The sequence below is a fragment of the Macaca mulatta genome, chromosome 4, assembly GCF_049350105.2.
Source record: "Macaca mulatta isolate MMU2019108-1 chromosome 4, T2T-MMU8v2.0, whole genome shotgun sequence".
Taxonomy (NCBI): Eukaryota; Metazoa; Chordata; class Mammalia; order Primates; family Cercopithecidae; genus Macaca; species Macaca mulatta.
Genome location: NC_133409.1, coordinates 132733615 through 132877793, shown reverse-complemented (window position 1 = coordinate 132877793; position 144179 = coordinate 132733615). Strand labels below are relative to the sequence as shown.

Here is a 144179-nt window from a genome sequence, read left to right as displayed (position 1 = left end):
ATCCATCCAGACACATCAAAAACTTTTCTAATTAATTAATAGAAATGAGTCAATTTTAAAATTAGATAATTTCAGTTACAACATTTTGCAGTTTTTTTGTAAATAAGAAATCATTAACACACCAATTTTTTAATTTGAGAATGTCGTGAGCTTTCATTTGACTTTTTTACATTTTCATCTGTGACAGAAGGAGTTGATGGTGGCAGTAAACAAATATTGAACTTCTTTTCAAGTTGTCCTATTCCCAGATGACTCTTAATGAAATTTAGCCATCTGGGAAGTTTGTTCTTTGTAACTTTCCTCTGTAGGAAGAGCATGCCAGTGAAATTCAGCAAGAAATTAAGTCATAAAAAGAGCAAATAATTCTACTGCAAACGAAGCCAGAGATATCACTTTTGTCACTGAACCACAGGGGAATTAAAATTGCCCTCACCAATCTGAGTTTTATCAGTTATAAAAAGTTGTAATTTTTAAAAAATAGCCATACAATGTATATGGTAAAGATAATTTCTCTGGTTTAAAGAATGATTTTATTTATGTGACATCAATTAAAAGGTGAGTTTTCAAGGTTATCTAATAGGGAATCATTCTCAGCATAATAATTTGTTCCTTCTAAATTGGTATTACACATTTGGCAGTTCTGCTGAGGAGATAGTTTGGCAACCTCTTCATTGAAAGTGGCTCCTCTCATAAAAATGGGCAGCCAGAGAGATAATTACACATACTCTAACTCCACGTATATGCAAAAAATTACTGTAGAAAACTGCATCACTAACTTTTTAGTGTTTAAGTAGGCAATGATGTAAGTCCATAAAATCTAGTAATGGTGGGCATAGTTTGAGGAAGAAAAGTAAAATAGTAGTGATGTACTTAGAAGCAAAAATCCATTTTGTCAGAACCATTATTGCCTACCTAATATCTATACTCCCTTTCATTTTTACAGACTTGACACATACTGTCAATATGCCAACTAAAATCAACATTTATCAGCCTCTCTTGCATCTATAGTGGCCATGTGTATTAGTCTGTTTTCACACTACTATAAAGATACTACCTGAGACTGGGTAATTTATTTAAAAAAGAGGTTTAACAGACTCACAGTTCTGCATGGCTAGGGAAGCCTCAGGAAACTTACAATCATAGCAGAAGGTGAAGGGGAACCAAGTCATGTCTTACATAGCAACAGGCCTAAGAGAGAGCACAGGGGAAGCACCAAACACTTATCAAACAACCAGATCTCATGAAAATTCACTCACTATCACAAGAACAGCATGGGGGGAACCACCCTATGATCTAATCCCCTCCCACCAGGTCCCTCCCTCAACATGTGGGGATTACAATTCCAGATGCAATTTGGGTGGGGACACAAAGCCAAGTCAAGTTATTCCACTCTGACCCTCCCAAATATCATGTCATTTTCACATTTCCAAATCAATCATGCTTTCCCAGCAGTCCCCCAAGTCTTAACTCATTCCAGCACCTTAACTGAAAAGTCCAAGTCCAAAGTCTCATGTAAGACAAGTCAAGTCCCTTCCACCTATGAGTCTGTAAAATAAAAAACAAATTAGTTACTTTGAAGATACAATAGGGGTATGGGCATTGGATAAATATTCCCATTCCAAATGGGAGAAATGGGACAAAACAAAAGGTCTACAGGCCCCATGCAAGTCCAAAACCTAGCAAAGAAATCATTAAACCTTAAAGCTCTGAAATAATTTCTTTTGACTCCATATCTCACATCCAGGGCATGCTGATGCAAAAGGTGAGCTCCCATGGCCTTGGGCAGCTTCACCTATGTGGCTTTTCAGGATACAGCCCCTGAAGCTACTTTCACAGGCTGGCGTTGAATGCCTGTGATTTTTCCAGGGCACAATGCAAGCTGTCAGTGAATCTAACATTCTGGGATCTGAAGGACGGTAGCCCTCTTCTCACAGCTCCACTAGGCTGTGCCTCATGGGGTCTCTGCATGGGGTCTCTAACCCCACATTTCCCTTCTGCACTGCCCTGGCAGAGGTTCCCCATGAGGACCCCTGCAGCAGACATCTGCCTGGACATCCAGGCATTTCCATACCTCTTCTGAAATCTAGTTGGAGGCTCCCAAAGCTCAACTTTTGTCTTCTATGCACTCACAGGCCAAACACCATGTGGAAGCTACCAAGGCTTTGGGCTTGCACCCTATTAAGTGATAGCTCGAGCTGTACTGTGTCCCCTTTTAGACATGGCTTGAGCTGGAGAGCCTGGGACACAGGACACCAAGTTCTGAGGCTGCACAAAGCAGTGGGGCCCTGTGCCTGGCCCACAAAACCGTTTTTTCCTCCTAGGCCTCCAGGCCTATGATGGGAGGGGCTGCTGCAAAGATTTCTGACATGCCCTGGAGACATTTGTCTTAGCCATTGTCTTGACTATTAACATTTGGCTTCTTGTTACTTGTGCAAATTTCTATAGCCAACTTGAATTTCTCCCCAGAAAATGGGATTTTTCTTTTCTGCTGCATGGCCAGGCTGCACATTTTCCAAACTTTCATATTTTGCTTCCCATTTAAACATAAGTTCCTCATCTCCATCTGAGACCACCTTAGCCTGGATTTCATTGTCCATATCACTATCAGCATTTTGGTCAAAACCATTCAACAAACTTCTAGGAAGTGCCAAACTTTCCTACACCTTCCTATCTTCTTCTGAGTCCTCCAAACTGTTCCAGCCTCTACCTGTTACCCCGTTCCAAAGTAACTTCCACATTTTCATGTTGTCTTTATAGCAGTACCCCACTTCGGTCCCAATTCTCTATATTAGTCCATTTTCACTCTGCTATAAAGATACTACCTGAGCCTGGGTAATTTGTAAAGAAGAGGCTTAACTGACTTAAAGTTCTGCATGGCTGGGGAGGCCTCAGGAAACTTACAATTGTGGCAGAAAGCAAAAGGGAAGCAAGGCATATCTTACATGGCAAGAGGCAAGAAAGCAAGCTCAGGGGAGACACCAGACAATTACCAAACAACTAGGTCTTGTGAAAACTCACTCACTATCATGAGAACAGCATGAGAGAAACCACCCCCATGACCCAATCCCTTCCCACCATGTCCCTCCCTTGACACATAGGGGTTACAATTCTGATTAAAATTCCAGATGAGATATGGCTGGGGATACAGTGCCAAACCATATCACCATGTGACACATTGTTGCTCAATGAGATATAAGCCATATTCTACTCAGCGTTCCTAGAAATGTTTTGTATTACTAAAACAAAATTTTCATGCTCTTTCTTGTTTCTTCAGTTTTCTTTATGTCTGCAATGTGGTCTGGAATTGTAGCAACCATCATAAAATCATCAGAATAAAAGCCACATACCAAGAGGATAAAGCAATAGGTAGACTAAAATACAGATGTTCTCATTGGACTGCCACCTCAGACCTGGACTACTTGCCTCAAAAATTTCTTGCATTATGCAAAAATAAATTCCTTTTGGTCTAAGCCACTGTAGCTAAGATTTTGTAACATCATGCCAAATGCAATCCCTAAGAGATAACCATCCCTCATGTAACTCCTAAAAAATTATAACAAAACCTTAAATGTGGACAATTACTCATGCAGGCTTCCATCATGCATCTTACATCCCATTGGTGGAAGAAAAGTCTTTATATAAAAATATTATGAACTTCTGAAATAGTACTATGCTCTGATTTTTGTGGAAAATGTTATAAAATCCTTTATCTAATAAATAATGCAGCCTGCCCCTTCCTCTGGGAGCTCTGTCCTAAATGCCCATCAATGATAAACTAGATAAAGAAAATGTGGTACACATACAGCATGGAATGCTATGCAGCCATAAAAAAGAATGGTGAAGCTGGAGTTCACTTCCTCAGCAAACTAAAACAGGAACAGAAACTAAATACTGCTTGCTCTTATTTATAAGTGGGAGCTAAATGATGAGAACACATGGGCACATTGAGGGAAACAACACACACCTTTCAAAATGTGGCATGGTGGCTCATGCCTGTAATCCCAGCACTTTGGGAGGCCGAGGCAGGGAGATCATGAGGTCAGGAGATAGACACCATCCTGGCTTACACGGTGAAACCCCGTCTCTGCTAAAAAAATACAAAAAGTTAGCCAGGCGTGGTGGCGGGAGCCTGTAGTTCCAGCTACTCAGGAGGCTGAGGCAGGAGAATGGCTTTAACCCAGGGGGCGGAGCTTGCAGTGATCCGAGATCGCGCCACTGCACTCCAGCCTAAGTAACAGAGCGAGACTCCATCTCAAAAAAATAAATAAACAAACAAATAAATAATGTGGAGGGTGGGAGGAGGGAGAGGATCAGGAAAAAAAACTCATGGGTACTAGGCTTAATGCCTGAGTGATGAAATAATCTGTACAACAAACCCCCATGACACAAGTTTACCTGTGTAACAAACCTGCATCCCTGAACTTAAAATAAAAGTTAAATAAATAAATACAGCACTATAAGTTAATACACAGTGAGAATGCCTCCCATGAGCTCCCTAAGGTGCACCATGCACGACGAACATTTCCAGGACTTTACGCCTGAAATGTGATCTGGAATTATAGCAACCATCATAAAACCTCCTCATACAGAAAGTTTTTGGCTCCCATACAGAGTCAAAGAAAGAAAGAAACATCCTTAAAAAGCATCTTAAATAGTCATAGCTGACATTCCTTTCACTCTTTTTCATAAAATCCTTCTTCAGTTAATTTTTAAATCTTTCTTCATACACATGTCACAATCATCTGGATCTCAGAAACTCAGAGAGTCTGTCCTAACACTAATAATGCAAATGCTTGTCGGAAGTCCTAGGAACGTTCATCATGGATGATGACAACTAAAAGGTAAATATTTCAACTTTCCAAGTAGCCAGATGGATATGTTATGATCTCTAATTCTCAGTCAGATTGGAATCAACATTTCTTACTGCATTGACGGCAACCTCCCTTAAGTCATGTTTAAAACTTCTCTTGTTTATTTTGCCAACTCTGGAAAACAAATCCTTACAAATTATGTTACAATTCATAAATAAAAGGCTATTCTTTTACAGGTAGCCACATGTCTTTTGAGCCATTAGATCAGCCTTACTCAAATTTGAGACACATTTGTCCATAATCAATCAAATTATCAAATATACTTGTCTGTTAACTTGAAATGGAATAATACAAACAAAGAAATGAACCTCTTAGGGAATATTTAAGAGTTATTCTTATCTGTGGGAGTTTTGCTTTGAAAAAAAATTTTTTTTTTTTTGAGATAGGATCTGGCTCTGTTGCCCAGGCTGGAGTGCAGTGGCACAATCTCAGCTCACTGCAACCTCCGCCTGCTGGGCTCAAGTGATCCTCCCACCTCAGCCTCCCAAGTAGCTGGGATTACAGGTGCATGCCACCACACCTGGCTAATTTTTGTATTTTAGTAGAGATAGGGCTTCACCATGTAGGTCAGACTGGTTTTGAACTCCTGGCCTTAAGTGATCTGCGTGCACTGACCTCCAAAAGTGCTGTGATTACAGGCATGAGCTACCACACCCAGCCTGCTTTGGTAACTCTAAAAGGAAAAAACAGTACAATTTAAGCAGAAGCCTCAGCTGATTCCACAGGGAGCTCTTTATTTGGGGACTTTCAAAGTGTTCTTACATTGAGGTGAGGGGTGGGGCTTTACCTCTGCATTTACTAGTAATTGAATGTGGTCTGCCCCTGGACAGGGAAACTATCCTTGAGTGAATCAGTTCTTATCACTCAAGGTAATTCTAAGAGAAGGAAGCAGCCATGATCCATCAGTGGTGGCCAACATGACCAGTAGTTGGGGGAATGAGGCCCTAAACCTGAAGGAAAATCTGGAAAGAGTGTCTTGGAGACCCTTCTAGTCAGCTGAAGACCTCTGGTAAACATTCATATGGGATATAGATCTCATCATACTCTCTGTGCCCTTACTATACACCCCTCACCCCTTGTAAAGCTTACAATATTTGTTCTTTCTATATTCTTAACCATTTGACCAATATATTAGCCTCTGTTCTTGAATCTGTAGATTTGTATCTCAGGCCTTCTTCCCACGACCAAAGGCACAACCTAAAGTGCTATCTATTTAAAGGATTTCCTCACTAGTTCCTGGATCAACTCTGCTAACATACTATACAGTTACAGATAAAAACTAGTCCTACTTCAAAGATATGGGTGGCGAGAGAAGCAATGAAGTAGTAGAAAGTAAGTGCCATGACAGTTTAAGTCATCTGCTTTAATTTCCTACCTTCTGGATTTGCTCAGATCCAATCACATTCGTGCCATTTCCAGTTTACACTGGAATACTGCTGTGCATGTTGAGCTCTATAGGTCCGTCAAACAGGTAACCACCGGTTTAATATGGACATGATCACCTGACTTTTTAGCCTGTCAGAAGCTGCTTTTTAGTTGGTTGGAGGGGATAGGAGACAGATTAGGAGTTTCGCCAAACTTTCAGAAGATGATGATAATGATGATCCATATCAGACAATATGAGTGGTAAAAGGAGAGATTGGTCAAGTGAGATAATGTGTCAGATTGAAAGCATGGGTATAAAGTTGTTTTGAATGCAGTCCTCATGAATCTTCCACAGACCAGTTCTCTCTGAGAAGTCCATTCTTTCAAAAGACTGCACAGGAAGTGGAGAGGGAAAATGGAGTAGTTGCATAGGACATCAGAACCACTGTGGTAATCCACAGGGCAGAGAAATAAATAAAGAAAAAAATTGTTTTAATCTTTTCCTATCCAGTAACATTTATTAAGAGTTATGTGCTGGCCCAGTGCTGGGTGCCCTACACATTCTGTCTCATCTAATGCACACAACAAACCAGTTTTTATTAGTTGACCAGAAGTCATCCACAAATGGCTGAGATGAATTAGCAATACAGACCCACCCACTAACTTTGAAGTTAACACTTCCCCTACAAGAGACTCTCCTATCCAATTTTACCAATTTTATGATTTTACCCACAGGCAAAATATTTTTTTAATCATAAAAGACATTCTGTAAGAATTCTTGTTATTATCCAGTTATCTAGGCAAATGTAGAAGGAAGCCTGGGGAGCTCCTTAAAGTAGATATGCTGAGTTGGAGAAAATTCAATTTTATCCCTTACTTCCTCTGGCTAAGAACATTTTTAAGGCTCCTCAACAGGGACAGAATTGGGGTGCAAACCAGGAAAAGGTATTCATTGAGATCAGTAACTTGTCCAGCTGTTCCTCATACTTATGGCTTTCAAATATGTCAATGATATAGTTTGGACTAGGTTTGGGAAAAATAGAGAGGAAATGTTCTAGGCTGGGAAAACATTCGTGGATTGAAAGTAATTTTTTTCCCCTGAATAATCTACAAAACAGTCCTACTTTTCAGTGTTTTGAATGAATTGACTTCAATCAATTCATAAGACACAACACCATCATTTGAAACATTATATTATGCTTCCACAAAATAAAAAGGAATAGAATTTTTAAAAACTCATTAGTTTCATGGATTTTTACTGGAATTCATTTTCTTAGTTAAGATATTGGATCTGTACAAAGCATTATCCAGAGCATTATTAAAGTGTTTTTAATTTAATTTAATTTGTTTGTTTGTTTGTTTTGAGACTGAGTCTTGCTCTGTCGCCCAGGCTGGAGTGCAGTGGTGCAATCTCTGCTCACTGCAACCTCCACCTCCGTTCAAGCAATTCTCATGCCTCAGGCTCCCGAGTAGCTAGGATTACAGGTGCACACCACCGTGCCCAGCCAATTTTTGTATTATTTTAGTGGAGACAGGGTTTCATCATGTTGGCCAGGCTGGATTCTAACTTCTGACCTTGTGATCTGCCCGCCTCAGCCTACCAAAGTGCTGGGATTACAGGCGTGAGCTACCGCACCTGGCCATTTGTTTCATTATTGAACATGCAATTTAATTAAAACATAAAAGATCCCTTTAAATATGTATTTTTTTCCTCTATTATGTTGTCTGACTGCTCTAGGAGTAAGAAAAAATTTACCACATGCTAAGATGTCAGCAAGTGAAATTCCACTCTCTCAATTCTTAACAAGGAATTTTCATATTTGTGGGTCTGGCAGCCTGATTCAGAGACAAAGCCCACCTTCTGTATATGAGATGTTGGATGAACAGCCAATTATAATGATTTAAGGATAATAAACAATGGGACCAGTTATCTTCTTATTGAGACTCTTTACTTCCATGAGCTCCAGCTGGTGGACTCCAGCCCAGATCTATACTGCATTTGGTTGTGGTGGTGTTTGGATTTGAATTTGAATGTCTCCATACTAGGCAAGCCCTCTCGACTTCAGCACAATACCTACCACTTTTTATTTTTTTATATCCTGATCCAAACAATGATACTACCTCTTGAACTATAAAAGCCATCACTTTTTTACAGAAGATGCTCCCGATTTCAAGAACCCTCTGTTAAGAGTCTAAAGAGAATTATATTTAGTTTGGCAAGTGTGCAGAAAATGTGCCAGCTATTCTTGTACACTTTAGTTAATAAAAAGTCTTGTAAAGGAATGGAATTTGGTTATAATAGTTGTCAAATTTTTTAAATTTGTATTTTGAAGCTATAATTCTAATTCCAGAAACCTTTTTCTAAAAAATACTCATACAGATCCAAAAACTTTTGTGTGCAAGAATATGTTTGGCTGCATCACCACAAGTAAAAAAAACCTTGTAAACAATCTAGATGTGCACTTATACAACAGTGGTTGTAGAAATCATGATATAGTCAGTATGTATAAAAGAATATCTCACACATCACCTCTGATTCTAGTTAGATAATTCAATTATATAAAATAGTCACGTGATGTGGGACTCCTGTTAAGCATTATACCAACTCTTCAGACACTATCAAAAGAAATATATGCAGTCTCTTCATTTGCAAATCATTGAAAGCTTGAAAGTGGTATATTAGAAACAAAGACTGTTATAAAATTATAGGATATCACAACTTCATGCAATTTAAAAAACAGTGAGTTCCAACCATGATCAAAAAGGATGGATTTATATTTGGCTGGAAATTAAGAAAAAGTGGCTAAAGAAATGTCAATCCGACTGCCTTGCTTGTTGGATGTGGCCCTTGCTATCTTCTTGAATTATATTTGCAATTGCTAAATTTAATTCTTGCGTAATATCCTACTTCCAGTTGAGTATACTCTCTTGCTTGGACAATTATGTCAATTCTTAATATCTCTCTTTAATATTTCAATCCCACGTTTCTCATTTGTCTCTTGATGCCCAGTGATGCATGATATGGCACAAGTTTGCAATGTTGGCAATATTTTTTTCAGAAAATTGTCCTTCCTTTATCATCTGTTGACACATTTGTTGAGCAAATTAAATGTGCCCAGCATTATGCTTGACTGCTAAGGTCATACAGTTGACACCCTTAATGAGTTTACAGTAATTCAGTTTGCAATCTATACATAAGTAATTAGAAACTTTTCATCAATTAAAAACATACAAGAATTTAAAAAATACATAGTGTAATTTTCTTGCAGTCTTTTTTGTATGAAGGAAACAAATACTATTCCTTAAATTAGATATGCACAACCTATGAAGATATAATATTACAGTGGCTCACGCCTGTAATTCCACAACTTTGGGAGGCCAAGGTGGGTGGATCACCTGAGGTCAGGAGTTCAAGACCAGCCTGGCCAACATGGTGAAACCCCATCTCTACTAAAAATACAAAAATTAGCCGGGCATGGTAGCGTTTGCCTGTAATCCCAGCTACTCAGGAGGCTGAGGCAGGAGAACCACTTGAACCCAGGAGGCGGAGGTTGCAGTGGGCTGATATCATGCCACTGCACTCCAGCCTGGGTGACAGAGTAAGGCTGCCTCTCAAAACAACAACAACAACAACAACAACAAAAACCAAATAAAAAACAAAAAAGAAAAAGAAAAAGAAGAAAAAAGAAATTACGTAAAAGTGAAAGTCAACACGGTTGCAAAGTTTATAAAGAAGATGTCTTCCAACATGAAAGAAAATATCTTCTTTAAGAAAAAATAATTTCAATACTAAACAAGTACTTACAGAAAAGTAGAGGAGAATAAAATACTTCCAAAGTGATTTTCTAAGCCAGAATAAGCCTTACACCAAACACTGCCAAGAGGATTACAAGAAGAGAAAATGAATACTAATGTCTCATAATAAATATTAGCAGTAAACTCTAACAATGTTCAATCATGACCAGATGGTGTTACTTTTAAGAAAGTAGAGTTGGTTTAGTATTCAAAAATCAATCCATGCAAATTCCCATATTAATAGAATAAAGATTAAAATCATATATATAAATAGATGTGAAAATTTTTTTTATTAAATTTAAAATCCATTCATAATTTTTAGAGAACTTTCAACAAACTAGGAAAACAATAAGACTTCCTTAGTCTGATTTTTTTCTTTTAATTTTTTCTTTCTTTTTTTTTTTCTCGAGACGGATTCTCGCTCTGTTGCCCAGGCTGGAGCACAGTGGTGCAATCTTGGCTCACTGCAAGCTCCGCCTCCTGGGTTCACAGCATTCTCCTGCCTCAGCCTCTCAAGTAGCTGGGACTACAGGTGAGCGCCACCATGCCCAGCTAATTTTTTGTATTTTTAGTAGAGACGAAGTTTCACTGTCTTAGCCAGGATGGTCTCAATCTCCTGACGTCGTGATCCACCCGCCTCAGCCTCCCAAAGTGCTGAGATTACAGGCGTGAGCCACTGTGCTTGGCCTATTTTTTTCTTTTAATTGAGACAGTCTCGCTCTGTTGCCCAGGCTGGGGTGCAGTGGCGCAAGTTCAGCTCACCACAACCTCTGTCTTCTGGGTGCAAGTGATTCTCCTGTCTCAGCCTCCCAAGTATGCTGGAATTGGAGGTGTGCTCCACCATACCTGGCTAATTTTTGTATTTTTAGGAGAGATGGGTTTTCACCCTGTTGTCCTGATTGGTCTCAAACTCTTGGCCTCAAGCCATCCGCCTGCCTTGGCCTCCCATAGTGCTGGGTTTACAGGCGTGAGTCACCACGCCTGGCCCTTAATCTGAGTTTTTAGAAAAGTTTAGGTCAGGTGTGATAGCAGGCACCTGTAGTCCTAGCTTCTTGAGAAGCTGAGGCAGGAGAATCCCTTGAGAGGCTGAGGCAATATAATCACTTGAGGCAAGGAGGTCAAGCATAGATCACACCACTGCACTCCAGCCTGGGTGAAAGAAGGAGATCCTGTCTCTATTTTTTTAAAGAAAAAGTCTACAAATAACCTACAGCTAACATTAGACTCTCTGCAAAAAATATTGAAATATATCTAGGATCAAAAATAAGACAAGGATGTCCGCTATCAACACTTTTCATTCAATGAATGTGCTGAAGGTCTTAGACAATTCAATAAAGCAAAAAATAACAATAATAAAAACCACATATAAAAGTTCAAAATCAAAATTCCTGAAGGATTTCTAGTAAAAATATTGAAATTAATTATTAAATTTATATGAAAAGCGGGGCTGGGCGTAGTGGTTCGTACCTGTAATCCCAACATTTTGGGAGGCTGAGACCAGCAGATCACCTGGAGTTCGAGACCAGCCTGGCCAACAGACAAGAGAAAACTCATCTCTACTACAACTATAAAAATTAGCCAGGTGTGGAAGTGCATGCCTGTAATTCCAGTTGCTCAGGAAGCTGAGGCAGGAAAATTGCTTGAACCCGGGAGGTGAAGGTTGCAGTGAGCCAAGATCACACCACTGCACTCCAGCCTGGGTGACAGAGTGAGACACTGCTTCCAAAAAAAAAAAAAAAAGAAAAAGAAAAAGAAAAAAATATATATATATGAAAAGCATATGACATAAAATAGTCAAAACAATCTCAAGGAAAAAACTAACTTGCAGGACTACAATTTCTAGATTTTAATATTTAACATGAAGCCACAGTACACAATAGAGTATAGTACTAGCAAAATGATTCTATAAATCAATGATATTGGCAAAGTTACATTTTTCATGGCTTAATAAAACAGGATGCAAAGTTCAGAAATAGACTTACACACATATATTATCAATCATTAACAAAAGTTCCAAAGCAATTCAATGGATAAAGGATATCTTTTAAACACATACTGCTACAACAATTGGACAATCATATGCAAAAAGAGAAATCTCAATTCATATCTCATGAGTTATAAAAAATGGAACATAAATCTAAACTGGTAAACCTATAGAAGAAACCACAGAAAAACAATTGTGACCTGCAATAAGCAAAGTTTTGTTAGAGAGAACACAAAAAAACTAGAACCATAAAAGAAAAAATTATAAATTGGACTTCATCAAAATTAAAAACTTTCACTTTTGAAAAGGCATTATTAAGAAATGAAAAAATCCCTAGACTAGGAAAAATATTTGCAAGATATATATCAGATATATGACTTTCCATCTTCCACTACCAAAGAGAGAGAGAACAAGCCTAGTATCTCAGATCTTGCTCATCTGTTTCCTACCTATTCATGTTTAGCAGAACATAAACCAAACAGCAAGAATGGAAAGAAGAGTGTGAATCCTTTGTCCCCAGTGACAATCCTTTGTCCCCTCTGCTTTGTGTTGAACCTACGAAAGAAACACACCATGGAGCATCTGGGAAAGCAGCACTGGAAACATTCAACTCCACCACAAGACCTTTGCACAGAACCAGGCACTCTTCTCTCCAATCCACTCTCAGTGTGAAACTCAGTGAATTCATTGAAAGTGAACACATGAAATGGGAAATTGATGATTCTGAGCCATCATTCTACTTTATCCTCAATTGTTCCTCCAAACCACCTCCTTTCTTAACTTACCTGTGAAGTATTTGTGAAAACAATAATGACATTTGAGGTTGAGGAAGAAATTGATTTATTAACAATAAGACATGCTAGAGAAACGTATGGAACTGCATTGTCTCTATGAATTATTGCATCACTAACTCTAAGAAAAGGATCATTTTGATTTTTTTTTTTTGGTCATTTATTTTTTATTTTTTATTTTTATTTTTATTTTTTATTATACTTTAAGTTCTAGGGTACATGTGCATAACGTGCAGGTTTGTTACATATGTATACTTGTGCCATGTTGGTGTGCTGCACCCATCAACTCGACAGCACCCATCAACTCGTCATTCACATCAGGTATAACTCCCAATGCAATCCCTTCCCCCTCCCCACTCCCTGTGATAGGCCCTGGTGTGTGATGTTCCCCTTCCTGACTCCAAGTGATCTCATTGTTCAGTTCCCACCTATGAGTGAGAACATGCGGTGTTTGGTTTTCTGTTCTTGCGATAGTTTGCTAAGAATGATGGTTTCCAGCTGCATCCATGTCCCTACAAAGGACACAAACTTATCCTTTTTTATGGCTGCATAGTATTCCATGGTGTATATGTACCACATTTTCTTAATCCAGTCTGTCACTGATGGACATTTGGGTTGATTCCAAGTCTTTGCTATTGTGAATAGTGCCACAATAAACATACGTGTGCATGTGTCTTTATAGCAGCATGATTTATAATCCTTTGGGTATATATCCAGTAATGGGATGGCTGGGTCATATGGTACTTCTAGTTCTAGATCCTTGAGGAATCGCCATACTGTTTTCCATATTGGTTGAACTAGTTTACAATCCCACCAACAGTGTAAAAGTGTTCCTATTTCTCCACATCCTCTCCAGCACCTGTTGTTTCCTGACTTTTTAATGATTGCCATTCTAACTGGTGTGAGATGGTATCTCATTGTGGTTTTGATTTGCATTTCTCTGATGGCCAGTGATGATGAGCATTTTTTCATGTGTCTGTTGGCTGTATGAATGTCTTCTTTTGAGAACTGTCTGTTCATATCCTTTGCCCACTTTTTGATGGGGTTGTTTGTTTTTTTCTTGTAAATTTGTTTGAATTCTTTGTAGGTTCTGGATATTAGCCCTTTGTCTGATGAGTAGATTGCAAAAATTTTCTCCCATTCTTTAGGTTGCCTGTTCACTCTGATGGTAGTTTCTTTTGCTGTGCAGAAGCTCTTTAGTTTAATTAGATCCCATTTGTCAATTTTGGCTTCTGCTGCCATTGCTTTTGGTGTTTTAGACATGAAGTCCTTGCCCATGCCTATGTCCTGAATGGTACTACCTAGGTTTTCTTCTAGGATTTTTATGGTATTAGGTCTAACATTTAAGTCTCTAATCCATCTTGAATTAATTTTCGTATAAGGAGTAAGGAAAGGGCCGGGCGCGGTGGCTCAAGCCTGTAATCCCAGCACTTTGGGAGGCCGAGACGGGCGGATCACGAGGTCAGGAGATCGAGACCATCCTGGCTAATATGGTGAAACCCCGTCTCTACTAAAAATACAAAAAACTAGCCGGGCGAGGTGGTGGGCGCCTGTAGTCCCAGCTACTCGGGAGGCTGAGGCAGGAGAATGGCGTAAACCCGCGAGGCGGAGCTTGCAGTGAGCTGAGATCCGGCCACTGCACTCCAGCCTGGGCGACAAAGCGAGACTCCGTCTCAAAAAAAAAAAAAAAAAAAAAAAAAAAAAAAAAAAAAAGGAGTAAGGAAAGGATCCAGTTTCAGCTTTCTACTTATGGCTAGCCAATTTTCCCAGCACCATTTATTAAATAGGGAATTCTTTCCCCATTTCTTGTTTTTGTCAGGTTTGTCAAAGATCAGATGGCTGTAGATGTGTGTTATTATTTCTGAGGACTCTGTTCTGTTCCATTGGTCTATATCTCTGTTTTGGTACTAGTACTATGCTGTTTTGGTTACTGTAGCCTTATAGTATAGTTTGAAGTCAGGTAGCGTGATGCCTCCAGCTTTGTTCTTTTGACTTAGGATTGTCTTGGAGATGCTGGCTCTTTTTTGGTTCCATATGAACTTTAAAGCAGTTTTTTCCAATTCTGTGAAGAAACTCATTGGTAGCTTGATGGGGATGGCATTGAATCTATAAATTACCTTGGGCAGTATGGCCATTTTCACGGTATTGATTCTTCCTATCCATGAGCATGATATGTTCTTCCATTTGTTTATGTCCTCTTTTATTTCACTGAGCAGTGAAATAAAAAAGGATCTCATTCGAATTGAGAAAAAGCTGATTTATATGATGCTTTAAAGAAAAATATAATTATACTTAAGTTCATACAGTAGTTGGGACTAAGTAGTAAGAGAGATGAAAATTTTTTTTATACAATACTTCTCAGTTTTTGTAGATCTTTCATTAACCCTATTATAAAGAATTATTGTATTCTCTCTTCCTAGTTGACAAAACTAAGACTCAAAGACTAAATGACTTGCCCCAGAGTACTCATATAACAAATATTGTTCATATTTTTGAGACTATATTAAGAATTATCAAATAGAAGTTTTTCTGTGACCCTCAATTCTGAGAAGGGTAAATTAATACTCACATTATAAAAAATGTGTTTAAGATATATGCATATATATATAATGTTTGGAAATAGTCTGCCTAAAAGACATGAAAATTATTTTTTCTCCAGAATCTAAACTATGCTTTTCTAAGCATATATGTGTTATATTAATTTTATTTTTAAAAAGTTTTTAAAATATACTATGAAAAATAAAACTTCAGTCCTGTTTTTGCCTGAATTGGTGTAGAATTTCAGCTAATTGAGTCAGTTAATGACTTTTTAAAAACTGTACGTTAAAGAGGTAAAATTCTTTTCACTGTGTTCTGTTTTAAGTGCACAGTATTAAAAAGGGCAAGGGGTTGGGAGAATGAAGTACAACCTTGTTCTGTATTTAATTTTTTTTCTACAAAAGTCCAGCAATATAGCAGATGTTAAAAGTGACATTTCTAGTTCTGGGAACCGAGTGATACACTGCTACCATAGGGAGCTACAGCCAAATCCAGGGAGAGAGTATAAAAAGAGAGAGCACATACTGAATTATTCTGGAGTGGCTTGAAAAGGGAAACGGAAGCACAAAATGGGATGCAAAAAAAAAAAAAGTTTAAAATGGAAAGCAATTCATAGCCTATTGTTGAGGAAACGATCAAGGTCTCCAAAATCAATATTTAATGTGAGCGCATTTATTTACAAATGCATCATATATAGACTTAGATATAACATATCTATGTAAATACAGCACAGAAAAATGTCTGAAAATCAATACCACAAGATGTCAACAGTGGTTAGAGTATGATTTTCTTTTCTCTTTTGGATTATCTGTAGTTTCTGAAACTTATTATAAATACATACAACTTTTGAAAGTTTTAAGTTTATGCTTAGATAATTTTGGATAGTCTAATGAAACATGACATGTATATATAGGCTTGCACTGTGTGTGTAACTCCAGTAACACACTTCACATTATACTAGTCAACACTTGTCATCTGTCTTCTTCACTAAACTCTGAGCTCCTTGGTATCAGGACAGGGTCTTGTAGTTCCAGATACTAAATTTCTAAAAAAGGAAAAAGAATGAAATCAATGTATATATATATTATCAAACTGAATTCCTATAACAACATCGTAATCATTATCATCTCCATTTTACAGATGAAGAAATTAAAGCTTAGAGATATTAAGTAACCTAGCTAATGTCCTTCCATTAAGAACTGATAAGAGCTTAGTTTCAGACACATATCTGCCTGAGCCCAAACTGATATTAGTGGTAAGTGTTGATGTGAGTTAAATGGAAGGAAGGAAGCAAGAAGGGCAAGTCATGCAGACCTAGGAAATGTTTAAAGTTTGAATGTAAAGCAAATGAATAGAATATAAAATAAAATATACATTAAGCAATTACTTAAAATATGCATATAAAATACACATATAATGATCTAGAATGTTCTCCCTCACTGGTACATCTCTCACTGGTTCAATTAAGAAAGTTGTAGAAATTTCTGCCCTGAGAGGAGATGCTGTTAGGTGATACCATGGCCTATCCAACTTGTTCCTCCTCCAATATTTTATTAGGATCAGTCTCCCAATGTTTTTAATGACGGCCTCAGGTGATTTTAGGAACAAACTTGTTTATTTCCTGGCATGCTCTTCATTTGGTGGCAATGCATCCCGAGGTCGCATAAATAAAAACAGCAATTAGAGGAGGTTTAGCAGCAGTGAAAGGACAAATGAAAAACAAGAGAAAGGCCCTTTGTTGCAATGCATCAGTAAAATTCAGTCCCACAGGTTTTGTGGAGTGTTTTTTAATAACTGAAAGTTATGCCAAAAGTAGTGTCTCTGGGACATTATGCTTAACTATTATAATACCTTTAATTAAAGAAGATATGCCCATAGGTAAATGCTTAGGGCATACTAAGAAAATAGAACAGGCTCAGGTTATCTAAAACTGTAGATGATGTAGTTGATTTCCTCTCTGAGTTTCATATTTAGAAAAAGTTTGATAAAACTAGGCACCAAATAACTCAAGAATGTGGATGTACATGAGAGAGGTCTAACAAGGAGTGTGATTTAGAGCTACCTACCTACTTTGCCCAAGTTCACACTTTTTTTTTTTTTTTGCTCTGTTGCCCAGGCTGGAGTTCAGTGGCATGATCTCGGCTCACTGCAACCTCTGCCTTCTGGGTTCAAGCAATTCTCCTGCCTCAGCCTCCTAAGTAGCTGAGACTATAGGCACACACCACCATGTCCAGCTACATTTTTTGTATTTTTAGTAGAGATTGGGTTTCACCATATTGGCCAGAGTAGTTTTGATCTCCTGACCTTGGGATCCACCCACCTCAGCCTCCCAAAGTGCTGGAATTGCAGGCGTGAGCCACCATGCCCAGCCCACACATTCTTAATTTGTCCCTGACTTTAGGGTAAATCCTAAGGCATGAAGGTTGGGCTAAAATATGGAAAATTCAGGTTGTTCATTCTTTGAATGTTTCTCAGGCACATGACTAAAGAAACTTGCTCCATTAGAAAGTGGAACTTGATATTTCTCCTAGATTATGAGTCACATGGACACTAATATTAGAAGTACTACATAGAGTATTTAATAAATAAAAGTCAATATGTAATAACTGTTAAGTTTTGACATTCCAAAATGATATGGTTTGGCTGTGTCCCCACTCAAATCTCATCTTGAATTGTAACTCCCATAATTCACATGTGTTATAGGAGGGACCTGGTGGGAGGTAATTGAATCATGGGGGCAGGTTTTTCCTGTGCTGTTCTCTTAATAGTGAATGAGTCTCACGAGATCTGATGGTTTTATAAAGAGCAGATCCCCTACACACGCTCTTGCCTACCACCATGTAAGACATGCCTTTGCTCCTCCTTTGCCTTCTGCCATTATTGTGAGGCTTCCCCAGCCATGTCAAACTATGAGTCCATTAAACCTCTTTTTCTTTATAAACTTCTCAGTTCAGGTATTTCTTCATAGCAGTATGAAAATGGACTAATACACAGAATAAAACAAATATTTTGGATTCTCATAATGTAAATTTGTAGAAAATAGAACATCTTTTTACCTATTTTATTTTTTACTCAATCTCTCAATTCTTTTTTTTTTTTTTTTTTTTTTTTTGAGACGGAGTCTGGCTCTGTCATGCAGGCTGGAGTGCAGTGGCTGGATCTCAGCTCACTGCAAGCTCTGCCTCCCGGGTTTACGCCATTCTCCTGCCTCAGCCTCCCGAGTAGCTGGGACTACAGGCGCCCGCCACCTCGCCCGGCTAGTTTTTTGTATTTGTTAGTAGAGACGGGGTTTCACCGTGTTAGCCAGGATGGTCTCGATCTCCTGACCTCGTGATTCGCCCATCTCGGCCTCCCAAAGTGCTGGATTACAGGCTTGAGCCACCGTGCCCGGCCTCAATCTCTCAATTCTTATCTAGAACCTTAAAGTTTATAATCCTTACAAGTAGCACAAAATAAATACAGTCATGCACCATATAACTACATTTTGATTAAGGACAGTTTGGTCAATGATAGAACACATATACAATGATGTTCCCATAAGATTATAAGACCATAGTTTTACTATATCTTCTGTATGTTTAGATAGCTTAGATACACAAACACTTACCATTGTGTTACAATTGCCAACAGTATTCAGTCCAGCACTATGCTGTACAGGTTTGCAGCCTAGGACCAATAGATTAGACCATATAGCCTAGGTGTGTGGTAGGCTGTACTATCTAGGTTTGTGTAAGTGCACTCTATGATGATCAGACAATGGCGAAATCACCTAATGATGCATTTCTCAGGTATTCCTGTTGTTATGCAATGCATGACTGTATGTCTGACAGAACTATCATTATCAAGTTCAAAAAGTTCTAGTAGAATGAGACAAAGAAAGACAATCTTTTCCTGAGAAGTGTTTTTGGGAGATCATAATAAATGACTAACTATGTTGATATTCCAGATACTGTTCAGGGCTCAAAGTATACAAAGGTAAATAAATAGCTCCTGATCACAAAGAACGCATTGTCTGTGAGGATTGCAGACCCATAAATAGATAATTATAATATTATGAAGTAGGTGCGCTAAGGGAGACATGCACATGTGCTATGTGTGTACCAAGGAGTGATCCCTAATTCAGACTATTGGGTAGTGGAAGGGCTTCCTAAGTATCTATTTGAGCTGAGATCAAGAATATGTGTAGATGTTAACCTGGTAAAAGGGTAAGGATGGTGTAGAGTAGCGCAGGGAAGGACATGACTGGCAGAATAGGCAATACAGGCAAGAGTAACTCACTGAGAAAGCACAGTGGGAAACTCTAAAAAGCTCTAAATTGCTAGATTATACATTATAAAGCAGAGAGTTAAGTGATATGGGTCTACTCAAATGCCCATCAACGAGTAGAAAAAGAAAATATGATGTGAGATATATATATATATATATATTAGAATACTACTTAGCCATAAACAGGATTAAAATAATGGCATTCGCAGCAAGCTGAATGGAAATGGAGACTATTATTCCAAGTAAAGCAATTCAGGAATGGAAAACCAAACACCGTGTTCTCACTCATAAGCGGGAGTCAAGCTGTGAGGACGCAAAGGCATAAAAATGATATAAAACATTGCACTTTGGGCTGGGTGCGGTGGCTCAAGCCTGTAATCCCAGCACTTTGGGAGGCCGAAACGGGCGGATCACGAGGTCAGGAGATGGAGACCATCCTGGCTAACCCGGTGAAACCCCGTCTCTACTAAGAAATACAAAAAAAAATACTAGTCGGGCGTGGTGGCGGGCGCCTGTAGTCCCAGCTACTCGGGAGGCTGAGGCAGGCGAATGGCGTGAACCCCGGAGGCGGAGCTTGCAGTGAGCCGAGATCTGGCCACTGCACTCCAGCCTAGGTGACAGAGCAAGACTTCGTCTCAAAAAAACAACACAAAACAAAAAACAAACAAACAAACAAACAAACAAAACAAAACATTGGACTTTGGGGACTCAGAGGAAGGTTGGGAGGATGGCGAGGGATAAAAGACTACAGATTGGGTACAGTGTATACTGCTTGGGTGATGTGTGCACCAAAATCTCAGAAATCACCACTAAAGAACTTATTCATGCGACCAAACACTACATGTTCCCCAAAAACCTATTGAAATAAAACATTAAAAATTTAAACAAACAGTAAAACAAAATAAAGAGATATGGGACTACAGAGCTAGATAGAGAACAGATAATAGAAAATAATATTTACTGCATAAAAAAATGTATCCTTGAGGAGTCATTGAAGGATTTAAAGCAATCACATGGTATCATCACACCCAAATTTGAAATGGATCACTTTGGTGGTCACTTGGAAAATGTATGTGCAGACTAAGGGCTGTGGCTTGAATGAGAAACATGGGGGGAAATGACTTTTTTTGTTTTTAAGTAAAAAGGAAGAACTCACACAAAAGTGTAAAGGGAATAGGCAGAGAAGTATCAATAGAAGCAACAGACTATTGTGTTATGATTGTCAAAGAAGTGAAATGTCCTTTTGAGAAGTCAAAACAAAACAAAAGTAGCGAATGAACAAGATCAATCCAAGAAGGCAATTCCTGAAAGATATCCAATAGAATTATAATTAGGAAATTATTAATGCCTTTAATCTTTACTAAAAGCAGTTTCCTTTGAGCAGTAAGAGCAAGAAACTAGAGTGTCATGGTTCATGGAGTAAATGAGGGATAAGGAAGAGCTAGTGATAGAATGAACATTTAGAGAAGTTGATGTAACAAGGGGAGAACTACTGGATGACAGAGAATGGATCTCTCAGCAAAGTCATGGATGAAGGCTAGTGAAGCAAGCCAGTCAAGAGAGAAAGGTTAGGAAACAGAAAATAGAAGACAATGGCCCAGGGGAAGTGTAAGAAGATGAGATCTTAAAAAGCAGAAGAGTTGAAGGGGTAACCGAGCCTCCAGAAATAGGATTAAGGAGCCACACGTTTATATCATCAATGGGAAAGCAAGAATTTGAGTAAAGTAAAATAAGGCTTAGAGCCCTAATTGTTTTGTTTTTGTTTTTGTTTTTGAGATGAAGTCTCACTCTTGTCCTCCAGGCTGGAGTACAATGGTGCAATCTTGGCTCATGCAACCTCCACCTCCCGGTTCAAGTGATTCTCCTGCCACAGCCTCCCAAGTAGCTGGGATTACAGTTGCCTGCCACCACATCCGGCTAATTTTTGTATTTTTAGTAGAGACGGGGTTTCACCATGTTGGCCAGGCTGGTCTCGAACTCCTGATGTCAGGTGATCTGCCCGCCTCGACCTCCCAAAGTGTTGGGATTACAGGCATGAGCCACTGTGCCCGGCCTAGAGCCCCAATTTCTTAATGAAGAGGTGACACAAGTACAAGGATTGGCCTGATGTCAAAAGACAAGTTTGGTTGTTTGTATTGTCTATTCTTTATGGAACAAAATATTAGACTGGTACAATAAGTTTATGTTAACAATTTCCAAGAGCATCTGGATAATCAGTCTCTTACCACTAATATAACCACAACTTACATCCTAAGTGTCTGAATATGCAACGTCTCATCTCTGGGGAAACATACTCATCAAATTCAATACAAATTCATGCCTTCATCACTGGGTCTTTGTGAATGCCCAGCACACCTGTGCAGTCATCTTCTGTATTAAAGTTTGACATGCTGTCAGTAAGTCTTGTGACAAAGGAGAATGTCAGGTTTTCCCTCCTCGAGGGTACTGTTAGAAAGAACAGCTTGTTCTTCTTTAATTAGCATTGATTTTCTTGAAACTGGCTATTACCCCTAAGTCTCAATTTTTTTAAATTCTTTGAGATGAAATAACACTTCATTTGTTAAGTCTTATAAAAGCAGCACTCTTTCTAATGTCTTTGACTAATCGAAGATTTTGCTACTTGTTTATATCTCATTTACTTTGTGTTTAGGTGTGAGCATTTTTCTCATTATCAGAAATTTTTAATGTATGATATCAATTCATAATGGAGACAAAAGTATAGTATTATATTAATAAAATCTAGAGCTCCCCAAATCAGGAAATCCATATATCATGTCATACTCATCCTCTATCTTTTTTTTTCTAATAATGATTATATCCCATTACACCAAATACCACCATACATACCACCATGGAAATGAATGAACTAAACACATGATAAAATGTGCCACTTATAATTGGAACATCCTTTTTCCATGGATGCACCAACCTCTCACTCCTCTGTTTGGAGCCCAGTGCTGTAAATACTAACTGCTACATTCAAAAGACAGTCCAACTAACTTCACTTCACAGTGGCACAGAGTGAGTCTTTGGCGAGCCACTGAGAAGGCTGAAAGATTCTTTGATTTTGGATGCTTTATTAAGAAATCTAGTAATAAGCAATGTTCACATACCTTTCCTACCCCAAAATTATGTCTTTTGGAAGATGTGCATACTCACTTGAGATCTTTTTTGTGTGTGTTCCAGACACTGTCCTAAAGGATTTGAAATATTGGTGCAGTCAATCTTCACAATAGCCCTGTGTTATATTTATTAGTCACATTTTCAAGAAAAACAAACTAAAAAGGTTTAGAAATTTATGTAAATATCCGTAACAAATTAGTAGCAAAGAAGACCCTGGGAGTCCAGATGACCAACTAACTAAAGGAAGAGCCAAATGCAAAACTCTTGGCCAGTAGTCTCGTGTCACCATGGTAGGCAACCACAGTGGACAAAAATAAACATCCAATCCCCTAATAGACTTACACATTTAAAATCTCTAAAGAGCATTTGCGGCATTGATTGATACTGACATTTTCAATACTGAGGCTGCACTATCTTTCTTCTCTGGAGACTGAATGCTCTGAAGTTTGAAAATGATCAACTATAGAGTGTCTGGGGAACCTGTGTGATTATGCCCAAAACTGCGCTATTCCAAGATCTCTCAGTAACAAGCGTTCTTGCCCAGTCTGCTAACAAGTATAAATTCTTCCCCTTTTCAGGTTTTTCACTTCCAGAATATTTTCAATCACCTCACCTGGGGAATACTTATTCCCCAGCAGCTTTGACTGTAGCTTATGGTACCTTCCCTGCAAGAGTCTTCCGTCTGTTTCCTCACAGAATCAGAGTTGCAGTTTCTCTGCACCAACATCTGCTCTTGCTCTGCTGATCTCACACCACTGACTACATTGCTTACTGACCTTCTTAGGGCTTGGCCATTTCCCTACCAAGAGTCTTTAGCTGTTGATACCTGTTCCTATCTCTGGTTTCCTCTCTCTTTCTTTCTCCAGCCATAGAAAACTTCACAGCAGAGCTTGTGGACCCCTGAATAAATCAGCTTTTTATTCCAATTTGCCACCCCCATGGGCAAGGGGAAGTGATGCACGAAGTACAGTGGATGCTAGGATGTTCTAGCACAGTCGTATCTGTCTCTACAGCAGCTGTGCCTCATATGCCAGGTGCCATTTTCAATTATAGTGGCTTTTATGGTGATTTTTTTCTCATTTACCCCATAATTTATTTTTGCATTCTAATTACATTTGGTCCCCTTATCACTTAGGAACATTTCACATATGAAATAGTTACATAAGTAAGTGTGACAGCCTTCATCAGTTAAACAAAAAAGGTGGTTGAATTGCTCCTGTCAGACATCTGACTTCAGGCACCAGTTTTATCTGGTATTCCAAAAACATCTTCTGGAATTTACCACTTGGTTCGCCTTCCTCAGATTTGACCCATTCTAGGGTTCTATCTTATGTCTCCACCCAACAACTCCAGGCTGCTCCCCTGTAGCTGCAGCAGTTCTATGCTGCTTCCCTCAATATCAGAAGAATCTCATCTTTGTTATTTCAAATAAAATTTTTTAGACTTACATTGATTGGACTCTTTTAAATCACCTACTCATCCATAGCCAATTAGTGTAACTATGGAGAGGGCTACCCTGATTTGTTTAAACCAATCAGAATCGATTCCTGAAACTGTCAGTTTGAGGACCAGAGCCAGGGGCTAAGAAGTTGTTCCCCAAAATAAACCTGGGATATTACTACCAAGAACACAAGAAAAATGAATGGCAGACAACAAAGTGTCAACTACAGAGTCCCAACTGTCCTTAGGCACAATGGTATCTGTCAAACCCCATTCCTAATAGAAAGCATTGCCTACCTCAGCACATCGACTAATGGAGTCTTGGTTTCAGCCCTGTTACCACTCTTTGTTGCAATTCTAATTTTAAAATGTAGGTGTGAAACTTCTCCTTCTTTTAGTCAACCATGATAGCCACATGTGTATATTTCAGTCTGAGGTCAGTTGAATTCCTATATCCTTGATACCAACACTATTCTAGGCTACCACTATTAACTGCTTATCTGAAAGTTTGTATCTAGTGGTGATGAGACACTTTTCTTTTTCTTTTTTTATTATACTTTAAGTTCTAGGGTACATGTGCATAACGTGCAGGTTTGTTACATATGTATACTTGTGCCATATTGGTGTGCTGCACCCATCAACTCGTCAGCACCCATCAACTCGTCATTCACATCAGGTATAACGCCCAATGCAATCCCTCCCCTCTTCCCCCTCCCCATAATAGGCCCCGGTGTGTGATGTTCCCCTTCCTGAGTCCAAGTGATCTCATTGTTCAGTTCCCACCTATGAGTGAGAACATGTGGTGTTTGGTTTTCTGTTCTTGCAATAGTTTGCTAAGAATGATGGTTTCCAGCTGCATCCATGTCCCTACAAAGGACACATACTCATCCTTTTTTATGGCTGCATAGTATTCCATGGTGTGTATGTACCACATTTTCTTAATCCAGTCTGTCACTGATGGACATTTGGGTTGAATCCAAGTCTTGGCTATTGTGAATAGTGCTGCAATGAACATACGTGTGCATGTGTCTTTATAGCAGCATGATTTATAATCCTTTGGGTATATACCCAGTAATGGGATGGCTGGGTCATATGGTAATTCTAGTTCTAGATCCTTGAGGAATCGCCATACTGTTTTCCATAATGGTTGAACTAGTTTACAATCCCACCAACAGTGTAAAAGTGTTCCTATTTCTCCACATCCTCTCCAGCACCTGTTGTTTCCTGACTTTTGAATGATTGCCATTCTAACTGGTGTGAGATGGTATCTCATTGTGGTTTTGATTTGCATTTCGATGAGACACTTTTCTATTTTATAACCAATACTTTAAAATTTGTAAACACTAGTGCATCTGGCCTAGAAAGAAATGAGGTTCTGAAATTCATGTATACATACGTTCCCTGGACATCAGTGCCTCAAAGATCATACTAATACTACCAGGGACACAGGACATTGTGCCAGAGCATTAAAATAGTGACTCATGGTCAGTCCTTCCACTCTCACTCTTGGCACCATAAAATCCCTCATACAAAAGAATGACTGGCATGAACAACTCAGAGGGTTTTCTCTGAGTATTTCATAAATTATCCATCAAATATCCAGATCAAGTCTAATAAACTTATTTTATGGCAACTGCATATTACATCTGAGTACAGTATTTGCTCACCTCAGTCTGCTGACATTTCATGTCTGTTCATCAGCTTCAATTCATAAAATAAATCTCACATAAGACTAAATTAGTTTAGGTGGGCCCTAAATTACCAACAAGTGTCTCCCAATAACATACTCATCTGAATCCAATATCAAAGAAGCTGCACGTTTCCTACTCAATTTACCAAAAAGCACATCACACAACACCTTTAGTTCTATTTATATAAAATCTCAACTAACATTTTAAATCTTATATAATTACAAAGAAGGCAAAATGGTATAGTGGAGAGAAGAAGTTTTAGATCAGATAGACCCGAGTCTTCCAAATACAAAGTCTGTATTTTGTGTGCTGGGGTGAGAAAGTTTTTCAACTTCTCTCATGCCAGTTTCTACAACTACAAAATCGTGATAATGAAAACATACCTCTTTAAGTGGTTGTGAATGTTAAATGGGATTATGAATAAAACAGACCTGACTACATGCTCAATGAATGTTGGTTCCCTTACAGTCCCCTCGGATGGGTACCTGCTGTCCTCTACATCAACAATGATTAGTCATGTTGACAGTGTGCACCCTTGATACGATTTGATGAAAATGGTCTTCAGCTCTGGTGCTCCTCCCCAAAATATGTAACCCCCGTTTAATCATGAGGAAAACATCAGAGAAATCTCAGTTGAGAAACATTCCAAAAGATATCTGTATGGTAGTCCTCAAAGGTGTCAAGTTCATCAAAAATAAGGGAAGTCCAAGAAATCTTATAGCCAAAAGGAGCCTAAAGAGACAAGGGCATTATGTAAAAACAGAGGAAATGTGAATAGAACATAGATTTTAGTTAATCATTATGTGTCAATATTGGTCCATTAATTGTAACAAATGTACCGTACTAATGTAAGGTGTTAACAATAGGGGAACTAGGAGAACTCTCTGTACCATCATTTCAATTTTCCTATAATCTAAGACATAAAATAAAAATTGTACTTAAAATGTCCTTTGCGGCAGCATGGATGCAGCTGGGGGCCATTATCCTCAGTGAATTAATTCAGGAACAGACCAAATATCTAAAGCTCTCACTTGTGTATGGGAGCTAAGCATCGAGCACACATGGTTCAAGAGGGAACAACAGACACTGGGGCCTTTGATGAGGGAGGGTTGGACGAGGGTGAGGATCAAAAAACTACCATTGATGGCTACCAGGGTGACAAAATCATTTGTACACCAAACCTCAGTGACATGCAATTTACCCATGTGACAAACCTACACATGTACAGCCTGAACCTAAAATAAAAATTGAATAAATAAATAAATAAGAAACCTGCAAGTTTAAAACAATGGGTTAAGCAATTCTTATCGAGTCACCTCCCTTCTCAACCAAACTGCTTCTTCTTTCCTCCTTTTTCTTTCTCCAAACTTAAGTGCTCAGAGTATTGTACTTTAGAAGGTATAGGATTAAAATATGATTTTCCTATGGCCCATGGACAAGAATCCAAGAAGGGCATGCTAAGTTCACACAAAAGAAGAGGCAGTGTGTCCATTAGGGAGGATCAGTGTTCAGCAAAGCTCTAAATAGCTACCATAACATGTGCCAGGTACTGAAATAGGTACTTGACATATGTTATCTTGTTATGTTTGTTCTTCCAGCACATATATTGATATAGATATTGTTATCATAATTTGCAGATGACACTTAGTTTATCATGATCCCACAGCTAGCAGGAATCAGGGTTAAGCTCCGTACTCCAAATTCCAGGGTCTTAAACACTGTTTATACTGCCCCCCAAAATCAGAGTAAAATGATAAACTTGTCCTCAGTGGACTTCCACTTCCATTTTTATGTATGTCCCCATCTTTAGGTGTCTAGCAACAATTGATGCCCCCTAAGCCACACAGCCATGCCTCCTATTTTCTTCAGGAAAATGTGAGTGAGAGAGTATGAAAAGGAGAAAGGGAAAGGGGAAAGTAAAATAACTAAAATTCACTGAGCAACTACTATACACCAAGACATTTACTAGGTACTTTACCCACTTTAATTAATTAAGCCTTCACGAGCTCTTTCTTCATGTCTATTTTGAGGCACATTGTTAGTGCTTTTACCATAGCTGTCATGAAGGAAAATTTCTTTTTTAAATTTTCTTATTTTTAGAGATTCAGGAGGTACATGTGCACTTTTGTTACATGAATATATTGAGTAGCAGTGAGATCTGATCTATTAATGCAACCATCACCCAATAGCGTACATTGTATCTATTAAGCAATTTCCCATTCCTCACCCCCTTCCCACCTTCCCACCATTCCAAGACTCCAATATCTATTATTCCACTCTATATGTTCATGTGTATACATTATTTAGCTCCTATTTATAAATGAGAACATGTGGTATTTGACTGTATGTTTCTGAGTTGTTTCACTTAAGATAATGGCTTCCAGTTCCATCTGTGTTGCTGCAAAGATGTGATTTCATTCTTTTTTATGGCTGGGTAGCATTCTATTATATACATATAATGTTCATGTATTTATATTATATATATATACATTCAGCACTAGTGAAATATATAGTATTCCATGATATATATAGTGTATCACCATATATATAGTGTGTGTATACACACACACACCCCACATTTTCTCTATGTAGTCATCTATTGATGGACCCTTAGGTTAATTTCACATCTTTGATGTTGTAAATAGGGCTATGATAAGCATATCAGTGTATCAATGTAGATATCTTTTTAATGTAATGAGTTTTTTCCCTTTGGGCAGATACCCAGTAGTGGGATTGCTATATTGAATGGTAGTTCTGGTTTTATATTTTTGAAAACTCTCCATACTGTTTTTGATAGAGGTTGTACTAATTTACATTCATACCAACAGTGGCCAAGAAATAATAGTATTTCTTGACTTTTTAATAATGGCCATTCAGACTGGTTTAAGATAATATCACGTTATGGTTTTAATTTGCATTTCTTTGGTGATCAGTGATGTTGGCTATTTTTTCACATGCTTATTGACCATTTTCATGTATTCTTAAAAATTTTTCTATTCATGTATTTTGTCCACTTTTTAATGGTGTTGTTTTTTTCTTGTTAACTTACTTGAGTTCCGTGTAGATTCTTGATATTAGTCCTTTGTCAGATGCATAGTTTGCAAATATTTTCTCTCATAGTGTAGCTCCTCCTATTAGCCTAAATACGAACTTGGCTCTGTTTGCAAAAAAAAAAAAAAAAAAAAATTTAAGTAACCTTAAAAGGGTTTGCACAGTCTCCCACTTCGCTATTCTGTGCCTCGTGATGTGACAATGCTTATAAATCCCACAGTTTGTTCTCAGAGGGTGTCTCGATCCACGTCTCTCAGCTGCCACCGGCACACTCCTGGCTCATTCATGACCCCATTCCCCTACTCCAACTTGTTGACTAAATGCTTATCTGATGTCTCTCCACAAAAGTTCAGAAACATTTTCTCAGTTAAATATTTACTTGATCATTTTACATTAATTTCCAAGAAAAATGTGGGATTTAATTTAAAATGTAAGAGTACATTTATCTTGTATTTTCCCTGTAGTCAAAGAGTGAGCTCATCCACTTGAATAGCACACTTGGAGACAGGCTTGAATGTTAAGTAACATTATCGTGTCACAAATAGAGTAACGTGTCCAATTATCAGTGATGCCTCTCCCTCGGTAGAGTGCAAGCTGAAGGGTAACCAGGAGAGATCCTCGGTTCCAGGGCTGGTAGTTTTGTGACCTAAACTCAGAAGCTAATTCTACTTGGCACAATGTAGAGTTTCCTGCTCCCTCCCTGCTGCTCTAGGGCAGGGTTGTGTTAAATCATGGTGCTTAAGGTAATCAATTCACAAGCATGGATGAGCACCTCAATTCTGGGGAGCTCTCACTGTGCTGGAAGAGCTAGGGTTTGGCACTTAACCTCCTTCTGACTCAGCTTCCAAACTCCATGCGGGGAGTTGTGAGGCCTTTACTCTTGCTTTGCCAGTACACTTGTGTGCATGTGTCAAGGGTAGAAGGATGGTATGAACAGGAAAATTTAATACAGAAGCATGGGAATGGAGTAGGGGGAAAAGTGACCTCTGACTTTCCTGAGATGGGCTGTTACCATGTTCACCCAGCAGGAGGCACTGGTTTTAAGAAGAAAAATAGAGAAGGAGGCTCTTTAGTACTTAAAATATATCACACCAAAAATCACCCAACGTGCTCCCAAAGGCATCTGTAACTTAGGTAGTAAACCTCTCGCCTTGCCTACATTGTTAGCCCAGAGACACCAAAGAGGCTGCACATCAAAGTGAAAATGCAAAGCTGGGCATGATTCAATTTACTTTATAAAATAAAAAATTCTGCTGCCCTTTCATGAAATTATACTGTGTGCTTATAAATATGAATGTAAATATATAACACAAAACATGAATGTTTGTATGGAATGTTGTAATGAACATTTGTCATTTTTGGATGTCTAGTAAATAAACATTTTTCCTGTTTGAGGAGAAACCTAAATCCTAAAGTAAAGGTGAGACTCAGACTCCATTTCTTACTACCTACAAAACAAGAAAGATTGTCTTCTCCAGCCCTCTGGCAGCTAGCACTGGGTGTCAGGCATAAAATCAACCAATAGATGCCCCAACTGAGATTTTGAACATTGGAACCTTCAAACCTTGAGAGAATGATACAAGTTTAGAGAAAATTAAGACTTTAATAAAACACCAACAGAATCAGTCACAATATATAAAAAAATTTTACACCATGACCAAGTAGTTTAACATTTGAAAGTAAGTGTAATACATCATATCAGGAGAATAAAGAACAAAATCCACATGATCATCTAACTAGATTCAGGAAAAAAAGCATTTTACAAAATCTAAAATCCCTTCATGACAAAACACTCAATAAACTAGGAATAGTACACAACATTCTCAACCTGATAAATAGCACTGTAAAAACTAAGCTAACATCATACTTGTGCAGAAAGACTGAATGCTTTTCCCTAAGACCAGGAAGAAGACAAAAGTGTTCATTCTTGCCACTTTTATTCAATATTGTATTGGCGGTCCTAGTCAGTATAATTTGCAAGATAATGAAAGGCAACCAGATTGAAAAGGAATGACTAAAATTATCTCCATTTTCAAGTATCATTGTCTTTCATATAGAAAATCCAGAAAAATCACTTAAAAATTCATTTGAATGAATACATTAATTCAGCAAGTTTGTGGACTACAAGAAGTTTTATTTCGATACACGAGCAATGAACAATCTGAAAATGAATTAAGAAAATAATTGACTTACAATAACATCAGAAAGAATTAAACAGCAAGGAATAAATTTAATATAAGGGCAAAATATACACCCTAAAAACTACAGAAACATTGTTGAAATAAATAAAGGAAAAAATTAGTGTTTACTCAGAGCAGCTATGATAAAGTTGAGACTCAAGTAATAGCAGAGGGTCTAAGGGTAAGATGCTGGTGGCTATGGGGACTGATGTCCTGGAAACTACATCCAGTGACAATGGAGCCAGCATCAGCATCACCAAACTTTTCACAGGATGAAATTTTGGCTGTGACATCGTTCCAAATTTTGGTTCACCTCCAAGTCTATCTCTTCAGCCCTCCCTTAAGTTCAGAAAACTATGTATTGTCCTGTCAATAAATTCCACTGAGTCAGAGTTGTTTTGCTTTGTGTTTTGTAACCCAGACCCGGATCTGTATAGGTATTGCTGCTCAGTTTTCTTCTTCTAATGATTTTGCATATTTCCATTTTGTTAGAAAAGGAAAAGTTATTATAATTTCCAAAAAAATATTTTTATCAATTTATATGTACCCATTGGTTTCCAGATGTTTAACTCATTTCCACAATAAACTTATAATTTAGTAATAACTTTGTGAAGTACATATTATGAACCCTATTTCAGTATGTGAGAAAACTCATGTTAAAAGAGGTTACATGATTCCTTAAAAGGGGGTAGACTCCAGATGGAAATCCAGATCTACTGAGTATAGATCCCAGGCAGTATCTACTGTACTAAGCTGTTTCCTTGATTTTTCTGGCCTCAGAGCACAGAAAGCATATTAGATTGCCTCTTCCTAAGGAGAATGACATCTCCCAAAGTTTTATTTTCTTTTGTTTTTGTTTTTCAGTTGTTTGTTTGTTTTTTATAGTAAGAACCCTTAATATATGGTTTGCAAATATTTTCCTTTTGAACCTGAGATCCACCCTGCTAACATTTTGAAGTGTTGCTAACTATAGGGACTATGTCATGTGACATATCTTTAGAACTTGCTCATCTAACATAAGAGAAACTTTGTACTAATTGTTCAATTGAACAATTCTCCATTTCCTCCACCCCTCAGGTGTGGGAAACCACTATTATATTCTCTATTTCTATGGGTTTAACTCTTACAGATATCATACATAAGTGGAATCATGCAATATTTGCCCATCTGTGAGTTGCCTATTTCCCTTAACATAGTGTGCTCCAGGTTTATTATGTTGTGCAAATGGCAGGATTTTCTTCTTTTTTAATAGTGGATAATATCTTATTGTATGTATATACCACATTCTTAAAATCCATTCATCTGCCTACGGGCACTTGTGTTGCTTTTTTATCTTGGCCATTTTGAAGAACACTGCAAGGAATATGGGAGTGCAGATATATCATGGAGAATCTGATTTCAGTTTTTTTGGCTATGTACCCAGAAGTAGAATTCCTGATTCATTTATATGATAATTTTATTTTTAACATTTTTGAGGAAACTCCACACTGTTTTTTGTAGCTGCTGCACCATTTTACATTCTCACCAACAATGGGCAAGGGTTCCAATTTCTTTGCATCCTCACTAACACTTATCTATCATCTATCTATCTATCTATCTATGACATTATAACAGGTATGAATACTATCTCATTATAATTTTATATTAATTGCTCTAATGATTAATAATGTTGAGCATCTCATATACCTGTTGGCTGTTTGTATGTCAATAGGAGAAATTTCTGTTCCAGTCCTTGCCTATTTTTTTATTCTTTTGTGTTTATAATCCTTGCCTATCATTTAGATAGATAGATTATAATATAATATATATATATGGCATTTAGTGACAGGAATTCCTTACATTTCCTTATATATTTTGGAAATTAAACCCTTATCAGATAAATAGTTCGCAGATATTTTCCTTTTGATTTCCTTGCAGCTATCACAGCTTTTCTGAAAATCCAGGAGTGCCGTCATGTACTTCTGATGCTGACCTCTCCTGCCCATTTGTGGTATAGCAGCTCCTTCAACGTAGCACACAATATTGAGGCAGCTGTCAGCTGTTCACTGTTACAGATGAGCTGAAATGACCAGAGGCGCCTGAGAGGCTAACACTGCTGGGATGCACTGCCAATAATTCCAAATTCCCTTTACACAACGCTTGCCGTTATCCAAATCCAAGTTTGTAATAGGTAGAGACTCCTAAGAGCTCTCTCGCTACTCAGCATGAGGCAACAGATTCCTCTGTTGTTAGACTCGTTCGATTTGAATTCTCATTCTCATCTATGTTTCCTGGTTTCACACCTTTCTTTGCCTAATTTAACAATGTGCCTCGCTTTGATAATTGTGTCTCCACACTGGATAATAAGAATATTAAATTTGGTAGCAATATCAATTCAGAGAGAAGAAAAGCTGAACCCTTTCACCTCTGAAATTCCATTTTTCACTTTAGGAGTAAGGAACTCTGTCCTTATATTGAAATGATACTCCAGCTGCAGTTGAAAACAGAGCCTTTGTTTTGGTCGGGTACCCTGGGCAATCACTACACTACTAAGAAATGTCATGGGTCATACATTTTTTTAAGCCACTGACAACCAGCCCAGTCCAATTACTTGATAAGTACATTTGTCAGTCATTCAAGCTCTATTTTCTCTTCATGCTAAGAGTTAATTGCTGGATAGGATATAATCAGAAAGCACAGTTTTAACATGAAGATTATCCAACTGGTAAAATGTATTTGTACCATTTATATTATGGTTGTAGCCTGATAAACAATTTTAGATGGATTAATTGGGTGACACCGGTTCTTAATAATAGGCTTGGAATTTTTCTAAGGGAAATTTCCTTCGAAAGCGTACATATGATTTTGAGCATTTCTGAGTATAAATGTGGTCAATCCTATTGAAATTAAATGATAATATAGGCCATTAAATCATGTAATTTGATACATTGACTTTAGACATGAGAAAGAGAAATGAGAGAGACATTAGCACAATGATGGAAGTATGAGAACTATTTACCCAAGAGGTTATGAAGCTTTGCATTGTTACCAGCCTGCAGAGGCACAGTTGGAAGCTGTCCTCCATCACAGTTTTCATTTGTATTGACCCTTTTTATCTTGCCTATAGTATTTCTACTTTCAATTTAAGTCTTGTTTATTTCAGGCCTTGGGTCTGTGGCATCCTACTAATGACATGGTCATGTAATCTTAACAATCAATGTGTCTATGTTTTCTTGGGGTATAATTTCTTAGCGTTTGCAAGGAGTTGATGAATATTAGTACCTATTTTACAAAAACATGAGAAGAAAATAAATAGAATTATAATCAAATATGGAGTACTTAATAATCTAAATCTGGTCTTGACACTGTGTAGGATATAATAGAAGTAGAATCCTTTGGGGTACAAGGAACAGAATATGCAGCTTAAAAGTGGTTTAATTGGCCGGGCGCGGTGGCTCAAGCCTGTAATCCCAGCACTTTGGGAGGCCAAGACGGGCGGATCACGAGGTCAGGAGATCGAGACCATCCTGGCTAACACGGTGAAACCCCGTCTCTACTAAAAAAAATACAAAAAACTAGCCGGGCGAGGTGGCGGGCGCCTGTAGTCCCAGCTACTCGGGAGGCTGAGGCAGGAGAATGGCGTGAACCCAGGAGGCGGAGCTTGCAGTGAGCTGAGATCCGGCCACTGCACTCCAGCCTGGGCGACAGAGCGAGACTCCGTCTCAAAAAAAAAAAACAAAAAAAAAACAAAAAAAAACAAAAAGTGGTTTAATTGATAAGAACAGTTATTTTCTTCTATAACAAAAGTTCTGGAGGCAAAGCAGTTTCAGGGTGTAGGCAGTAGTTCAACAATAGAACAAGAGCCCATGTTCCTTACACCTTTCCACTCTGCCACACTTAGATAACTGGCACTCATTTTTGGCTTTTCTCTTGGGGTGGCAAGATTACCATCATGGTCCCTGGCAATCACAGCAAGACAGAAAACAGAAAATGTTATTTTCATGCATTAAAAAAAATCAGAGAGCAAACCATATCCCAGAAATCACAGAGCGGCTTTCCACTCAGGACTCCTTGGGCAAAATTGAGTCCGCTGCCCAGGTTCTAGCTGCAAGTGATACAGGAAAAAGAATATTAGACATATTTAGCCTCTACTGTGGGACCAGTATTCTGCTAGCAAAGAAGCACAAAGGAGCATGTAGGGTGGAGGCAGCTGGCAGATGATTAGTGGGTACAATCTGCCACACAGTAAAAGGTATATTTTACTCTCAAGAGGCTTACAATTTACTATTACTAATAATACCACGTTGTATGGTGATTGACAATTCATGAAGCACTTTCAAATAAATTACCTCACTTAATCTTTATATTACCTTGCAAAGTAAATTACCCTTTTCATATTTTTTAACAAAAAAAGTTAATCTTGGTAATGAAAAAGACTAGCAATGTAGCACAAATGAAGTTTTCTTCAATTCTTCAACTTTGTAAGCCTAGTAGTATACAAATTTAGAAATCACAGACATCAATTATAACTAGAGTGGACATTTAAGACTGGAGACTGAGTCAAGAAAACCAGGTGCTACATAGCAGAATCACCACCAAAAATTAGTTTATAATCTAGAAGAGGAAGACATGAGCAAACAAGAAAAATTTAGCACCGAATGAGCAACTAAACTTAAAGACAGGGGCTATAAATGTGAGATCGGCCAAGAAGTTTAGCCCACAGAATTTACTGGGCACCTACTTTGTGCGAGAGTTAGCCTGTGGAGAAAGTCAGGCTAAATTAGACTTAGTCTTTGCCCTCAAAGAGCAGAGTGTAATACAACACCAATTAATAAATGCTCTGATAGGAATATGAATCCCAGTATTCCATGGTCACGTGGAGAAAGATGGAAAAATGTAGGCAGATTTTAGAGAGGAGGCGGTATGTCACTTACCATTAAAGAAAGGATTGAGATGAGGAGAGAGTGCATTACAGGTGGAGGCAACACATATTAGCAAACGGGGTAATACGGAGTGCGTGTTTAAAAGGGTAAAGAAGGGAACCTAACAGAACAGGTAGAATGCTGGGATACGTGGGAATCGATGAGTGAGAAAGTATGAAGAATGGCATCTGAAGTGCAAGTGTTTGAGAAGTATCTGTTCATGCCCTTTGCCCATTCTATAATGGGGCTGATTTTTACTTGTCGATTTAAGTTCCTTATAGATTCTGGACATTAGACCTTTGTTGGGTACATAGTTTGCAAATAATTTCTCCTGTTCTTTAGGTTACTCTGTTGATAGTTTCTTTTGCTATGCAGAAGCTTGTTAGCTTAACTAGGTCCCATTGGTCAATTTTTGTTTTGTTGCAATTGATTTTGGAGCCTTCATCATGAAATCTTTGCCTGGACTGATGTCCAGAATGGTATTTCCTAGGTTTTCACCTAGGGAATTTATAGTTTTAGGTTTCACATTTCAGTCTTAGCTTAATCCCTCTTTAGATGATTTTTGTATATGGTAAAAAGTAGGGGTCCAGTTTCCATCTTCTGCATATGACTAGCCAATAGACATATGAAAAAATGCTCATTATCACTAATCATTAAAGAAATGCAAATCAAAACCATGATGAGCTATCATCTCAGCCTAATCAGAATGGCCATTATTAAAAAGTTAAAAAATAGCAGATGTTGGCTAGGTTTCAGAGAAAAGGGAATGCTTATACACTGCTGATGAGGATGTAAATTAATTCAGCCACTGTGGAAAGCAGTCTGGAGATTTCTTAAAGAACTTAAAATAGAACTACCACTTATTTGACACAGCAATGTCATTATCGGGTATATACCCAAAGCAATATAAATTGTTCTACCATAAAGACACATGCACACATATATTCATCACAGCACTATTCACAATAGCAAAGACTCAACCTAGATGCCCATCAGTGGTGGGCTGGATAAAGAAAACATAATACATATGCACCACAGAATACTATGCAGCCATGAAAAATAGTGAGATGATGGACTTTCAGCAACATGGATGGAGCTGGAGGCCATTATTGTATGTGAATTAATGCAGGAGCAGAAAACCAAATACCACATGTTCTCACTTATAAGTAGGAGCTAAACATTGTGTACAGATAGACACAAAGAAGGAAACAATAAACATTGGGACCTACTTGAGGGTGGAGGGTGGGAGGATGGTGAGGATTGAAAAACTACCTATTAGTTACTTTCTCATTACCTGAATGACAAAATTACCTGTACATGAAATCCCCGCTACAGGCAATTTACCCATGTAGCAAATCTGCACATGTACCCGTTGAACCTAAAATTAAAAAAAAAAAAAAAAAACTTTTTTAAAAGAAAGACCTTTACAATGAACAACATTCACTTAATGAATAGTAAATATATTTTCTTTATGGAAAAAAAAATAAGTAAAACGCGAGCATAAGCAAAACAAGGAGGCAAGGAGGCTGGCATGTGGCAGGGAGCCTGGGTGTCACTGTGAATGCCCGAGGGCCATGTGGAGGAGCTGTGGGAATGACGCTGGATGGGCCTTAAGGGGCCAGGTAACGGGGGAAAGAGGAGATCCACATATAAGTAAGTGAGCATTCATAAGACACAGTAGTTCTGAGTGGAGCAATTTCGTCATCAAAGTATTATCCGAAAATAATTAACCTGGCTGAAAGATGCAGTTTGTGCTGGGAAGGGTGAGTCCAGATGAGCGGCCATGGCAATGGTCACGATGATACAATGCCTGAGAGCAAAGATAGTAAAAGGACTGGAAATTGGATAGATGTGTGCCTCCGATAAATATGTCAGAAGGAAAAAATAAAAGGCAACATCAGATGACAAAATAACTATGGCGTATTAAAGAAAAATGAAAGAAATTTCCAAATATTTTAGCCTGACATACTAAAGCAATGTTGGTGTCACTAAGAGAAATGAGAGCAGTGAGAAAAATACTTTGTTTGGAAGGTAAAATAATGTCTTGTTTGAGATACAGCGAATTTTTGGAAATGGTAAGTTGGAAAGGAAATTGGAATCCAAAATGGAAATTTTGGATAGGCTCTTACATTAATATTAAAGGAGTAAGATTAGAACTAGAATTTTGGGGTGTTAGCCATAAAGAAATCAGACTTGAAAAATAACAGATATGACATTGATCTTGCAGGAAAGTAGAATATTAGGAATGTCAATGTGGAGGTGCTGGTAGATGTTTTAGACAAAGATCCACTCACTAAAATAAGAGTGAGATTATCAGTAGGAATTCCAAAAATGCAACTATGTAAAAGCAAAAATTAGAGTGTTTAATGTTTCACAGGTTCCTGCACTTCTCCGCCTTCTTTCTTTCCCCCAAGTCACCTCCTCTAAAAGGCCTTTTCTGGCCAATCTAATGTTTTTGTCTCCATACGCTCATCCCAGTGCCACCTATTAACATTTATTACATCACCCTGTTGAATTTTCTCCATAGTAGCCATCACCAACTAAAAGTATGTTGCTTGATGAATGGATATGTGTGCCTGCTGTCTGCCACATTGGACTATAAAACTGCTTTGGTCAGCATTTAGTACAACTTAGTGTTATAACATTGACACATAACATATTCATTAAACACCTAGAGGAAGAACGAGAGAGTGGAGAGAGGAAGGAACAAAGGGTGAGAAGGAGAAAGAGAGGGAGGGAGGAAAGAAGGAATGAAGGAAATTTACATAAAAATCTTGTATATGTGCTATGTCCAATTGGTTACACATCTGTTATGTGTTAATGCATGACATATGGTAAATAAATATTTGGTGAGTAATTGAATAAAGAAACCAGAGAAATGAAGAATAAATTACAACAAAATAGATACATGTTATATAACATTTTAGTAAACTCAGAAGTAATTCATCAAATAATCGCCATATTTTCTTTGGTCTTGCTTACAAAGTAAAAACTCGAGCACACGGTCAAAATATCCCAAGTAAATCATCCTGGTGTTTTGCAAAATTCTTGATCAAATATCGGGAAGTCTAGATCCCTTCTTTTTGTCGGTATTATTTGTTCATTTATTCTTTCATTTATTTTTACTAATTCTTTCTATGAGACAGGCAGTGAAAGTTACAGAACTCTAAAAGCTAAATGCCATATCAAAGGGTGTTTCCAAAACAATCCCTTTTTGTTTCCAACTCAAGGAAATGTCAAGGAATAATCATATGTTACTTGCACTGGTTTTTCCGGCCTCTATGGGTGAGATTTTTCTTTCAGCTCAAAGGTCTGGGTAGCAGAGACTATCTACCTTAGCAGAGAAATGGACACAGATAAAGCCACCTGAGGAAGACCTCCAAGGATGTGACCTGTCACTGCTCAGCACACTCACTCTTCCTTAAAAAGATGACTGTGCTGACACACTATTACAACTTTTCCTTTCAAATCTGGGACACCAAGAGGAGACTTCTTTTATTCTTTAATAGAAGAATGAATATTAATGCTGAAAAGTACTAAACTGGCAATTTCAATCCTGGGAATGAATTTGAATAAACATTCATATAGGTGCCTACCTTGATATAACCCAAATGCTTATCAATAGGAGAATAATTACATAACTGTAGTTCTGAAATATGAAGAATGTGCAAAGAATGGGGTAGATTAATACACACTGACCTGAGATAAGACACATTAAATTTTTATAACACAGTTTCTAGAACTACACATATAGAATTGTGCCATTTAGATAAAGCAATGTCAATACATTTAAAGTATGTATTAATGATGCACGTATAACATTTTATGGTGATTATATCTGGAGACTGGGATGAATGAGGGTTTTCACATTTGTTCTATACACTTTCATATTTTTTCACGTGATAGAAAGTGTGTAATCATCTTTCACCTGTATAATTTGAAAGACAGGTTCTGTGTCTATAAATAAGTGGTGGCATATGGCACTGACCCACAGGAGCCATGTTCAGGAGTCTGGCTTGTTGGAACTCAGGTGAACCTGAAACAGAAGAGGGACATGAAAGGGAAGCAAGGGAGGAGAATTTCTTAGGCTGGACAGATGACACTGAAGTGAATTCTAGCACCAGTGTGTGTAGAAACTTGATTTTGTCCTGTTTTACACTGCAAGCTGAATAAGAGCAGCTGAGAGTCTAAACATTTCTTCACCACAACTTGGCTGTGAGACTTTGGAGAAGTCATTTCACTTTCTCAGTGTCAGGTTTTCCGTCTGTTAGAAGAGGAAAGGGTAGAACGTCAACTGTGGAGAAAGATCACATAGTAACGTGGAATTCGTGGGAGCTGTGCTAGTCACATTTAAGGTCACTGACTCTATCTAATATAGTAGCACCCAATCCACGTCACCCTGAATAGACAACTAGAACTTCCTCCTTTCTAAAAATGTTCATAGCATCCTGGCCTTTCCTGGTGCTTCAGTCAGTTTCTTGTGTCTCCTCTTCCCCCATCTCCTGGGGGACTACTACCAATTCCATTTAGGCAACTGAATCAGTGAATAAATGCTGTATTCTTTGTTTGCCTCTAAACAGGAAATAATTTTTAGTTTGAAATAAAGGGCTTTGGGTCTAACAGTCATCTGGAGCAGGTAACAAGAGAGGGCAGCAGGTGAACAGTCCTTATGTACCAGAGGCAAATGGGCAGTTGAGGTGATGGGTATCACAATTACTCTGATTTGATCATTACACATTGTATGCGTGTATAAAATATCACATGTACCTCTTAAGTATGTACAACAATGCCGGGCGCGGTGGCTCACGCCTGTAATCCCAGCACTTTGGGAGGCCGAGGCGGGCGGATCACAAGGTCAGGAGATCGAGACCACGGTGAAACCCCGTCTCTACTAAAAATACAAAAAATTAGCCGGGCGCGGTGGCGGGCGCCTGTAGTCCCAGCTACTCAGGAGGCTGAGGCAGGAGAATGGCGTAAACCCAGGAGGCGGAGCTTGCAGTGAGCCTAGATCGCGCCACTGCACTCCAGCCTGGGCGACAGAGCGAGACTCCGTCTCAAAAAAAAAAAAAAAAAAAAAAAAAAAAAAAAAAAAAAAAGTATGTACAACAATTAAGTACTGATAAAAATTAAAAATTAATAAAAAGAAAAATATAAATTGAGCAGAAGTAGCAAAAATGGCGAAGAAGCAAATGTCTCTGGCTTCTGCTGAAATAGCCTGGCTGGGGCCATGGATGCTTCTCAGAGAGAGCATGGGAGTTGCATGAGAATGAAGCTGTCATCTATGGCAATGGAGCAGACTTGTATGATATCCCTGGTATAAATTCCTGACTCCACAACTTCACTGAAAAGCCATTTTAGTACCCTGGGCCCGTTTCTCATTGGGAATCATGACACGTCCTTTTTAGGGTGATTGTGATAGTTAAATGTGAAGTGGCCAGCACAGTCCGGGTAGATGTCACTTGTCTTACCTCTGATCCAATTCATCCTCCACACCTTTCCTTTTTAAACTGAGGACTTCATCTTTACAGGATACCACAGTCTTTTATTCAGCTTTCTTCTCCCTCCATATTGGACGTTTATCGCCAATGGAAGTGAGCAATTGCTAATGAAAACTTATACTCTTATTACAGAACTATTTTGATGCCCAGATCATTTGACATGAGCACTAACCAATCAGTGTGCCTTCTTTTTAATGCTCCAAGTAATTTTGATGAGAACATGTGTTAGGAGAACCACATTGCATGGTTTCAGGAAAATCCCTTGGAAGACAATTATGAGCAGGTCAGGAGAGTCCTTGGCTTCCATTTGGTTAGATTTTTTTTCTCAATAGTCCTTTATTTCTCCTGTTCAAATCAAGGGCTTATTATGACCTGATTCTCATGTTCTTAATAACCATGGAAATCAACATATGTCAAGATATAAGATCCATCCAGAATTTAGCCTAAAATATATTTATTAAACCCTAATTCTGTTTTAGTTCTTCTTTTTTGTTTGGTTTTCTTTTAATCTTTACTTCTAGGGAATGCTGAACGAATTTGTTCCAGAAAGCCCTTATGAAAAATATGCGAGTAGAAAAGTAGAGAGGAAAATGACAGGGAATTTCATGGAAAATAGACAAAGATTTCTCCTTACATAATGTCATGTAAGAGCTTAGGAGTTGCCCCTTCGTTCACTATTTTTTAGTAAAGTTAACTTGACCTGCTTTCCCAAAGGAACTTCTAGTCTTAAACATTTGCAACGTGCTCAGTTGAATAAACTCTTAAACAATTTCTTCTTCCTACTTAAAATTATTCTGAGATATACAACATTCAGTGGAACTTTCATAAGAGAGGTCAAGAGCAGAAATAATTTTTAAAAGGGAGAAGGAGTATTACTGACATTGCCTGACCTCCAAGTAAATAAACAAGTCTGCGTTTGTGATCCTGTGAACTATGCCATGAACATGGCATTTTCAAAAAATATTTTAGGGACCAGTCCTCCAAGCGTTATTTGGCATCTCATGCAACAAGGAGACCTTATCATATAGAAAAGTGAAAATTGCTGCTGTGATGTGTGTGGTTGATAGAGAATAGAAATAGCCTTCTCAGTAGCTAATAAAATGCCATCTGGAAACACCTTTCAACACTGATGTTACATTTTATTTTTTTTAATGCACCAGAGACTGCACGGAAAATTAGGTTTTGTGAAAGCTAGCAAAGTGGCATGGCCATTGTCTTTCCTTGGGAATTTGTCATTTATATTTATGATATTGTTTCTAAACTGACAAGGTGACTCAAATCAAATCTATTTGCAGGACTTACTTTGAATGTGCTGCTGTAGACTTCTATATATCGCAAATCCACACCTTGAAAACTGACTAAATAAATATCATACCTTACTTACTAGTGTCCTCTGATATCTTTGGTAGTCAATGTAAAATAGAAGGTCAGATTTTGTTTTCCTTCCAGTCTTAATGGAGTTAAAAATTTTATCCATTGTATTATTAGATAACTCATATATTTGGTTTCTCTCTCCCTAAGGGAAGTAAAATGAGCATGTCTTCAGTTTACTCTGTTCATGCAAAGAACATTTAGGGAAAGTATTAAGGTATTAAGAAACCTGAGGCTAAGCAGGACAAATAGATAACTTGCCCAGAATCCAACAGCTGGGAAGAGGCTGAAAGAGAGCTACAACCCAGGTCAGTCTATTGCCCACGTCCATGTTATTTCCAAAACTCAGTATATTCACTGAATTCAGCTGAGATACAAAGTCCTAGGTGTACAATCATAAAAGCCTATAGAGGAAACTTGATCAATGAGACAGAAAGACAAAGAAATTTGTTTTCAAATTGAAATCAGAATCTTAGAAATGGAAGGCATTATACCCGTCAATACCCACAATTAGGTTACTTCCACATCATCTGCACACACACACACGTGCACATGCACACGCGCGCGCACACACACACACACACAAATATTCACATGAATCAATGTTAAAAATACTCCAATTATTGAATACGAATAAAGAAACTGACAGAGGAAATGTGTCTATACAGAAAGGTATGCATGCAGCATTTCTTAGCACCCCTGTTTTCTTTCCACTCTTGGTTCCCTATGGAGTGCAGAGTTCCTACTGACATTATCCTAGGAAGTATACTATCACACATGTATTGGTATTTCCTGGTTATTGAATTAAATTTCACCTTCGTAAAGCCATATTTGCATGGAAGATAAACAGTAGGGTAGTAGAGTGAATGATAACCTAAGCTGCACATGAGTAACTAAAAAATGTTTTTGCTGCCAGTTTTCCATTGTTTAGGAAAACCCATTGCAAGAATGTGCCTTAATATCATCTCCTCTTCCCCAACCTTTTCCCCATTCTGTTGCTCACACAAATCCCCTTTTCGCATTATTACCTCCTATATAATCTCTCCTAGATCAAAATGTATGTGTGTAAGTGACCTAATACGGATGGTCTGTTAACATGTCTATCAGAGTTATTTAGTTTAGTCCAAGTTCTAACTGAAATTAAAGATGTGTTCTATTGTTAAAGGAATTTCCAGCACAAAGTAGCATGCAGGAATTTATTTTGGGGCAGCATCTCTGATATCATGCGAGTTGATTTTTTGTTGTTCTACGATGTATTGTCTCACTGAATAGTGACTTTGAAGAATTTCAGAAATTTTTAAAGAGTAAAACTGCTATTTAATATCATGTGTATTATGGTAATCTCAAGCAGCCACATCCTCAGAAAAACAGAGGAAAGGTATGTCAAGGGACTATTCTTACTCTGCTCAGGAATGATTCATGTGCACAGATTGACTAACAATTGGATGTTTAAAGAATCCTTAGCTGAATTCTTAGCAAACGGAAGCCTAGAATTATTCCAAATGCCTTCTATAGTAAAATCTGATATTAGGGAGAGTAGAAAAAATCATTCTGAATTTTGGCACACAAAAGCAATTCTTACTGTTTCTGGATTATTCACCAGATGATCAAAATAAATCTTAGTCAAGGAACCTAGTTCTTTGGAAGAAATAACTTTCTGTTTGGATATGCCAAATAGGAAGAGATGAAATTTTCTCACCTAAAAAAGGCAGCAAACACAGGTTATCTCAATTATTTGACCTGTTGCAAATATAATCTCTATGAACCACTTTATATTAATGGTGCTGTCCATCTAGATACACATAAGGCATGTCTGAAAAGTTTTTCTTGTGCAAACCATAAAATTGTTTGCCAGTAGTCTAGTTATCAGATTCTTTTGTGACCAATAAGATGTATTTAGTACAACCACCCTGGGTTTGAGTATGGGTTTTACAAAATGCACTGAAAGTAAGGGGTCTATTGTGAGCTAACTTATGCTTTTAATAAGCAATCTCAAAGGATTTCAAAGCAGGTCATCCAAATGCCATGACTTGGGAAGTATCTCTCTAATCACAGGACTTGGCCAATCCTAGCAAAAAAGAAATGCAACTTGAAATTAGTGAGCAAATTCAGTTTTTTTAAAAAAGATATCATTGTAACATGTTAGCAGGTGATAAAATTCATACCCTATATTTTCAATCTTATCTCCTTTTACAAATTTCATGCTCTGTCCATTTAATCCCTGTCATTATTTAGGCTCCAGACACTGTCTGTTTTTTGAAGGCTCTCACAGAAGAAAATTAAGTACCTCTTTTACCTTCTCATAGTACTATGTAGAAATCTAATTAATGACATGTACTAACAATCTTTTTATCAGTTCATCTTCTGCAAATTGGCTACCAGCTCCTCAAGGAGAAGAATCATGTGGTATGCAAACTTTTGTTTTCAAGGGTTAGACATGAGACTGTTATAAAGTATAATAATAATAATTTCTATAACAAACATTTATTGTGGTTTTTACCACATGGTGCTCAGTTCCAAAATGTTATATACAGTATCTCATTTAATTCTTGTAACAAACATTTGAGTTCTATTATTATCCCTTTTTTAAGACCAAAAAACTGCAGCACAGAGTATGCAGGACTACAACAGTGCGTGTCGACAAAGTGAATGGCTCTCTCTGGAGTTGGACAGTGTATGACCCATGCACAATTAGCAATGGCCCTTTCAGTCAATGTTTTTAGAATTAAGTTTGAATGTTCTGGCCCAGCACAGTGGATGAAACCTACAATCCCAGCACCTTGGGAGGCTGTGAGGGGTGGATCACTTAAGCTCAGGAGTTCAAGACCAGCCTGGCCAATATGGTGAAACCCTGTCTCTATTGAAAATACAAAAATTTGCCAGGCCTGGTGGTGTGCACTTGCAATTCCAGCTATTCGGGAGGCTGAGGCACGAGAATTGCTTGAACCCGGGAAGCAGAAGTTGCAGTGAGCTGAGATCGTACCATTGCACTCCAGCCTAGGTGACAGAGCAAGACCCCATCCCAAAAAACAAATAAATAAATAAATGTTCAACTTAATATTAAACTTTCTCAGTGTATTTGCAGTTTTTTCAAATAATATTTTTAAAGGCATAGATACCCTAAACCAATGAGAATATGTTACAGGCAAAGAGGGCCATCTGCCTAGTGTCCTTCAATACTTGATATCTAGATAACCATTTTATTCTGTCTGACAAAAAATTGCCATTAATATTGCTATGATGACCGTATGGTCTGATGAGAATGACAAAACTAAAAAGGGCAATAGGACAGAATGCTTAAAGTCAAGTCAAGATGGTTCAGAAAGCCTGAGAATGTCATCAGTGTGGCTCTGCTTTTCTACTCCCTTAAGCAAGCTCAGGGCTGAGCCTTCCATTTGCAGAAGCAATTGAACAGCAAAAATGTCTCTTTGCTAAAGAGATATATAGTGTTTATTGGGCATGAGTAGCTCTGCAAAATCACAGGAAAACCTTGTTTTTATTTTCTAAAGTAATAGCATATTAAAATTTGGCAAATGATCGTCAACCAATAGAAGTATATGGTGTCATGAATTCATAGCATTTGTCTGAATTAATATTTTACCCATGATTTCAGAATCAAAAGGGTATTGGAATTATCCTGACAGAAGTTATTAAATTCTGCATTTCCCTGTTTTTCAAGACTTCAAGGGATTTATAGTAAATAGTAGGAAGAGGTCAGTATAACAATAAGAGGTTTGAATGTAAATAGAGGAAACAGGCCATGGAGAATTAGTAACTTACAAAGGAGTCTATGTGAGTTAGAGATGGATTCACAGAATATAATTCAATATTAATCTCATATAATTCTAGTTTCACTGCTAATGAACTAATCAATTTAGTATGACAGGCAGCACAGTTCATAAACAATTCTCAACATTTAGTTTTATTGACCACAGATCACAATCACAAAGGGTGACCTAAGGAGCGTCTAAGTAAATTATTAAACAGACATGTTTTTTCTCAGATTGTTTATAGCACCTAAGGGTTTCTTGGATGGGCATCATTTCAAATACAGTGTCAGGAAAATAGAATAATCCTGAACTTAGGGAGACACCTACAGGTACAGTAGAAAAAAAATAATAAAATGAGGATCTGAGAACCAGAAAACAATAGCATTGTGTTTTATTAGGAAAACCAAAATAATTTTTTCTTGAAAATATTTTTGAATGCTTAGAGCACTTTTCATAATGATAAACACAACATATACAAGGATATCTTAACAGCAAATATATGGTTTTTCAATTTTCTCTCTCAACTTTAGACTACTTCTAAAATCAAACTTTGTCTAATGGCCTAAAAGATAACCCATAGTTCTTTGGAAGTGAGTTAGGATTTACTTATTGGTAGAAATAACATTAGTTGTCATCATTGTCATCATCTTCTTCATTATCATTTTTACCGAGTGTCTACCAAGCGGCAACAAGTATATTTAGATATTAATCACTTTGGTAAGTTTTTTCTTCAGTTAAAATAAAAATATTTCTGGTAGAATAAACACATTTCGCATTAATAGACATTTTTGCCATAACATATATGGTTTTATTAGATTCATTTTTAAGAATAGGTTTTTGACTAGTATGAAGTGCAGAAGAGTTTAAGGATGCGAATGGAGGGTGGCAGTGACATGCGGTATAATTTCGTTAGCAAATAGACAGATCTAGAGCTTTTTAAAAGCTTCTCCCCTCACCCCCCACCTCCCATTATATAAATTCCCACTCCATGAGATGAAAATCAAAGGAAGAAGTAACCATCCAAATTTTGTTTTTGTTTTCTGTTAGTTTAATTTAAATCTCCAGTTCCATGCAGGTTTTGCTCAGAAAGGACACATTTCCAAAGCTGTCCTTCATTTCCTGTACTTAAAATATTTATACAATACTTAAATTTTCATTATATTACAGGAAGAGAATTTTCATGTCTTCAGCACCCCCTAAATACATCATTCTGGTGCTCTTCTGATGCCAGAAAAGCTTAGAGAGCTCTAGTATTGACACAAATTATCACTGAGAAAAAATTCCCATAATTTTACCTTTTCCTGATTTTGACATTATACCAGTGTATTCAGTCATGAAATCACTACACATCAAAAGAGGTCCACAGAAAACAACGAAAATGGATGAGGGGATATAGCAGATTGCACACAGCAATACCTAAGGATCTAGAGACTTTTTTTAAAAAAGATAAAATCCAGTTTCTGTCAAGCCAATCTTCCAAAACAAAATCATATCCTCTCCATCTCTGACATCTCTGATCAGCACCTAGGCAGATAAGCTTAGATACTTTGAATTCTCTATTATATCACTATAACAGCCTTTTAATTCTTTTCTCCGTCATTGCCCCCATAAAAAGGCATCTTCTATCTGCTGTGCTGAAACAATCTGAGAATATTTCTCTGGTTAAAACTGGCTCTCTATAATCTTCAGGATAACAAACTAAATTTCTTAACAGCATAAGCCTCTAAATAATCTGTTCTCCACCTAGTTTCTTGGTTTCACACCTTCACATTCATTAATTTCTATAAAGTAATAATAATAGGAATAATAATACAATAATAATAACTAATATTTATGAAGTCTGTATTATGTGCTAACCATTGTCCTAAGTATATTGTTTTTATTGTGATAAAATATATATAACATATAATTAATCATATTAACCATATTTCGGTGTAGAGTTCTGTGGTCTGAAGTGCATTCCCATTGACCTGCAACCATCACTGACATCCATCTCCAGAACTCTTTTTGTCTTGCAAAACTGAAACTCGGTAGCCACTAAAGAATAACTCCCCCTTCTCCCCTTCCCTTCCAGCTCCAGGTGACCACCATTCTACTTCTATCTCTGTGAATCTGACAACTATAGAAACCTCATACAATAGGATTCATACAGTGCTTGTTTTTTTTTTCTTTTTTAACTGGCTCATTTCATTTAGCAAAATGTCTTCAGGGACACATGTGCATATTGTAGCATGTGTCAAATTTTCTTCCTTGTTAAGGCTGAATAATATTCACTGTAAGTATATACCACATTTTATCATGGACACTTGGGTTGTTGCTAGCTTTTGGTTATTATGAGTAATGCTGCTATGTGCTATGAACGTTTGTGTCTTTGCTTGGGGTGTATAACAAATTACCACTGACTGCATGACTTAAACAACAGGCATTTATTTCTGTTATTCCAGAACAGGCAGTTCTGGAGGCTGGAAAGTGGAAGATCAAGATGCTAACCAGTACAGCTCCTCTTGAAGATCCTCTTGAAGATAGCTACCTGTGTACTGTATCTTCACCTGACCAGGAAAACTCTGGTCTCTTCATAAAAGGGCACTAATTCCATCATGAGGCTCCCATCCTCATGACAGTATCCAAATCTAATTACCTCCCAAAGATCCTACCTCCAAGTACCATTACATTGAGGATAAGCACTTCAAAATAAAAGTCTGGGGAGTCACAACCATTCAGTTCATAGCAATTAGTGTACAAATCTCTTTGAGTCCTGCTTTCACTTCTTTTGAGTATATACCCAGAAATGGAATTACTGGATCATGTGATATCAGAATTTTTAAAATGGCACTAGGATAACAGGGTCAGGAGTTCGAGACCAGCCTGGCCAACATGGTGAAACCCCATCTCTACCAAAAATATAAAAAATTAGCTGGGTGTGGTGGCACGCACCTGTAATCCCAGTTACTAGGGAGGCTGAGGCAGAAGAATTGCTTGAACCCAGCGGGTGGAGGTTGCAGTGAGCCAAGATTGCACCAGTGCACTCCAGCCTGGGCAGTGGAGTGAGACTCCATCTCAAAAAAAAAAAAAAAAAAAAAAAAAGAAGAAGAAGAAGAAGAAAGAAAGAAAGGCACTAAATTAGCCCTACTGTAAAGGCTGTTCTTGATCCAGACTAACAAAGCTTAAAAGCAAGTATGGAAAAAATAAAAATGATCTGCAAGTAATTTAACTTTGTGTGAGGACATAGTTCAATACTCTTTGAAGGAATGCAACTGATATGGTTTGGCTCTGTGTCCCCACCCAAATCTCGTCTTGAATTGTAATCCCCACTTGTTGGAGGGACCTGCTGGAAGGTGATTAGATCTTGGGAGTGGTTTCCCCCATGCTGTACTCAAGCTAGGGAGTGAGTTCTCACAAGATCTGATGGTTCAAAAGTGTGGCACTTCCTCTTTCCCTCTGCTCTGCTGCCATGTAAGACATGCCTTGCTTTCCCTTCACCTTCTGCCATGACTGTAAGTTCCCTGAGGCCTCCCCAGCCATGCAGAACTGTAAGTCAATTAAACCTCTTTCCTTTATAAATTACCTAGTCTCAGGTAGTTCTTTCTAGCCATGTGAAAACAGACAATACAGCAAACTAATACAAAACTTACAGCATCTGCAATCTAATGATCAATTACCAAAAAAGCAACACAACCCATAACCAGAAAGAAAATAAATTAATTAATGCAAACTCCAAAATGACAGAAATAATAGAATCGCCTTGCAAAAACCTTAGCACAGCTAATATATTACAAATAGGTTCAAAATGTAAAGAAAATGTGACAAGAGAAATAGAAAGCTATTAAAAAAAACAAAAAACAAATGTAACTTCTAGAGATAAGAAACACAGTATCCAAATGAAAAATATGTCACTATTGTTAGGGAAAGAACCTCCTCACTTTTAGTTAGGAAATATATGATACAGAATTCTTGAATGACTTAACTAGCACTCTATTATCAGCAGACTATTTGTTGGAAACATATTTTCTGGATTCCCCAGTCTGGAGTTCTTTTTATATATTTTATATGTATTTTCTATATTTTTTTCAATAACACTTTGTGCAAGACTTTGAAAGAGTCCAAGGCTCAGCAAATGAACTTCCCTTCTCCAGATTAGCTTTTTGATAGAACACTGCAGATAGATAAGATGTGATGCAACTAGCCTACTTATAATATTGCTAGAAAGACTTTGCCTTCCCTGTAGTTATGGAACTCCGTCTATTATAGCCAGAAGTTCCACCCGAGTCTATTTACTCCTGACTCATTTGGGAAGAAGAGTCAATAGTGTCTATAATCAGAGCTGTCTTTACAGTAAAGGAAAAGTAGTGCCTGCTTGGTATAACAATTACTGTTAGTTGTTACATTCTTGGAAAAGTCTTATGTATTTACTAATCCCAGTTGACATATATTCATTAATAACACAGAAGCTCTGAGAATTTTGTTTAAAAGACTGGTTTTGAGAAAGTACATCCCCAGATACCTTTGATGCAAATGTTTGATTCAATACAAAAGTGATTCTTCAATATTTTTGTCACCAACCATATATGTACTGACTCTAAATTTTGGACCTTTCTGTGGAATAATGAATAGCAAATATGGGTAGTTATAAATCTTGATAATGTGACTTTCCTCAGATATGAATATGAAAACTGCTGAGTCTGGAGCCAGCAGACCGGGCTCTATACACGCTATAAATACCATGTCATCGTGGTTAAATCTTCTTCCTTTCTCTGCATCAGTTGCCTATCTATAAAGTGAGGGGATATGATGATTTTGTAATTGTAATGTGTCAGTTTAGCTAGAATGAACTACAGTCTCCAAAATTCCCTTTCTAGTATATTTCCAGTTAGGGTGAGATACAACGGATAAGATATTCCCTCTCTTTTGTGAATTGGAGGATGGAAAGGAGACAGTCATTCTGTAGCACACACACAAACACATTCTGCCAGTCGATGAAACACTAATCTCTGAATAATGCTGGAAAGAAATGTTGTAGATATAATTAAAGCCCCTAAACAGTTGGTTTTAATCAAAAGAGAGATTATCCTGAGCAAGTCATCGGACTTAATCTGATAAAAGCTCACTAGATAAAGAAAATGATGTGGCACAGCTACACCATGGAATACTATGCAGCCATAAAAAAGAATGAGTTTCATGTCCTTTGCTGGGACATGGGTGAAGCTGGAAACCATCATTCTCAGCAGTTTAACACAGGAACAGCAAACCAAACACCGCATGTTTCATTCATAAGTGGGAGTTGAACAATGAGAACACGTGGACACAGGGAAGGGAACATCATACACAGGGGCCTGTTGGGGGGTTGGGGGGCAAGGGACGGGAGAACATCAGGACAAATACCTAATGCATGTGGGGTTTAAAAAACCTAGATGATGGGTTGATGGGTGCAGCAAACCACCATGCCACATGTATACCTATGTAACAAACCTGAATGTTCTGCACATGTATCCCAGAACTTAAAGTATAATTACAAAATAAATAATAATTAATAAACAATAAAAAGGGTTTGAACCTTTCCTGAGCTCAGAGACTCCAGTCACTGAATCAACAATTGCTCTCCCTTCAGTCTATTATCTTCCTTCCTGACTGGTTCCTTGAAGAAAACAAGCTTCAGCTTATGCCTGTGGGGTTCCAGCCAACTCATAAAAACACACACACACACACACACACACACACACACACACACACACACACACACACACACAAACTCATACACATTCACACACACATTTCTCCTACTGATTCTTCTCTGATTGAATCCTGATTATATGAGTTTAAGTTAGTTAATGCCCGGGTTCCCTATTTCTTCAATTCAGGTGTGGATGTGTGGATGTGGTGTGTTTCTCACAGATGAACTTTTGATTCTTCATTAGCCTGTAAACAAAGCAAAGGTATCTAGATCACACTGCCTATGAATGCAACCTCTTCTTCCTATCTCTGTCAGTTACCTCACTGGCATCATGCACATAAATATAATCTTATCAAAGATGAAACAGCTGTAACTGAGATTGGGCACTATTAGATTGATGAAGTGCTGACCTGTGAAACAACACGTATCTCAGTAAGTTAAATTGCTTTGTACCGTATCTTTTGGTTGTGTTTTATAATTGTTACTGGAATCTTCTATCTTGAATTGGATGTTTTTGATGAAAGGAAATGAGGAAAGTAGTTATCTTCCTGATCCATTAATTATTTTCTTATACTATTTGGTGAATATGGGATAGCTTATCTGTATAAAACATCTATCCACTTTTTAAATATACTTGGTTATTTTCCCGATCATTTCCAAAAGTCTGCTCATTGTTGGCCATAGAAGTTTTCATCCAAAAATAAGGATAGTAATAAAAGTCAGATGAAATTTCTTTTGGAATCTAAACAACACTAAAGTGTTTAAGTTTTAACATTTTCTCAATTTAATGAGAAAATTTAATCTTAGAGTCAGGCCAGATTTAATTTCTGTGAGTTATGCCACTGGATATTTCAGAAATAGGTTTTCAAATATCAAAGTTATTGGAGCCCAGTACTTCTGACTTCAGGTACAAACACACACACACACACACACACACACACACACACACACACACACACACACACACAATGGATGTGAAATTTGGTAGCAGGTGGCTACTATTCTTCCTTCCAAAGTAGTCTACTCAAAAGATACTGAATGTCAAGAACTCTAAAATCCTCAAAGATGAGTTTATTTCACGTCACCCAGCAGACAACTGAACACATCACAGAAATCAAATACTTATTAAATTGGTATGCATTGCTTTACAAGGAAAAGTCAATACAATGGCATAGTGAATATATCATTGGACTTGAAGTCAGAGTGTTCATCTGTAAAATGGGAACAATAATCATGACAATACCATTCAGATGATCTTATTCTAAAAATTAAATACATTGTATTACAATGAGTTTGTAACTTCTACAGTAATATATCTATACTTTCCAAAAGATTGCTCTCTGATCTAACACAACAGAAATTTATTACAAAAGATAATTATTTATTTTATATTCATGTAATGTATCATGTTAACAATAAAGGACAACTTTCCTTTTTTATTTAAAAAATTTTTATTTTTATTTTACATTCTGGGGAACATGTGCAGGATGCACAGATTTGTTACACAGGTAAATGACAACTTTCCTTCTTTAGTGAGCAAATCTTTCAATAAGCAAAGTACAGGTGTTCTCTGTGATATTTTTATTTTTGCAATTTATGTTTAATGAGCAAATCTATGCAAGGTAGCATCTTTTTAGATCTGGAAAGTTGAATTCTTTCTGTATCAGACCTACACTCACAGTTGACATCACCACTCCAGACAAAGCCATAACTATAACCTAGGCACTTTCATTTAAAGGAATGTTCATAAACATCTACTCTCCTGGGTCTTGAGCAAAGCCCAGAAATAACAAGGTCAAATGGTCATGCTCAGGAAGAAAGTAAAATCAGACTTGAAGAAATATGATGTCAAATTCCCCATATTCCAACCTGCTGTGCTTGATTTCAATACTTCTTTTATCAAGGTGATTCTGGTAGAATTTGGCTGAGGACTCCACCCAAAATCTCTTTCTCCATGTAAATACACTCCACTAGTTTTTCAAGATAGGTGTTTATTAATATATGGATTTTATTTTCTGGTGCTCAAGACATGTAATGCTAAACTGACAAATGGGACTAGTCAGAGTTTTTTAGGTATAGTTTAATTCTCAATATAAAAAGTAAACAGATTTATAAGAAATACTCTAATAAATACATCACCATGATTTTTTAAAATAATACCTTTGTCTAGAGTTCTTGATAAAGTATTGTTATAGAGAGGTTTTAGAGATTTTATTTTTTAATTTTTGAAGTGAAACTGTATGTACATACGTATAGCATGACGCCAGGCTTATAAGTAAGGTATTTTAAAGTAAAGCTTTCAAGGAAAGTACAAATCAGGTATTAAAATTAAATTGAAGACATACCTTTACTCTCTTCTTTGATCATAACTAAAATAATATTTTAGAAAAAAGCTAAAACAAAAAGAGGAAATTATACAGATTGCTGCTTCTTTTCCAAACACTTCTCAATATCATCAAGCACTTGAACGGCAGCCTTTGGAATTCGAGTCCCAGGACCAAATACATTGGAAACACCAACTTCAAACAGAAATTCATAATCCTGTCGAAAGAATTTGTTTAATTAATAAGAGACACTATTTCCATTTTCAAGGAAATAAAACGCTATCCTTTCTTCTTTGTCCCTCAAATACCCAAAACCTTCTCAACTGGTATACTATTGGCATGTGGGTCTAAAAAATTCTTCCTTGATTGGGAGTGCTACTAATAGCCCTCAGCACCAGTCTTCCGGGCCACATTATTTAAAAAACAAAACACTCCACCCATTTTCTAAATACCTCTATGTGTTGTTTGTGGTGGGAAGCTGGATATCCTGAGAACTTCTGAGCCTTAAGTCATAATTTTCTCTCACCTAAATTTTCACTACTTGTCATTATTTGTGTTAAATTTAGTATCATATGATAAGTTTGAGCCTAAAAAACTATTTTCTCCTAGGTATTCTGTCTGCAGTTAGTGAATGGTGGCACTTTGAATTTGGACACCTGATAGATTTCCTACAAATGAAAATAAGCCCTTTTTTTTCATTCTCTGTTGCTGTTGTTTTTTATTTTATTTTATTTATTTATTTTTTTAATTTTTTTTATTTTTTGAGATGGAGTCTCACTCTGTCGCCCAGGCTGGAGTGCAGTGGCACGATCTCGGCTCACTGCAAGCTCCGCCTCCCGGGTTCACGCCATTCTCCTGCCTCAGCCTCCCGAGTAGTTGGGACTACAGGCACCCACCACCACACCCGGCTAATTTTTTGTATTTTTAGTAGAGACGGGGTTTCACCACGTTAGCCAGGATGGTCTCGATCACCTGACCTCATGATCCGCCCGCCTCGGCCTCCCAAAGTGCTGGGATTACAGGCGTGAGCCACCGCACCCACCATTTTTAGTTTATTGTAACAGTCAAAGTATGAGTGAAAAGATAGCAAGGGCACAAATAACCCTGCAGGATTTAGGCTGTTTTAACATCTGAACATTTGTAGCTACAATATCGATTGCGGTTACGATGTGCTATAAGAACCTGATCCTTATCCAGTAGAGTGATCATATATGACAGGACAGTCTGATGAGTGATCATATATGACAGGACAGTTTATTGTTGCAGCACCCTTTTTAAGAGCACCCATTTCTACTCTCAAGTGATCATATTTGGATGATAAATTATATGGTCATGCTAATTACTCCCCAACTACTACTTTTCTGTCTCTATTATATAACTGTATTCTTATAATACTATAATGTTGCAATAGAACTTAACACATCTCATTGAACTTGTCTCCTTCTAGTCTGTGAAATTCTGAGAGCCGAGATCATGTCCAATCTCTTTCCCCAGTATGTGACACATAAAAGTGCTCAAAACATGTCATTGTTCTTGAGCAGATGCTACAGAGTTTAAGAGCTCATAAAGGAACTGAATGAAATGTGTAATAATAATCATCTCTAAATTGGAGATCGTCAGATTAATAGGTCATATACTTCTCTCCTTCCTAAAAATCCCAAGTACATTTGTCCTGACATCTGAGTTATGGATTTAGAATGGAGGAATCAACTGGAAGAGAACTGCAAAATGTTGCAACTGCAAAAAGGGTATATGACTTACCTAACTCTTTCTTACATAAGCCTTGTAAAACATACCTTTGTGAGAGGGTAAAATGTTCACAGTAAGTGAATCTGGGTAAAGGGTATACAGACATTTTTTGTACTATTTTTATTTTTGCAACTTATCTGTTAGTTTGAAATTATTTCCAAATAAAAATATATGTTTGAATGTCCTCCACTTAGCTGGGCCAGGGATAGCATAGTACTTGCTTCAGGATGGAAGCAGGCATCATGGGTCTGCTCAAGCTGCTGAAAAAAACTTGGAGGCAACTGCTGCTAAGAGAGTTAGAAAATCCTGATTGTAGTAACATACTGGTGAGGACAGACCACATTTATTCATTTAATCAGACAGCAGAAACAGTAAGCTCCACATGGCAGAGGCTGTATCTGTTTGATTAGCCACTAGATATTAGTGCCTTCTAATTTAAAACTAAGTGACCTTTAATTGAATAATAGCAACATTTTACATATTCACTTCAACCAAATAGTGAGAAAATAAGGGTGTTAACTGCTATAATTATATAATATGGGATACCCATATTCACACAAAAGTATAATACAGAAAATGGTCCTTATCCTCAGTTGTTAAATTCATGGGAAAAATCACATGGAAAACACCTAAAGATGTTCTAAGTAATTTAAATATCCAGAGAATTAATACAACTTATTTGAAATACAATTCTTGAAAATGTCAGCTCACTTATATAATAGGCCTACATTTTTTTTCTCAACATGAATTCCAATTCAAATGTTTTCTACTGGCTAATTATTTTGGTCCTTACGTTTTAATATCATGCCTAGGTATCACAGACTCTAAAACTGCAACACTGATAGAAGTGTCCTGCAGACAGACTGCAATAAAGAATAACTACCCTTTATTTTCTCAAATAATGACTTATTTTATGAATATAATGGGCAAGTATATTAACAAAAAGAATTTTGTGTTGATTATATCATATTAAATAATGTGCTGTTGGAAAGAAAATAAATATGTAGTTTGTTCACTAGCCCCACTTTATTATGAATCTCACAACCTTATTCATATGAATTTTCTCCTTTCACGAGTAGTATATTAATGCACTATTCTATATTCTGAGTTTTAATGGAGAAAAAAAAAGCCGTAGAGCTGGAAACAAGGTCACACTTCACTGATGGATTCCTGCTATAGCAATGGGGCCTTTGTAGCATCTATGAGTCATTTACTTACAGTGGCCTCATATACAGTTCTTCTAACTTGACATTTTTTCCACTCAATAAAAAACAAAATCTTGATATAATTGAGAACTGGATTGGAAATAGAACCTATTTGTAACTTAAATAACTATTTTAACTGGCCAGGAATGTCATATGTGGAAAGTGTCTCCCTACCTCACTAATAAATTAACTGATATCATTGTAGGTAACATCTATTTCTCCTTTCCTAAGAGGACTCACAGTTTTGTTCATGTAGTCACCTCCTCCCCATTCAGCCTACAATTTTCAAGACAAGCTGATTCTATTTATGTCTGCAATAGGATATTTTTGGCTCCCGAAATACCATACCCTAATCAAATTAGCTTAAATAATAAAGGGTTTTATAGGACCATGTAAATGATACAGCTCTGAGGTAAGAAAACATTTAGGGATGGGACCATCCTGGAGGAAAAGGACAAGGTAGCTCCTTCTAAATGGAAGCAAGCAAACTAAAGGACTCATCCCACCCCCCAGGACAAGGAATACTCACTATATGTCTGGCTAGGATTTGATATATTCACTGTGTATTTACTACCACTGTTCTCTACTCCACTTAAGAGTTTTATTACTTTTATCCTTTTCTTTCTCCATAACTGTTTATTGAGAATGAAGGTAGACATCTGGCACAGGTTATTGGTTTGTAAGGAGGTAGTTCTCTCACTGAAGGTTTGTAAAGTGTTAAGTTAAATTATACATAATGAATTGCAATATAACGTGAATATAAAACAACACTGTCCACTTTTAGACCTTCTAGAATTTATTTAGTGAAATCAACAGGAAATAAATTTGTTGTAGATTTAGGAACATATTATCTTTAGAACCACATATAAGCTATCATTACTCAGGATTCCCATCACAGTACTAGAAAAATAGAGATGAAAAATACCTGAGGCGGTATCACCCCTCCACACATGACAAGAATATCTGGCCGTCCAAGGGAGTTAAGTTCTTTGATGAGTTCAGGAACTAGGGTTTTATGACCAGCAGCAAGGGTGCTTACGCCCACAGCATGCACATCTGCATCCACGGCCTGCTGGGCCACTTCACGAGGAGTCTAAACAGTCAGAAAGTAAAGATAAATCATTGTTTATTACTAGATAATGACTATAAAAACCCTGGAAGACTATCTAGGCAATACCATTCAGAACATACTAATAGGCAAAGACTTCATGATGAAGATGCCAAAAGCAATTACAACAAAAGCAAAAATTGACAAATGAGATCTAATTAACCTAAAAAGCATCTGCACTAAAAAGGATACTGTCAACAGAGTAAACAGAAAACCTACAGAACGGGAGAAAATTTTTGCAAACTGTGAATCTGACAAAGGTCTAATATCTGCATCTATAAAAAATTTAAACAAATTTACAAAAAAAACCATTAAAAAGTGAGCAAAAGACATGAACAGACACTTTTCAAAAAAGACATACATATGGCCAACAATCATATTTTAAAAAAAGCTCAAAATCACTGATTGTTAGAGAACTGCAAATAAAAACCCCAATGAGACACCATTTCATACCAGTCAGAATGGCTATTATTAAAAAGTCGAAAAATAACAGATGCTAGCAAGGTTGTGGAGAAAAAGGAATGTTTATACACTGTTAATGAGAGTGTAAATTAGTTCAAGCATTGTAGATGACAGTGTGGTGATTCCGCACAGACCTAAAAACAGAAATACCTCCCAACCCAGCAATCCCATTACCGTACATATACCCAAACGAATAGAAATCTTTTCATTATAAAAACACATGCATGCAGCCGGGCACGGTGGCTCAGGCCTGTAATTCCAGCACTTTGGGAGGCAGAGGCGGGTGGATCACTTGAGGTCAAGAGTTTGAGACCAGCCTGGCCAACATGGTGAAACCTATCTCTACTAAAAATACAAAAATTAGCCAGGTACAGTGGCACGTGCCTGTAGTCCCAGCTACTCATATGACTGAGGCAGAAGACTTGCTTGAACCCAGGAGGTGGAGGTTTCAGTGAGCCAAGATCATATCACTACACCCCAGCATGGATGAAAGAGTGAGACTCTCAAAAAAAAAAAAAAATACACATTCACATGTATGTTCATTGTAGCACTATTCACCACAGCAAAGACATGGAATCAAGCTAAATGCCCATCAATGATAGACTGGATAAAGAAAATGTGATATATACACACTAAAGAATACTATGCAGCCAGAAAAAAAGAATGAGATTGTGTCCTTTGCAGGAACATGGATAAAGCTGGAAGCCATTATCCTCTGCAAACTAACACAGGGACAGAAAAACCAAATACCACATGTTCTTGCTTATAAGTGGGAGCTAAATGATGAGGACACATGGACACAAAGAAGGCAAAGAGGGAAACAACACACACTGGAGCCTATCAGAGGTTAGAGGAGCAGGAGGAGGGAGAGGAGCAGGAAAAATAACTAATGGGTACTAGGCTTAATGACACAAGTTTACCTATATAACAAACCTAAACATGTACCCCTGAACTTAAAATAAAAGTTAAAAATAATAATAATAATTTTTTTTGAATACTAAACGAATGTTTCCTCAAATGTTGGGAGAGGTCTTCCTAATGTAATGCCTACAGGTATCAGAAACTTTTAAATTTAATATTCATCATTATATTATTATTTCCCTCAGAGAACTTTGTTCTGATTATCTACATTTTTCATCAAATTTTCTGAAAGCAATAACTCAATCCCTAATTTTTAGTTTATGTTGTGAATATTCCAACCACAGCCAATTTCACCCTATTAACATGACATTACTAAATGCAAAGCAGAAAAGATGCACAATAGTCACACAATTACACAGTATCTCTACCATATAGATAAAGCAGATGGAAATAACCTAAAGAGCAGATAATAATAAAACATAGTAAGTACAGGGAGTGATGAGTTTTTAGTACTTATTACCTTTGGTTTCAAGCAATAGTAAAAGGTCTAATCTCTAGAATCTATAAGGAACTTAAACAAATAAGACACAATTTCACACCATGAAAAACAAGTGTCTTTTGAAATTCTTAAAAATTTAATTCCTGGAGGCCTCGCTATTCCTTAGTGGTTCTATCAATCCTGCCTATATATCTGTAAGTAGTCCCTCCATTAAATTTTCTTCAAAATCCTAGCTGAGATTTGGTTTCTCTTGAGATCCTGACATTGCCCTAGTTAAGGTCCTCACTGTTTCTCATTTTTTTTCTTCACCGGACTCCTTGCATCTAGTTGCAGCTCTTTTCCATCGACTTCAGAGAGTGATTTTTACTAGAAAGCGAATGGCACTGTGCTTCTGAATCAAACAAAAGTTTCAAGGATCAACAAACATAAGTTTCTGGGTTTCTTGTAACAAGTGAGGTGCCCTCCTTGTCCATATTTTAGTTACAGTAATTTTCATGCTCTGATGTAATTACAAGTAAGTAAATCTCTCTTTGTTAGGAGATTATAACCTCCTAGAGGACAAAATTGTATCCTACTCAACTCAGAGCCTAGCATCTGGTAGATGTTTAATAAATATGTATTAGATAAGGCTTTTCATATAAAATTATTACAATGTACTTTTTAGACAAATTTTTTTTGTATTATCATTCTATGGAAAATATCAGTGTAATTTATCTCCAGCAAATTATTTTCCTGTCTAAGTCTAATATTCTGTGACTAAGTAACATATTAGTAGAGAGCTAAAAAACAAAAACAAAAATAAACAAAAATAACTTTACTTATGAATTGAGCTTATATTGCTATTTGATTTCCTTTTCAAAACACTTTTCACCAATCCCATGTGGGCTATCTTTCCCACAAAATATTAGTCAAATCTCCATAAAGAGTACAATAAGATCTTTGAAAGTAATCTTCATAGTTCCAGGCATAATCAGTTTTAGTTCTGAATTGACACTTTTAAAAGTCTGATAATTATATTTTATTTTTATTTCTATCATAATTAATTGGACTATATGTGTTATGGTTAATACTGAGTGTCAACTTGGTTGAAGGATACAAAGTATTGACCCTGAGTGTGTCTGTGAGGGTGATGTCAAGGGAGATTAACATTTGAGTCAGTGGGCTAGGAAAGGGCTAGACCCACCCTTAATCTGGGTGGCCACCATCTAATGAGCTGCCAGCACGGCTAGAATATAAGCTGGCAAAAAAATGTGAAAAGAGAGACTGGCCTAGCTTCCAAGCCTACATCTTTCTCCCGTGGTGGATGCTTCTTGCCCTCGAACATCAGACTTCCAAGTACTTCAGTTCGGGAACTCGGACTGGCTCTCCTTGCTCCTCAGCCTGCAAAGGACCTATTGTGGGACCTTGTGATCATGTGAGTTAACACTTAATAAACTCCCCCTTACATATATATATATATATAAAGGCTGGGGGAGAGAAAGCAGGGTGGCAGGAGTGGAGACCATGGATATTTGAGCCACTTTCTCATGTAATTTACTTGTGCCTTCAGGATCTGCTCAAGCCCAATCACATATATACTACTTCCATATGATGATGGAATACTGCTGTGCATGACCCACTTTATGGTTAGATGGGTCAGAAAGCACCCAGTTCATGATAGGCAGTTCTGGTTGTATGGTGACTTGATGACCCATAGCCAAACGTTCAGTTTCCACCAAAGCCCAGCAACAGGCCAAGAACTGTCTCGCAAAAGGAGAGTAGGTATCTGCAGAAGATGGCAGGGCCTTGCTCCAAAATCCTAGAGGACTCTGTTGTGATTCACCTATGGAGGCCTGCCAAAGGCTCCAAACATCATTGCTATCTGCCACTGACACCTGAAGCACCCTTGGATCTGCTGGGTCATATGGCCCAAGTGGCAGAGCAGCTTGCACAGCAGCCTGGACCTGTTGCAGAGCCTTCTCCTATTCTGGACCCCACTCAAAAGTGGCAGCCTTTCGGGTCACTCGATAAACAGGCCAGAGTAACACACCCAAATGAGGAATGTGTTGCCTCCAAAAATCCAAATAGGCTCACTAGGCGTTGTTCCTCTTTCTTGGTTTTAGTAGGGGACAAATTCAGCAATTCATCCTTCACCTTAGAAGGAGTATCTCAACAGGCCCCACACCACTGGACCCCTAGAAATCTTACTGAGGTAGAAGGTCCCTGAATTTTAGTCAGATTTATTTCCCATCCTCTGGCAAGCAAATGTCTCACCAATAAGTCTGGTGTGTTTGCTACTTCTTGCTCACTGGATTTAATCAGCATAATGTCATCAATTAATGGACCAGTGTGGTATCTTGCAGAGGTGAAAAGTGATCAAGATCTCTCTGAATAAGATTATGACAAAGCCGGAGAGTTAACAAACCCCTGCAGTAGGACAGTAAAGGTATATTGCTGGCCTTGCCAGCTGAAGGCAAATTGCTTCTGGTGGGCCGTATAGGCAGGAATGGAGAGAAAGGCATTTGCCAAGTCAGTGGCTGCATACCAGTTACCAGGAGGTGTGTTAATTTGCTCAATGTCTTGGTCTGTCATCATTTTACTACTATTTCTAAATGTAAGTGACTAGTACATACTTTTGAAATTCCCCCCAACAGTTTTTAGTACCTGGAAAAGAGGGCCTATGTCCACATCAAAACCAAGATCAGCAAATCCTGTAGCTATAACTTTTGCTCCTCTGTCATGGCCATCTTGTCCCATTTTTGCTACAAGAAGACGAGGTCTGCGACCTTCACGTTCCATGAATTTATGAACCCTAAAAAACATTTAAAAATATATCAGTAGTTAGATATTAATTTTCCAAAGGTGAGATATAAAAACTAATTTATTTACAGCAAATCTTTCAAGTTTATTTAAAAATACTTAATTTGTTTACTTATATTTTGGGTATTTTTTTGTTGTTGTTCTATTTGTTTGATTTCCAATTTTTATTTTACATTCAGGGGTACATGTGCAGGTTTGTTACACAGTTAAACATGTGCCATGGAGAACAGCTGCATAGATCACCCCATCACCTAGGTATTAAGGTCAGCATCCACTAGCTATTCTTCCTGATGCTCTCCCTGCTCCCATCCATATTTTGTTAATGTATCTATTTACATTGAAAGCTCCATTAAAGCCATCTCCCCCTTAGAGGAAAATCTGAAAGATGGCACAGACTGTAAGCACATAGCGCTGAGAACATCATGGTGAAGTAAGACAAAAAATGACAACCTCCCACCTTCATGAGCCAGTGTACAGAGTACAACATGCAGAAAGATTTAAATATAAGCGAAAAAGTGACTTCATAGTCATTTATACATATATGTGACAGACTAGATGCTTTGAATTGTCCATATCTCATCTACCCTTCATAAGTGTGAACTCTCCCAAGCTAAGAGCAATATGGTTTCTTATAATGCTAAATAATCAAAATGCTTGCTTGCTCCATCGACAAATTTACTTCCAACACAAAAAAGCACTTATCTTTGTTAAAAGAAAAAAAGTTCCACTTTGATGACTTTTACCCTGGCTGTTTTGATATTTACCTAGTGTACAAGTATTGAAATTCAGTTTTTAATGGGAAACTTGTTACAGAGGTTGGAAAGACCAATCATCAAAAAGCTAGTTTTTACATTTGAGAGATATGATCACATTAATATATATTTCCAAGTCATGCTGTGGAAGTATAAGTTATTATCAGTTCAATAAATACTGATTGTAATGTATGCATAGATGCCAACTAAACGTTTACTTTCAATTACGAAAATCAAGATTTTATAATTATTTAAGCAATAAATAATGTAAACAAATTCAAAAAATATGAAACTCTACCAGAGTAAGCAGATTGAAATATAAATACCTGGAGGATATGAAGCAGTATCATTGTTAGTTAAACATCTGTTTGACATGAGAAACTCCTGAAGGGGACCATAGTGAAAGTTCAAAATAGTATTAATTATATGAAAACTAATATTATTAGTTTCAATATTTAATATTTATTATTAAATAAAAACAAACCCCATCAAAAAGTGGGCAAAGGATATGAACAGACACTTCTCAAAAGAAGACATTCATGCAGACAACAGACACATGAAAAAATGCTCATCACTCGCCATCAGAGAAATGCAAATCAAAACCACAATGAGATATCATCTCACACCAGTTAGAATGGCGATCATTAAAAAAATCAGGAAACAACAGGTGCTGGAGAGGATGTGGAGAAATAGGAACACTTTTACACTGTTGGTGGGGCTGTAAACTAGTTCAACCATTGTGGAAAACAGTGTGGCGATTCCTCAAGGACCTAGAACTAGAAATACCATTTGACCCAGCCATCCCATTACTGGGTATATACCCAAAGGATTATAAATCATGCTGCTATAAAGACACATGCACACGTATGTTTATTGCAGCACTATTCACAATAGCAAAGACTTGGAATCAACCCAAATGTCCATCAGTGACAGACTGGATTAAGAAAATGTGGCACATATACACCATGGAATACTATGCAGCTATAAAAAAGGATGAGTTCGTGTCCTTTGTAGGGACATGGACACAAGAACAGAAAACCAAACACCGCATGTTCTCATAGGTGGGAATTGAACAATGAGATTACTTGGACACAGGAAGGGGAACATCACACACCGGGGCCTGTTGTGGGGAGGGGGAAGGAGGGAGGGGGGAAGAATAGCATTAGGAGATATACCTAATGTAAATGGGTGCAGCACACCAACATGGCACTTGTATACATATGTTACAAACCTGCACGGTGTGCACATGCACCCTAGAACTTAAAGTATAATAATAATTAAAAAAATAAAAAAATAAATAAAATAAAATAAACATTATCATGTACATATTAAAATAATGATAGTACAGATATAATATATATCATGTATATTTCTAATTATATATTATATGTAATGAATAAATTATATACTCTATTAATTATGTTATATAGTCTATATAATATAGATAATATAATTAACATTTAATTTGCTATTTATTATTTTAAAATTCAAAAATTTTCTCAGTTGTATGTAAGGAAATTAAGCTCCCAGTAGATTCAAGGGGATTCTATTAACAGAAAAGATGAAATTCTGGCCTAAGAAACCTTACATATTACCTCTTGATAGCAGATGTTATCTCTTTACTTTCTCCAAATTCCTGGCGATATGCTCCACTCACCATTCGATCATTCGCTTTATGTTCACCAAATACCTTTTTCAGAGCATCTGTGATTTCTCCCACTGTACATCTGAAACATGAAATGGTGGTTCCATTAACTTCATTATTTCGTGATAAAGATATCTACTTACCATAATATTCAATATAATTAAACATATTTTATTACCTAAGATTGTTTATTAACAATAGACTGTAAAAATGTAAAATAAGAATGTTTTTAATGTATTATGAAAGCGTCTCTTCTGAAAATACTTGTGAAAAATTTATTCTGGATGCCTTTATGCATCCAATTATCTTTTCAACATTTGTCAATCAAGAAATGACTGAATGACCTAAAAATTATATATATAGACAAGTACCTGAAGGTTGCTGAATAATTCACCACTAAACACAAATGGATAAAGAGAAACACTCCCATAAATATTTTTTGATAAGAAGTAAATCTTTTAGCATATTCCATCCATTTGTTCACTAATTCATCCAACATTAGCTGTGTGCCTAATATGTGCCAGATATTACTATATCTCTATATCTACTAGAGCAATACAGTAATAAACAAGACCAAAGAAAAAGTGCTTGTTCTTATAGACATTAACATCTGTAACATCTAGTCAGAGGATGCACATGATAAACAACTAAATTAATAAATTAGTAAGATAATTTCATAAGGTAATAAGTACTATAAAGACACTAAACCAGGCAAAGATGGAATGGGGTGTCTGGAAGAACTATTTTAAAGTTATTGAAGATGTGAAGATATGACTTTTGAACTAAGATATAAATTATAAAAAAGGGGATCCCAAGGGAACATAAAAGAGTAAGAGTGTTTGAAAAAGGAAGCACTAAAAGCAAAGGCTCTGAGATGTAGGAAAATATGTTTTATGTTCTAAAAATAGAAAGAAGGGCATTAGGAACACAGCATATTGAGGAAAGTGGTATAAGATGAGGTCAGAGAAATGGGCAAGAGTCACATCTAGCATATCTTGCAGACTATCGAAAGATTAGGTTTTAATCTAAAAGGAATGGGCAACCGTCAAAGGCCTTTAATAAAAGTCATCTAATGTAAATGATGAGTTAATGGGTGCAGCACACCAACATGGCACATGTATACATATGTAACAAACCTGCACGTTGTGCACATGTACCCTGGAACTTAAAGTATAATAATAAAAAAAGTCATCTAATTTCTTTTATGAAATCAGTAGTAGAAAAAAACAACACATACTATTTATACTATACCTTAACCAGTTAAAGCAACATATTTTTTTAAAAGTTCATTATATTAAGAAATAAACACTTAAAAGCAAAAGTAATCTATTTAATGATGTTGCCATATATTGGGAGAAAAATTTTCTGTGGGTCACTTGCATTTCTTCATATCCTGTGGAGCAAAGCACTGATGGCTCTTTATTCTGGACTATGTTTTCAAAGATGTCTGTATAGTGAATTGCCTTAGAAGACAGGAATATTAGCTACCCCCAGAGCAAAGGGTAGGTTTGCTTTCTGTCCAATATAATAATGTCTCCCTCTAGAACAATGGGGGCCATGCTTATTACCCATTACAAAAGATTCAGAATCCCTAAGCTCAGGGTTCCTCTCCTTGAAAGTAACCCAATACACTGTACAAGAGGTATCACCTAGCAGCCCTTTTCACATCACTCACATCAATTGGGCATCAAAGGAACTAGCCCAAACCTGCTGATGTTATGGCTATTAATACTGTAGTAACAAACTGTCATTAGGTTCTGATCCAGGGATCTCATATCATCAACCAGCACCCCACTAAACAGGATAACTTGCTAGCTTACAAGAAGGATAATATTTCAGGCCCCTTCTGGTTCTTAATATAATGAATTTATTTATACATTGATATATATAATGAGATAATTTTAAAACAACAACAAATAGAAAAATAATAACAATTAACACATTAAGTGCCATATTCTGTTTCAGGAACTATTTTTAATGCTTTAATGTCTTCACAACAATTCTATTGGGTAGTAAATACAAAAAACTTCACTTTGCCAAATATCACGTCTATGGTAACACAGAAGCAGATACAACATGAGATTAGATTCTGTTTTTTACTTAGCCTTTTAAAAATGCAGGATGACAAAAGTTAGCAGACAAAGGAGCATGTTAAGGGTTACAAATGGCAAAAAGTTTCAAGAAGGAAGAAGTGGTCAATAATGTTAAATACTGTAGAGAATTCAAGATATGGACTAAAAATTATCCACAATATCAGACAAAGAGCATTCGCTAGTGAACTTAGTAAGAGCAATTATATTACAGTAGAAAATCAAATGCAGTAGACCAAAATGTCAACAGGAGATAGAAGACTAGTAACAATTAACAAGTATTCTACTCCTAAAAGAACATGTGGTTCTAGTAACAAGGGAAGAAGGACTGGGATGAGAGTGTGGGGAAGTTGGTTACTCTTCTGGTTGCTTCATGGTTAAAACTAATTCAAAAGCAATGGGATGACAAGTTTTTCCTATTAATTCTCCGATTAATGTTCCCCTCCCCATCCCAGAGCCATTTTAACTAGTAAAATATCAAGGTAATAGGCATAAACCTAGTGATATACTTGAGAGTCCAACACATTTCAACCTGTGAATCAGTGAAATGGATTCATTTCAGTAGTTTCAAAATTCCTCAGCCACAGTAAAATATACATTTATTAATACATTTCACTCAAAATATGTGAATGTTTTAAATACAGAGGATTTTAAAATGATAAGAATTAAATTTATTATGGATGCCATTATTTTCTTTTGGGCTCGCATGGTTTATAGGGTCAACCTTTCATTTAAGTATACTCTGGAAAGCTAAACCGGCCAACTTTTAGTCTTTGGAAACCTCCAACTTATATATCTCTACCTTGCACGAGATGCATCTACTGCAAGAGCCAGGATATTTCCATCTCCGCTAGCAGCACATTCGGTTAGTGCAGCAAGACAACGTTCAGCCAAAGCTTGATCCCTGCTGGATTTGATCTATGGAAAAAGTCAAGGAAAGGGACAATTTACATGAAGAGAGAATAAAACAGAGATCAAGAGATTAGACCCTGATGCATACCACGTGGCATTTTTTTCCATAATCCTAACTCCAAATATAAGAGGAAAAAAATGAACAGAATAATATATAACCTAGGAATTTTATTCATTCAATTCATTCATTTACTCAGGATTTCCTAAAATAATATTACATTTGGTATAACCCCAACAAATCAGAAACATGCAGGGCAATAATAGTGCTGACCTTCCCAAGCAGCACATGTTACTTAGGCTTTTCTAAAGTAGCAAGACATTGAAAACAAGTAGGTCTTTCATATGAAGTATTTTGAAGGAACACTAAAGATTAGTAGTGACAAGAGAAAAAAAATATGAACTTGGAGAATATTTTAGTTATATTTTAAGTTTCCTTTAGATAAATAACAATATATTAATAATAATATGTATGTATATTGCTGTACTTTTATTTAAAAATAATCTCAAGAGAGAGAGACTAAGATACACAATGAAAAACATAGTAAAAAATGTTTTCCCTGGGTCCTAACTCTGCTCTGCCAACAATTTGTCAAAATAAAGTTGCATAAATCCTTTTTTTTTACAAATTGTACCACCTGTAAGAGAGTCTAAAATATGATACTGCTGAAGCTGCCACGAATATTATATAGTATATATAAGCAGAGGTGGTATAGAAAATTTATACAGTCATCCCTCAATATCTTTGGGCAATTGGTTTCATGACCCACTGCCCACGCTATCCACAGACACCAAAATTCAGGGATGTTCAAGGCCCTTATACAAAATGATGTAGTATTGACATATAACCTATGTACATTTTCTTGTATACTTTAAATCATCTCTAGATTATTTATAATTCCTAATACAATGTAAGTACTACATAAATAGTTGTTATACTGTATGGTTTAGGAAATAACAAGAAAAAAAGTCTGTACACATTGAGTACAGATGCATCCATTCTTTTTTTCTGAAATATCTTCAATTCATTATTGGTTAAATCCATAGATGTGGAACCCATAGATATGGAGGTCCAACTATATTTAGGGCAAGAAAAAACTTAACCCCAAATTCTCTATAAAAATGCTCATTTTTGGCTGGGCGCGGTGACTCATGCCTGTAATCCCAGCACTCTGGGAGGCCGAGGTGGGTGGATCATGAGGTCAGGAGTTCGAGACCAGCCCAGCCAACATAGTTAAAACCCCGTCTCTACTAAAAATACAAAAATTAGCCGGGCATGATGGCTCATGCTTGTAGTCCCAGCTACTTGGGAAGCTGAGGCAGGAGAATTGCTTGAACTAGGGAGGTGAAGGTTGTGGTGAGCCAAGATCAGGCCACTGCACTCCAGCCTGGGCAACAGAGAGAGACTCCATCTCAAAAAAAAAAAAAAAAAAAAAAAAAAAATGCCCATTTTCCTTTATCTTTCATTGGAGACAGAAACAATAAACACATACAATTTAAGAGAAAAATAAAGTAAATCGAGAAAATAATGAAGTGATTTGGCACAGGGTAGTAGGGTGCCATTGTAGATATTGGATCACTGTAAGCTTCTTAGATAAGGTGACATTTGAGCAAAGACCTGAGAAGTATACCTTTTCTGGTTTACTAGAAAACTAGTCGTCCTTAGATTAGGTAGTTTGCTATAATTATCTCAACAACAGATTACTAAAATTCAGGGAGTGAAAACACATGCTAAAATTAATTGGGACTAAGGATTAAAAAAAATAATTTAATACAAAATTACTGTTGAGGTAGTTCACGTTTTTTAAAAAATTACCACCACAGGTAAAATACTGTTAAAACCCATGGGTAAGAGGAAAGCATAAGACAATATAAACTTGAGTTCATTACTGAAGAGAGCTCAGAGTATTGAAGCAGAAATATATTTTGCTCTAAAAATATCTGATTCTAGCTATGAAAGTCAATTTTTATAATAGAAGAACTTTGATTTGGTCATGGTCCTAAGAAGGTTCAAAACTAGGAAAAAGTTACATCAGAATATCCATTTATCCTAAACTGGCACTAGAGTCAAAAAGCCTGCATTCAGGCCGGGCACGGTGGCTCAAGCCTGTAATCCCAGCACTTTGGGAGGCCGAGACGGGCGGATCACGAGGTCAGGAGATCGAGACCAGCCTGGCTAACACGGTGAAACCCCATCTCTACTAAAAATACAAAAAACTAGCCGGGCGAGGTGGCGGGCGCCTGTAGTCCCAGCTATTTGGGAGGCTGAGGCAGGAGAATGGCGTAAACCTGGGAGGCAGAGCTTGTAGTGAGCTGAGATCCGGCCACTGCACTCCAGCCTGGGTGACAGAGCGAGACTCTGTCTCAAAAAAAAAAAAAAAAAAAGCCTGCATTCAAATCCCAGCTTTCTCACTTATACTATAAACTTGAGCAACTAAATGAGACTCTCCAATCATTAGTTCCCTCATCTGTAAATGGAAATAAAAATAGTAATTACCTGTTAAATAAAATAATACACAAAAACAACAATTCCAGAAAAGCATTTAGTACAGTATGTGGTACATAGTAAGTGCTCAATAAATGTTATTTATATATAATATAGGAAAACTATTATTCCTATATTGTCATTAATGAATTCCTCTCTGTTGCCCAAAATAAGGTTTATCATTATTTACGATAAATGAAATCCCTCAGGCTATGAAGATATAAAGTTAATAAGAACCTAAAGTATAAGAGAGAAGAAAGGGGTTTTCCAAATACAATAAATACTATTAGATTTTTATAGATTGAACTAAAAAAAAGTCATGCATTAAACAATCTCAGGAAAAGTGAACAAAGAAAAGCCATTAAATTTTTAAGCCTCCTACCCTGGAAACAGCAGTAATTACAAATGCCAAAGATTAAGAGGCCAAAGTAGCTTCACACAACAAAAATATATAGGTTACAACAGTGACAATGAATTTGATTTACCTATTTTAGTATTTCATATGCTTTGGATCAACTCAGTGACAAAATAAGGAGGGAATACAGTACTCTAGTTTCAATCAAAATAAATAAAGGTTATTATATACTGTACCTTACTAAAGCACTACCAAATATAGTTGAATTTTAAAAATCAAAAAGCAAGTAATTATTTAACAGTATTATCAGATGCTACCATTCTGGTGAAAGAAATCATAATAAGAAGCCCTGAATTCATATACTAACTCTAAACTTTATTCTGTTTTTAACTTTGAGTAAGTTACATAATTATCTAAGCCTTTGTTTTAATCTATAAATTATGGAAGGTATTATTGTAGTGTGGTTTTTAATAACAACTTAGAAGTTTCACAGAGGTAGATATCATGGTTTAAAACAAGTTTTTGGTGTCAACAGACTAAGACTGAGTCCGGGTTGTCTAATTATTTATCCTGAGCAAGTTTCTCAAAGCCTTATCTTTAGTTCCCTTACATTTGAAATGATGGAAATTAATACCCACCTCATGCTGTTTTAAGGATTAATTTAAGCACAACAATTTCAGAGCCTAGCCAGTGCCCAGAACACAGAAAATACTAAAAAAAAAAAAAAAAAAAAAAAAAAAAAAAAAAAAAAAGCTATTAATACCTTCTGAAGTTTCTCAATCTGCCTGTTTCGCACTGAAGTATTATCAATTGCCAGAACTTCTACGGCGTCTTCTTTTTCCAACTGGTACTTATTTACTCCAACGATGACTTCAGAACCTGGTAATTTCCCAAAGAAAAATTTTATTCCCAAATAATTACCTAATTGTAATGCTCTGGGTATGACGTATTTTTCTTATAAATTTAATATCTTTAAGTAGTATTCTTAAGTCTTAATGAAACTTCGACATAGATCAGCAAATCCCAATCTGAGAAGGGGGTGTGGGAGGAAAGTAGAGGTATATGTCAGAATCTCTGTAAGGAAGGACTTTCATTATTCTACCAAACTATTAATACACACTTTCTCACAGTTTCTAATAAATCTTCTATCACTTCAAAATAACAATCAGAGAAGTTGCCATCTAAGATTTATAAGGTAGAGAATGAATACCCAGTAGCTTTTCTAATATTTTTTTGAATTCAGCCAATCACTTTTAAACAAAAAAAGAACGCTTCTATAAGTAGTAAATCAAAATGACAAAGATACTTCCTTACATGATAAAGAATATATTTTACCTCAAACTACCAGATTATTACTCTTATATAAAACTTCCCGCAACCCCTACCACTGGTTATACTCCTTCATATTTCCTTCATAGCACTTATCATGATCTATAATTCTTTATTTGCTTGATCATTTCCCTCTCTTTTACTAGAATGTAAGATTTGTGTGCATAGAGGTCATGTCTGTCCTGTTCACTGTTGTATGCCCAGACATAGCAAGTGCCTCAAACAAAATAAACTAAAAAAGTATTCATTGAATGAATGAATACTCCAATGCAGAGAACACTGATCATCAACAGTGCCATCTTCAAAATGTTAATGACATCTATTCACAAACAAGTACATATATACAATGGGTAGACATCCACACACACTTTGTACATATGCTTGCCTGTGTGCATCCATGTATGCAAAAAAAAAAACATAGATAAAGTATATGAGAAAAAATTTACCCAAGTTCCATTTTTCATTATTTTTGTTTTAGTAACCATACACGTTATCTTCAAATAGAAATGAATTTCTTTTCAAATGCTGGATTTCATATATGAACTTTCTCACTTTATCTTACCAGAATCTATTCTAGCTTGTCTTCGGGCAGCACATTCTTCAATTCGAAGTTTAGGTATTCCCTCAGCTACAGCTTTGGCCATTCCACCCATTTCTTCAATTTCATTAATGAGCTAAAAAGAAAAACATTAACAAAACTAAAAGAGAATATTAAAAATGTGTATAAACTATACAAATTTGTTATGAGTGTTACATAATTACTAATATTAATAAAATTATAAACTAAATTTTAATGTTTCATAAGAACATAATTAAATAAACACCAAAGACATTAATTAGAATTTGTGTGTTTATAGTTACTTGAAAAGACAACTAACAAGTATATTCCAAAAAACACAAAACCTCTTAAGTCTTGGGAGAAAATTAAAGCCACATCAATTCTCTAATCTTTATTTTTAGGTACCTAAAGTTTTCATAATTACATAAAGTCTCTAAGAAAAATATATTTTAAAATGTAATTTACTTTTTATTTGAGCTGCAGAGAAACAATGTAACCTCATCTTTAATGAAATCAGGAAACATTTAAACTTTCAATCATAGCTTCTATATGAAAGCAGAAAGCAGACAGTGGAATGATATATGGCTTAGCAGAAAGGATCAAGTTCAACCCGCTTTTCCCTGATGAATTCAAGATTCTACGTAATTGGATTCTACGTAAGTGTAAAATGAGAAGCTAAAAAAGAAGAAGACAATTTCAGAGTCTGCAACCACCCCTCTCTCATTCTGTCAGGAGAACCAACGTTTACTGTCTACAGCAAATGAACTCAAGATGCAATGAACTATCAAACACCAAATACAGAGAGAAGTAAGGGTAAGATGTCTTACCAAAATAAAAGCCTGTACTCTAACTAAAGGCTAATAACAAAAAGCACAGAGAGAAAGCAGAGACAATACAGGACGCAAAAGAAAACTTCAGAAAATATCATGAATTCAGAATAAAAAGGGATTCTGCACTAATGCAACAAATGAAGATGACATTAATTATAAGGGGGAAATTAGAAAACAAAAATGAGCTCTACAAATTAAAAATACATGAATGTAAAAATAAGTAGAAACATAAAGTTGACAAATCTTTAAGAACACAGAACAAAAAGGCAAACAGATATACTATAGAAAAGATAAGAACAGGCAGGGAGCAGTGGCTCACGCCTGTAATCCCAGCTCTTTGGGAGGCCGAGGTGGGCAGATCACAAGGTCAGGAGTTTGAGACCAGCCTGACCAACATGGTGAACTCCCCCGTCTCTATTAAAAATACAAAAATTAGCTGGGTGTGGTGGCGTGTACCTGTAATCCCAGCTACTCGGGAGGCTGAGGCAGGAGAAACGCTTGAACTAGGGAGTCAGAAGTTGCAGTAAGCTGAGATCGTGCCACTGCACTCTAGCCTGGTGACAGAGCGAGACTCTGTCTCAAAAAAGAAAAAAAAAAAAAAAGATAAGAACATCAGGATATTATTTAAGGAGGTCCATAGCTTATGACTAGGAGTTCTAGAAAGAGAAACCATATGAAAATGGCAAGAAAAAAACTGTCAAAGAAATAATACAGGAAAATTTCCTAGAGCTATAAAAATATATTTTTTTAAAAAGTGAGATGAAAAAGACCCAATAAAGGTTCAGTACCATGTAGGAAAAAATACACCAAGTTATACATCAACACAAAAAGTAAAGACGAGGTCCCAATACTTTGAAAAAGAAAGATCCTGAATAAGAATGGCATCAAATTTCTGATCAGAAATATTGAAAGCCAGAATAAAAATATAGAATAAAAAACAGATCAATGCTTACAAACTTGCTTATGAATTTCCTGAATGGAAATAATGTCAAGCTTAGTCAGATTATCAATCAAGTATAAAAACAGAATAAAGACATTCTCAAACAGGCAAAGTTTCAAATAATTTATCTCCCATGCACCATTTTTAGCAGGTTTCTATGAGATGTACTTCCAAATAACCAAGAGATAGACATGGGATTCAAGATTCAGAATTCAACAGAGGAGAAATGAAAATATATTCCTACTATAATGGCAAAGAGGAGTGAAACAACAGCAATAGTGAGCAGAAATAGAGAAAAGACAATTTAAATCAAATGAGAACATTAGAAGATTTCAGAAAGGATTATATTGAGATATAATTATATCAGTACTAAGGGAGGAGGCAAAGTAGGGGTATGAATCAGCCAAAATCTAAACTACTCTACTAGGAAAGCAATAGTGTCTAAGGTCTCATGTGTAATGTCTACAGTTGATAAAATTAGAAGAAACAGTATACATGTGATTATAAACTATGCAGATAAAAACAAAAATAAGCAAAGAAGTATGTATCTTACTCCAGGAAGCAGGAAAAAAAAAGTGGAAGATCAAAAATTGCTGTTCTTTCTATGAGCTTTTAACTACTAGCTATCTTTTCAATTCTTTTAATAAAATACTTTAATACAAATGTATTTTTAAATGGATTCAGTTTTGAAAACTATAAAATTAAATCTGAATTTCTTTTTTTGCAAACATTGTTTAAATTATTATATAAATTTGTAAGTGATTTGATTTATAAATTTAAAATCTATAAATCTTGACTTACAAGTTTTAACATCTATAAATCTTTACAAATCTGCAAATTCTGAAAACAAAGTTGCAAAGTGGAAAAACTCACCTTTAAAGCAGCATCGTAAACATCATTTGTGAGAGATTCCATCATGTAGGAACCTCCCCAAGGATCAGCCACTTTGGGAATTCCAGATTCTTCTTGAATGATAATTTGTGTGTTCCTGGCAATTCGAGCACTTTTCACAGTTGGCAAACCCAAAGCTTCATCAAAAGAATTTGTGTGCAAAGACTGAGTCCCTCCAAATACTGCTGCCATTGCTTCTATTGCAGTACGGACAATATTATTGTAAGGATCCTAAAATATTTGATAAAAAACAAAAACCCAAAGAAACAAGTGATAGATATTGTAACTATAAACAGCAACATGATTAAACAGCAACTGCTGCATACTTTCTATGTCAATTTCCATACTAAGCTTCAGAATAGCAAATAAATTTAGACAAATTAGTTTAGAAGCCAGAATTAGAAGAGAATTAGAAGAGTCAGAGTCACTGTTTAGTGCTTAATCTTCTCTTAAGCACTAAAACATTACCTCTTATAATCCTCTGAAATATCAGACGTTTGTTGTGCTTACTTATATATTGCCTAAATACTTTTCTATAAGTATATCAAGAACACATTCTTTTTCTACTTAAGACTATATAGTCCTTCATTTCATAATTCACTCTCCCCTAATTATTTTGTCTACCTCACAGTATCTACCACAATGATGTGTACAAAACAGGCACTGAATAAATGTTAACCAAACAGATAAAACAATGAACTGAGATATCTGAAATTTGAGTTCTAGTTTATTGTATGCCTAATTGTGATTTGGGCAAGTCATTGGATCTCTCTGAACTTCAGTTTCCTTAGCTGAAAAAATAAGCAAGATAAAATAAAAATGATTATTAAGGTTCCTTCCAACCTAAAAGTCTCTATTTCTCCATTTATTCATTTATATTTACTTTATTTTATTTTATTATTTTTTTTTTTGAGATGGAGTCTTGCTCTGTCGCCCAGGCTGGAGTGAAGTGGCACAATCTCGGCTCACTGCAAGCTCCACCTCCCAGGTTCATGCCATTCTCCTGCCTCAGTCCAAAGTAGCTGGGACTATAGGCACCCGCCACCATACCCGGCTAATTTTTTTGTATTTTTAGTAGAGACAGGGTTTCACCATGTTAGCCAGGATGGTCTTGATCTCCTGACCTCGTGATCCGCCCGCCTTGGCCTCCCAAAGTGCTGGGATTACAGGCGTGAGCCATTGCGCCCAGTCTATTTTTCCATTTATAAGAACCTGAAGTTATATTTCATATGGAGCACAATAGTTATTACTCAACATTTAAATGTATAAAAGCAATGTAACTTTGCACATATAAATTATTTTTAAATGTACCAAAATAATTTCATATGTAAAGAGAACATGTATAAAAACAAGGCCATAACTATACAATTTTTAAGAGAACAAATAAAATTACCCAAGTAAAAATAGTCTTTAAACAGTCTGTTTGCTTGCATGCTTGTTTAAACATATAACTTTAACATATAAAATATGTATGTATATACAATCAATTTTAAATAGGCAGTTTTATGTTAAGAATTATAACTCTTACAAATATATGGGAGTATTAACTTATGACTTTTGCTTCTTCCTCATCATTAAATTCCATTTACTTTTTTTGTGTGTGTGTGACACGTAGTTTTGCTCTTGTTGCCCAGGCTGGAGTGCAGTGGTGTGATCTCGGCTCACTGCAATCTCCACCTCCCAGGTTCAAGTGATTCTCCTGCCTCAGCTTCCCAAGTAGCTGGGATTATAGGCATGCACCACCATGCCCAGCTAGTTTTGTATGTTTAGTAGAGGCGGGGTTTTGCCATGTTGGCCAGGCTGGTTTCGAACCCCTGACCTCAGATGATCCACCTGCCTCGGCCTCCCAAATTGTTGGAATTACAAGTGTGAGCCACCTCACCCAGCCTTGTTTACTTTTACAAAAGTGTTTCAGCACTACATGGAAGCTAGGATGTAAGTGATTTTATATTGTTAACCACTAGAGGGAGACAATTTTTATTTATTTATTTATTATACTATGTATAATTACAAATCTAAATATACATTATGCTTCAGAATATTTATGATTTCAAATATTAACAGATAGCTTCTTAAATCTATTTCCTGCTTGTGCCATATTGCTCAGAAAATATATATATATAAAAGACTTTATTAAAATTCTACATTTTGAATTATATACACACCTGCTCAGTAAGTGACCATCCTGATGTCTGACAATGTGCTCTTAGAAGAAGAGATTTTGAACTTTTAGGCTGAAACATTTTCTCTATTAAGTGAGCCCAGAGTCTTCTACCAGCTCTCATCTTTGCTATTTCCATATAGAAATTCATTCCAATTCCCCAGAAGAAAGACAACCTAAAATAGTAATGCTAGGTCCAGAATTTAATTAAACTTAACAATATAGAACAGAAAAAAAAACTAATTGCATCACACACTAGAAAATCAAGGTCTATATTTTAATTTCAAACAACTTAATTTGAATTAAGATCAGTACATGTATATTTATGTAACTTTAAACCTAACATAAAATCACAGTTTAATGCATATGGAAGAATTTTGTTTCAGGTAAGAATTATTCACTTTGTAATTGGTTTTCTTTATGAAAGAATCTCTTCTTGTGTCCTTCATTAAAGAAAGATTCAATTTCTTTAAAAAAATATATTTTAGGAATACTCAATATGTAAGATAGGAGTCACTTATGAATGAAATAAAACAGCAAATCTGCTTTGTTTAAATAGTCAGAAAGTGTTTTGTAAAAGAATGATTGTGCATTTGGTCTAGGCATATACTTCTCCTTCACCTCTCCCTTTTATCTCATATTCTGTGCTGATTTAAACATTTAGGTTACTTGCCTGTCTCTAAAGGCACAAAGCTGGCAAATCCACTCCTGATACATTTTTGGAAGAAGTTGATTTTTTGAGACAGAGTCTTGTTCTATTGCCCAGGCTGGAGTGCAATGAAGCACTGTCAGGTCACTGCAACCTCCACTTCCCAGGTTCAAGCGATTCTTGTGCCTCACCCTCCCAAGTAGCTGGAATTACAGACAAGCACCACCATGCCCAGCTAACTTTTGTATTTTTAATAGAGACCAGGTTTTGCCATGTTGGCTAGACTGGTCTTGAATTCCTGGCTTCATGTGATCTGCCCACCTCGGTCATCCGAAGCACTGGGATTGCAGGCATGAGCCACCACATCCAGCCTTGAAAGTTCTTAACCCAGCAATTTTCAAATATTTTTATCTCAGGTTCCCTTTTTACTCTTAAAACTTACTGAAGATTCCAGCCGGGCGCGGTGGCTCACGCCTGTAATCCCAGCACTTTGGGAGGCTGAGACGGGCGGATCACGAGGTCAGGAGATCGAGACCAGCCTGGCTAACATGGTGTGAAACCCCGTCTCTACTAAAAAAAATACAAAAATTAGCCGGGCGCGGTGGCAGGCGCCTGTAGTCCCAGCTACACGGGAGGCTGAGGCAGGAGAATGGTGTGAACCTGGGAGGCGGAGCTTGCAATGAGTGGAGATCGCACCACTGCACTCCAGCCTGGGCGACAGTGCGAGCCTCTGTCTCAAAAAAAGAACAAAACAAAACAAAAAAAACAACTTACTGAAGATTCCAAAGAATTTATTTCTTTATTTGTATAATATTTATCAATATTTTCTTTACTAGTTCACTTAAAAGTAACAATAAGGAAGGGCACAGTGGCTACTGCCTAGAATCCCAGCACTTTAGGAGGACAAGGCAGGAGGATAGCTTGAGCCCAGGAGTTTGAGACCAGCTGGGCAACACAGGGAAACCCCATCTCTACAAGAAAATTTAAAAATTAGCCAGGTATGGTGGCACACACCTGTAGTCACAGCTACTTGGGAGCCTGAGGCGGGAGGAACACTTGAGCCTGGCAGGCTGAGGCTGCAATGAGCAGTGATCATGTCATTGCACTCCAGCATGTGCAACAGAGCAAGATCCTATCTCAATAATAATCAAATCAAATCAAAATAAACCCACAACATGTTAACATTAGTAACATTTTTTATGAAAAATAAGTATGCTTCTTAAAATATATGTATAATAAAAGCATCATTGTTTTACATTTTTGCAAATCTCTTCAATGTATGGCTTAAGAGAAGACAGCTGGAGTCTCATATCTGTTTCTGCAATCTGTTGCAATATCACTTATCGTGTAGCTTCTGAAAAACACCACTATAAATTCTTGAGAAAATGAAAGTGAAAAAGGCAAATAAAGCTCTAATATAAGCATAAAAACCATTTTTATCTCAAATACCCCAGAAAGAGTCTTAGCAATACCCAACTGTTCTTAGAGCACACTTTGGGAACTGCTGTCACAATAAGTACACAAATCCCTGGTATAAAGGAGCATTTCAGTAGTCTATAAACACTGAAGGCAGAAGCTATGTTTTCTACATGTTGTATTGTCAGCATATAGGCTAGTGTTTGGCACAGCAAAGCTTAGCAAGTGATTGCTGTACTGACTGAACCACTGAATGACTTTCGACTTCCAAATTTAAATATTTCATAAACTTCATTTAAGTTTTCCCATATTTGTCATACAACATTATTAAGAAACTGTTGTGAAACAAATGTTTCAACAGCACAGTGGATCCCAAAACATTACATTAGATAGTGCAACAGGAAAATAAAAAATAAAAAATAAATAATAGATTAATTCCGTATTCTAAAATGGAAAAATTAGAAAAATAAAACTGCCTAAACATGATGTCTACATTTTAATATAGTTTGTTAAAACGTGAAACTTGTGTTCTCTAAATAGTTGGAAACAAGATATTCCTGGAATTTACAAAGAAGTACAGCCAAATTTAATTCTATTTTTATTAGAAATATTGGCTTTTTCTCTCATTATCACTCAAATATAAGAAAATCTAAATCTAGCCTGATATTTATATTTATAAATCCATTTTATCAACATATAAAATGGTCCTATGCATTTCTTAATGTTGAAACAATATCTAGGTTTAATTTACTCACCTTGGTGCAAATTCATCAATTGTCAGGCCAGCCTGGAGTCCAGTTCTAGAGTACTCCAATCCATCTGCTAAAGTATAGGCCAGCTCCAGAATGGCATCAGCCCCTGCTTCCTGCATATGGTATCCACTAATTGAAATTGAATTAAATTTTGGCATGTGCTACATAAAAAAAAAAAATTGTAACAATGAATAAGTAAAATATTAAAAGGTTCTATTAAATCCACTTTCTAAGTGTAAATATTATTTTAAAATTACGTTAAACTCAAATATACTTGGTAGTTTATAATGTTAACAAAATATTTAATACTTATTTGTTACATTTAATTTGCTTTCCAATTGAAATGGTTCGTCCATGAACCATCATCAGGACTCTACCTACTTTATTTTTCTGGTGGACAAGAATTTGTACTAACCATTCTTCTAAAAGTTTAAATTGTGGAATTAGCTAGCTGAGGTTAGGAATGTAACCTTTGGTCTGAGAACTAAATGAGGCATTTTTAATTCCAAACCAATGACTTGGACCTCAAAAGAGGTTGTAGACCCAAACTTTGGGTTAATTTGCTGAAGATGTATAAATTTATTATTATTTACTAGTTATTAATTTTCTAATTTGAATGAAGGCATCAAACATGAATAAGTACATGGCAGGAAAAAAAAGAAAATGATTTAATTCTTAGTACTATATGTTGAAACAAAATGGGATAAAATGCATGGCTTTAAAAATCAAAGATTCCAGTTTGATTTACTGTGACATTTAATACTAAGCATATCCCAGACAGGTTCTTTCCACCACAATCACTACAAAAACTGTATTTCCACCATTCCTCTAAAATTTCACGTTAGGTAGAGTATATCACACATATCCTGCAGAGTCAAGAAAAACTATCTTTACCAAGAGTTAACCATACATAAAATGCTTGCTAAGCAATGCTTGCTAGAGTTTGGAGATAATAGTAATTACAAAGATTGATAGAGATAAAAAGGGTTGATGACGATTTTCCCTGTGCCATGAAATAATGGTCTGACTTTAACATCGGTAAAGAGAAGGAGCGCATTGCTAGTAAGAAGCAAAGTGTGAATAATGGGTGGAAATATAAACAAATTGTTCACAGGAAAATGAAGGAGGAAAATGTGTCCCTATGGAGGGACTTTTCCCATCATTCTCATTGGGAAAGATGAGTCTAATTCAGGGGTGAATATTAGGGACCTCCTTGAGATTGCAGATATGAGTGATAAGTGATATCTTCCAATTCAGCTTTTAGCAGAAATAAAGCTCATATTCCAATCCCCATTTGTCTGATACCAGTGTCTACTTCACAACTGCATCTGAATTTCGGAGGAAAATTTAAAAATGTAAGTAGAAGACCTCCCTGAATCTAACAATTATCAGAGTTAAATTTTAGGAATAAAGAAAACACAGTAAGGATCTATTGCCCAGATTCCTACAAGTAATGACAGAACATAAAATTAGTACATTAAAAACAAAAAGTAACAATAATAAAACATTCCAAATTTATAATACTCAGTTTTAAAATTAGGTTTTAGCATGGTGTAAAAATTCCTACATTCAAGGAACTATAGAAAAACCTATAATAACCACAAAGTATACCTTTGACGTATATTGAAAGATGTCAGCAATAATTTTCATGGATGGTTCTGGAGGAAAAATGTATGTGTTTCGAACCATAAATTCCTTTAGAATATCATTTTGGATGGTACCAGTAAGTTTCTCTTTAGGTACACCTTGTTCTTCTCCAGTTACTATAAAATTTGCAAGAACTGGAATAACTGCTCCATTCATAGTCATGGAAACTGACATTTTTTCTAAAGGAATTCCATCAAAAAGAATTTTGGTATCTTCCACAGTGTCAATAGCAACTCCAGCCATTCCAACATCACCACGAACTCGAGGGTTGTCTGAATCATAGCCACGATGTGTCGCCAGATCAAAGGCAACTGATAATCCCTGCTGACCAGCTAAATACATATAGAAAAATAATGTAAGATTCAAGAGTCTGGAATCAAGGTAAATGATTTACTTTAACAGATCAAAGGCAACTGATAATCCCTGCTGACCAGCTAAATACATATAGAAAAATAATGTAAGATTCAAGAGTCTGGAATCAAGGTAAATGATTTACTTTAACACCACTAAAAATGTTGATTCATCTCATAACAGTATACTTTTATAACAACTATTTTTATGCTCATACATGTCAAAACCAATTTAAATAAAGATACTTCACTTCTTAAGAGAGTCAGTTGTTTCCCTTGTGCCAAAATGCACAAATTTAGTTCCGGACCTCACTAAAGGAAAGAATGGAAGAAACAACAAATCTCAATCATCTCATGTCTATCTGAAGATATGGTACTTGATTGAAATATTTCTAAAATTCATGAAAAGATCTGGCTGTTCATATATGGTAAAAAATAACTTAACATTTGTATGCTTGCTTACTTTTTTGTTCTTTTATCTAATACTGCCACAAGAGGATTCTTGGCTATTCAAAATATTCTGGAAAACTGAATTATGACAATCGTACAAAATTTTTAAATAACTAAAATAATCTATACTAAATATAAGTTCAACCTTCCATGGGCAGTACAATCTTATAAATCTACCAGTTTAGTATTCAAACACTATGATTTTATTACAGCTCAGAAAGAATTAATAATAATTAAGATAATTTTCAGTGAATGAATGCCAGATTGCACTGAATGTTTGTACCACGTTATCACATTTACACTTTCTTTGGGCATCATTTAACTATCTTCCTCTCCAATACCTATCCCAACAATGTTAAGCATTTTTCAAAGGCAAAGCTAATGTCTTCTTTTCTTCATGCAATTTCACCTCACCTAATTTCTTTTAAATAATGTGCATGTAAGTGTTGTTTTCTTTCAAAAATTTAGCACCTTATTCTAACTCACTTATCTTTTTGACCACAGAAGTTTAAAAAAATCTACTTTTTTCAGAGTGTAGTCTTTAACTACAAAATTATGGAGTGAATATCATCTTTACAGAGATTAACCTCAAAAAAATAAAAACATAGGAGGTATATGTCTTATCACAAATACTATGTCTTATATTAAAATCTCACCCTTAATATTGTCCTTATAGAACTTATTGCTCTCTTCCACAGTACTAAAACCAGCATACTGGCGGATGGTCCAGGGCCTAAAGGTATACATGGTAGGATATGGTCCACGTGTGAATGGCTTCACTCCTGGAAGTTCTTCAGGTAAGTCCGTAGTATCTCTCTTGGAATACAAGGGTTTTATAGAGATTCCTTCCGGGGTGTGCCATATTAGGTCTTCTGGGTTTTTGCCTTTCAGCTGCTTTTTAGCCAGGGCAGCCCATTCTGGGTGAAGGGGCTGTTGCTGGTGTAGAAATCGTTGCCGTATGAGCCTGGAGCCTGATGATTCTTTTACCTGCTTCAGGTAATGAGGTGAAAGTAAAAAAAGCTGATTCTTAGCTCTTAACATGGTGGAGCATGGAAACACCCAACAGAAATAAGAACTGACCTAGAAAAAGAAACATAGTGTATAAACATTTAGAACAAGGGGTGGGAAATAGGAGCTACTGATTAGAAAGGAATAAAAAAGAAAGAAGATGTATTAGTCTGATTTCATTTCTTCCCCTTTTCTGCTTCCTGCACCTGATATTTTATAACTTTGGCCCCTCTTCTCCACAATTACTATCAGTCTTCTAGTTCCACTCTTTTTCCTCAGTAGCCTCTTAGCTGGTCTTACTGACCAGTCTTAGCCCCCTTCTATTCCATTCTATATGAATCCCTTCCATACAATGACATCATTGTAAATATGACTATGTCACACTCCCCATGAAATTTTTCAAAGACTCTGTATCATGTGGAAGATATACTACAGCCTCCTAATTAACATCAAAATGCTTTTATTAAATATCAGTTTATGACTGACATTATGTTGGGTAAAGGAGGAAAAAAGTGGTGAATAAGACAAACAGGTATTCAAGGCCTTCATGAACCAGTCTCTGTTTCCCCCTCAGACCCACCTCTGTCTTTGTCCTCTTTATGCATTTTGTGCACTAGAAATACTGGATTACCTACAGTTGGCTGCGCATATGTCAAAGTTTTGTGAATTTGCTCTTGCTCTTCCTTCTGCCTAAAATATTATTCTCTTGCTAATTCAGCTAAGGCATTATCTCCAACTTGCAGCGTTTCTATGGGCTAGTAACACAGAAGTCTATAATGACATCACAGAGAGTAGCAATTTTAATCTCTGCAATACCCTTAATAGGTAGGTACTATTATTAGCCCCATTTTACAGATTAAGAAACCGAGGCACAGAAGAGCCAGCATTGACTGGAACCTATGCAGCTGGTTTCAAAGTCCTTGCATTTAACTAATACGCTCACAACTCATCCCAGAACCCATAAGGTGAGCCAAATGGCCTCTTCAGTAATCTATTTCTGTGCTAATTTATAAACTGCTCCAACATTAGAGCTGTACATTCCTGATAACTAGCAAAGATTTTTATACTAGGTTGCTGGGTTCAGTGTCATCATTTTCTAGATGTAGAAACTGAGGCTTAGAGAAATAAAGTCGCCTGATCAAAATCCCACCTCACAAAGCAGTAAACTGTTCACCTGAATTACTAAAACTTGTCAGAGTCATACAGCCTAAACATATAGAGCCTATTATTTAAAAAGATACTGAGATACAAACATTAATATATTCACTATACTATGTGTATTATACTGCATACGGCAACAAATAAAGGGAGTTTCAAATTTTATTTTCCATACCATTTCTTACCTATCAGTTTAGTAAAGTTTAAATGAAATAAATACTCAACACTTATTACGGGGTCGTTAAACAAGAGCCATAAACCACTGGTGAGAGTATGAACTATTTTAACTACTTTGGAAAGTAAATTGTCAATATATATGAAATGTTTCAGAAATGTTTATGCCGTTCCACTGAGGAACATTACTCCTGGGAAAGCTTCTGTAATAATACATAGATGTTCCCTATAGTTTTATTTGTAATAGAGAAAATTTAGGAAAATTGTGTCTAATAACATATGAATAAGTGAATTACAGCATATAAAAATGATAGCATTTCATGTAGCTATTAAAATATGTTTAGAAAGCTAGCAAAACTAATCTTTGATGTCGGAAGTCAGAAGAATGATTACTTATGGTTGCTAGAATACAACAGGAGCAAGAGAGGGGCTTTTGGGAGTAATGCTCTTGATCTGATTGCCACTTACATAGATATATTCTGTTTGTGGAAATTCATCAAATTATACAGTTATGTTTTATGCAGTTTCTGTAAATACATGTATAAGTACAAAGTTAAAAATGTGTTATGCGTATTTTCCCAAAAACAGAGAAACTCAAAAAGTAGTAAGTAAAAGACTCAAGACACATAATTTTAAATGCAATAGGTTCAACTATGTAAAAAGTACATAGAATAAAGTCTAAATGGAAACAACAAAAAAGAGGCCGGGCATGGTGGCTCACGCCTGTAATCCCAGCACTCCAGGAGGCCGAGGCGGGTGGATCACTTGAAGTCAGGGGTTCAAGACCAGCCTGGCCAACATGGTGAAATGCAGTCTCTACTAAAAATACAAAAATTAGCCAGGCGTGGTGGCACACGCCTGTAATTCCCAGCTACTCAGGAGGCTGAGGCATGAGAATCACTTGAACCCGGGAAGCAAAGGTTGCAATGAGCACAGATCGTGCCACTGCACTCCAACCTGGGCAACAGAGAGACCCTGTCTCAAAAAAAAAAGAAGAAAAAAAAAAGAAAAAAGAAACAAACAAAAAACCCTTCAATTTTTTAATACTAGCACAATTTTTATTCTTTAAATCTATGGGGTCCTTGTCATCCATCTTTTTGCAAGCCATCCACTTTATTTACTAGCTTAAAAGGTGGGTGAGAAAAATAATGAAGCTACAACTAAACCGTTTCAATAGTAATCCTATAAAAGGTAATTTGAAACCCACCTGAGTCTAAACTGTTGGCAGGAAATATCACACTCATTTCACGTGGACTTTCCCAAATCTGAACAACTAATAGGAAAGAGCCCCGTATAAGGGACAATAACCTCCAAGATATTGCAGGGTCGGTTCCAGACCACCACAATAAAGTTAATAAAGCCTGTCACACAAATTTTTTGGTTTCACAGTGTATATAACAGTTGTATTTACACTGTATTGTAACCTATTAAGTGTGCAATAGCATTATGTGTAAAAAAATACTGTACATACTTTAATTTTAAAATATTTTATTGCTAAAAAATGCTAACAATCATCTCAGCCTTCAGCAAGTCCTAATCTTTTTGCTGGTGGAGGATCTTGCTTGAAAATCACATGTGAATTGGTGGACGCTGGAAACAGATACCACTTTTAGATAAAAACACAACTACTGCGGAAGGCAATACGACCTCTGAATTTTCTCAGAAGACCATCAAGAGAGGCCTCAAGCATTCAAAGAAGCAACATGCAAAGCAAATATGTTACTGACAACTAACATGAGTTAAAGAGGAATGATTAATCCCACCCCCACACCTCAAAAACAAATCAGTGAGAAAAAAATTCTGAACCAGTAACTTCAAGCTTTAGCTGCTGACGTGTGATTGTACATTAATAGTTCAAGAAGATATTCTGATGTTCAACCAGTTGGGTTTGGAGATGGAAACATAGGACATGAAAATTATATTTGATATTAGCATAAGTACATCATTAAACACAAAATTATATTGGGAGAAAATCATCAAGTGGTTTAAAACTTTACACACGTACGTTATCCAGGGCTTCAAGCTTCCCTAAAACCACCTTCTTTCTAGACAAAACTGAGAACGAGTTAGTAATTTAAGCTTTTATGTCACTTTAGACCTGTCTTTTCTATTCTACCTCTCACTCTTAACCCTGTTTACACTCTTAATCCTGTTTACACACAGAAAATCACTTTTAGTCCCGAAAACTCTTAGAAAAACCCTGACAATGACATAACCCACAACCTAGAAGGGAGGCAGCCATGGAGCAAGCTCATCCCTTTGGAACCATACAAAAACTGACCTCCGCCAACGGGAACAGTCAGGGTGCTTAGGTGGCCAGAGAAGATAACGACATGGCCCCTAAAGTATTAAAAGCACCTTCTTTCCAGAAGTACCTCCGAATTGCCAAGGACCTCGCCCAAAAAGAGAGATTGGTCGAAGTGAAAATCTAAACCTAAGGAGAAGGCAGAGAGTGGGATCCCGTCACAGTAGGAAGGTAAGAAGACAGAAGTAAAGGACAGACGGGGAGAGAAAGGACAGAAGTTCAAAATAAAGGGGTAGAGGAAGGACAGGAGCCAGAAGAATGGAGAGATCTGAAAGGTGTACGTCCTACTCACTGGTAGGCCTGTTTCGGACTCCGCTGCATGAGAGGGCGGCTGGACTTCTGCGTCCCCCGCCTCACCTGTCAGAGATCCAGACAGCCAGGCCTCCCCGCCCTCACCTAGCCCACACAAACCGCGCAACCGCCAGCGACAGCCGGATGACTCTGGGGGCGTAGGCCGACACCGCCTTCGCTCCAGCCAATCTAATCGCGCTCTCACGGGCGCGTTCCTGATGACGTTTAGGGGTAGGGTTAGATGCCCGTTTCCGCTTTCTTCCCGCCCACTTCCGGGTCTCCTCTTTTACGAATGTTTGGGCGCGAATTACTCTAAGCGCGGCTCCCAGAAGGGTGCAAGAAGAATCAGTGGTGAGTCGTGATATCCTTAACCGGCTGGGTGGATCCAAAGTTGAGGGATGAGTTTTAAAGCCAACGCGTTTGTGGTAGACTTCGCGGTTTGTATTTGAGGAGGGCGAGGGGGGATTGCTCACCGGGAAATGCCGATGTCCTAAAAGGTCTGCCGTTAGGATCCTGGGATTGAGATATTTGATAAGGGAGGAGGGAGCAAAGCCATGAATACTTCCTCCCTATTTCCCCCGAATCATCCTTATGCTCATCCTCATTTCTGGATTTCTTCTGCAGGCACGAGTGAAGTCAAGTGCAGCCTGGGACATTAGTGTCTGTTTTTCCAGGCGTCCTACTCACTATTGTGCCCACATAGAGGTCTAAATTGAGATAATTGAGTCCCATGAGTATCAACAAGCTGGTAAGGAAAACAAGACAACCTAGAATGCCTCCCTCTCCCCTAAAGCATATAGTCTGGCGGCAAACTACTCTCCCAGCCTTGTTTCTTTTCACTTCTCCTATACACATTAAAAGACTCGCTGAACTTTTCCTGTCCCTGAACACGCCAGTTTTTTTTTGTTTTGTTTTTCCCGAGCTTTCCTGCTGTCCGAGTTTTACTGTTTTCCCTTGGATGCTTCATTTTTCTACTTTTTCACTATTTCAAAACGTCATTAAAATAATACTTTTTCCATGAATAATGTACAAGCATACCTCCGAGATATTGCGGGGTCGGTTCCAGACCACCACAATAAAGTTAGTAAAGCCTGTCACATGATTTTTTTGGTTTCCCAGTGCATATAACAGTTGTATTTACACTGTATTGTAACCTATTAAGTGTGCAATAGCATTATGTATTAAAAAAAACTGTGCATACTTTAATTTTAAAATATTTTATTGCTAAAAATGCTAGCAATCATCTCAGCTTTCAGCAAGTCCTAATCTTTTTGCTGGTGGAGGGTCTTGCTTGATGTTGATGGCTGTTGACCAGTCAGGGTGATGGTTGCTGAAGATTGGAGTTGCTGTGGCAGTTTCTTAAAATAACAAAATAATGAAGTTTCTACAGCAGTTGACTCTTCCGTTCACTAAAGATTTCTCTTAGTGAATCTTTTACTAATCTCTTAGTAAACGGCGATGCTGTTTGAAAGCATTTTACTCACTGTAGAACTTCTTTCAAAATTAGAGTAAATCCTCTTAACCCCTACCATTGCTTTAGCAACTAAGTTTTTGTGATATTCTGAATTCTTTGTTGGTGTTTCAACAATATTCACAACATCCTCACCAGGAGTAGATTCCATCTCAAGAACTTTGCTCATTCATAAAAAAGCAACTTCTTATCCACTAGTTTTATCGTGATATTGCAGCAATTCAGGTACATCTTCAGGCTCCACTATTTCTCTTGCTATTGCCACCAGATCTTTCGTCACTTCCTCCACTGAAGTCTTGAACCCCTCAAAGTCATCCATGAGGGTTGGAATCAACTTTTTCCAAACTCCTGTTAATGTTGCTATTTTGACCTCCTCCCATGACTCATGAATGTTCTTACTAGCATTTGGGATGGTGAATCATTTCCAGAAGTTTTCCATTTATTTTGCCCAGATCCATCAGGGGAATCACTGTCTAGGGCAGCTATAGCTTTACAAAATGTATTTCTTAAATAATATAACTTGAAAGTCAGAATTATTCTTTGATTCATGGGCTGCAGAATGAATGTGTTAGCAGACATGAAAACAGCGTAATCTCCTTGTACATCTCTATCAGAGCTCTTGGGTGACCAAGTACATGGTCTTTGAGCAGTATTATTTTGAAAGAAATCTTTTTTTGTGAGCTGTAGGTCTCAAAGATGGGCTTAAAATACTCAGTAAATCATGCTGTAAACAGATGTGCTGTCACCCGGGCTTTGTTCTTCCATTTCCAGAGCACAGACAGAGTAGATTTAAAAGAATAAGAGCCCTAGGATATTTCAGAATGGTCAATGAGCATTGGCTTCAAGTCACCAGCCACATTAGCCCCTAACAAGAGAGTCAGCCTGTCTTTTGAAGCTTTGAAGCCAGGCAGTGACTTTCTAGACATGAAACTCCTAGACAGCATCTTCTAAGAGAAGGCTGTTTTGTCTTCATGGAAAATCTGTTGTTTAGTGTAGCCACCTTCATCGGTTATCTTACTTAGAACTAGATAACTTGCTGCAGCTTGTGCATCAGCACTTGCTGCTTCACTTTGTACTTTCGTGTTATGGAGATGGCTTATTTCCTTAAACCTGAGGAACCAAGCTCTGCTAGCTTCAAGCTCTTTGGCTGCAACTGTCTCACCTCTCTCAGCCTTCACAGAATTGAAGTGAGTTAAGACCTTGCCGTGAATTCATCTTTGGTTTAAGGGAGTGTTGTGGCTAGTTTGATTTTCAATGCCAGACCACTCGAACTTTCTCCCTATCAGTCATAAGTCTGTTTTTGCTTTCTTATCATTCGTGTCTTCACTGGAATAGCACTTTAAATTTCCTTCAAGAACTTTCCCTTTGCATCCACAGCTTGGCTAACTGGTGTGGTTTCCAGCCTATCTTGGCTTCTGACATGCCTACCTCACCTTGCTTAATCATTTCTAGCTTTTAATTTAAAGTGAGAGAGGTGTGATTTTTTCTTTCATTTGAACACTTGGAGACCATTGTAGGGTTATCAACTGGCCTAATTTCAATATCATTGTGTCTTAGGGAACAGGAGGCCTAAGGAGAGGGAGAGAGGCAGGGAACAGCCAGTTGGTGGAGCAGTCAGCACACACACAACATTTACCTATTAAGTTCTCTGTCTGATATTGGCATGGTTCATAGTGCCCCAAAACAATTACAGTAGTAACATCAATCACCATAATAGATATAATAATGAAAAGTTTTGAAATATTGTGAGAGTTATCAAAATATGACACAGAAACACGAAGAGTGAGGACAATCTGTTGGAAAAATGGCATCAATATAGTCGCTCAATGCAGGCTTGCCACAAACCTTTAGTTTGTAAGATGACAACAACAACAACAAAATACGGTGTCTGCGAAGCTCAATAAAGTGAAACACGATAAAAAGAGTTATGCCTGTACATTCTTACCCATATGCACAAACCAGTTTAAGACAGTCATTCGCTCACTTGCCTCTTTATAACATTTATAAATATATATAGTAATTATTTTCATATCTGTCTCTACCTATGCACTATCACTAAGCTATGGTTTCCCTTGGATCTAAGAATGGGACGAAATATCTATTCATTTTTATATGCACTGCAAGTAGCCCAGAATTAAGAGAAACTATGTATTTTGTTTATTGGATTCTTACTATGTCTCAAAAAATGTTCTAGGTGGTTTATATATTCTTTGTTAAATCATTTTTGCTTTACAAAAGCCTTTAATGTTAGTACTTTTATTAATCATTTGACTAATAGGGAAAATGAGTTAATTTACTTGCCCAAAGATATACAGTTAATTAAGTGGCAGGGCTAGATTTGGAGCTTGAACAATTTACTCTTGTCGCAGGACTGCTCTTAACCATTATGGTAGTGTTCTCAACCTGGGTTGATTTTGACCCAGGAGACATTTGGCAATGTCTGGAAACAATTTTGGTTGACTCTACTCAGCGGTTGGAGGTATTCTAGCATGTGACGGTCTACGTAGACCCAAGCGTGCTGCTTAGCATCCTACAATACACACCACAGACTCCACAATAAAGAATGATCCATCTAAAATGTTAATAGTGCTGAGGTTGAGAAACTTTGTGCTATAGTCTAGTGCCTCAAGTAGGTTTCATTGTTAACAGTATTTCTCAAACTCTGTTAGACCGGTTTTGTTTTTTATTTCTAATCAGTCATAACTGATAATTTTGTAAAATGCAATTAAAAATCAATTATAGTCAAACTGCCTTGTGGTATAATACCAGGAGTGAACTCTGATGTAAACAATAAATTTTGGGTAATATGATGTGTCAACAGTTACAACAAATGTACCACTTTGGTGTGTGATGTTAATACTAGAGCTTGCAGGGGATGGGGGAGGGCAGGGATTATACAAGAAGTTTCTGTATGTTTTGCTCAATTTTCTGTATATCTAAAACTGTTCTGAAAAAAGTCTATTTTTAAAGAAATAGTAATTACTAGAAAATGATATGGCAAAGACAAGGCTAATTATTTCATGATTAGGTTCAATGTGCATAAAATTACTCTATCAAATTGCTGTAAAAGTTTCTAAATGATTACCTTCAATTTCCACACTTGAAAGGATTATGGCAAACAGTTTGAATGAGATTTGGAGTAGCAATAAATTACATGTTATTTTAATAAAGAATATCAAGAAGAAAATGATTAATGGAACCAAACTATAAATAAGTGCCAAATGAGAGAGAGCATAAGAGCCACAGACTTAGAGAGAAATGAAGTAGAATAGTTAGGAAGATTTTGAGAAGGAGGTGGCTCATGATCTGAGAGGGTGGGCAGAGATGGGAGAGAGCTGCTCAGGTAGAAGGTACAGTATATGTTTGGGAGGCAGAATTGCTCAAAGTGTGTTCAGGAAATCATCAAATCTAGCTAGAGAGGGAGATTTGATTAAGGAGTAGTAGGAGAGAAGTATGAAAAGGTAGGCAGAGTTAGGTTGTTAAGAACTAAAAATGGCATGGTAAAGAGTTTGACTGTTACACAGAACATATAGGGGTACATTTTTTACTCACTTAATTTGTTCCAAAATTTGGGATTGGGAGGGATTAGGCAGAGCTTGCTCATGTCCACGCAGTGTGGGCTGCAACATATTGACTTAGGTACATGTACCAGACTGGCAAGTTGGTGCTGGCTGTTGGCTGGGAGCTCAGCTAAGACCTTCCTGGGGTTTCAATTCCTCTCAGTGTTGGCATCCCTCATACGGTTATGGCTTGGTTACAAAAGCAAGTGTTGTCTGGGCTCGGTGGCTCACGCCTGTAATCTCAGCACTTTGGGAGGCCGAGGCAGGAGAATCACTTGAGGTCAGGAGTTCGAGACCGGCCTGACCAACATGGTGAAACCCCATCTCTACTAAAAATACAAAAAATTAGCTGGGCGTACTGGCGGGTGCCTGTAATCCCAGCTACTTGGAAGGCTGCGGCAGGAGAATCGCTTGAACCTGGGAGGCAGAGGTTGCAGCAGTAAGCTGAGATCCAGCCCAAGCAACAGTGCAAGACTGTCTCAAAAAAAAAAAAAAAAAAAAAAAAAAGGAAGTGTTTCTAAGCAAGAGGAAGTCAAAGTTGCCAGTCTCTTCATGTCTAAGCCAGTAAGCTAGAACAGAATCACTTCTACTATATTCTGCTGCTCAAACAGCTTCAGAGTCTGCCGAGATTTAAGACATGGGGACAGAACACCTTACTTCTCATTAACAATCGTAAGAAGGAATGGGCACCATTTTTAATCTAAAATCTCAGCTGTCACTTGCCCTTTCACTAGATGCTTTTATTCAGTGAATAACTTGAACTGCTGTACATGTCAGCCCTTCCAGGAGAGATCTACAAGTGAAATTCTGTCATGTGGATGGGTTTTTAAGTAGGGGAGGTATAAGGGTGTAGATGTAAAGTTGAGGGAAGTAGGCATTTTAGAAATTGAACACAAGATAGAGAATGAGTGTTTGATAAGGTATCACATTGTTCAAGAGCAGGGTAAAGTGATATTTTGACCTACTGCTTTTTGTAACTGGTCTGATATGTGGTTGCTAAATGTAGTTTGTGACCTTTCTGTTAATTCTTTCCCACTTTTTATTTGCAGTCTTCAGTGGAAGGGAGCTTGAAGTTTTTAACATTTGAAAGAATAGATTTATCCAGAGTACCTACTTTATTGTCTCTCTCTAAATCCACAGGTATATTTAAATTGTATCAGTATGATAATTCTGAATATTTAGAAAAGGAATGATGAATAATTTATCTGTATATCTAGCTATGGCTAATATGTGTATGTATTCGTATGTGTATATATATGTTTTCTAGGCATATATAGCTAATATGTGCATATACATATTTCCTTGTATACTGCACCTAACTTCTATCCACTTCTTATGGTGTAATGAAAGAATAAGTATCTCATTCTTCTGTTCCTTTTATCAGAAATGAGTTTGGTAATAAAAGAGGGAAAATTACTCTAAATTTTATCAAATCCCCATTTCCAATCCCATGTCTGTTTTGTAATTTGTGGGAGGGCAGGGTAATCAGTACATTTCTGTACTCTTGTTAAAATGCACATAGCCCAGATAGGATTGCAGTTTAAATTCTTAGTAGTGTCAGACTAACACATGAATTTCCACATAGATTGATGGTATAATCCTAAAAAGTGTCTCCTTCCATTTTTGGCAAAAATTGAGTAATGTTAAATTTATTACTTAAAATAACAAGACCTAGGTTTTACTCCTTGAACTGACATTATCTGTGACCACTTTATATTTCTATTTCCATGGACTTAAACATTGAGAGGATGTTATCATACGATAGAGTATAAAATAAGAGATACAAAAGCATTTTTAAATGATTTTCTAAAATCCATACAAATGGAAGTTAATTTCTAGGAATGAAATTGAATTAGATATCCTTATTCTGATAAGAGTGAAAATTATTTGTTTTAAAATATGTTTGTTTAAAAGCATACAATACTATCCCCAAACTTTTATTATTATTTTTCTTAAAAAAAAAAAAAAAGAGAATGTCGAACATTTATAGGTAAGTTTTTAAACAAAACATTGTGCACGGCTTTAGCTTTTTTTGTATTTTCATCTTTACAGATTTTTTTTTTTGGAAGCACTGTGTTTAGATCAAGATGTCTGGTAAAGCAAATGCTTCCAAGAAAAACTTTGAACAGTTAAAAAGAAATCCAAAGAGAAAAAAGGATAATGAGGAAGTTGTGTTGTCAGAGAAAAAGGTAATGAAAATATAAAGTTTCTCATTTAGAAATCTTCGACTAGGGCCGGGCACTGTGGCTCATGCCTGTAATCCCAGCACTTTGAGAGGCCAAGGTCGGTGGATCACGAGGTCAGGAGATCAAAACTATCCTGGTTAACATGGTGAAACCCTGTCTCTACTTAAAAAAAAAAAAAAAAGTATAAATATATGTATATACATATACACACACACACACAAAATTAGTCGGGAGTTGTGGTGCGCACCTGTAATCTCAGCTACCCGGAAGGTTGAGGCCACAGAATCGCTTGAACCCAGGAGATGGAGGTTGCAGTGAGCCAAGCTTGTGCCTCTGCACTCCAGCCTGGGCAAAAAGAATGAGACTCCATCTGAAAAAAAAAAAAAAAAGTTTCAGGTTTTACCCTACTCATTAGGCAATGCCTATATTTGTTTTGGAGGAAAAGTATGTAACACTATTTCATAGGCAAAGTAAGTAATGATTCATTTAAAACATTCTTTGACACTGTATAAAATTTTGTTATTATCACCATTGTCAAGAATTGCTTTAGTATATCCTCTGCCTGTGATAAATATATACCATTTTTCTGTAGAAGTAGCAACAGACATTTTTTCTATCTACTAGAAATTATATGAATACTCTTTGACATATATAAAAATCTATTGTAAAAGTATCCTTTTATCTGATGTTTAATTCTGTTTATGTTTATGCATGTGTTTTCCCTTCTAGGTTAGAAACACAGTGAAAAGAAATAAAAATCATCTAAAAGATCTGTTTTCTGAAGGTATTTCTTTTCTATTAACTTGTTTAACCTGCTTCTCTGTCAAGCTATATATACATCCATGAAAAAATGTTCAGCATCTTGTTTATGAGTTCTGGAAAAGATAGTAATAAACAACTACATTTGCATTTTTGTAAGAATATGTAGTAGTGGTTAGTTATTTTGGTCAACTGAAATTTTATTTAGCACCTCTGGCAAAATGCTGTAGAGACTTCAATGCCACTGAGTTGATAGGAAATAGAGAAAATCAAAGTGGCCCACAGCCTGAATTATTAGTGATCTGTAATAAAAAGCAAACCTGATTTTTCTTCAAGACAAATATGCTTTCTATTCTGTATAGATTAGTTTGGAACCACTATTATAAGTTGGTTTAGAGTAAATTAGTTTGGAGTAGTTGCCTTTGCTTAAACATCACTGTTTCGTGGAAGGATTCTCTACGTCTCCTCAGCCAACACTAGGTTAGGTCCTCTGGTTTTATACTCCCATAGCATACAATACTTTTTTTTTTTCCTTTTGTATGCTTTGCACGCCTATAATTTGTTCAATATTCCTTCTCTCCAGCACTGATTTTCATGAGATCCAGCACTATTTCTTCTTTTTTTAATACCTAATAAGTAGAACAGTACCAACAACATAGTTGACACTATCTATTTGTGGTTTGATTAGTCTGTTTTGTTCCAGTTGCCATCCAACATTTGGAAAATAGTTTTCTGGTCCTCTCAATGAAATGTTTAAAGAATTTAGGCCATTTCTGAGAATGAAACTTTTCATAATTAAAGTTCGATTCTTCATTTAAAATTATTTCTATTATCACTTGGTAGTATTTCCATTAATTTATCAATAGAAAGCATATTCATATTCAACACCTGGGATGTTATAGCTGTGTGATAAAAAGTAAAACAGTTTATACAGCTTTATAATATTTTGTTCTGATAATTTCATAAGCTTTTTTAGATGCAAACATTCAGTTTTTAAGCAACAATATGTAAAACATCTAGATTGATCAGAGCCTCTTCTATTACGACAGGACAAACAAAGCACACTAACCTAAAACAGATAAAGATAGCACCCAACAAGAGAAAAACATGGCAACCTCTGTCAAAGAGTACCAGAGACTATTTGCAAACTATGATGGAATCAGTAATAAGGTGAGTATAAAATTTTTCCATTTCATTCTTTTGGTTCCCACTTAGGCATTTCCTATGGATACTGTTCTTTTAAATATTGCTATCTATCTTAAGGTAATAGAGTATATTTCTATTTCGGAAGAGGATATAATTAATGTGGTGGTATTTGCCTTCGGCAGAAAAGTCTTTGTTAATTTTAGAAACTTGAAATTCTATCAATGAAATAAAAGCAAGTGTTTGTGGCCTGACTTGCTATCAATAAAACTTTAATTTATGTCAATAGAGATTGTTTAGGAAGAAGTTGAGTTCAGATTGACACTTTACATAGAAGCTACCACACTAGAGGGGATACAGAGAAAATAAGACAGAATTCTGCTATGTGGAGCTGAATTCTATCAGAAGAGCCAGGCATATAAATTATTACAATACAGTGTGGCAAAATATATATATAAGTAGAAATTTTTCATTGTACCTCTGTTTAAAGTGTCTTTAATATGAAAGGAAAAGTGATTGATTTTGCCTGGCTAGTAGGGAGGGACACTTGAGAGAAATCAGAGAGAAAAAATACACAGAGTATATTATTATTTGTGTTTCAGACTACTATTTATTCCATCTTTTTTCTTCTCTAGGACAATTTTGAGTGACAGAATTAAAGATAAAGAAGAAATACAATACCATCTCAACTTCCTGAAGAACAGGTAATACTGTTGCATAATTAAAATGATTAAAACAAAATTTTTAAAAACCTGACTTCTTCCTATGTTGCCAAACAGACACTTGGTGGAATGTAAGTTTTTCTTTTTTTTTAAAGAAGGTGAACAACTTGGAAATATGTTTTCTTTTTTTTCTAAACTGCTGCTGCACGTATTTCTCAAATAAGTTTCAGGGGCACTTACAAAAAAAAAAAAAAAACCCTGAAAATCACAAAATTCTGTTTCCACAGTTCACTCCTCCGTATCAGAATTTGAAAACAGTTTTGTCAACTTGAACTCCCTTCAACTTCATTTTTAATAATTTGAAGTTAATAGTTCACCAGTCTAATCTATCTGATATTTACTCTATTGCTGTGTTTTTCCACTTCATATTGTCTTAAATTATTTGCACGAGCAACAAGTCTAATTTTCTAAGATATTATTGCTCTTCATGTTATGGTAAATCACCAATGGAGATTTCTTTTCAAGAGTTCTTAAAAGGCACACCACTGCCTGTGATTTTCAGTAATTACTTTTCTCTAGTATTTACATGACTTTTTTTTTTTTTATAAGAAAATGTTCTGCTTCTCAGTTTCAAGTTTGCCTAGAAATGTTTGTGACCTATTTTAAGGAATTCCTTTGAGCACAAATTCTATTTACTTTTCCTTTAAATATAATTTTCAACCCATAGTAGCCAAGTAGAAAGAGTGAATGGGATGGTTTTGGTGGGGGTGGGAGTTTGTTGAGAAAGGTTGAACAAATTAAAGACTGCTAGAAGCAGGCTTGTAAATTGCTTAAAGGTATAGCAGCCTATTATTAAAGAAGGAGGAAGATATTAAAAAGATAATAAATAAGCTAATACAAGCATAATGAAAATGTAGCTGTTTAGGATCTTTTTAATATAGGACAAATACTAATGTTTAGTGTATGAATGAGAATATTACATTACATAATAGTTGCTGTTCATAGTGATCACCTTGGTTCACTGGAAAAGATTATATTCAACAGATAGGCAGTCTCTTCATCATGTAGCAGCTATGGAGATATACATTTCAAGGCCTGACTGTTTCTTCCTTATTTTTACTTTCACAGCTTGCTTTCTTTCGTTCCGAAGTAACCATACCCAAGATACAGTTACTTATACCAATACAACAAAGTATAGCATTAGCAAACTGATAATTGGAACTCTAAATACATTCTTCTGTAGCAGTGTTTCTCAAAGTATATTTGAAACACTTGTTCTTACAGTTAGTCTATGGATAAAGATAACCTATGGTGAATTATATTTGGGTACCTTAGCATGTAAGAAGTCCTGCAGTAAATAAATCTATTTCATTTTCTTTAACCTAGCATCTCCCAAATTGATATTTCTGGGAACTCATTTTCATATATTAGGCTCATCTCTGCTTTTCACTAAATGTTAGCTTCATTATTTTCATTTTTTTAGTTTTCAGTTCTTACTAGATTACAACTATAGTGATAGGCAGCTACCTATATATATCATTTTAGCCTTGTAAAGAAAGGAAAAAGACAATTCTTACCCCTTAGCTTCAGTTAGAAAATTCTAGGAGATGGTTTCTAATTGGTTGAGCTTAGGTGATATTTATCTGTTCTTGGCGTGATTTTGTGACAAGAGCTACCATGGATATGATTGATATAGACTGGATTATATACCTAGCCCCATGATTACACTGATAAGTTTGCTAGGCAAACAAAACTGTTCACCATTACAATTCTAAAGGAACATTACTTCTAGAAAGTCTGCCCTATAGAAACAATGTTACAAGTGGTGATTAAATGTTGCTGATATAGTAGGATATATTCAAGCCATGGTTTTAGTTTCTAAGAGTTAGTGAGACTCCTGGAAGTCTAACTGCTATTTAGAACATTTGGAGTAGTGAATGACCCTTCTACATAATTGATTTAATAAACATATAGAAGAAACTTCATAAATAAAATATTTTTGTCAAGAAAATAAAAAACTTATCCCTCTTAGGAAGGCTTAGGCAGATAGTTTGTGTTTAAATGTGATAGCCTAATGACGATTTTTCTAAATAACTGGAGTTTTGTCTTAACAGTTTAATGAGAATTACGATTTATGGAGTTTTTGCTGCCTACTTTCTTCTTTACAAAAATTAAAATTTTATTTGCAAACTATGCATCGAACAAAGGTCTATATCAAGACTCTATAAGGAACTTAAACAAATTAGCAAGCAAAAAACCAATAATCCTAGTAAAAAGTGGGCAAAGGACATGAGCAGACACTTTTCAAAAGAAAACATACATGCGGCCAACAAACGTGAAAAAAAATGCTCTCAACATCACTAATTACTAGAGAAATGCAAATGAAAACCACAATGAGATACCATCTTACACCAGTCAGAATGGCTGTTCTTAAAAAGTCAAAAAGTAACAGATGCTGGGAGGTTGCCGAGAAAAGGGAATGCTTTTAAACTGCTAGTAGGAATGTAAATTAGTTCAACCATTATGGAAAGCAGTTTGGCAGATTCTCAAGTTAAAACAGACTACTCTCCAACCCAGCAATCCCATTACTGGGTATATACGTGAAGGAATATAAATTGCTCAACCATAAAGATACATGCACACTTATGCTCACCACAGAACTATTCACAATTGCAAAGACATGGAATCAACCTAAATGCCCATCAGCGGTAGATTAGATAAAGAAAATTGTGGGACATATAGAACTTGGAATGCTATGCAGCCATAAAAGAATGAGATCATGTCCTTTGCAGCAACATGGTTGGAGCTAGAGGTCATTATCCTAAGCAAACTAACACAGGAACAGAAAACCACATAATGCATGTTCTCACAAGTGGGAGCTAAACATTGAGTACATATGGACACAAAGACGGGAACAACAGATACCAGGGCCTACTTGAGGGAGGACAGTGAGGGTTGAGAAACTATCTGTCAGGTACTATGCTTATTACCTGGGTGAAAAAATAATCTGTACACCAAAGCCCCACAACATTTGCCTACATAACCTGCATATGTACTCCTGAATCTAAAATAAAAGATTCTTTTTTTTTTTAATTAAGATTTTTAACAAGATCCCAAAAGTGGGACAGTGGGTTCCACTATTGTTCAGATTTCTTCAAATCTTAAGTAGTAGAACTTTTTAGAACGCAAAGATGCTGCTGTTATAAAAGGAATCAAATTTAGCTTTTTTTCCTCATAAATTCAAGAATCAAATCTGGGAAAGCTATTTTGCGGTCTGCCAGATGTGACGATAGAAATAGATGTTTCTACTGGTGATCAAATCAACTCGAATTTATAAAGGAATTTTTTAACTTTAATATTAAATACCATTCATGTTTATAGTATTTTCGAGCAGTGCACTTTAATCTTAGTGTTCTATTTACCTTAAACTCTATAGAACTTAGTTTTTTTGAAATCATTTAAAAAAACTAAGGTAAATCTTCTCTGTCTTTTATCACATTCTCTAAAATAATTGAGATTTGGGGTCCAGGGTCATAGTTAAGACTTCTAGACTAGTGTTCTGTCTCTTAACCAACAATTCACAATATATAATAGACTCATGTCCTGTAATAGTCTAGAAAACATCTGGATGGTACAAGGAAATTTTGGTTTTAAAATGTATATACATCGTCAAATGTGTAAAATAGAAAATTTTCTTTTAGTAAAGTAGCCCCAGTGTCCCTTAATTTGAGGTAAATCTTAATAAATCGAAAGGCTAAATGATGATGTGTCAGGGCTTTTTGAGGGGGAGACTTACTGGCAGTGTTACCCAGTGGTAATAAAAGAATATTGTACCTTTTAAGAATATGAGGACAAGAAAAAATGAGGACTGTTTTAAAATAATAATAAGACTTATAAAATAAAATAATTACGTTTTTATTTTATCCTTAAGATTGCTACAACTGTGTGAAACTCTGAAAGTCCCTCCCAAAAAGATGGAAGATTTAACTAATGTGTCAAGGCTACTGAATATGGAAAGGGCACGAGGCAAAGCTAATGAAGAAGGTCTGGCATTACTGCAGGTATGAAATTTGAATAGGAAATCCATAATTAGAGAGTTAGGGAAAGGGGAAAAGACTAAAGTTTTTTAAATTATCATGATGTTCCTGCAGTAGTGAATACTAGATCTTGAACCAGGTTTTTTTATTAAATTTTTTTTTTTCATTAAAGCAAAAATTTGTCTGAACTTGGCGCCTCTAAAGTTGAAGTATTTCTAATATATTTGTGGTTAAGTAGCAGTCCTGTTTTTTTCATCTAACTTTAACTGAACTATCTTAGTATTTTTAATTATCACTTTATAGGAGTTTATCACTCAATACTGTAGAATTTTAAAATGTGTAAGTTTTTCTGACCTGTATATGGCAAGAAAACACAAGTATCATTAGAGTTAAAATGTACTGGGGACTTCCTACACTTCAGACGCTGTTCTAAGCACTTTATACTTATATCCCTTAATCCTCACATAACTTAGAGTATGACCTAAATTATTCTCTTTTTACAAATGTGATAAAAAGACATAATGCTATTTCTAACTGAACCGTAGACAGATTGCTTAAAGTTGAGATGCTAACTTTGTCACTTTGAGCACAAATCTATATATATTTTTAGTTAATAGGGTGACATTTTCTGGTGGCTACCTCACTTTATTCAAAGTGTAACATTATATTTTATTTCCATCCCAAGGTTCCTACTTTTTTAGGGCATCTTTTCAGTATTGGCACTAGCTTCATCACCTAAACACTTAGATGACGTTTATTTAGGTTATTTTAAAAGGTTCGAGAGTATGATCGTGGAGAATTTTAACATTTAGTATTTATGCACATCAGTTAAGGGTGTTCTGAAGTCATAAATGATAGTATGATTTTTATGCTACTCGTAAGCATTTTTGGTCTTCAGCTGAAATTTGACCTCCATGGGACATAAGCATAATTACAGTCTATGGTGGGCTTGTTAGTCACTCAGAAGAAGCACCACTGGCACCTGGGGCAGGAGAGTTCTTCATTGGCATAAGAGGATTTTTGGACTAGCAGCTTGTAAACTCGATCTGTAACCGTTAGTTTTCTCCTCTGTGCCTTAGACCCATTGCTTTTTCTCACTGCAGCCTAGAGCTATTGCTGGTGATGATCTTCTAAAACCTGTAATAGTAACAGAAATTTTATTTATTTAACATTTTCGTTGTGCTCTCACTCAGTAATGGTGCTGGGGAAACAACAATGGTGAACAACATCTTGGAGATTCTGGGGAGACAGCATTAGAACAGCTGAAGCATAATTTTTTAGACTCCCTTGATGTTGTCATAAAAATGGAGCCATAGGATTTCAGAATCAGAGTTAGCATAAGAAAATATGACAATAAAGACCAAAAATAACATTCCTGATACACCAAAAGCATGCCAAAAAGACATGTGCCTAGAACAGATGAACATTAACCTAATTTATCAAGTGAACTGAAATAAATTCAGAAAAAATGATAGGAAGTATAGGGAAAAAATTATAAATCAGAATTAGAAATACTATAAATGAAAGAAGAGAATTCAGGAATGAATGAGACATAAAAGAAAAAGCCTTTCAGATATGTAGACTAAATTAGAAGAAACACTAAAGCAAATAAACACAACAGATAATGCTTATGGTAAATAGAAAATAACATAAGGAGAAAATTTTCAGAATCATAAAAACGTTTTTAAAAGGAATTGAGAAAAAAATCCTCAAAGAAGATACCATATGAGTATGGTAGTAATACCCAAAGATAACCAAAGCAATGGAACAAAATAAATTTCATAATGAGAAATTTTAATCCTTGTTATATTTAACCCTTTTATTCATTCAGTGCTGTTATACATTCCCTTTGTAGTGGGTTGAATCTAGGAAAAGGGTCTTGTCAGATATAATTAAGGATCTCAAGATGAAATCATCCTGTATTGTCATGGGTAGGCCCCAAATCCAACGACAAGTGTTCTTATAAAAGACAAGAGAAGGTACAAAGAAAAAGTCACGTGAAGGCAAAGGCAGAAACTAGAGCAATGCAGCTACAAAGAATGCGTACAGCTACCAAAAGCTGAAAAAGACAAGAAACCATTCTCTCTTGTCTTCAGAGGGATTGTGTCCCTGCCAACAGCTCGATTTTGGACTCTGTCCTCCAGAACCATGACAGAATGAATTTCTGTTATTTTAAGCCAAGTAGGTGGTACAGCAGCCACAGGAAACTAATATATGTGGTTTGCTTTATATTTATATTGGACAGCACTCTGTTAGATCCAGCAACCAATTCACAGAAAATACAGGGCTGAGGAACCAGTTTAAACTTCACCAGGGAATGCAGTTCATAAAATTTAGCCCATGGGAAATTCCACAGAGCGAACTAATCTCCACATACGAATTGAAATGGAAGCCTCCTATAGATGAAAAGAGACTTAAGACATATCAACCAGTCACAAACAGTTTGGAACCTGATTAAAACAAAATGTAAAAAAAAACCTCCAATTTATGAGAAAATTGAAAATGTGAATACTAACCATATGCTTGATATTAAGGAATTTATTGAGATTATTTAAAGTGTAGTAATGATGTTGTACTCATATATCTTTAAATCCTTTAGAGCTATATACTGAAATATTTATAGATAAAATGGGATATATAGTATTTGAAATAGCGCAGGGGAAGCAGGAGAAGTGGATGGAGTTAAAGGTGTGACAGGATGGCCACGGGCCAGGCACGGTGGCTCACGCCTGTAATCACAGCACTTTGAGAGGCCGAGGCATGTGGATAACCAGAGGTCAGGAGTTCAAGACCAGACTGGCCAACATGGTGAAACCCTGTCTCTACTAATAATACAGAAAAAAAAAATTATCTGGGCATGGTGGCAGGCGCCTATAGTCCCAGCTACTCAGGAGGCTGAGGCAGGAAAATCACTTGAACCCAGGAGGCAGAGGTTGCAGTGAGCCAAGATAGCGCCACTGCACTCCAGCCTGCGCAACAAGAGCGAAACTCCATCTCAAAAAAAAAAAAAAAAAAAAAAGATGATCATGAGTTGATAATGGAAACTGGCTGATACGTATATGGGTGTTCATGATAACATTCTCTCTTACTGTATGTGTTTGAAATTTACTATAATAAAAAATAAAAACAGAGTCTGTTCCTCCATGGAGTTTAGATTCAAGTGAATAGAGCTCACAGTCCCAAAATCTTAGGCATTCAGGGAACAGCACATTCCCAGTAAGGGGCTGGACAATAAACATTTTAGCCTTTTTGGACCACATATGGTTGACTGTTTTGTTGCATATCCTTTTGTTTTGTTGAGGTTTTGAGCAATCTTTTAAAATGTAAAAACAACTCACAGTTCTTGAACTGTACAAAAACATGCCATGGGCAATTGTTGACCCCTGCAGCTACTCTTTTAAAAAAAAAAAAAGGTCATTTAGAAGCCAAAATATATTTCTTGAGGAAGACTACTCTAGTTGCCAGCAACAGTTCTGCATCCAGTATTTGGAGAATGACATAGATATAGCATCAACCTTATTGCTGAACAAGATGTAAGAGTTACGACTTCTGTATATTTTCTGTGTGGCTTATTTACTTATTCCCCAAAGCCAGCAGGCAATGTTATCATTGACTGTTGCTAGGACTATATTTGAAAGCAGTGCCATATTTAATACCCTTTAGAAACCTGGAGACTTGCTAATTTTAATTTTTTCCTCAGCCTGCACACAACATATCCTTAATGTCTTGTCCCCATACTTGTTTTATTCATTTCTTATTTTCTTTTCATCTTCCCCTCTAAATTATATATTCCTTTAATGTGGGAAACTGTTACTCATTTTTTCTATTATTCTCCCTGCTCTAATGCCCAACATTACTTCCTTTTGACAAATTAAAATAGCAGACTCTCAAATGTTCCTAAATCAATGAAAACAATTCAGAATTTCTCCACTACATGAAGTTTCATGCTGCTTAAGGAAGGTTACTATATTTGCTGTCATTGATTCTGAGCTCTGCTAGATTTACACTTGGATCTTCCAGGATCTCTGACCCTACCAGCATTGGTAAGTTTTGAGGAAGTGTTCATGTACATCTCCTTATTCCAGGGAAATTAGATATCTGTATACCACATTAATACCTTGACATACCAGCTTTCCAAGAAGTCTGTTTTTTGAAAGAAACAAAAGTAAATTCGCCATTTGCTTCTAAAAATGTTTTAAATGTATATGGTGTTTTTAAAAAAATGTATATGTATAACAATATCTATTAGGATTTAATATAATAATGTGTTTAGGTTAAAATTTTTTTTTCTCTTTCTGATTCAGGAAGAAATAGATAAAATGGTAGAGACCACAGAGTTAATGACTGGGAATATTCAGAGCCTAAAGAACAAAATTCAGATTCTGGCAAGTGAGGTGGAAGAAGAAGAGGAGAGGGTAAAACAGGTAATTATTTTAAACTGTATTACTGGAATTTGGATATAATTTTTAATGGTTAAATTATGCCAAGACAGCTTTCGAGTATGATATGATGAGAGAAACCAGCTTTTTGAAATAATCTGTAGCTTTCTTCTACTTTAGATACATCAAATAAATACTAGTGGAGTACTCTCTCTTCCAGAACTTTCTCAGAAAACTCTCAAAGCACCCACACTTCAGGTAAGTACCTATTTACCATATTGATTACAGGCATACTTTAGAGATATTGCAAGTTTGGATTCAGACCACAGCAAAAAAGCAAATACTGCAGTAACGCAAATCACACAAATGTTTTGGTTTCCCACTGCATATAAATGTTATGTTTACACTATACTGTAGTCTAGTAAGTGCAAAAAAGCATTATTTCTTTAAAAAATAAAAGAAAAAAAAAAGACATACTTTAATTTAGAAAATGCTTTATTGCTAAAAAATGTTCATCATCTGCACCTTCAGCAGGTCGTAATCTTTTTGCCGGTGGGGGGTTTTGCCTCAATGTTGATAGCTGCTGACTGATAGCGTGGTGATTACTGAAGGTTGGGATGCATGTGGCAATTTCTTAAAATAAGAAAACAATGAAATTTGCCACATCAGTTGATTCTTCCTTTCACGAAAGATTTCCCTGGAGCATGTGATGCTGTTTCATAGCATTTTACCCACCGTAGAACTTCCTTCACAATTGGAGTCAGTTCTCATTCCTTGTCCTGGCTTTGTCAACTAAGTTTTTGTCATATTCTATATCCTTCATTGTTATTTCAACTGTGTTCACAACATCTTCATCATGAATAGATTCCATCTCAAGAAACCACTTTCTTTGCTCATTCATAAGAAGCAACTCCTCGTCCATTCACGTTTTATCATGAGATTGCAGCAATTCAGGTACATCTTCAGGCTCCACTTCTAATTCTAGTTCTCTTGCTATTTCCACCACATCTTCAGTCACTTCCTCCACTAACATCTTGAACCCCTCAAAGTCATCCATGAGGATTGAAAATTGAATCCATTTTTTCTAAACTCCTGTTATTGGTATTTTGACTTCCTCTTGTGAATCATCAATGTTCTTACTGACAGAATGATAAATTTCTTTCAAGATGTTTACAATTTATTTTGCCCAGATCCATCAGAGAAATCACTACCTAGGGCAGCTGTAGCCTTATGAAATGTGTTTCTTAAATAATAAGACTTGAAAGTTGACATTATTCTTTGATTCATAGACTGCAGAATAGATGTTGTGTTAGCAGATGTGAAAACAACAATCTTCTTGTACATCTTCATCAGAACTCTTGGGTAACTGAACATTTTCAATGAGCAGTAATATTTTCAAAGGAATCTTCTTTTCTGAGCAGTAGCTCTTAACAGTGGGCTTAAAATATTCAGTAAGCCACGCTCTAAACAGATGTACTGTCACCCAGGCTTTGTTGTTCCATTTACAGAGCACAGACAATGCAGATGTAGTCGATTTAGTAGAATTAAGGACCCTAGGATTTTCAGAATGATCAGTGAGCATTGGCTTCAACTTCATGTCACCAGCTGCATTAGCCCCTAATAAGAGCCTAACAAAACCATTGCCTTCTCCTTTCCAACTATGAAAGTCCTAGAGATAGCATCTTCTTCCAATAGAATGCTGTTTTGTTTACATTGAAAATGTGTTGTTTACTATAGCCACCTTCACCAGTGATCTTAGCTAGCTAGGTCTTCTGGGTAACTAGCTGTAGCTTTTCTGTCAGCACTTGCTTCTTCACCTTGTACTTTTTATGTTACAAACAAAGCTTCTTTCCTTAAACCTTATGAACTAACTTCTGCTAGCTTCAAGCTTTTCTTCTGCAACTTCCTCACTTCTGTCAGCCTTCATAGACTTGAAAACAGTTAGGGCCTTGCTGTGGATTAGGATTCGGTTTAAAAGGGAATGTTGTGGCTGGTTTGATCTTCCATCCGGACCACTCAGACTTTTCCCATATCGACAGTAAGGCTGTTTTGCTTTCTCATCATTCATGTATTCACTGAAGTAGCACTTTAAATTTCCTTCAAGTACTTTTCCTTTGCATTCACAACTTGGGCGTTTGGCACAAGAGACCTAACTTTTGGTTTGCGTGGCTTCTGATATGCCTTCCTCACTAAACTTAGTAATCTCTAGCTTTTGATTGAAAGTAAGAGACATGATTCTTCTTTTCACCTGAACACTTAGAGGCCATTGTAGCATTATTAACTGGCTTAATTTCAGTATCGTTGTGTCACAGGGAATAGGGAGGCCCAAGGAGAGGGAGAGAAACTGGGAAATGGCCGGTTGGTGGAGCAGTCAGAACACATAACAATTACCAATTCAGTTTGCTGTTTGATATGGTTGCAGTTGTGGCACCCAGAACAATTACAGCAGTTCCATCAAAGAACACTAGGCATAGATCACCATAACAGATACCATAATGATTTTTAAAGTTTGATATATTACAACAGTTACCAAAATGTGACGCAGAGACACAGAGTGAGCATGTGCTTTTGGAAAAATGGTGCTGATAGACCTCCTTCACACAGAGTTGCCACAAACCTTCAGTTTGTAAAACAACGCAATATCTGGGAACACAGTAAAATAAGGCATCCCTATATATAATAGACCAGTTTTACATCACATATATATGAAAACATTATGTCCTATTTCGTTCTTTAAACAAATAGAACCTGATATAAACGGTTTGGCAAATTACTTTGCTCATTTGACTGTATAGTTTGAACATCTTGTCAGTCATGTAGATCGCTCATTTTTGTTGACAGCTGTGTAACATTCTGTTGCATGGAGGTCATATAATTTGTAAATTACTGATGGAAATACATAATTTTTTTGTTGCAGGTAAGACTGGGTACACCCTTGTACATATATCTTTACTGATTTGTGTAGTCATAATCGTAGGCTACATTTCTAGAAGTAAATAATTGACAGTTTGGTTTTTTTATGCTTTTAACAACAGCATATAACTCCTTATAAAACAGTGCTGTCTTATTTGTAGTAAACTCTAAACCGGTAATTTATCTTTCTTCAAAGACTCCAGTAGATATTGTAGTGTAAATGTTTGTAGCATTGGAAAGTCTTCATGTTTTCCTAAAAAGTAATTTAAAATTTTCCTATTGGCTGGGCACAGTTGGCTCATGCCTGTAATCCCAGCAGTTTGGGAGGCTGAGGTGGGCGGATCACCTGAAGTCAAGAGTTCAAGAACAGCCTGACCATCTCTACTAAAAATAGAGAATTAGCCAGGCGTGGTGGCACATGCCTGTAATCCCAGCTATTCAGGAGGCTGAGGCAGGAGAATTGCTTGAACCTGGAAGATGGAGGTTGCAGTGAACTAAGATTGCGCCATTGTTCTCCAGCCTGGGCAACAAGAGTAAAACTCTACCTCAAAAAAAAAAAAAAAAAAAAATCCTCTCAATCATTTACCAGTGGCGAAAGGAGCAGGATGGGGAGAGGGAGAGAGATTTGAAAGAAGAATGGCCATTAGTTGACAATTATTGAAGTTGGGTGATAGATACTTAAGGTTTATTTTAAACTGTTCTTTCTAACATACATTTGAGATTTCTCATAGTAAAATGTTAACAACTATATTTAATACTATCTTTCCCACAGAAAGAAATTTTGGCACTAATTCCAAACCAGAATGCTCTTCTAAAGGACTTGGATATTCTTCATAATTCATCACATATGAAGAGCATGTCAACCTTCATTGAAGAAGCCTACAAGAAACTGAATGCCTCTTAAAGAGCTTTTTTATTTTTTAGATTGTTCCATATTAATTTAATGTTCATGAATTTGTAAAACTGTTAACCTATGATTATATGTACAGAGGCTAAGGCTTCTGCAGGATTTATTATCTCCTGATATGCACTTTAAAATTAGTCTTTGTAGGTCTATCATTAGCATCTAATGTAGTTCTGAAAACTGTGTTTAGCAGTTGCCATTTCTAGGAAGCTAACATTTATATTGCTCTATCAATAAGTATTTGCCTAGAACCACAAAATAGGAATTGCCTTAAGGATCGAATAGTTTATAATGCCTGAATGGAGGTCATTTATTGATTAACAGCTCATATCAGGAACTGTGATAAGTAAGTGTTTACATATAGTGTCTAGTGCATAAAAACCTAAGCGTTTGCTGTCATTCATTCTGTAGCCAAGGCTTACATTAAGTTTTTGTCTGGTCATCTGGAACTTGAAAAATCCTCAAATGCCTTCACTCTTTTACCTAATTCCATAGTCTTTTTTGGGAAGTAGTTAAGATATGCCTGGTATCTTTAACTTTGGAGGTAGTATCAAAATTTTACTTCTTTGGTGGTTTAATGAATTAATGTTGAATATTTATTTTCTACTGTCATCAAAACATACTCCCAAAAAGTATTAAAAAGGAACCTTAGCACATTTATTTCATTAAAACAAAAAAAACCCAAAAAACTTTATAAACCTTTTCTCATCATGACAGTAAGCTTATATATGGGAATAAATTATAACCTAATGTATCAAAAATTATTTCTAACTACAGTATACTGTCTTGGGTTTTTTTGTTTTTTGTTTTTTGTTTTTTTATCTGTAAAATAAAATGACTGCAATTACTTTTTTGTGTAACCTATAATATCAGTTAATTTGGGAGATGCCATAATTATGTTAATACCCTTCAGGCAGAGACCACCAGGAACACACCTGTAGTTAAACAAGTTAGGTTTTTACTGTACTGAGGAGATCACACATGAGGACCCTGGGGCAGCCCGAGAGGGGTCACAAGCAATATCCTCATAGGAATAATGGTAAAGAAGACCTATTAATAGATTTTGGAGGAAAATAAAATCTCAAAGAAAAACCTGGCAAAGTGACTAAAAGTAAAGGTTATTACAAAATGTCTTAAAAACCCTTCACGTGGAAACTTAAAGCTTCATGTTTTTAGAATGAGTAGGAGAGCCCTAACTCAGTGATTTTTAACACTAATGTTATAGTAGCTTTTGGTGGGGAGGGAGGAATTACATATGCTGTTTCTCTCAAGGCATCTGTTTAACAGATAACTGATAGTTAACTGGAATTTTAACTTACCATTGTTGCTGAGTGATATAGTTCTTCACCCTGTGTGAACTGGCCATACTACTCTTGTTGCTTTGAAGGGTTTCTAATCTAACTTTAAGAGATCTACAGTGTCATCTGATAGGTAGCATCCAATCCAAAACATACACAATATTTTCTTTAAATAAGACTGCATCTTGGTATACTCTTTGGAAAGAATTTAAGAATTAATTACAGATCCGTTATGATTTGCTTATGGTTTGTTTGGCTCTACCAACTTCATGTTGAAATTTTTTGATCCCCAATGTTGGAGGTGGGGCCTGGTGGGAGTTGTTTAGATCATGGCGTGGATCCCTCATGAATGGCGTGGTGCCATAGACGCTGGTGCCATGCTTCTTGTACAGCCTGCAGAAACATGAGCCAAATCTCTTTTCATTAATAAATTACCCAGCCTCCGATATTCCTTTATAGCAACACTAAACATACTAAGAAAATTGGTATTCGGGAGTGAGGCATTGCTCTAAAGAATCCTGAAAATGTGGGAGTAGCTTCTGAACTGGGTAATAGGCAGAGGTTGGAAGAGCTTGGAGGGCTCAGGAGAAGACAGGAAGACAAGGGAAAGTTTGGAACTTCTTAGAGACTGGTTAAGTAGTTGTGGACCAAAATGCTTATAGAAAAAGAGACAGCAAGGGTCATATTGAGGAAGCCTTAGATGGAAATGATGAACTTATACGTAACTGAAGCAAAAGTCACACTTGTTACGCCGTAGCAAAGAACTTGTCCGCATTGTGTCCATGCTCTAGGGCTTTATGGAAGGCTTAATTTAAGAGACGGCCTAGGGTATCTGGGAAAAGAAATTTCTAACCAGCAAAGTACTCAGACTGCTGCATGTTTACTTCTAACTGCTTACAGTAGAAACCAGAGGAAAATTGGAAAATGTGCAGCCTTGCCTTGTGTTAGAGAAGGAAAGAAGAGTGTGTTTAGGAGAGGAGTCTGAGAGTATGGCCAAGCAGGAGCAATAGTTTGCTAAAGAGATGAGCATGACTAAAAGGGCCCAGGTGCTAATAAGACTATGGAGAAAAAAAGTCTCAAAGCTATTTCAGAAATCTTTGATGCCACCCCTCCCATCACAGATTAAGAAGTTTAGAATGAAAGAATGGCTTTTTGACGGGGCAGGTGATACTGCTCCCTGTACCCCAATGGCACCAGCTCAAAAGGCCTCAGGCTGCTGCTCTGGAAGGTGTACCCAGTAAGCCTTGGGGACTTCCATGTGGTGTTAAGTCTGCAAGCATGCAGAATGCAAGAGTAGTGGAGACTTGGCAGCTTCCACTTACATTTGAGAGGATGTATTAGAAAGCCTGGGTGCCCAGACAGAAGCCTGCCACAGGGGCTGAGAGCCTCTACTAGAGAAGTACCTACTGGAGCAGATGGAGCAGGGCTAACACTCTCCGATCTCAGAATGGTAGAGCCACCAACAGCTTACAATCTCAGCCTGCAGGTATTGGATTCCAACCCGTGAGAGCAGCTACATGGGCTGCACCCAGCAAAGCCATGGGGATGGAGATGCCTGAGGCTCTGGAACCCACCCCTTGAACCAGTGTTCTTAGGATGCGGGACATGGAGTCAAAGCAGATTATTTTTGAGCTTTAATATTTAATATCTGTCCTGACAGCTTTGGGACTCACATGGGGCCTATTACCCCTTTCTTTTGGCCTATTCCTCCCTTTTGGAAAGGGAATGTCTGTACCACCATTGTATCTTGGAAGTAAATAACTTGTTTTTTATTTTACAGGTTCACAGTTGTAAGGAATTTGCCTTGAGTCTCAAATGAGACTTTAGACTTTGAGTTGATGCTGGAACAAGTTAAGACTTTGGGGGATGGAATAATTGTATTTTGCAATGTGAGAAAGACATGAGATGTGTTTTTCATCCCACCAAATCTTATGTTGAAATCTGATGCCCAATATTGGAGGTGGGGCCAGATGGGAGAAATCTGGGGACAGATCCCCCATGAATGGCTTGGTGACATTCTCCCAGGAGTAAATAAGTTCTCTTGGTTCCCATGAGAACTGCTTCTTAAAAAGCCTAGCACCTCTTTCTTGTTTTCTCTCTCACCACATGATCTGCAAATGCCAGCTCCCCTTCACATTCCACCATGAGTAGAAGCAACCTGAGTCCCTGGCCAGAAGCAGATGCTGGCACGATGCTTTTTGTGCAGCCTACAGAACCATGAGCCAAATAAATCTCTTTTCTTTATAAAATACCCAGCCTCAGGTATTCCTTTATGGCCACACTAAAGAGACCCAAGACAAGATCCAAATAAAATTAAACTACCGGGCGCAGTGGCTGACGCCTGTAATTTCAACACTTTGGGGGGCTGAGGCGGGCAGATCATCTGAGGTCAGGAGTTCGAGACCAGCCTGGCCAACATGGTGAAACCCTGTCTCTACTAAAAATACCAAAATTGGCCAGGCACAGTGGTGGGCTCCTGTAATCGGGAGGTTGAGGCAGGAGGATCGCTTGAACCCAGAAGGCAGAGATTGCAGTGAGCCCAGATAGTGCCACTACACTCCAGCCTGGGTGACAGAGTGAGATTCCATCTCAAAAAATAAAATAAATAAATTAACTATACGTGGTCCCAATAATTCAAATAACAGTCCTCCTCAGTCAGCCATCTAACTTCTCCCATGCACAGCCCATGCCAACTATGATGCATCTCTTCTTTAGTGACTGATAAATGCCAATGCCAGAAACTTAAAAAAAATACACTTTCAGAATAGAGGATATATTGTATTAAAATGTAGCACATGATAAAGATAGCATTTCAAATGACATACAGAAAAATATGTATTATTCAATAAATGGTCTTCATAAAACTGGCTAATTACATGATGGAGGGTGAGAGGATGTTTAATATTCCTACTTTATGCCTAAACACATTCCCAGTAAATAAAGTTAAATATAAAAATGGAAGCTAAAAAGAAATAAATGAACAGTGGATGTCACGGTAGCAAATGCCCTATTATGCATATAAGCAAAAGTAAAACCATGAAAGATTATTACATAATCTTTTGAACTTTTTGAAATAAGATTTTTAAAAATACGAAACTGGCTGGGCATGGTGGTTCACACCTGTAATCCCAGCACTTTGGGAGGCTGAGGCAGGTGGATCACCTGAGGTCAGGAGTTCGAGACCAGCCTGGCCAACAAGGTGAAACCCCGTCTCTATTAAAAATAGAAAAATTAGCCGGGTGTGATGGTGGACGCCTGTAATCCCAGCTACTCAAGAGGCTGGGGCAGGAGAATCACTTGATCCTGGGAAATGGAGGTTGCAGTGAGGTGAAATCATGCCACTGCACTCCAGCCTGGGCAACAGAGTGAGACTCTATCTCAAAAAAAATAATAATAATAATACAAAACCAAGCCAAAAACACATCACAAACAGGAAAATATCTACAATATAAATAAAAGAAATAAAACTTTTATTAATAAAGAGCTCTAAAATATCATTAACAAATAGCTTAAATACAAATAGGAAAATGGGCAGTTCTCAAAGGAAGACATCCATAAGTATTTGAAAGATGTTCAACCTTAACTTCACCATTTAAATGCAAATTAAAACATGTTTTCACCTATCAAATTGACGAAGACTGGAAAAAGCTAAAAGAAAATTGCTGAAAAATGGGCACTGAGTACTTGTGCTGAAGGAAGGTGAATTGGTAGAACTGTTTTGAGAGGCGGACTTTACAGATTTGTTGCAGAACCTTAGTGTAATGTCAGCCACTTAAAATTCTTACTTTATATGAGCCCTTTGATTTTCCCCAACTCCCAGTTGGCATATGTTCAACAAACAGGCTTTGTTTAAATATGAGCCACCTGCACTGGAACCTAAAAATTAAGGGATTTACTTTTGTTTATTTGGTTGGATAGAATTTCTTGGCATTCTGTGTTTACCAAAAATATGCAGTTGCACCTGTCAAAATTAGTATTTGAAGTATACTTATTGGCTTAGTTTCTAAACATAAGTCTAAATCCTCTCATGTTTCATTCATTGTTAAGAAATATTTAGCTTTGAGAGAGAGAAAGGAAAGAAGGAACGTAAAAGCAGAGAGAAATTTTAATTTCTCAGTTGGGCTTTATTATGTCAAAAGAGCTATTTTTGTTTTCTAATTTGCATTTTTGGTTTAGAGTTGTTACTAAATGTGTTTCTTCACAACTAAGCCACCATAGAACCAATTTTTCTTGGCTTAGGGGTTTGCTGTCTTATTAAAGTAGCCTCTGTTCTTCTCAGGGCTGTGAAGTTGCTTTAGCAACCATATCCAAAATTGGACATAATAGCTGTTAAAACTGGACAAAGAAGAAGATAAAAGAGGGACATTTTCTAAATTCAATAGAACTACAATAGAGCACATTTTAAAAATGAAGTTTTTCATTTTTACACTAATAGAAATAAATGTGCCTTAGCCAATTTTGACCCATTTCTACCCCCTAGAGGGGTCCTTAAAATTACTTTAAGTTTTCAAATGGTACAACAGGGATATAAGACAGTAATAACAATGAGAAAAATGGCTAACGTTTATTGAGTGCTTGCTACATGCCAGGTACTAGTCTAATCCCATTACATATATACATATATTTATGCCAATGTTTAAGCTAAATGACAACCCTATGGGAATTAAACCTCTTAACATTCATTATTACCTCCATCCTGCAGGTGAAGAAACTGTGGCACCGGGAGGCTAAATCACTTAAGATCACACAGATAGTAAATGATAGAACAAGGAAGTGAAAAAATAACTGAACCTCTTCTTAGGAGTCTTCTGATAAACTACAAGTAGAAGGGGCTACTGAATCTAATGAATAACCCCTATTACAGCAAAGTACAATCTGATGTATTTTTCTCAGTAAAGTGATGATATGTATTGCGGATTTGTTCACCTGGGTCTTCAGAAGACAATTTCTTTAATCTTACAGTGGGAATCTCCTTTTTTCCTCCCTTTTCCTTTAATCTCAGAATTAAAAGTTTGCCTTAGCCTGATATATATAAATATCTCAAATTTAATTACCTTCAACCATACTGTCCTGGAAAAGTAATGTTTTGTCTTATCATTTATTTATTCAGGCAAAAGTTAGATCCAATTAGTTCTGATGTTTTATAAAGAACAAAGAGCTCAAGTTTCTGTTTTAAATGCACTTGGAAACAAGATGTAATCTAAATTTGGGGAGACTTTTACATGTCTCAGAGTTTATAAATAACCAGACCTCAAACTTTTTAAAGTTTCCCCCAGGATATTGCACTTACTATCTAAAGGAGTTTCTGTTTTGTAAATAAAAGCCTTAGCTTAACTTATAAAAAATCTATTTTACTCAGTTAATATTTAGAAAACTATATTTATATAGGCTCCTTAGGGCCAAAAGTAGGTATACTTTGTTCTCAGTAACATCTTTTAAAAAAGAAGTTATCAGTATATACAGCCAGATCAAAAGCTCTTATTTTGACATTCAGTAATTGACACCTAATACAATTTCTCCACTCGTTGTCAACTACTAGCTGCCCATTGTATTACAAAGCTCAGTGCCCTCTAGTGAAGAATGCCCTAACTTACCATTTTATGAGACATAAAGATGGTAAACAGAATCCTCCCATGTGACCGCATTCAAACTGAAGCACTCTGCATATGCCATTGAGACATTTGTGTTGCATATTATTTTAAGATTCAGGTATTGAGTGCTGAGATGTCCAAGTAAATACTAACATGGTTGTTGAAATTTCAGTCTTTTGAAAGAAGTGGGTAAACTCTGAATGACTTTTCATTTAAAAGAATAGGCTGAAGTAATTAAAATTCTTTAAATGACTCTCATGTTCTTACGTATCCTCTGTAGAGATTACCCCCTTTCAGCCTTGTAAGTTTAGGGCAGCAAAATCGTTTTCTTCAGAATATATAAAAAATAACTAGGGGTCAATACCTTTATATTATTTTCTTATCGTACTACCATTCACCTGGGTTCCTTTTCTTTTTATTCTCGTTCATGAGATACTGATTAATAGACAGGCTTTATGTCTAGAAAATACCTATCTCTAAATCAAGATTAGTATTCATTGCCTTTTACACCATAAGGCCAAATGTGATAAAAAGGAAGGGATGTAGTGGAAATGCCTGTGCTGTATGTGAGATGATTTTCACCTGACCAACATCATAAACTCCTCCCCCTCTACAGGTGTGGGCACTTTTTTTTTTTTTCCTCTCCCTCCTCTTTCTACTAAGGGCTAATTAGGGAGGTAGCCTTGAAGAATAAACTTACCATTGATATAAAAGGAGCTGCTAGACTGATACACAGCTGAAAACCCTCAGTTTTGGATGAACTCCCAGCAGGTAAACATTTATTCATTAATATAATACATTTCAAGTCATAGTTTATAATTGCAGAAAGGGATAGGAAAAATAAAGAGATGAAATCCAACCTTAGGTTTCAAGGAAAGATATATTTTGTTTCACTTCTCGGCGTGTTTTTGTTTGGGGTTTTTTAAACTCTTAAATTTTGATATGAGGAAAATTTTTACCCTTAAATTTTGATGTGACGACAATAAGCATTGCCAAGTATAAATTTGTCTGCATTGTGATATGGGTACAACTAGAACAACCTCTCTGAACAAAAATCCTAACATATCAAAAATAATTATTAGCATCGGATTGCAAGTGCAAAAAAAATGTATTTCCTCGTTAACAAATGCCCACCATTGTATGGTAAATAGTGTATTACATTATAAAAACGGAGATCTTATGTTTTATTGTTTACAAGACTTAAAAGTCTCCCAGGGGAGTTTCATGCTTTCATTGTTATGATAAATATTAATCAATAAAATATTTTAGATGCTTGCTCTGTGCTTATAAATACTCAAATGCCCTCAAAGAAACTTCAGTTTCTAAAACTTATATGAGCATAATTCTTTTTCTTGACAAGTACTTTCAAACAGTGAGTCTATTGGCTATAATTTGGTTAAAGGAGTCACTAACCTTTACCTTCCAATTCCAGAACATACTGATTGTGGAGAGTAGTAATTGAGTGGTAAGGATATGACATTCTGCTCTTGTAGCTTTCAGAGTTAATCGTCATTATGACTCTCTAACATGTTACAAAAATGTGTAGAAAATATTTTCTGCATCAATGAGAATTTCTGCTCTATTTTGTGGCATTAAAAAAAATTCTATTTAACCACTTTTTGCCCATTCAGTATGATATTGGCTGTGGGTTTGTCATAAATAGCTCTTATTATTTTGAGGTACGTTCCATCAATACCAAATTTATTGAGCGTTTTTAGCATGAAGGGCTGTTGAATTTTGTCAAAAGCCTTTTCTGCATCTATTGAGATAATCATGTGGTTCTTGTCTTTGGTTCTGTTTATATGCTGGATTATGTTTACTGATTTGCGAATGTTGAACCAGCCTTGCATCCCAGGGATGAAGCCCACTTGATCATGGTGGATAAGCTTTTTGATGTGCTGCTGAATCCGGTTTGCCAGTATTTTATTGAGGATTTTTGCATCGATGTTCATCAGGGATATTGGTCTAAAATTCTCTCTTTTTGTTGTGTCTCTGCCAGGCTTTGGTATCAGGATGATGTTGGCCTCATAAAACGAGTTAGGGAGGATTCCCTCTTTTTCTATTGATTGGAATAGTTTCAGAAGGAATGGTACCAGCTCCTCCTTGTACCTCTGGTAGAATTCAGCTGTGAATCCATCTGGTCCTGGACTTTTTTTGGTTGGTAGGCTATTAATTATTGCCTCAATTTCAGAGCCTGCTATTGGTCTATTCAGGGATTCAACTTCTTCCTGGTTTAGTATTGGAAGAGTGTACGTGTCCAGGAAATTATCCATTTCTTCTAGATTTTCTAGTTTATTTGCATAGAGGTGTTTATAGTATTCTCTGATGGTAGTATTTCTGTGGGGTCGGTGGTGATATCCCCTTTATCATTTTTTATTGTGTCTATTTGATTCTTCTCTTTTCTTCTTTATTAGTCTTGCTAGCGGTCTGTCAATTTTGTTGATCTTTCCAAAAAACCAACTCCTGGATTCATTGATTTTTTGGAGGGTTTTTTGTGTCTCTATCTCCTTCAGTTCTGCTCTGATCTTAGTTATTTCTTGCCTTCTGCTAGCTTTTGAATGTGTTTGCTCTTGCTTCTCTAGTTCTTTTAATTGTGATGTTAGAGTGTCAATTTTAGATCTTTCCTGCTTTCTCTTGTGGGCATTTAGTGCTATAAATTTCCCTCTACACACTGCTTTAAATGTGTCCCAGAGATTCTGGTATGTTGTATCTTTGTTCTCATTGGTTTCAAAGAACATCTTTATTTCTGCCTTCATTTCGTTATGTACCCAGTAGTCATTCAGGAGCAGGTTGTTCAGTTTCCATGTAGTTGAGCAGTTTTGATTGGCAAAAACTGGAAAAATTCCCTTTGAAAACTGGCACAAGACAGGGATGCCCTCTCTTACCACTCCTATTCAACATAGTGTTGGAAGTTCTGGCTAGGGCAATCAGGCAAGAGAAAGAAATCAAGGGTATTCAGTTAGGAAAAGAAGAAGTCAAATTGTCCCTGTTTGCAGATGACATGATTGTATATTTAGAAAACCCCATTGTCTCAGCCCAAAATCTCCTTAAGCTGATAAGCAACTTCAGCAAAGTCTCAGGATACAAAATTAATGTGCAAAAATCACAAGCATTCTTATAAACCAGTAACAGACAAACAGAGAGCCAAATCATGAATGAACTTCCATTAACAATTGCTTCAAAGAGAATAAAATATCTAGGAATCCAACTTACAAGGGATGTAAAGGACCTCTTCAAGGAGAACTACAAACCACTGCTCAGTGAAATAAAAGAGGACACAAACAAATGGAAGAACATACCATGCTCATGGATAGGAAGAATCAATATCATGAAAATGGCCATACTGCCCAAGGTTATTTATAGATTCAATGCCATCCCCATCAAGCTACCAATGAGTTTCTTTACAGAATTGGAAAAAACTGCTTTAAAGTTCATATGGAACCAAAAAAGAGCCTGCATCTCCAAGACAATCCTAAGTCAAAAGAACAAAGCTGGAGGCATCACGCTACCTGACTTCAAACTATACTACAAGGCTACAGTAACCAAAACAGCATGGTACTGGTACTGAAACAGAGATATAGACCAATGGAACAGAACAGAGTCCTCAGAAATAATACCACACATCTACAGCCATCTGATCTTTGACAAACCTGAGAGAAACAAGAAATGGGGAAAGGATTCCCTATTTAATAAATGGTGCTGGGAAAATTGGCTAGCCATAAGTAGAAAGCTGAAACTGGATCCTTTCCTTACTCCTTATACGAAAATTAATTCAAGATGGATTAGAGACTTAAATGTTAGACCTAATACCATAAAAATCCTAGAGGAAAACCTAGGTAGTACCATTCAGGACATAGGCATGGGGAAAGACTTCATGTCTAAAACACCAAAAGCAACGGCAGCAAAAGCCAAAATTGACAAATGGGATCTCATTAAACTAAAGAGCTTCTGCACAGCAAAAGAAACTACCATCAGAGTGAACAGGCAACCTACAGAATGGGAGAAAATATTTGCAATCTACTCATCTGACAAAGGGCTAATATCCAGAACCTACAAAGAACTCAAACAAATTTACAAGAAAAAAACAAACAACCCCATCAAAAAGTGGGCAAAGTATATGAACAGACACTTCTCAAAAGAAGACATTCATACAGCCAACAGACACATGAAAAAAATGCTCATCATCACTGGCCATCAGAGAAATGCAAATCAAAACCACAATGAGATACCATCTCACACCAGTTAGAATGGCGATCATTAAAAAGTCAGGAAACAACAGGTGCTGGAGAGGATGTGGAGAAATAGGAACACTTTTACACTGTTGATGGGATTGTAAACTAGTTCAACCATTATGGAAAACAGTATGGCGATTCCTCAAAGATCTAGAACTAGAAGTACCATATCTAGATCTAGAACTAGAACTAGATCTAGAACTAGAAGTACCCAGCCATCCCATTACTGGGTATATACCCAAAGGATTATAAATCATGCTGCTATAAAGACACATGCACACGTATGTTTATTGCGGCACTATTCACAATAGCAAAGACTTGGAATCAACCCAAATATCCATCAGTGACAGACTGGATTAAGAAAATGTGGCACATATACACCATGGAATACTCTGCAGCCATAAAAAAGGATGAGTATGTGTCCTCTGTAGGGACATGGATGCAGCTGGAAACCATCATTCTTAGCAAACTATCACAAGAACAGAAAACCAAACACCACATGTTCTCACTCATAGGTGGGAACTGAACAATGAGATCACTTGGACTCGGGAAGGGGAACATCACACACCGGGGCCTATCATGGGGAGTGGGGAGGGTGGAGGGATTGCATTGGGAGTTATACCTGATGTAAATGACGAGTTGATGGGTGCTGACGAGTTGAAGGGTGCAGCACACCAACATGGCACAAGTATACATATGTAACAAGCCTGCACGTTATGCACATGTACCCTAGAACTTAAAGTATAATAATAATAATAAATAAAAATAAAAAATAAAAAATAAAAAATAAATTCTATTTAATAAAAGATCCTTATGAAAGGAATCACTGTTTCCTGAAAGGATATTGTCAAATGTAGATTAATTATAGTGTCCTCTCTGCATCAATCCATGGGGGAATGTCTCTGATTTTAGTTTGTCACCCTGAGTCATTTGTGAGTTGCAAAAGTATAGTCTTGAAGGGTAGGTTAAAGCCTGATTAAGGAGAGGTTTTACTACTAAGAAATTAGAGGCCGGGTGGGGTGGCTCACGCCTGTAATCCCAGCACTTTGGGAGGTCAAGGCAGGTGGATCACATGAGGTCAGGAGTTTGAGATCAGCCTGACCAACATGGTGAAACCCCTATCTCTACTAAAAATATTAAAAAAAATAGCCAGGCGTGGTGGTGTGTATTGCAGGATCTGGCCAGCAGCCCGCAATGCAACGGAGCTCTCTCTTTGTTCCCAGGCAGATCAGCAGGCCGAGAAATAACAGACAAACACAAGATAGTGAAAGCTGGGTCCAGTGGGGGTCACTGCCTTCTGGTCCCACGGTGGTGCCAATGCACTGAATATACCAGCATTTATTATTAAATTTAGTGAGGGCGGGGGTAGGTTAGTGAGGGATTTAGGGTCATTTGATTATGAGGTGAGATGGTCACATGGGGATGAAGTAATTCTTTAACATAACATCTGTATGCAATTTACAGTATATGGAGATAGGAATTTACAAAATAATGTGTGCATCAGTAATTTCTAACAGAGCCTTAAAACAGAAACGCAGTCTTTCCATAATCTGTGATTAGCAAGATATTAATCAGCAGTAACAGTTGCAGCAAAAGCTGGTTACAAACAATCCATAGAAACATGATGTGAAGCTAGACAACTGGTTAGACCAGAAATCCTCAGAAGGGAGTATGCTTTAACCCTAAAGAGGCCTAGAAGAGCCGTGGCAAGATGAGGGTGTTTATAGCCCTATCTTATCCATATGGACAGGGGCCCCTCAAGCATCCATTTATAGGCTCTCCACAAGGGTCACATTCCATTCCCAGAGCTATGAACATCTGCTTTTCTGGAATAGGAATCTTGGTGATGTGAAACCTCCCTGACTGCACGTCCATTCATAGGCTCTCTACAGGAGGAAGCACATCACACGCTGTTGGCTCATTCTGGCAGTCCGACCTAGCATTGTCTTTACACAATCCTGCATGCAATTTTGTATTTACAATAATCAGGAGCATTTCATATTTTATTCCGTAGCAGTAGTTTCATGGTGTCTCCCTACAGGTGTGTGCTTGTAATCCCAGCTACTCAGGAGGCTGAGACAGGAGAATCACTTGAACCTGGGAGGTGGAGGTTGCAGTGAGCCAAGATCATGGCACTGCACTCTAGCCTGGGCAACAGAGCAAGACTGTGTCAAAAGAAATAATAATAATAAATAAATAATAAATAATAAGCTAGAGTAATGGACTTCAGAGATGGCATAAGTGAAAAAACAAGTGTATGTTAGAGGAAAGAGTGTAAGGAGGACAATTTTCTGGGCAAACTGCATCATGAAACTAATCATATTTGTTTCACTTTAGGTTAGAAAGTTTAGTGTCAAAAGTGACCTCTCACCTGCTGCAAGTACAGTTGATTCTCATTGTGGTAGTTGTTTTCAATAAAATGATACCAGACACTGACTTAGTCAATACTGAAACATTGTTCCAAGTAGAAATACAGCTAGGTTCCTGTCAGCCTCTGGTTACGGTATTTTCATCAGCAGATCAGTAGTAACCTTGTTTTATATGTGTTTTTGTTGAAAGACACATTAATATACATTGTTGATTCAAAAGCATTGTAACTCATGTCCAAACGAAACTTACCCAACACATGTATTTCCTCCATTATTCACATCACAGCCTTTTTGCACTTAGAAACACCAATACAGCCAAAACATGCTATGCTTTTGTTCCATTTTTAAACAGCAAAATCAACACGAAGTACAAAAACTTGAAAAACTTAGCACTAAACAGACCATGAAAAGGGCACTTGTTTACAGTATGAGAACAAACAAGAAGACAGAGCACCCTGTTCAGCCTTAGCTGGAAACATGTGAGTTAGGAAACCCAGTTCTTTTTGTTGCTCTATGCATGACTGCAAATGACTGTAAAAGTGCCACAAGTATTGAATTGGGAATTACAAATAAATGCTAGTGAGCAGGTAAATTTTCAAATATGAAATTCGTGATTAAGGATGATCAATTATATACATAGGATTATGTCCCATGCTCCATACTTTGCATATTAACCTCACTTTTGACTCCATATTACTTTGTCCCTCTATTTCTCCTTTGCCGAATTTTAATTTAATTATTTTTCTTGATATATTTTACATATCTTCCTTCTTCTCTCTCTCACTGTCTCTCTCTCTCTCTTTCTTTCTTCTTTCTTTTTACAGAGTTTTGCTCTTGTTGCCCAGGCTGTAGTGCAGTGGCGCGATCTTGGCTCACCACAACCTAGCAACCTCCACCTCCCAGGTTCAAACGATTATCCTGCCTCAGCCTCCCTAGTAGCTGGGATTACAGGCAAGTGCCACCATGCCCAGCTAATTTTGTATTTTTAGTAGAGACAGGGTTTCTCCATATTGGTCAGACTGGTCTCGAACTCCTGGCCTCAAGTGATCTGCCCGCTTTCGCCTCCCAAAGTGCTGGGATTACAGGCATGAGCCACTCACTGCGCCCGTCCTACATATTTTCATAAATGGCTTTAGATCCTTCAGGGAACAAATCAGGTAATAAAGGAGCAAATTATCAACAAATATTCTAATTCCTACTCTTTTCATTAGCTACTTTGATAAGTATTCAGGCATAAAAAGATCTCTAGACATCAAACCTAATTAAGAGGTTCATGTTCCACTGCTCTTTGAAATAATTTTGTTTCATTTTCTATCAGGATATATTGAATTAGAACAAATAAATGTATTTCAAATAAGTATCTACTACAAAGTTAAAAAATGTATTTAGAGATGACGCAAATGAATGAAAAGTTAAGCAGATGAAAAAGTGAAGAGATGATGGCTGTACTTCTTTCTTTGCCATCCTGAAGTATGGAAACTAGATCTTTTCAAAGTTTCTAATATTGGTCCAGACTGGGATTCGAAAGCCTCTTGATGTTCGGGTGCTACCCTGGCCCCTGCAATCTCTTCTGACTCCTGCAGAGAGCACAGACACCTTAAGTGTAACCACTCAGTGAACTAGAGCCCACAGGGATTGATCATATGCTTTCCAGAAGTTCAGGCTCACATAAACTTCATGATAGAATTTTACAGCAGTTTTTAGGTAGATTACAATTGAATATTCAGGGTACCTTGTAATCACAGGGTTATGCCACATAGGGAAATTGAGTAGAATTTTCTCTACCTGGAAAACATGTTGTAAAGGAATGATCCCAGCTCTCCACCACAACCCCAGAGGCACCACGTTCTCCTGTCTAGCTGAGTTCTCTTTGCCATCCTAGTGCCTGTCTGCCACATGTACGTTGATAAGCTCTGCTACATTGAACATAGGAAATATTTTTTTTTCTTTAATTCAGTCCATCCCTGATTGGAATGATGCCAGAAAAAGTTTTCTTGGGAACAAAACAGGGGAGGTGAAGCCCCCAAATCTAAAAAAAAATGTAATTGCATGAGAACAGATGACTTTGCATACATTATATTTAGGCCCTTCTTCTTTCTTTAATTTTATCAGGCTAAAATGAGTCTCAGCCTTTGATCACTTCTGATTCTTCATCTTCAATCTAGGTTATTTCTCTCCAGTTGTTCCTCATAACCACCCGACCCACTCAAGTCTTTCTCTAGTCTTTGCCCCACATTGTGAAAAAGATGTTTTCCAACTTAGCTCGAGGCTCTTACCCTGAGCTTCATAGTTTCCATTCAACAACTATTTAGAATGTCCCTACTGTGTGCTAGTCCCTTTGGCAGGTGCTGTGGATACAGTGGAGCACAAAGAAGGCATCGGTCCTACCTTTATACAGCTTATAGGTTACTCGGGATGGATTTAGACCAAATAAAACACAAATAAATATAAAATTACAACTGTTATACATGCTCTGAAGACAGAGTTTAGAGTACAATCAATGTATATAATAGATTTAACCCAGGATAGATACTCACATCTGTTCGGGATTAGGTCATTAACACTTCCCATGTATTCTCCAGTTTACCCGTCCCAGTGCCTCCCCATCTTCCTTTTTCCCTCTTTAGAGGGAGCAATGGCAGTCAGAATTATACCCAATGAAAATAGAATTACAAGACTATTCCTAAATAGATCCAAATATTAACAGACAAAAATTAAATGCCTACCTTCAAGTTTCTAATTAGGTGTGGAGTTGCAAGAACTCTGGAAAAGATGCTGGTGCTAAACTGTTCTACCAAATTACTGATACTGGAGAAAATGTTGAAGAGTTGCTTTCCTGAATCACTCAAGGTACCATAAAATTACTAATTTTATTTTATTTCTTTGTTGTGTTAATCTGTAGAATAATGTCAAACTTGTGGCTATTTTCCTTTTTTTCTGATAACAAGACTCTCTAGGAGCACTTGTTAAACCTACAGCTTCTAGCTCCCTCCTGCTAGAGACAGATTGAATAGACTGTGGATAAGGCCCAGGGAATTCCACTTTTCTTTTTTTCTTTCTTTCTTTTTTTTAAACTTTAGGTTCTGGGATGCATGTGCTGAATGTGCAGGTTTGTTACATAGGTATGCATGTGCCATGGTGGTTTGCTGCACCCATCAACCCATCATCTAGGTTTTAAGCCCCACATGCATTAGGTGTTTGTCCTGATGCTCTCCCTCCCCTTTCCTCTCACCCCCTAGAAACTACTCTTTTCATAGTCACTTGGATGACTCCTAAGGAAATTTAGGTATAATTTCTATTATTTCTAAATAAATTTGAGTTCTAAAGTATTTTAAATAGCAGAAGGGTATAGACTAAGTGGCATTGCAGTTAAGAACATAATCTAGTTAAAATAATAGAACTGAGGTTTAGATGTTGTTATAAATGCAGTGAAATTGCCTTTAAGTGCTGAATTTCTTGAGCAAGGAGACTGCCCTATGCCTGGTTTTCAAATGGGAGTGGCATGCAAATCACCCAGGAGAGACATAACAAATAAGAATTTGTGAAGACAGAGACTTGCATTTTTACCAAAGACCCTGTATAATCCTCATGTACATTAAAATTTGAACAAAAGTGATCTAGAAGGAGTCCTCTAATGCACTATACTGTGTGAATTAAATCTGGCCATCTTGCCTTATTGATCATGCTTAAACTGTATGTGGTAACGAAAATGTGAATAATAATTTGGAATCATTTGGCTAAAAAATAAAAGGTACCAAATGGACAATCTGACCCAAATCTTCCCAAGATCAATGCTGACACTGAAGTGAATTAATAGAATGAAATGGTAGGCTACTTTGCTTTAATAACATGTCCAAATAATTATTTTGCCAGAGATAATGAAAACAACTTCAGTGACCTTTACAGGGTAATAAAAGATTAAAAAATTAAAGAAAATACAGTTTTGTTTATTTACACTTCCTCCATTTTCTGGAGGTTGTGGCTATGGATTTTGTAACCTCAGCTTAGTGTTTAAGTGATTAAATATCCTTCCAAAGTTCCTTCATAAGCTCTCATCTCATTCCCCCAGTGCATTGACATCCTTCTAGCCACACCCCCTCAACTCAACATTCACCCTTTTAATAAATAGCTGTTGGAAGAGTTTGTAGTTAACCAGAGTCAAATGTTTCAGTTGGCTCCAAATCCTATATAAATAAGTTACGTTTTTTTTTTTCCGAATCTGAATATTGAAAGGGTTTTCCCAATTGGCTAGCCATAAGTAGAAAGATGAAACTGGATCCTTTCCTTACTCCTTATACGAAAATTAATTCAAGATGGATTAGAGACTTAAATGTTAGACCTAATACCATAAAAATCCTAGAGGAAAACCTAGGTAGTACCATTCAGGACATAGGCATGGGCAAAGATTTCATGTCTAAAACACCAAAAGCAACGGCAGCAAAAGCCAAAATTGACAAATGGGATCTCATTAAACTAAAGAGCTTCTGCACAGCAAAAGACACTACCATCAGAGTGAACAGGCAACCTACAGAATGGGAAAAAATTTTTGCAATCTACTCATCTGACAAAGGGCTAATATCCAGAACCTACAAAGAACTCAAACAAATTTACAAGAAAAAAACAAACAACCCCATCAAAAAGTGGGCAAAGGACATGAACAGACATTTCTCAAAAGAAGACATTCATACAGCCAACAGACACATGAAAAAATGCTCATCATCACTGGCCATCAGAGAAATGCAAATCAAAACCACAATGAGATACCATCTCACACCAGTTAGAATGGCAATCATTAAAAAGTCAGGAAACAACAGGTGCTGGAGAGGATGTGGAGAAATAGGAACACTTTTACACTGTTGGTGGGATTGTAAACTAGTTCAACCATTATGGAAAACAGTATGGCGATTCCTCAAGGATCTAGAACTAGATGTACCATATGACCCAGCCATCCCATTACTGGGTATATACCCAAAGGATTATAAATCATGCTGCTATAAAGACACATGCACACGTATGTTTATTGCAGCACTATTCACAATAGCAAAGACTTGGAATCAACCCAAATGTCCATCAGTGACAGATTGGATTAAGAAAATGTGGCACATATACACCATGGAATACTATGCAGCCATAAAAAAGGATGAGTTTGAGTCCTTTGTAGGGACTTGGATGCAGCTGGAATCCATCATTCTTAGCAAACTATCGCAAGAACAGAAAACCAAACACCGCATGTTCTCACTCATAGGTGGGAACTGAACAATGAGATCACTCGGACTCAGGAAGGGGAACATAACACACCGGGGCCTATCATGGGGAGGGGGGAGGGGGGAGGGATTGCGTTGGGAGTTATACCTGATGTAAATGACGAGTTGATGGGTGCAGTACAGCAACATGGCACAAGTATACATATGTAACAAACCTGCACGTTATGCACATGTACCCTACAACTTAAAGTATAATAATAATAAATAAATTAAAAAAAATAAATAAATATAAACACTAAAAAAAAAAAAAAAAAAAGAAAGGGTTTTCCCTTTTAACATGCTGAGCATTCCAACCATATTTAGGTTACATTCTTGAGTAAGAATGTACAGTTTCTTCATGTGAAACGATATCAATAAACATTACTCTGTATATGCAAGATGAGCAGCCACAGAATTTAAAGATTAACAGAACAAGCCTGACTCTTCCAGGTTACTTTAGATCTCGAATTTTCACTAAGGGTGATCCATGTTACACAATAATATAAGCCGAACCCAATTTGGAAAGACTCCCTCTATGAGGATATGTGAATGACGTCCAGAATGGGTAATATGGAAGAAAGTTGTACAATTCTAGGCATTGAAGAAAATGAGTGATTTAGATTAAAATAGTGATAAACTCAGGTGCGGTAGCAAGCTTGTAGTCCCAGCTATTCGGAAAGCAGAGACAGTAGGTTCATTTGAGCCCAGGAGTTCAAGGCCAGCAAGGTCCCATTTCTTTAAAAAAGTTTTTTTTTTTTTTAATTAAACAAAAAAGTGATAAGGGAGGTAAATGTAGGTTCCAATGTCCTTATAAACAAAACCAAGCAACACAAAGTCCATTGAAATCTAACACATGCTAGTTACAAAGTGCATATAATTTAATTATGTAGCTCAATGAATTTTCATAAAGCAAATGCCTACATAACATCCACTACTACAGAGAAAGAAAATTACTTTTTACATCACTCCTTCCCACCGGCAATGCCCCTTTCCAACCACTACCTCTCCCTGCTCCGTAAAAGCGACCACTATCCTGACTTCCAAAGCCATAATTGTTTTGAATGTAACATAAATTGGATCACACAGTAAGTATCTTTTTCGTATCTAACTTCTTTTGCTCAACATTATGTTTGTGAGATTAATTTCATTGCTGTTTTGTAATCTATAGTACCAATGTGCCACAATGTATTTATTCATTTCACTATTGATGAACATGAATGGTGGTAAAAAGGATTCCCATAGTTCAGCAGTCCTTGTTACCACCACCACTTTATCCAACCTCTACAAGCATACATGTGACACATGAAAGCTGTTTTGTAGGACAGTCATCTTTCTTAGTACAGAAAAATATGTGGCTGCGTATGGTGGCTCATGCCTGTAATTTCAATACTTTGGAAGGCCAAGGTGGGAGGATCACTTGAACCCAGGAGTTTGAGACCAGCCTGGGCAACATGAGACCCCATCTCTCCAAAAAAATTTTTTTTTAATTATCCAGGTGTGGTGGTGCTTGCCTTAGTCCCAGCTACTCAGGAGGCTGGGGTGGGAGAATCGTTTGAACCCAGGAGGCGGAGGTTGCAGTGAGCAGAGATCGCGCCACTGCACTCCAGCCTGGGTGACAGAGCGAGACTGAGGAGTTCAAGGCTGCAGTGATCTGTGATTGCCCCATAATACTCCAGCCTGGATGACAGAGTGAGACACTGTCACAAAATAATAATAATAAAAAAAGAAGGGTAAACTTTAAAGAAAGAGAAGAAAAAATGTGAAAGGCCACAGAAAGAATTCTAATATTGTTCTAATTTGGTTGAGTCACCAAGCATTCAATCATCTATGTCAGGCTCCATGGACATAATAATGAATTGAGACATCATTTAGAGCCTGGCTCCATCAAATCTAAAGTGCAGTTTTGTTTGTTTGTTTGTTTGTTTTAATTTGAGCTGGTGTCACCCTCTAATGATGTCTAATTGTAATTTAGGGTTGAAGAAGGAGTTGCATTTCACAGGTTATTTTCAAATACTATAGTGGGCTTGAAAAGCAGCTGAGCATCAAAATTATTTGCGGAAATTTTTAAATATGCATGGACCCTAAGTGCATATGTTATCCTGATTCATTCAGCAAGTATTTACTGCTGACCTATGTGCCAAGTACCCACCTAGTAAGCCTATGAATTTGGTACCTCTCACTGCTATCCTTTAAAAAACTAGGTTTGGAAAGAGTTTTTATAGGATTTCATAGACCTTTTACCGGTTTTCATGTGCACTGATAAAATAGCAACAGAAAAATTAATGTGTATCTATCATGTGTCTGAATGTATGCATATATGTTTATAATTTCCCCTCTCATGGACATGAGTACACAGTAGAACAAGAGGTAAAGAAGATAATATGTGACTGAAACAGCTAATAGTATGATTGGCTTGTCTCTCTGGGTTATCTGACTCAGGTTTATGGAGCGGATGAACATAAATCGTGGGAACCCCTTTCAAAAGGAAGTGGTGTTGGATTCATGGCCGGATTTCAAAGCTGTTATCACCCGACGACAAAGAGAGGTATAGTTTTGAAAGGTAAAAAATTTAAAAATAGTAAGAATTGGAGAGAAAAAATAGGTAATGGTATTTTATAACCACAGTAGCCATATACGTTAGCTTACAACACTACCTGTTTCACCATTCATTTCTTTTCTTTCTTTCCCTTCCTTCCTTCCCTCCCTCCCTCCTTTCTTTCTTTCTCTTTCTTTCCCTTTCTTTTGCCAACTTTCTTTTCTTTTCTTTCTCAGAGTCTCATTCTGTCACCCAGACTGGGGTGCGGTGGTGTGATCTCAGCTCACTGCAATCTCCACTTCCCAGGTTCAACCGATTCTCCTGCCTCCGCCTCCTGAGTAGTTGGGCTTATAGGCACCCACTACCATGCCTGGCTAATTTTTGTATTTTTAGTAGACACTTTAGTCGAGATGGGATTTCACCATGTTGGCCAGGCTGATGTCGAACTCCTGACCTCAGGTGATCGGTCTGCCTCCGGCTCCCAAAGTGCTGGGATTACAGGCATGAACTGCCACTATGCCCAGCCTCAGCATTAAATTCTAATTTGACTGGCTTCAGAGTATCAGGAACTTGAAAAACCTCTAGTCCAAACATGTTCAATAAAGTGGTTCCTTAGTGTTTCATGATCTCTAGAAGGATGAAGCACAAATGGTTGACTTATAGATACTAGCTTTTTCCCTGGGTGAATGGTTGCTTATGACTGGTGACTTTGGTCATGTGGGTATTTGGAAGAAGAGTGAAGACAACCTCTGCCCCATTCTGCTCCTGAGACCAAGGAGAAGCTCATATGGCCAAAGAGGTACCGTCCTGACCACATTAGGAAGATTCTGAGAGTTGTAATTCTTGGAGGTAAATCCAAGAATTCCATATAAAATTAAATATAAAAGAGTTAAATATTCATATATGTATATATATATTTATATATGTAATATATATATGTAATGTCTTCTGTCCTAGGCTGAGACAGATAACCTTGATTATTATACTAATGCCTATGCTGTGTTCTACAAGGATGTCAGGGCTTATCGACAGCTATTGGAAGAATGTGATGTTGTTAACTGGAACCAAGTTTTTCAAATACAAGGTGAGGTCAAGTGCAAGACTTATATTATGCAGTCATTTTTTTCCTCCTTAGCATATATCCAGATAGATATAGATATTTCATATATATGAAAATATGTAGATTATATATATACACATATATGTATAAATACATACACATCCATTTTATGCATTTACCATTTCTATATTATAGTGTTGTAAGAACACTTATTTGTCACTTCTAATGAGGCATGCATGGCCTTCGGGTTAAAAAGAGACCATTTAAATGGAGCTGTTCTTAGGTGACATATATTTTCTACTATTATTGTAATATGGATGGATATCAGTGAGAATCAGAATATTTTTCCTTATTGGTTTTAATAATTTTCTATCACACCTTTTAAAATAACTATAATTTAGGTCTTAGCCAATAGGTAGGCCTTTTATTTTTTCTGAAGCAGATGATTCTGGAAAGAAATAATCAATTGATCTGCATACAATGCCCTCAAATGACTTGTTTTTTTTTTTCTGAGTCAAGGTCTTGCTCTGCAACCCAGGCTGGATGCAGTGGTATGAGCATAGCTCACTGCAGCCTTGAACTCCTGGGCTCAAGGATCCTGTCTCCTCAGCTTCCTGAGTAGCTGGGACTACAGGTGGCACCACCACACAGGGCCCTTTTTTGTTTGTTTTTGTTGAGACAGCGTCTCATCCTATTGACTAAGCTGCTAAAGTGATTTTAGACAGAAAGAGTTTATATGAGCTGTGAGGAGATAACGGCATGGCCATCAGGGCTTGGGGCAGAACTTCATGCCAGGAGAGAAGATTAAGGGTTTCTGATAGTTTAGATGAATAGTTTCCGCTTCAGTGTACACTTACTCATCCAACTTTTCATAATGATTAGGTGTTAGCACAGGCAATAAAGTTGTTGTTTATGATTGTTCCAGTGAAATGAGTGCCTTGATCATTTAACAGGAAAGTAGGGAACCTCATATTAGAAATACAAAGTCTAGTAATTTTTTTTCACCTATAGAAAGCTGAGGCCCTCCAATAAGGAAAAGCTTCTATCCACCCGGAAAATTTACAAATAAAGACTAACACATGATCATAACCCAAAGACATCAGATGTCGTACAAAATGTATTCATAAATGTACAAAAAGACCTTATGCAGGAAACTCTAAACTATCTCTCACCTTTACAGATTTGCCCCAGTTGCGCTGGTTAGATGTGAGACATGATTCTATCACTTCCATAGCCAATTTAGAAAAAAATGTTCTGACCAGTATTACTTTAACATAGAAATGAATAAATGTCCTCATTGGTGTGAAAAATCATGGTAGTAATTGGATGGATCTTGGTGCTACAGGCCTATTATCACTAAATCACCTCAATCCATCATTATATAGAAAAAAGGTATATAATTTCCAATATCCTTTTCAGAAGGCTGAGCTGATAGTTGTGAGTAACTTATAGTCATCTAAATTGACTCAATCATTCTTTCTGAAGGTTTGATGGGGACAAATGTGAATTAGTATCACCTAATATAGCCGGAGTAGTAAAGGTCCCTCATTTAGCACGTAAGTCAGCCTGGACATTACCGTTGGCTTCTCCTGTGGTCTTTTGACTACAGACTTCTGTGGTAATAGCTGTAATTTTCTTGGAATACTGAATACTTTCCAAGAAGTCATTGGTATGTTTACTATTCTTAATTGCAGTAACCAAAAAGGTCATAAATCCTCTCTGTTTCCATAACACAATTCCAAAAGCCTACCTACTGGCCATATACATGATCAACATTTGCCACAGTGCAGGCCCCAGTCATAGATACTAGTTTGGCTACTGGGTAGATCAAGCATTAGGTGGTGGAGCTGCTTCAGGACTTGATGTCCAGAGGAATGACACATCCTGCATAGGAATGCCTTTGTCATTTTTAATCTGAGAGCCATTAATGAACAATATTAAATCACGTTTAACCCAACAAGCTACCCAGAGTAGCTAAACCCCTTTAGTTTGCCATATGAAGGCAGGAAGTGAAAAAGTATACAGCTACCCACACAGGCCAGGCTCTTCTGCTCACTACTGATTAGTAAGCTAACCTTGCACTGACGTGAAAAATTATCTACGTGTGTACTAACATGAGAGTTTCAGAAGCCTGCTTATTGGTAAGAAGTCTAATAAATGCCCTGAATTGTGGCTTATCCACTTAGCCGCTCTTCTCATAAGAAGGTAGGTAGAAAGAGACAGAGCAAGATGTGGAAGTTCCTTTCACTTGTGGGAAAGGAGAAAATCATTTGTTAAAAGTCGTAACTTGTAAGGAAGACAAAAGGACATGATCAAGAACACCGTGAAGAGGTAATCAACAAAATCCAAGATTGTGAAAACCGCACGGTAAACACCTGGGTTTTTTCAACAAATGAAATGAAAGAATCAGAGAGTGGGGGTAGGGATTGAAGGAAAACTTGTAGATTAAAAAATCTGAGACCAAAATTAAACTATAGTGTGTTTAAGAACACACACTTAAAAAGTAGGCACTGCCTCCTTTTTTCTCACAGTCTTTTGAATTACTTAGATGAAATTCAGTGTTATAATATGAGATACTAGCCACAGCATCTTTAATTTTAATAACATTAACTCAAAAGCCTACTTATCTTTTCTGAGGTTTAACTCCCTGAGGGAGGAGTCAAGGCTCAGATACAACACTGTGTTCAATACGCCTTCCCACTCAAGCATTCTTCAAGAAGTCCCAGGTCCACACTGAAGAACCTTACCAGAAGGGAGGAAATAAGCCATTAGTCATGGGAAGAGGGAAAGTCAGTTTGCAGAGAATTCAATCCATCAGGACATAGACTGGAAAGGATGGAGTAGATGGGGATTTGAAAAGGTGGAGAAAGGAATCATACTATAAGCTCTCTAAGAACAAAGACCAGGAAGGGCCAGGCATGGTGGATTATGCCTGTAATCCAAGTGCTTTGGGAGACCAAGACAGGGGGATCTCTTGAGGCCAGGAGTTTGAGACCAGCCTGGGCATATACGGAGACCCCAACTCTACAAAAACAAAACAAAACAAAAACTTAAAAAATAAATCAGCCAAGCGGTGGCATGCACTCAGGAGGCTGAGGGAGGGGGATCATTTGAGCCCAGGAGTTCATGGTTATAGTAAGCTATGATCATGCCACTGCACTCTAACCTGGACAAGAGAGCAAGACCCTGTTTCTAAATAAAGAACAGAGACCATACCATTTTTGTGTACCACTATGAACATTGTCTAGCATAGCACCTTATATATATGCAACACCTACTGAATCAAGATTAATCAAATAACTATGACAAATGGAATCTGGGTGAGGTAAGTTCAGGGTAAATCTCACCAACACTGAGTTTACACCTTGCGTTCTGTAATGGAGAGGTATAACAGACTGAAAGAGAGTCTTTGAAGTTGGTTTGCCATGTCCAACAAATCTAAGCTCTTGTATACTTCATAGACTTCATCCTTTATTTCTTGTATACTTCATAGACTTCATCCTTTATTTCGTGGAGCTTAAGGTTAGTCTGAGAGTCCAAAGAATCAATATTCTCCCAAGAAATTCTAAAGTCCCATGAGATATTCCTATCATAAGTTTCTATGAAGATCGTGATGAGTGGTCCCAATGGGCAACATCAGGGGAATTTGAAACTCCTACAAAAATTTGAAACTTAGACAATAGCTGTAATAAATTAGATGTAAATGTATACTGGTTAGGATAATACAAGTGGCAAACTGCTGGTACTGATGATTCTCAGTATAAAATTACTGCAACAAATTTACTGTCTGCTTTTTCAACTAAAATGCCCACATATTAAATTATATCTTTCTATACACAGGGTTGCAGAGTGAGTTATATGATGTTTCCAAAGCGGTTGCCAACTCAAAGCAGTTGAATGTAAAGCTAACTTCCTTCAAGGCTGTTCATCTTTCTCCTGTTTCAACTCTGCCAGATACCAGTTTCCTGTATGTAAACCAAGTTTTTGCATTTGGGGCAGGACTTACTGCTATAGAAGTACAGGTAGCAGTAACTGGAGTACTTAGTATCACTATGGAATATCTAGGCACTTTGGATTTCAACCATTGAGCATAAATGGGTGTGTGTATATTTACTTTTCTCCTCTCTCCTGTGCTTGACTGCTCATAATTTCATTGAAAATCAAATCAGTATCTTTGTCCATAGTTATAAATGAACTCAGAATTCCTGTGTTTTCATAGTATCCACGGAAAAAGTATTCCTTGGTGTCCTCGTCCCTCAAATAATTCTAAATAATTTATACCGTCTGAGTCCAAGGTTGTTATTGTTTTTGCTGTTTCAGGGATGGGGGTATATAGCTGACTTATGTTGAGCTCTTATGTGCCAGGGACTACATGTCTTAAATATGTTATCCCATTAGTTCTTTCCACAACCCTGTAAAGTAGGACTATTATTATTGCCCCTCCCGCCCCCACACACCTTTTTAAACAGAGATGAAGTAACACACAGGGGTAAATTATAGAGCCAAGAAAGAATCCCAAGTCCAACTCCAGATACAATCTTTCAAAACATTGATTAGTTTGTATCTGCATTTATTCTTCTTTTGGAGTCCCTGCTCTGTCATTTACTAATTACCTTTCTGAGTCTCAGTTTCTTCTGAATTCATTCCTTTAAGTATTTTGTTAAATTAATATCATTTTAAATCAACAAATAATAATTGTACACTTTCACGGGGTACAATGTGATGTCTTGATAAATGTATATACCATAGACTGATTAAACCAAGCCAGTTAATGTTAAAAAAAATTGTTATAATATTTTCCTGACATGTTGTTTTGCAAGACACTGAAGCAAGATAATTAAAAATCACCCACCTCAATGAATGTTAATTTTCTGTACTCCTATAGTGAATGTTGAAGAAATTGTTGAGCAAAATAGCACTAAACCTTAAGAAGAATGTACATTTTAAGTCATAGGAAAGCAACTGGATTTTCTTTTATTGTAGTTTTAATTACGAAAATTTCAAACATACATGAAAGTTTAAAGGCTAGTATAAAGAACTTCCTACCCATACGCAGTTGACCTTATTTAATTTATACAAATATATATTCTTTCCACTTCCTAGATTATTTTGAAGAAATGTCCCAGACATTATCCTTAAAAATTTTAATATGTAACTCTAAAAAGTGAGTCTTAAAAAAAAACACCCACTATACTGATATTACTCCTGTGTCCGAGGTCCCCAAGAACACCCACAGGTTTTATGGTTCACTATGTTGACACACAGGACTCAGCAAATATACTCATGGCTATGATTGATTACAATGAAAAGATAAAATGCAAAATCAACAAAGGGAAAGGGAGCACTGGGTAAAGTCCAGAGGAAACCAGACACAAGCTTCCAAGAGTTGTCTCTCAGTGGAGTCACACAGAATGTGCTCAGTCCCTAAACAATGACCTGTAATGATATGTGTAAAACGTTTCAAATTCCTGGCCTCAAGCAATCCTCCTGTCAGGGACTCCCCAATTGATGGGATTACAGGCCTGAGCCACCGTGCTCTGCTAAAAGTTGTCTACCAGGGAAACTTATTATTAGACACTCAGTGCCCAGGATTTTTATTGGCAGCATCCTCTGCCTAGCACAGACCGATTTCCTGGACACACAGAAGGAAAGCCAGTGTTCAGCAAAACCCACACTGTTTGCACAATTTAATCACAGTGACCCATTTATGTGAGTCCTGGAAATGGTAGCCCCCTTCCAGATCCATGTTCGTCGACACCAACCAAGGGTCAACCTTGCAATTAGGCCTTTTTAAGGGCGACGGCCTCAAGCCTTCTATGTTAGTTTTTTCTGCACATTCCCTTAAAATATTGTTAACATATTTCCTTAAAGTAAAATAACAGTATTTATATTTCTGATATTGTCACATTTTAAAGTTTGTTTCGAATCAACATCTAAACAAGGTTCATACATATAACTCTTTAATACATCTGAAGTTTCCTTTGACTTGTAAGTTCCCCTTCATCTTTATTTTTTGCATTACTTTTCTGTTGAAGAAACCAGGTTATTTGTTCTTTGAAGTATCCCATAATCTGTTTACTATTGTATGCCTGAGGTATTATTTAAAATTTTCCTCTGTCCAGTCAAGCCTTTTGAAATGGGGTTTTAACTTGAATTAATCTCTTTTGCATACAGTTAGACATTCTGTCTTTTTTTTTTTTCCTTAACTTCCCACACGAAACTGATGCAAACAATTTGCATTTAACACCTAAGTCATTAGGCAAGTGTGTGAACCCCCAGCCCTTTGGAAACAAGGTCACAGTCTCTAACATAACTACTCCTGAAACACTTGCCTTAGCAATGTTTTTATCTGCAGTGATTATTTCTGCCTGAAGCTTCTTTGCCCTTGCTTTAAAGTTCATTTTCAAAAACTCAATTGAAAATTCCATTAAACCAGCTATTTTTTTCCTCCGCTTAGTCGATGAATGACTGGCCCAGTTCTATAGCTGATAAAATGCCTGAAATGTGCAACAACACTACACACCACTAATTAAAAGAAAACACAGATTTTTACTTTATAAAAATGATGACAAGAACATTATCAGTCTCTTAGCAGTCACTGGGGTAGTCTTATGATATTAATAGCTTTAAGACTGAGAGCAAATTCTGAGGCACTGTCAGCCTCATAGGCTTTCAACTAAGTAATCCATTTCAGTTTTTAGAAATTGCAGCAATTCTTTTTCTTTATCTTAATATGAGGGGCTTTATACAGTAAATTAATAAAAACTTTCATAACATTAGAACAGATACAGCTAGTGGCGTATACAAACACTGCCAATGGAAAAGTTGAAGGTTGGGACTATTTAACCTAGAAAAGAGCAGGCCTAGGAGACAGTTTGAAGGAACAAATATGGCCAGGTGCAGTGGCTCACGCCTGTAATCCCAGCACTTGCAAGGCGGGTGGATCATCCTGAGGTCAGGAGTTCGAGACCAGCCTGGCCAACATGGCAAAACCCTGTCTCTACTAAAAATACAAAAAGTAGCTGGGCATGTTGGCACGTGCCTGTCATCCCAGCTACTTGGGAGGCTGAAGCAGGAAAATCGCTTGAACTCAGGGGGCAGAGGTTGCAGTAAGCCACTGCACTCCAGCTTGGGCAATAATGCAAGACTCCATCTGAAAAAAAAAAAAAAAAAAAAAAAAGAAGAAGAACAAACATTTCTAAAGCATGCACATATGCTTGGCAAATTAAGAGATTTTATTTCTTTTTTGGCCATGGATGCATAACCACAGAAGTTCTACTCTAACATGGATGCATAACCACAGAAGTTCTATTCTAAAACTTTTTCTTTTTTTTTTTAATTGAGCAAAAGATTAGGGCTCCAAGAATCTGGACTTACCAAGGCCTCAGAGAGGACTTCAGCAGAGTCAGGACTAAATAAAAGCAATTCTGAGGGTTTTTGTTATTGTTGTTGTTTACAGAAAGTGTTAAAAGAAAAACTTTAGACAGATTAAATTTAGCAACGTTGGTCTGGGTGCAGTGGCTCACACCTGTAATAATCCCAACACTTTGGGAGGTCTAGTATGGTGGACAACTGGAGTACAGGAGTTGGAGACCAGCCTGGCCAACATGGTGAAACCTTGTCTCTACTAAAAATACAAAAATTAGCCAGGCGCGGTGGCACACCTGTAATCCCACATACTCAGGAGGTTGAGACACGAGAAGCGCTTGAACCGGGGAGGTGGAAGTTGCAGTAAGCCGAGATTGCACCACTGCACTTCAACCTGGGAGACAGAGCAATGCTTTCAAAAAAAAAAAAAAAAAAAAAAAAAAAAAAAAAAAAAGTTGGCAACGTTTATTTGAGCAAAGAACAGTTCATGAATCTGGCAGCACTCAGAATCAGAAGTTCAAAGTTACACCCACCAGTGGGAGATTTTATACGCCAGACACGGAAGCAAAGCAGGTAAATCCTCTGATTGGCAACAGTTAGGTATCTGTATATTTGGGCATGGTCTGCTCACTTACCTGCCTGTGATTGGCTTGTATAACAAACTCAGCTGTTTGTTATGCGCCTAAGGTTGGTTTTGTGTCAAGTTAGGTTGCAATTCAACACATGGGGACTCAAGGTATGGCGGGAACTGCGGGCCAAATTTAATTCATTTAACAACAGAAACACTTTCCTTAACCTGTGCTGAAGGCAAAAGCAAGTGAACATAAAATTAGAAGCAACGACTTAAATTTGGTGTAATAAGTGTTTTGTCTTCTCAGAAATGAAACCCGGAAAGGTGCTTGTAAATCGGGAATGGTGGATTCTAACTCACTGAAAATCTTAGGTGCCCTCTCAGGGATGGTTTCTCAATTTGAACCAATATGAAAAGAGTAGTAATAGGTCGGGCATGGTGGCTCACGCCTGTAATCTCAGCTCTTTGAGAGGCCGAGATGGGTGAATCACAAGATCAGGAGTTCGAGAACAGCCTGGCCAATAGTATGAAATCCCGTCTCTACTAAAAATATAAAAATTAGCCAGGATGGTGGCAGGCGCCTGTAATCCCAGCTACTTGGGTGGCTGAGGCAGGCCTCCCAAGAATTGCTTGAACCCGGGAGGCAGAGGTTGCAGTGAGCCGAGATCACGCCACGGCACTCCAACCTGGGCGACAGAGCAAGACTCTGTCTCGAAAAAGAAAAATAGTTATGTATAACCACATGACTCTGAGGTCCTATTTGTTCTTGTGTCATTCTGTTCTAGCAAGGGGCCTTTCCCACGACTAACCTACCTGACTGTTGCCGAAGCAGATCTACTCAACCGGACTTGGTCAAGGGGTGGCAATGAACAATGTCTCCGGTACATCGCCAACCTCATCGCCTGCTTCCCTAGTGTGTGTGTCCGGGATGAGAAGGGAAACCCGGTCTCCTGGTCCATCACAGACCAGTTTGCCACCATATGCCATGGGTACACCCTGCCAGAACATCGCAGGAAAGGTTACAGCCGGCTGGTGGCCCTCACGCTGGCTAGGAAGTTGCAAAGCCGGGGATTCCCCTCTCAGGGGAACGTCCTGGATGACAACACGGCATCTATAGGCCTACTGAAGAGTCTCCACGCTGAGTTCTTGCCTTGTCGCTTCCACAGGCTTATTCTCACCCCTGCGACTTTCTCTGGCCTGCCTCACCTCTAGCCCAGTGAAAAACTGCAGTGGTTTTCTTACTTTCCCTGAGCGTACACATACTCTTGGCTGCCAACGAGGGGAGAGTTAAAATGGGAATCGGGAGACTCTTGGGTTGTTGGAAAGGGTCTGGAGAATACATACAGGATCCACTTGAGAAGCCTTAATTCTTCGTATCTCAGGTTTCTCCAGTAAGTAGCTGTGGGGGTGAAGAGTAGCTGTGGCTGAAGACTGAGGACGATTGTCCTCCTTTAGGAGAATAGGTTCTAAAGCCAGCAGTTTTAGCGTACTAGGAGAAATTACTGCCTGAGAACAAATGATTCAACACACGACCATGTGGCTACTGCTTTATGATTGCTGCTTGGACCTCTGCTCTGTAGTCTTAAAGGCACACCGCTTCCCTACTGCCTTCATATTCCCCTGTCCCCACTGCTTTGTCTCAGCAACCTCTGTCCTAACAGATCTACCGCTAAGTTCTCTGTAGAGTAACCTCCTTTTTCCCCTTTAATTACTTGCTCTTTACTTCTGCCTAGGACTCTAGCCTATAGTTCACTGCCCTGGGAATGTTCAAATGTAGTAGTTCTTACATTTTAGTGTTTGTCAGAATCGCCCAGAGGGCAGGTTGCAACACACATCACTAGGCCTCTCCTTCTATGAGGTAGGGCCCCAAATTTTGCATTTCTAACAGCTTCTCACTGCTTATTTGCCTTGGATGGATGACAATATGGGCATTTTGATGCTATAAACAAATGCTGTCAGCATAGGACTAGACCTTACCTATAATCTATTTCAGCCCTCTTATTCATAATCTACTTTCCCATATAAAACTAAGATCATATATAGGGGTGTTTGGGGGTATGCAAATGAATATATAACATATATTCATACACATATATATACATTCATATCTTCTATATGTATATGTATATACTCATAGAATTTTGATAATAAACTTTAACCCTCTGATTACATGTGAAAATTTTGAGGACCAGAGAAAAGAAATGACTTTGTCAAGATTATATTCTTTATAATCAGTACTGGAGGCAGACCCAGAATGCTGCCATTTCAATTCCAATCTGTTATTTTCACTAAATCATGTATCCTTTTTTATAATGTAAATTAAAATGCTTAAGTAATTAAAAGATTAATTTTATTTTTCTTTTATTCTTGTCATTATTTCTTCTTAATTTGAGTTCCAATTGCTTGTGTATGTATACCTTTCAAGGGCAGTAAAGAAAGAGATAAGCATCACCAGCTGTGTTCTCCATTTACAATAAAAGCAGGCACTAACACAATAGTTGGATTGGCCTTGTCTTGATAAAGTTGACTTAGCTATATAGAAAATACTGGTTTCTTATCCCCAAGGAGGTCACAAAATCCTGACTGCAAAGATAGGGAAAAATCCAACTTGTAGGCGTTTATTCTGAGAAAAAGGAAACAAATTGGCTGAAGTAAAGCACATTTTAATTTAAAAAATAGGACTCAGTAGGAGTAAATACATGCTTAGTTCATCCTGAGTCCACAGTTACCTGGAAACTTCTCTATCCTTGGATCCAGAGAGGAAAGCACCAAGTAACCAGAGGCCATAAACCTCTTAGGAGAATATGCCCTAAGGATGCCAATTATCTTTAGCATCGATTAAGCATGAGTTACTCCTGCTTGATATATGGCAATATTATTATAGCCTTATTTTCTTCCTAATGATAATTTGCGTAACATTTCACATTTATCTATGTGCTAATAATTGTACCAGATGTGAGATGTATATAGCTTAATCCTGGTGAGGGATAAAGTATTGCTTTATTGTGGGAATTCTTGCTTAGAGGTGTTATGAATCACCAAAGTCACGCAGGCTCTAAGTGGCAAAATCATGATCAGAACAGGGGTTTGTTGGATTGCAAAGCCTATACTACTAGTCATTATGCTAATTGGTCTCTTAAGCAGCTTAGAACACTTTGTAAATAATTAGTCACTTATCTCGTTACATTCTGAATTTTCTACCTTCACTTCCACCTCCAAAACAGACCCCATATTTGAAAGATTTTTGTTCCTACCAAATTGCTCGTATACTACTTTCTTACTTTCATCTTCCAGCTAACCATGTTGGATATAATTGCTCAACTTTGAACACTGTTTCTGACCCTTTTAAGGCATGTGCAGAGAAATGTCTGGAGTAAGGAGAGGACAAGGAGAAGAGAAAAACTCAAGAAGTAGAAACGGGGCCAGGCGTGGGGGCTCACA

At 37.0% G+C, this 144179-nt stretch overlaps 3 protein-coding genes across 9 annotated transcripts; 2 read left to right on the top strand and 1 right to left on the bottom strand.

The window, feature by feature from the left end:
• Window positions 1-53735: 53735 nt before the first annotated feature.
• Window positions 53736-88629, bottom strand: MMUT (methylmalonyl-CoA mutase). 3 transcript variants are annotated; one of them, XM_077998621.1, is made up of 13 exons: window positions 88562-88624; window positions 84177-84600; window positions 82685-83052; window positions 81077-81234; window positions 78261-78432; window positions 76078-76326; window positions 73438-73549; window positions 72310-72425; window positions 68600-68715; window positions 65658-65789; window positions 63155-63302; window positions 58507-58674; window positions 53736-54844 (listed from the first exon to the last, which is right to left on the bottom strand). In XM_077998621.1, the coding sequence occupies exons 2-13, from the start codon at window positions 84559-84561 to the stop codon at window positions 54716-54718; spliced, it is 2253 nt and encodes a 750-aa protein (XP_077854747.1). In that variant the 5' UTR covers window positions 84562-84600; window positions 88562-88624; the 3' UTR covers window positions 53736-54715.
• A 95-nt stretch (window positions 88630-88724) lies between these two features.
• CENPQ (centromere protein Q) lies at window positions 88725-111317 on the top strand. 4 transcript variants are annotated; one of them, XM_015136516.3, is made up of 11 exons: window positions 88725-88807; window positions 89081-89204; window positions 94537-94627; window positions 95540-95676; window positions 96403-96457; window positions 97482-97602; window positions 98211-98279; window positions 102169-102298; window positions 106579-106698; window positions 106834-106911; window positions 110339-111317. In XM_015136516.3, exons 4-11 carry the CDS (start codon window positions 95575-95577, stop codon window positions 110468-110470), a joined length of 807 nt encoding a protein of 268 aa, XP_014992002.3. In that variant the 5' UTR covers window positions 88725-88807; window positions 89081-89204; window positions 94537-94627; window positions 95540-95574; the 3' UTR covers window positions 110471-111317. The 4 variants fall into 4 exon arrangements, with proteins under 4 accessions (XP_014992002.3, XP_014992004.3, XP_077857450.1 ...); XM_015136518.3 differs by lacking the exon at window positions 89081-89204; XM_078001324.1 differs by lacking the exon at window positions 94537-94627.
• Window positions 111318-126697: 15380 nt separating this feature from the next.
• On the top strand, window positions 126698-142975 carry GLYATL3 (glycine-N-acyltransferase like 3). 2 transcript variants are annotated; one of them, NM_001194067.2, is given in 6 exon segments: window positions 126698-126810; window positions 131643-131654; window positions 131656-131748; window positions 132697-132823; window positions 136640-136766; window positions 141524-141950. In NM_001194067.2, coding segments are annotated over 6 exon segments (864 nt in total). In that variant the 5' UTR covers window positions 126698-126732.
• The last annotated feature ends 1204 nt before the right edge of the window (window positions 142976-144179 follow it).

Excerpts from the sequence above, each read along its gene's own strand:
- MMUT (XM_077998621.1), bottom strand. The coding sequence starts at position 84,561 with ATGTTAAGAGCTAAGAATCAGCTTTTTTTACTTTCACCTCATTACCTG. Across the intron at positions 81,235-82,684 it reads TCTTTCAATATACGTCAAAG|CACATGCCAAAATTTAATTC; the intron begins GTATACTTTGTG and ends TTTTTTATGTAG. Across the intron at positions 68,716-72,309 it reads AGATTGAGAAACTTCAGAAG|ATCAAATCCAGCAGGGATCA; the intron begins GTATTAATAGCT and ends CTTTTTCCATAG.
- CENPQ (XM_015136518.3), top strand. The coding sequence starts at position 95,575 with ATGTCTGGTAAAGCAAATGCTTCCAAGAAAAACTTTGAACAGTTAAAA. Across the intron at positions 95,677-96,402 it reads TTGTGTTGTCAGAGAAAAAG|GTTAGAAACACAGTGAAAAG; the intron begins GTAATGAAAATA and ends TTTCCCTTCTAG. Across the intron at positions 96,458-97,481 it reads AAAAGATCTGTTTTCTGAAG|GACAAACAAAGCACACTAAC; the intron begins GTATTTCTTTTC and ends CTATTACGACAG.
- GLYATL3 (XM_077998653.1), top strand. The coding sequence starts at position 126,733 with ATGCTGGTGCTAAACTGTTCTACCAAATTACTGATACTGGAGAAAATG. Across the intron at positions 132,824-136,639 it reads CCAAGTTTTTCAAATACAAG|GGTTGCAGAGTGAGTTATAT; the intron begins GTGAGGTCAAGT and ends TTCTATACACAG. Across the intron at positions 136,767-141,523 it reads CTGCCAGATACCAGTTTCCT|CAAGGGGCCTTTCCCACGAC; the intron begins GTATGTAAACCA and ends ATTCTGTTCTAG.